The 144,179-nt window shown below is 46.5% G+C and overlaps 1 protein-coding gene across 1 annotated transcript; it reads right to left on the minus strand.

Annotated features, from left to right (window-relative positions):
* Window positions 1–21,608: 21,608 nt before the first annotated feature.
* SEZ6L (seizure related 6 homolog like) lies at window positions 21,609–104,028 on the minus strand. The gene is made up of 18 exons (XM_068562428.1): window positions 103,992–104,028; window positions 102,479–102,532; window positions 95,881–96,651; window positions 94,930–95,063; window positions 92,558–92,750; window positions 90,420–90,605; window positions 86,701–86,866; window positions 82,312–82,478; window positions 81,718–81,912; window positions 79,802–79,940; window positions 56,682–56,878; window positions 50,328–50,522; window positions 47,408–47,599; window positions 30,642–30,836; window positions 27,484–27,516; window positions 25,569–25,683; window positions 24,125–24,227; window positions 21,609–21,638 (listed from the first exon to the last, which is right to left on the minus strand). The coding sequence occupies exons 1-18, from the start codon at window positions 104,026–104,028 to the stop codon at window positions 21,609–21,611; spliced, it is 3,102 nt and encodes a 1,033-aa protein (XP_068418529.1).
* Window positions 104,029–144,179: the final 40,151 nt, after the last annotated feature.

Raw genomic sequence — 144,179 nt, forward strand, 5'->3', positions numbered from 1 at the left:
GATCAGGAGGGGCTGTGAAGAACCACGGAACTGCTGAGAATGGCAGGAACAAAAACAAAGCAACCCTGATGAGGCTGGGCAGCAGGTGCTGCAGAGATCTTACTGGCACACAAGACGCCCTCAATATTGGTGAAGGAATGAATTTGGAGGATGAGGAAGAACTCAGGGAACGGGCAAATCAGCCAGCAGTCTCAGGGCACTTAGAAGGACTGGGTTTCTGCTCAAATGCCACTGATCAGAGAGGACCTCCTTGTCCCCTGATATACAACAGCACTTGATCCATCGTCCACTTGAGCCACTGTCCTGCCTGGCTCCCCTGCAGTGCTTATCACCATATTGCATATTTATTGTATATTTATTGCTTTGTTGTTTGGCTACCTCACTAGGATATGAACTCCAGGAGGGCAGGGACTTGGTCTCTTTTGTTTTCTCCTGCATCTCCGGCCCCTACAACAGAGCATGGCACACAGCAGAGACTCGGTACATATATTTGAATACGTACATGATTGAATACATGAGCGCCCTTACAGGGATGGGTGGGGATGGGAGGACTGGGGAGAAAGACTTGCCATGGTTCTCAAACTTAGGATGCCTCAGGATCACCTGGGGCTGGGTTAAAACGGGGATTGTCTGGCCCCATTCCTGACCAGCTGAATCAGACTGTTGTGGTGCAGATATTTTGAGGGCTCCACTGAGAAGCACTGGACTTGCCTTAGAGACTGCTGGATTTCCCCCAATCACTCTCCCTCCTAGAATGATCCTCCCTTCACTTATCTCAGAATCACTTTGTGATATCCAAGCACTCGACTTAATAGCTCTTCTATATATGTATGTCTTGATACATCACCTTGGTGAAGCCCACCCAGAATAACTTGATGAAAAAGAAGAGAGAACTTTCTCCAAACTGCTCCATCCCAAGATGATGCCCTTGGGCTCCCCAAACACTCCTTCCTAAGAGTTCTACTTGCTGGCACGCTATGAAAATACTCAATTTTAACCTTTAGCCGTTTACTCTTCAGTACTTCATAGCCTCTAGTCTCTTATTTCTAAATGATCTTCTGTGTTTGAATTACTCACGTTAGAGAGTACTCTCGGGGGACGGGGACTGCAGCTTTTATTTTCCATCTTTCCCTTAGTGCCGGCTGTCCGAGAGTCTGCTCTATGAATGCTCTTAACTCACTGGCCAATTAGCAGCCACAGCTGGGCACTGCATAAGCGCCTGAAACATGAAAATGATGACGAGAGCGATAACAATAACAGCTTCTTGGATATGCAGCCTCCAAGTGCCTTCCTCTCTAGAAGACCAGTGACTTGGTAGAAGAGGAATTTTCCTATTGTTATGTAACTTTCACTGTTTCTTCACTACTCTTTGGCTTTCTTTCCTGCCCCAATAACATGATCTGTCCCTAAAGGAATTTATTCAGTTAGCCCCAAGAAGTATATGCCCACAGTATGAATGTTTAGGTCGACGCGGAAAGATGGGAATTTGCAGGGAGATCAAAGGGGGAGCTAATACTTTCACCTCTGCTGACTCACCTTACATTGAAGCAGAAATCGCAGGACAGATGGCTCTTGCCCTCTGAATTTGCAGAAATGTTATTTTAGTCCTGTGCCCATTGCTCATGATAAAAGCAGTGGCAAAAAAAAAAATGAAAGAACCACCATGGCTTGCTGTCCACTGTTGCTGGTGGTGGTGGTGGGGTGTGTGTGTGTGTTGCAGCAGTTTCATCCTTTATGAAAATGCTTCTGACACTCCTTCAGCTCTGCCTCCCAACCCCAAACCAAAGACGACTCTTGTCTTTACAATTTCCATTGCTGGCCCCACTGTTCTCCCAGAGACCTTGTTTTGAATATTAGAAGCCAACTCTGAATTCTTCCACTCCCAAGTGCTTGCTGCACCCAGTGGACTCTACCTCCACTGTCTCGCCCACAAGCATCCCTCTTTCCCATTCTCTTGGCTATCACAGCAATTCCGATCCGCACCATTCCCTAGTCAGTATCCCCTCCCCCCACTCACCCCATATATCATGGACAATTGCAGCTTTCTAAAGCAACTCCCTGGTTTCAAAGGCTCCCAATTTATCTACCGAAAAGATATGCAGACTCACTGGCTTGGTTGTCAAGCCCTTGCAAGAGAGCCCCGACCTACGTGGCCAGGCTTATCCCCTCTACTCTGGCATCTAGGTATTTTCTCAGGTTGTCTCTATGTCCAGGGACGCTCTCCTTTAGTGTCATGTCTGTAGAAATCTTGTGCACTATTTTAGGCCCACCAAGTGAGCATCACTGGGCTCTTCAGTTTAGCCAATCTTCACTGAATCTCCAGACACAGTGCTAGGTGTTGCGGATTACAGAAATGAATAAAGCATGGCCCCTGCTCTCAGCGGAGTTCACAGTCTAGTAGGGGAGAGTGATGGGGGAGCATTCAATAAAGCTAATGGTTTCAATAATTCAGATTTTTGTGGAAGTAGAAAGAAGGGGTACCTGACTTTGAACTTGTTTGTGGGGCAGGGATAGTGGGAAGACAGGGAAGCAGATATGGAGGGAGTGACACGTGGGCAGTTAGGTGATGAGAGGGCAGCGCATAAGCCACCGAACGAGATGAAACAAGTGCAAGGAGGCTGTGGAGAAGCACAGCCAGATGCTCTATCACACGGGACATTTGTGAACAGGCTGTACAGAAACCCTGTGCCTCAGACCAGTTCACTAAGAGATGAAGAGAGAGGAGTTTTCTCCTGGCTCTCAATGCTCATTGGTCAAAGTTTATCCCACGGGGCACTGAGTCCCCACGTAGGCTTTTGGGAAGCTGCTGGGGACGTCAGATCCCAGGTCCTGCTACATGGAGCTTCATCCAAGTCTAGACGTGATGGGAGGATCAGAGTCTTCACGAGTCGTGTGCTCGTGGACCTGGGTACCAGAGCTGCCAGGGCTCCTACCATGGCAGGTACAACGGACGCTGTGTCTGATCCCAGCCTCACTCCAGGGGAGGCGAAGAAGCCAGCACTGGGGGGCAGTGGAGACTTCAGCTGTGGTGATGGTGGCTAGGCTTTCCACGAAGCAGAGCATCAACTGTGAGTGGTCCAATCTACCTCTTGAACTTCTCATTTATACAATAGGCCTTCCCATGATATCTAGCTTCCAGACCATAATATCTGGTCTCAACTTTTTTGGAAGACAAGGCTACTACATGGAGGGTAGATTTAAAGAGACTTAAAGTCTGGGAGCAGAGAGATTAGCTAGGAGGCTCTTCAATTGTCTTAGTAAGAGATGATAAACATCTCAACTAGGATAGTGGTAGTGGTGATGGAGAGGAGAAAAAGAACCTGATAGATATTTGCCACTGCATTGTGGCCCCCCAATTCATATGTTAACCCCAACACGATGGTATTTGGAGATGGGGGTCTCTGGCAGGCAGTTAGATTTAGATGAGGTCATGAGGGTAGGACCCTCATGATGGGATTAATGCCCTTATAAGAAGAGACAACAGAGCTGTCTCTCTTCCTCTCTCCCCCCCTCCCCCCACCTCGCCCCCCTCCTCTCTGCCATGTGAGACCAGAGCAAGAGGGTGGCTATCTGTAGGTCAGGAAGAAAACTCACACCAGAACCCGACCATGCTGGTACTCTGACCTGGGACTTCCGGGCTCCAGAACCAATAGAACATGAATTTCTGTTGTTTAAGCCACCCCGTCTATGGTATTGGTATTCCGTAACATCTTATGGGAAATTCTAATGAACTTTCTGGCCAACCCAATACTTTGTTATGGCAGCCTGAGCTGACTAATACATGGGGGTTGAGGGAGAAGAAGGAATCAAGGTTGATTCCAAAGTTTCTACCTTGGGTAACTGGGAGGAAAGATGGCGATTCCAACATGTGAAATGGAGAAGGCAGAAGTTTCCCACTATTTGAACCATGGGAAAAACCAAGAGAACAAGGCCACCATTTTTGAATGGCCCAAACAAAATCCAAAGGCCAGAATAGGAGGAGGTAGTTGACACTTTTTATATCATAAGAGAAATTTCCAAAATTCCAGTTTGTCTAATTATTTTCTGAATCTATTTTTTAAAAATTAATTGAACATCTTCTTTAGGAGTTTAAAAGAAAATCTCATCTTCTGGTATGCCAATCTGACAAAGGTTAAAGAAAGGCATTATCTTTCGTTTCACATTACCGCCTTACAGACTGGATTTAAAAAATAGATATATAATCATCTGAGTTGCAAGGCTCTTTTTTAGCTCAGAGAGTAGGAGGTAGATTGGCATGCAAGAGGTTCATTTAGCAAGTATATTCCGAGTTATGTTGCCACACTGTCCTGTCAAGATTTAAATGCTGAGAACAGCAAACAGGCTTGCTGTCCATAACAAAGTCATGTCTCAAGTCAGGAGCCCGTGGACCACTGAATCTGCTTCACCAAATATCTCCCTGGGACCGATTTTTAAAAGGATAAAATCGAGATAGGATGTCGGGATCTAGAAATTATGTCAAGCCATTCTTATTATCATTCATCTTCCGTTGTCTTCTTTGCCAAGTTGTGCCATTGTTTCTCTTTCAAATCAGGTCTTCGAAAAATATATTGCAGGGACAGTTTTGGACATCTTGACTTGAAATTTCCAGCAGCTCTTTCAGTAAGTGCTTTTCTGTTTCCATGGCAACCAGCAAGGTTTTGAAGAGGCGGTGACAGGTTCAGCACAAACCAGCTACCGTGGGGAGTGCGTGTCAGTCTGTCAGCTAAAGTCAGTGGCAAAATTACCACCTTCTGGGGCTTTCTCTGACATGGCCAACTTGACCTTCTAAAGAAAGAGAAACAGAATGATGATGACAAAGTCATTTCCGCCCCCCAGCATTCCAGGTCTGTATTCCGTTCCTCTCTCCATCACCAAGTCGTTCAGTACTCCCACTTTGAAGCCACCAGCAGAGCAGATGTGGTGACTGCTGTCTGCGAAACATGTGTGATCACAGGGCTAGAGAGAGGAGATAGCTCTGGTAAGGTAGGTGACTTGCCTATTGGCTGACGTTTCCTGCCTTGTGGAATTCATTCCCAAGAACCTTAATGTGTCTTGCTAGGAAATTTCAGATTGGGTTCATTGCTTTAAGAATTCACGGTTTTTATCACATCAAAAAAATAAAATACTTAGGGATAAACCTTACCAAGGAGGTGAAAGACTTATTGCTAAGAACTATAAAACATTAATAAAGGAAACCGAAGATGATTCAAAGAAATGGAAAGATATCCCATGCTCTTGGATTGGAAGAATTAATATTGTTTAAATGGCCATACTACCCAAAGCAATCTACAGATTTAATGCAGTACCTATCAAAATACCCATGACATTTTTCACAGAACTAGAACAAATAATCCTAAAATTTATATGGAACCATAAAAGACCCAGAATTGCCACAGCAATCCTGAGGAAAAAGAACAAAGCAGGAGGCATAACCCTCCCAGACTTCAGACAATATTACAAAGCTACAGTCATTGAAACGTGTGGTACTGGCACAAAAACAGACATATGGATCAATGGAACAGAATAGAAAGCCCAAAAATAAACTCACACACCTATGGACAGTTAATCTTCGACAAGGGAGGCAAGAATATACAATGGGGAAAAGACAGTCTCTTCAGCAAATGGTGTTGAGAAAGTTGGACAGCCACATGTAAATCAACGAAATTAGAACACACCCTCTCACCATACACAAAAATAAACTCAAAATGGCTTAAAGACTTAAATATAAGACAAGACACCATAAAACTCTTAGAAGAGGACATAAGCAAAACATTCTCTGACATAAATCATACCAATGTTTTCTTTGGTCAGTCTCCTAAGGCAATAGAAATAAAAGTAAAAATAAACAAATGGGACCTAATCAAACTTACAAGTTTTTGCACAGCAAAGGAAACCATAAACAAAATGAAAAGACAACCTACGAACTGGGAGAACATATTTGCAAATGATGTGACCAACAAGTGCTTAATTCTCAAAATATACAAACGGCTCCTACAATTCTATAACAAAAACAAACAATCCGATAGAAAAATGGGCAGAAGACGTAAATTGACGTTCCTCCAAAGAAGACCTACAGATGGCCAACAGGCACATGAAAAGATGCTCATCACCACTAATTATTAGAGAAATGCACATCAAAACTACAATGAGGTACCACCTCACACCAGTTAGAATGACCATCATTAAAACATCTACAAATAATAAATACTGGAGGCAGTGTGGAGCAAAGGGAATCCTCTTACACTGTTGGTGGGAATGTAAATTGGTGCAGCCATTATAGAAAACAGTATGGAGGTTCCTCAAAAAAACTAAAAATAGAGTTGCCATAGGATCCAGCAATCATATGATCCAGAAATCATATAACTCCTGGGCATATACCCAGACAAAACTATAATTCAAAAAGATACATGCACCCCAATGTTCATAGCAGCACTATTTACAATAGCCAAGACATGGAAACAACCTAAATGTCCATCGACAGATGAATGGATAAAAAAGATGTGGTACACATATACAATGGAATATTACTCAGCCATTAAAAAGAATGAAATAATGCCATTTGCAGCAACGTGAATGGACCTAGAGGTTATCATATGAAGTGAAGTCAGAAAGAGAAAAACAAATACTATACAATATCACTTATACGTGGAATCTAAAATACGACACAAATGAACATCTACAACACAAAGACTCACAGACTTGTGAGTTGCCAAAGGGGAGGGGGTTGAGGAGGGAAGGTTTGGAAGTTTGGGGTTAGCAGATGCAAACTATTATATATAGGATGGATAAACAACAAGGTCCTACTGTATAGCACAGGAAACTATATTCAATACCCTGTGATAAACCATAATGGAAAATAATATACATATATGTATAACTGAGTCACTTTGCTGTACAGCAGAAATTAAACACAACATTGTAAATTTTAAAAAATTCATGGTTTTTACATAGTTGCATGTAGGGGAGAAAGAGGGGCATACATTTCTCACAGACCCTGAGATTCTGCTGGATTTGGGGAGACATTCCTGGTAGGTGTGTGCCCCACCTGTAAAAGTGTAATTACAGGTGGGCTAGGTATGGGCACTGTCAGCAGGAGAGCTGGTGACCTCCCTCTCCAGCTTCCTAAGGAGCTGGGTGTGGCGCATGTTTAAAAAAAAAAAAAAGAAATCCTCAATGAGATTCAACAAACACCTTGCCACTCTCACAAATGCAAAAGGAGAAACTGTTATATTTATTTTGCTCTAGATTTTATCAGCCATTTGGCCACAGAAGAAAGACCTCTGTTTGCCTTGTCAGATATGCTCAACTTAGAATCTGCAGGAGATGCCACGTATCCTCAAGGCTCTTACCATTTCTCTGCACTTGTGTTCCTTGTCCTGCAGGCTTTCTCTGGAGCGCCCCAGCTATTGACACAGGTGACAGGCCAGTGTGTCAGGGAATTAACAAACTCTGAGAGCAGCCGTCATCCAACTGAAGGGAGATGAGGGACAATTATCTCTGCTCTCTCGCCGCTTGGAATGGGGAGGTTAGGGTGTGTGTCTACACGGGCTCCAAGGGTTCCCAGGTGGAAGAGAATTTCTTTTTTTATAAATTTATTTATTTATTTATTTTTGGCTGTGTTGGGTCTTCGTTGCTGCGCGGCCTTCTCTAGCTGTGGCGAGCGGGGGCTACTCTTCGTTGTGGTGAGTGAGCTTCTCATTACGGTGGCTTCTCTTGTTGCGGAGCACAGGCTCTAGGCGCACAGGCTTCAGTAGTTGTGGCACACAGGCTCAGTAGTTGTGGCTCGTGGGCTCTAGAGCGCAGGCTCAGTAGTTGTGGCGCACGGGCTTAGTTGCTCCGTGGCATGTGGGATCTTCCTAGACCAGGGCTCGAACCGTGTCCCCTGCACTGGCAGGCGGATTCTTAACCACTGCGCCAGCAGGGAAGTCCCGAGAATTTCATTAAGCAAGTTATGCACTTATTTACTGCACCTTTTACTGACTGCCTCTCTTCTCCTGACTCATTTCCCTACTGACCTGTGGATAGTTCCTGGGAGGACTTCTTATATATTTAATTTTATTTTCCCACCAATTTTTAAAAATGAGGTGAAATTCACATCCTAACATAAAATTAACCATTTTACAGCGAGCAGTTCACTGCCATTTAGTACGTTCACAATGTTGTGCAATGCCATCTCTATCTGATTCCAAATCATTTTCAGCAGCGCAAAAGAAAACCTCACACCTATTAAGCTATTACTCCCCCACCCCACCCCCTCCTCAGCCCCTGGCAACCACCAATCTGCATTCTGTTTCTATGTATTTACCTATTCTGCATATTTCACATAAATGAAATCGTATAATATGTGACTTTTTGAGTCTGGCTTCTTTCACTTAGCATAATACTTTCAAGGTTGATTCACGTTGTAGGATGTGTCGGTACTTCATTCCTTTTTAAGGTGAATAATATTGCATTGTATAGATGCACCAATTTTGTTTATTCATTTGTCTATTAATAGGTATTTGGGTTGTTTCCACCTTTTAAGCTGTTGTAAATAGTGCTGCTATGAACATCCACGTACAAGAACTGGTTTGAGTCCCTGGTTTCAATTCATTTGGGCCTATATTACCTAGAAGTGCAATTGCTGCATCTTATAATTCAATGTTTAACTTTTTGAAGAACTGCCCAACTATCTCCACGGTGGTTATACTGGGGTTCAATTTCCCCACATCCTCGCCACCACTTACTATTTTCTGTTTAAAACTATGCCTATTCTAGAGGGTGTGAAATACCTCATTAAATACCTTTTCCATGTGCTCGTTCCCAAACACATGGAAAAGTTTAAAAAAAGAACACAAAGCACAGAACACCTGTGTACCGTCCGCTTAGCTTCAACAATTTGGATTTGCCGGAGTAGTTCCTGGTGGTGTCATTTAACCCGTTCGTCCATCTTGTGTATTTTCTGTAAACTGGGAGTTTTGTCTAAAAGCCTGAATAGGTTCAGGTGAAACATCTCAACTTAACATTTTAAATAATAATAGCAGACAAGAGTACTAGGCGCGTAGTAGGGGCCCACTGTTCCACGCACATATTCTTACCGAATCTCAAGATGACTCTGGGTAGAGGAGGCAGCAGTTGTTTCTACCTGCCCGAAATCCACAGCTGTCTCTTCTGGCCGCAACACTTTGATTTTCTTCTCAGAAACCACCGTTCCTCCTTTGGTCCTCCGGCTAGGAGACGCTGACCGCAATCCCTAACACCAGAGGTGCACCTGCCTAAGGCGTAACAACCAGAGTTGCAGTGATTGGCCAACGAGAGGCACGTGATCCACTTGGGCCAATGAGAGCCAGCCTTTGCGCTACCGCAGTTCATGGAATAGAAGGCTACCTCTTTCGACTGTAGGACTCACTGTAAAGAGAGTACTGCCAAGTAGTTATGAAAGGGCATCATTTGTCAGATACACCCTGATTTCAGAAATGTTCAAACGTGAAAAGGAAAAATGTCTTACATTGCTGGCCATCTTGCCCTCCCTGGAGGAGAGCCTGTCTGAAGAGTGAAGAGGTGTTTCCTGGGGAGAGTTGCTTAACTCTCCACGAATTCTTTCCTCTTTTCTAGTGGCCTAGGGACAAGCATTGGGAGGCTGCTGGCTGAAGCTCTGGATGCTCAGGAAACCGACCCGTTCTCCCCCAACACCTGCAGGAAATGCCCTCTACTCACTCATCTTTCCTGACAACCAGGGTCCTTTGGGTCCCCACATTTGCAGAGACTTCATGGATTCCATTGAGTGGGGGAGTGGGGGCTGATCGGGGGGAGGCAGCTACACAGTCCCCAGAGACGGGTCTGTGATGGACAAGACAGTCCCATGGGGACTACAGTGGTGGCCAGGGCACTGGGAGGGAGCTCCCAGAAACCACCCTCCCCCAAAGATCTCCAGGCACTGGGCTCAGAAATCGGACTGTTTGAAGGGTGACCACTTAGCTGTGTGACACTGGGCAAGTTACCCAGCCTCTCTGAGCCTCAGCTTCCTTATCTATACTGGCTTATCATTTACAAGGTTGCTGGGAGGCTTAAATGAGAACATCTCTACAGAGCTTATCACAACGCCAGGCACATTGTGAGTGCTTACCACTTGTTAGCTGTCGCTCTGCCCAAGGTTACCCAGACCTTATGTGTCTGGCCAGCCTTGAACCTAGGGATGTCTGGCTCTCCCGCTGTGCTCTTAACACCTCCCCAGGATCCTTTCACAGCCTAGATCTCCTCCCCCTTTCCCCACTCTTGTCACTCTCTTAAACTCACAGCTAAATTGTGACAAAAGAGGGATTTGTGGCAAATGGCTCAGCAGGATTTAGAAGCAACTGCTGGGCACATCTGCTGCACACGTTGACAGACTCCAGAGAACAAAACTGTGACCACCTCAGCTCACCTCCGGAGTCTACAGTGGGGGTGGGAAGGGATGAGCCGGAGGACTGGGTGTGGGGCAACACCCATCGGGACCTCCAGGGGCCTCCCAGACCCTCCAGTTGTGTGTCTTTCAAAATCACAAAGCTTAGGAATGAGGTTTGTGTATGTGCTCTTTTTGTTGGAATCTCAAAAGTCAAAAGATATTTTTAACAGAGGTGGACACCGGAGAAATTCAGCGATGGCTGTGTAAGGCAGGTTTCCGGGCAGCCCAAGATGTGCGCAGCCTGACAATCTGGTCCCTGGGAGATGGAGCTGGTGCCGGGATGATGTGGGGACGGGGGTGGGATACAGACAGAGACCAAGAGAGAAACAGAGGGAGGAACAAAGAGATAGATACAGAGGGAAACAGAGACACACAGAAGCAGAGAGGGAGAGAGACAGAAGCAGAAACACAGAGAAAGGCAGAGAGAGAAAAAGAAAGAGACAGAGACAAAGAGACAGAAAGAATCAGAAGGACAGAGAGAGGACAGAAACAGGAAGAGAAGAGGACATTTGTTAATTTAAAGAGAAAGAAAAGAGAGAGGCAAGAAAACGGAGAGAAAGAGCGGGGGCAGGGAGAACTTGAGGCGAGGAGACAAAGATTAGAGGGAAAAAGGAAACAGAGGCGAGAAAGGCTGAGGGGAGCAGAGAAAGGAGGTGGGAGGGGGCGTGAGGGATCTGATTAGCCAGTGAGGACCTTTCCCCATTTCTGTCTCCTGTATTTTTCCTCCAGCAGGTGGAGCGCCAAATTAGCAATAATCTCGTGCCTGTGGAAGCCCTGAATCCCAGCCCAGTATCCAGGCTATGTTAGAGGTTTATGGATCTGGTTCTGTACTAGCTTTTTTCCCCACCAGTTTCCGCTCCAAAGTAGATCCTTCTCCTAGGCACTCAATGCTTGTTCATAGGACACAACTTTGGGAAGACCCTGGGAGATACCGACAGCCTGGAACCGGGCACATAATTTTCAAAATGCAAACATGGGGCGCCTTGTTCAAAAATTATCAAGACCTTGACAGCTGATCATTAAACCAAGCATGGGGCTCTTCCAAGGGCAGGGCACTTACTCCCCTCACTTAGATGAGAGTGAGTGGGAGAGCGAGGACCCCAGGGCCTCTGGGAATGGCAAGAGGCAATGACTCTACCTTGGGGTTCTCTGTTAACTTCATTCATTCATTCATTCAACAAATATTTAAGACTGCTAGCCTGTAGCTACAGTCTTAAATATGGCAACAAAACCCTCCATTTCTCAAGTACTTTTCCGTGCTAAGCATTTTATGTGCATTATCTCATTTCATTCTCATTAATAACTAGACAGCGTGGCTGTTATTATCACCAGTCCCATTTTACAGATGAGGAAACTGAGGCCACTGGCTTAAGTCCCAGGGCTATTAAGTGGTAGAGCCAGGGCTGTCTGCCTAGAGCCCTATTCTTTACTGTCAGGCCTGTCTGTCTCTATTCCTCTTCTGAAAGGAACAGGAGACAGAAAGTGAGGCTCAGTAGAAAGGAGCATCTGCTTCACGATCTCTGGTGAGCAGGGAAATTAGAGGGACGAAAAGGGGAGTAGACTTTAAACAGGAGGAAGTCCCTTCCACATAAATGTAGGAGTTTTCACATACTGGGGTATGGGCAGAATTGGCAGGAAGCAACAAATCATGGCCCCAAAAGCACAGCCTGCCTGTGCCCTAGGGACACGGGAATGAGCAGAGTTCAGAAATTCAGCATCTGATGTGTAGTGAAAACATCCGGTGCAAGGAATTACGGTTTTGTAAGTTTGGTTTGTTTTTCTGAAGTCGCTAACGCACCGTGTCAGTTTGCCTTGCAGTGGGCACCACTTGATGGATGTGCCACGTCCTCTGGAACGGGGGTTCTTAGCCTGGGGGTGGGAGTGAGCTCTGGTTCTCCTGCATCTGGATGTAGCTTTCCTGGTGGGCGCTCTCCAGAAGCAGACCCTGAGTTAAGATGCCACTAAAAGTGGTCGTTTGGGAGGTGATACCAGGAAGCACCAAAGGACAGTGGGTAAGTAACCCTCAGAAGGGAAGGAAGACCATAAAAAGTCTTACTATTGTTATTAAGCACTGGGAACTCTGGGGACAGCATAGAACATACCTCACAGTTGTTCCTCCCAAGGGAAGTAAGAGCTGGGATAGTAATCCCTCAACTCCATCCCTCATTGGCTGAGAACTGCTCCCAGGTATATCCCTCTAGCGTGTCCAGAGGCCCTGTAAGCCACGTAGAGTATTTGATTCTTACCTGTGGGTCTTGACATTCGGTATATGAGTTATTCCTAAATATAGAATTGTCGGTACGCTACACAAATATTACAAATTTTCAGATGTATATAGATGCTTTGTGAATATGACTGCAGGTGTGTGTTTGGGGGGAGAGGCACCTACACAAGACATATTTTCTCAATTACCCGACATACAAATAATAGTCCATTAGTAATGTACCTCTTAGTTTCAAGGAACAGAAACCCAACTCAAATCGGCTTTATCTCAAAGAGAAGTTTTGGTTCATATGATTGCAAAGGCAAGAGGAAGTGGGTCTGACTTTCAGTCCGGTTGGATCCAAGAGCCTCAGCAACGTCACCAGGAATCTCTTTTTCTCCATTTCTGGGATTTGTTTTTCTTGGTCTTTTTTTCATTTACAGCCAGGCTTGTCCCACGTGACAGCAAGATGGCTGCTGGTAGGTCCTGGCATCCCTCCAGCAGCCTGGCAACTCCCACACAAAGAGTGAGCCTGTTTCCCATTGGCCCAGATTGGGTCATGTGACCATCTCTGAGCTAATTCTGGAATCTGATTTGCCAGGCTGTGGTCACGTGCTCAGAGTCAGGCGGTAGGGTGGCTCCACCCAAGCACGTGGACTGAGATCCCCTCTCTCTCGTGGTTCCCCAAAGTAAAATGGAGGGGCTGTTACTAAAAGAAGGGAGCCTAGATTTCCATTACAACCAGCATGTGGAGTGCCCGCCACGAAAAAGGGACCTTCCTTTTGGAAAATGTTGGAATGTAGACCAAAATATACCAGGGTCTTCCTAAAGAGACATACAGTTGGTCGCCATGATCTGGGGATAAAAGTATGGTTCTTGCAACATAATTTGATGAAATCATTTTGGTTATATAAACCGCTCAGAGAATCCTCCAGTAGAAAATAGTTGAAATTCAGGAAGGAGGGACTCTGGTGGGCGGGGGGGCGGGGAACTGAGGCAGAGTGGATAAATATCCACTGTAGAGAAGAGGGCCAGGTAGAAGAGCCTCCCTGCAGGTGGAATCCCAGAGTACCGTGAGTTAGAGCCCAACTGATAAGAAAACAGGGATTCTGGAACTGCTGGCAAAGCCTTTCAGATAAATAAGCACAATGGTTCCCTACTGATTGTCCTTGGCATTCTTTTTAGCTTTTGCCACAACACATTCTGCTGCAATAAACAACCTTGTACAAAAATCCTCTCCCCGGTGCCTTGTATTTCTGTGGGATAAGTGGAATAAATTATGATGTCGCACACCATGAGCTATAACTCAGCTTTAAAATAATAAGCTGGAGCTTTGTGCAATGACCTGGTGAGATGTCTGGGATAGATATGTCCCCTCTCTCTCTCTCTCGATAAAAAAAAGCAAGGTGCAGAATTTTTTCTTTTTTTGAGGAAAACTAAAAACTTTGTGTTTTTATGAGCAAGGGGAGTGGTGTGGAAGGACACCCATCAAACAGTGAATATTAATATTTTAATGATGTGGGACTAGAGGGCTTGAAAAGGTGATTAGCTTGCTTACTAGTCCAGTGGGCTATTTTTATACACATATATATTTCACACACAATCAAACAAAAATGTAAAGAGGAAGCCTGCCTTCTAAGAAGGTTGAAGATTGGCCTGCAGGTTGGGGGTTAGGGAAAATTGAAAAGGCATATATTGCTTTTATAGAAGAGGGAGGTAGGGTTGGTAGATAAAATGCCCAGTTAAATTTGGATTTCACATAAAGGACAAATAAATTTTAGCATAAGTGTATCCCAAACATTGCACTCTCCCACTGGCCCAGCTTGGGTCATGTGACCATCTCTGAACTAATCATGGAACCTCTGATTGGCCAGAGGGTAGTCAGGTGCCCATGGGGTCAGAACTTATACTACAGATTTACACATATTTTTCAAAATCTGATTTTCAAATTTAACTGGGTGTCCTATAGTTTTATTTTTTAAATTTGGCAACCCTGTGTGGAAAGAAGTAAGCTGTCTGGGTAGGGGGTGGGGGTAGTGAGCAGGGGGCCCCAGCTCTGTAAGTGGGAGAGCACTGAAGTTTGGAGAGGGAGAGAGATTAGAACAGGAGCCCAGGAATGTGAGACTCTTGAGGACAGAATTGGGGACAGAGAATTTTAAGGAAATTTCCTTGGGTGATGTGCCTCTCACTCAGTTCCCTTGAGAGACCATCATCAGTAAAAATTCGATTCTTCAAGTCTTCTGTGGACTTAGAGTGGTTGAGGCCTACACTATGTGAGCCCCTGGTCCAAAGTGAGCCCGTTTTTTAACCATAACACCTTCTGCCTGGATCTATTTCATGGGCAAGGAGGAAGTACCAATGATGTTAGTTTCTCTTTCTCTGTCAAGAGTCAAGGGCAGTCCACTCATCCTCCAAATTGAAAACTGTTGTATCAGAAACAATCCATTTCATCAGATGACTGTCCAAAAGGAATAAACCTTGTGAGGCAGTGAAGTGTGGCTGAGGCTGCCATCTGGTGGTTGAAAGGGACTCAGACGCTGGCAACCTTGGCCATACCTCGGGCTTCCCTGTTTGGTTGATATTAATTTCTCCACAAATATTTAAGAATGCCTATATGTGCCAGGCAACCATGTTGCAAACAGTAGTATTAACAGCATTGTTTTAAAATGGGAATTTTTTAGTTGAGTGCAAATAAAAACTTATACTGGAAATGTAAGGAAATGAAAAGTAGGTCTTTAAAACTTGTAAGCCATGAAATTCATGTCGAAACTACTTTTTCTATCCTACGCCATCTTTCAGGGTAGAGGGTTAGTAAATCTTGGACAGAGTTATAACATGGAGAGAGAAAGAGTGGGGAGCAGAGGGAGGAGAAAGGAGGGAGGGAGAGAAACTTGGAATGGGAGGTTCGTGGGGGCACAAGAGCTGAAAAGTTGATAGAACTTTCCAGAAAGTGTCATTCAAACCTTATCTTTGCTTTTAGATTCCACTTTGGTGAAATATTTCTTCTGTTTATACTGTTGCAGAATATACAGAACCATCACCTGTATTTATGGAGCTGGTTTCATGCATTATTATGCTTTACACTTGGGACAGGTAGGTTGATGCTGGTGCCATCAGCGGGCCAGGGTTTTCTATCCACTTAGTGTCCATTCTTAGTGGCTTGCTTTTGTCCTCACGCTGGACTCTTCCATTGCAAGATGAACACTCAAGTCCTGAAGTATCATGACTGGGTTCAGAAAGGAGAAAAGGGGGCTGGTGCTGTAGCAGCTGTGTCTGTCCCCTTTTATCAGGAAAGCAAACACTTTTTTAGGGCAACCCTCCCTTTCCACCAACACACACACACACACACACACACACACACACACACATACACACATACACAGAGCCAACTTCAGCTAATGCTTGTTGACCAGAATGGGTCAGAGGATCAACCCTAACAGCAAGGGAGGCTGGGAAACTGGATAACAGGATTGTCATAATTGAAACCAGCCATGACCCGTTGTTGGAAGATGGGTTCATGGCTGCTCTGAACAAAATTAGGGTTCCATTAGCAGAGAGAAGAGAAACAGATATTGGATATTGTCTGCCCCAACATTCCATCACTTTGAGGACAGTTAGTAACTTTTCCTTCCTCTTTTACGCAGGGATTTAGAAGCCCCATAGCGAGGAGCTTCACAGTGACATAGAAAGGCGACTCCTCCCTCTTGGGGTCCCTCACTCCAATACGCTGCTAATCGTTGACAGAGTCAAGATTCAGACCCAGAGTTCCAGCTCCTCATTACTGCTGAACGCAGCCAAACACCTCCCAGGACAAAGCCAAGTGAGGCAGAGTCCCTGAGCTCAGGGCGTCCACAGGATCAGAGCCTGCTTGGGTTCTGGGCGCCCCGGGAGGGAGAAGCACTGCTCAGGCTGGCTCAGGCACTCCTACCCGGGACATCGACCAGGAGCCGGACCTCCTGGGTCCCCTTCCCTCATGGATGAGCTATGTGGACTTGGGCAGGTGACTTAGCCTCTCTGAGCCTCAGACGTCACATCTGTAAGAGGAGAATGATAATTTTACTCACAGGAGTAAATGAGATATTAAAGGGCATCAAATAACTAGGAAATCTAAAACTATTCTACAAGAGAAAGCGTATTTAAAATGTAGAAAACAGAACAAAAAGAACTAGCAAGCAGCCAACGAACGCCAGCTACTATTACCATGATTGTTATGATTATCACTATGTTATCCTGGCAGGGATCGCTTTGGTCACTGCTTTATTGTTCTCCCTGGCCCAGGGCTGCCCATTCTGCTCCGTTTGTCTGAAGCACATTTACTAGTGCGGGTGGGTTCATGGTCTCAGGGGAAGCTCTGTCTCTCCACTATTGTTCTAAACTTGTAGGCAGCCAGGCCTGGGAAACAGAATCTTGGTTTCCGAAAGCATCCCGGGCACCCTCTGCCTTTCCGTCTTCTTTCTTCACCTTGTCTGTCCTTCCTCGGAACCTCCTCCGTTCCAGAGCTGATTTTGAGTGACAGGCCCATGGATGATTCAGCCCCACCCCGGTCCTACCAGTGGCCCCGCCCCACTGGTGAAACTTCTCCCCAGGAAACCTATCAGAAGCCCCACCCCTTCATTTTATAACGGAAGATGATTGGATAGCTGCAGGGAAGGAGCACGCCCGGCGTCCACCCAGGATGCTGCCCTACGTGCCTCCCACACCCCGTTCTCCATTTACTGTGAGCTGTCCCTGAGATGATAAGGCGAACTTGGAGCCCCCTTGCCCCTAATCCTTGAAAATTACCTAAATTTTGGATTGGATTCCCCACGTGGCCACCAGAGGGCGCATTAAACACAAAGTCCAGTCCTATCCCTCCCCTCCCTACATACGTGCGGCCTGCCCCCTTCGGCCTCTCTGCCCCCCTCCCACCACGCAACCCCCTCTCCACCCTCCAGCCACACGGGCTGTCCCTCAAAGGGGACAAGCTCCCACTGGCCTCCCTCTGCCCCGAAGCTTCCCCAAACATCCCCGTATGGCTTTACTCTCCTTTCCGTCCCAGCTTAAAATCACCTCCTTGACCGCCCACCCCTAACCACAGCCGCACCTGGCTTATCCCTGCACTTGTCATTCCTGGCTCATATCCTTGCTTGTGGTCATCTCTCAGGATTTTTCTACTTTCTTCTGGGTACCACCTGGAGGATTGCTTTCTTTGTCAAATGGAGACAGGCCAGTGATGGTTAATTGTATGTGTCAATTTGACCGGGCTAAGGGATGGCCAGATAGCTGGCCAGACATTATTTTCAGGTGTGTCTGTGAGGGTGTTTCCAAAGGGATTAGCATTTGAACTGGGAAACTGAGTAAAGATCATCACCCTCACCAGGGCAGATGGGCATCTTTCCAACCCACAGAGGGCCTGAAGAGAACAAAAGGATGGAGAATTTGCCGTCTGCTTGAACTGGAGCGTCTCTGCTCTCCTGTCCTCGGACACTGATGCTCCTGCTATGTCCTGCATGGTGGTATGTGATGATGGCAGCGGACGTGTCTTGTTCCAAACATTCCCCAAATGTTCCTGGAACCATTCCCGAGTTGGCAGTCCTGTCTTGGCATTCAAAGTCTCAGTAGGTGTCATCCCAGCCGAATCCCCAGAAACTGGAAACATTCCACTCAGAGCCAGCCTGGAGCGTTTGTAACAAAAACCCCATAGCTTTGACTCTTTTTCATTTCTTTTATTAGCATCAATATATACAAAGTGGAAAATGACTTCATTTCATTATTGTAGCTTAGAAAGTTTGTTTTGCGTTTAATTCTATTGGGGCATAAAATGGAAATGAAAACTTCCCAGGAGAAGCCTACCTTTGGGGGTTCCGAACAACTCAATAAAACGTGACCTCAAATGACCCAGCGACCTCAAAAACATAGGAAAGTCATACCCTTTGGACTGACCAAAAGAAAGGTCATTTTTGCCCAAGGCTCACGCTCAGCCTACATCTACCTACGTATTTGCCCAGTCCCGTCCGTCTGCTTATACAACCATTTGGATCACGTAGCCACTTTGTTTCCTGCTGGGCTGTTTGGCAGTTTCCAAAGCTATCAGCCTGAGGTTCTGCAGGCTCTCCAAGGAGCTGGCTTCAAAAGATCATTTTTAAAGCATGTCCGTGGAACTAAATAAGGATGGCCATCAAGTAGCAACCAGAATACTTATGTTGGCTAAATAATTCTACCCTCTACCACCAAAAAAAAGCAGAAAGATGAGTCCCAAGCTGAAGAGGGTTGAGTGTGTGCATTTTTAAAGCACAGGGTGGTAGCTGGCAGATACAGCTTATACGAATTAGCATGTAATACGCACCATCACATGCATTCTTTGAAGCTCGAAATCTCTGTAAACGTATTTCCCCGATGTTTTACAAAGAGAAGCTTGTAGGAAGGTTCAGTCTGTTCTCAAGTTTCTCAAGATTGTATCCTGTTCAAAAATATTTAATCCCAGCGGGTTTTAACATTGAGCTTATTAAAAACAGACATGACATGAGCTGAAATGAGATGCCTGGTAAATTTTTGGCACGATTATTATGATTTGTTTTACCTTTACATATTACAAAGACACATTCAGGTATTTTAAAAAGAAAAATAGACACCAACCTGTCTTTTCAATCACACTGTACATTGTCAAGCTTGCATGATCCATCTTTTGACTAAAACAAACTTTTAAAACATGGTCACAGGTGCTGTATGACTAGGACAGAACTAAGACATTGGAATCCTGGAAAAAAAGAAAAATCAACACCTCTCTACCCCATCCAATAGCCAATAAGAACTCCTGGGCCATGGCCTGGCCAGTTTTAGGGAACAGGGTTAGAATAAAGATTTTACATTTTGTCAGTCTTTATGAAAGGCAAATATTTAGTGTTCACGTAACCACAGTATGTTCTAAAATTAAATATCATTAATAGAGGTCTTCATTCTGGATGACCCAGGGTTAGGGTTAGAATCAGCATCAAATAGATATAAAAGCAAAGATTTGATTCTGCCTTCAAAAAAAAAGTTTGCATTATTTGCATTGCTGGTCTTTCTCCAGACATGACATTGCTCACTAATGGTCTGGAACATTTCTCCTCTGGTTCTTTCATAAAATGGGGTGGGCTTTGGGCAGCTGGAAAGCAGCCTTTTATGATCTCTTGCTGTGCAGCATGAATGCACGCTTGAAGGAACAGATGTGCAGGATTCTTTTCTGGCAGAAGGAAAATATTTGGGCCTCAGACCCCCCCAAGATTGAGGTCCACGGTCCCGGCTGGGAGGAGAGGATGTGTGTGTGTGTGTGTGTGCGCGCGTGCACGCACAAAGCCAACTGCTGTATTCTGTTTCAGATGCTTCCTAAGCAAGCTACCAAAACATGGACTCCCAGCCATTCTCCCAAAGGCATGGCAGCCAGAAAGGTCTTGTTTGAAAACCAGCTGATTTAAAACAATTCTAGAGAGCACGGGAAGGCTCCAAAGAGGACCCCAAAAGCCACTGGGCCGGTGCGCCTCTCCAAGCCACTGGCTGACTCTAGGGACATGAATTAGCCTCACATGCACTTTTCCTTCCAAGCATCCTCACCCCTTGCCTTCTCTTTGCACCTGTATTTAGAAAAGAATCTTCCAGATAATCATACACTCATCAGTCCTACTGGGTTGAGGTGAAAGGACTCTGATAAAATACCAGGATGCAGGATTAATGAGATGCTAAGAGTTCCTTTCTGGCCTAAAATTCCTCCTTCTCTCCTCACTGGAGTTCAAATCGTGTGATGTGGATGCCGTCGTGGTTTTAAGACCCCCGTGCCTGTTCCTCGGCACCTCTACGGTCAAGCGTTCACGCCACCATCCAACATCCGGGCAGAGCTTCAGAGAACAGAAAAGTAGTTTCTGCTCATAGGATCCTCCCTCCCTCCAAAATACTTGATTGCAAGTGTATTCTGAAGGTGCCACCTTTTATAGTGACAGTGCACTTGAGTCTCCCCTAGTTTGAGGGCTCTGGCAGTGCAGCACCCCGGGAGGGAAACAGAGCTCACCCCTGGATTTCTCCCCTGCAACCCAAAACCTCTTAACACTATGGGCGGTGCCGCTCATGCCTGCAAAGACTACAGATCTATCATCACAGCTTGAGGGTGGCCTTGCTGAACAAGGTGATCGATTCTGGCCCTTGGAGCGTAAATTACCTGCTCTTTCACCGTTGAAAGAGTGTCACGGAAAAGAACATTTTATTCTCTCGATTCCCTTAGCCAGCTTTCCCCCTCATCCACTTCTTCATTGGAACTCTCAGATCTCCCATCTTCTCTGAAAACTTTCCTTTGTCATCTGTCACCTTTATAGAAAGAAAATATTTTCTTAGTTTGCCAGCATCCAGCGAGGCCAGGGTGGTGAAAGAGAATATTTATGTAACACCTTTGCTGCCTTCCGAGGGGCCATGGGAGGGAGGGGACGGGGCAGGTTCTTTTACAAGCTGGGGCAAATGGAAGGGAGAACACAGACTGGTTTTGGAGTAGAGCTGTTTAAGTCTCCGTGCTAAATTTCAACCCAAGTTAATCCAACAAGAAATACCCTTTCCAACCTAATCTTGGGACTTAGATTTGTACAAAAAACACCATGGGCGTGGATCCTGAAGATGCATGCAATCTGATGCGGCCGTAGCATGGCATTGCTGATAGGAGAAACAGCCTGTTGCCGTTTTTTTTTTTTCCTCTTCCCTCTACTGCTGTGTTCGCTATTTTACAGGTCCTCCACCTGCCTTCAGGATTGAGGCTGTACCACTAGTTTGGCTGCAGCTGCAATACATCCAACCACACCTATTTCGATTTTAAATATAATAAATACAGGGAAGAAAACAGTAAGTCTTCAGTAAAGAGTCTAAAGAAAAGACAGCCGACACTCTGGGCTTTCCATCAAATGCCACATGGTCTCTGGATGAATTTCTCGAGGAGGTTGTAGTTGAGTTTGTATCTGTAAGTTCCCTTCTCACGTGGAGCTCTCTCTAGATGGAAACTTCATACTCTCTGGTTTCCTGCGAGAGAGAGAAGCACAGATCTGTTGACCCCTTGTGTGGCAGAGTGACTCATGCATCCTTCTGGATCTTCACCCTTCCCTGTAGCCAAGATACTGGACATAGGACTTTGCAGTGCTCTTTACTCTGACTTTGACTTGCTTTTACCAATGGGTTATGGGAAAGTGGGTCATAAGAGGGGCTTGAAAAGTGCCTGTGCGTTTCTGCTGCTGGTGTCCTGCCCTTCTGCCTTCACCATGAGTAGAGCATGCCTTTAGCACCAGCAAGAAGATGAGAGTCACGGACAGCAGAGCTGAGTCATCAGCCAACCACAGATGTGTGAGTGAGCACTGCCAAACCAGGACTGCCACCCGGCTGAAACTAGCTAAAAACACTGCCCCGTGGACTGATGAGCAAATTAACGCTTGTTACTTTGAGCGACTGAGTTTTGGGATTGTTACTCAGCATTGTCACAGTGCTCGGTGACTGATACATATACGAATAAGCCTTAATAAGGTCTAGTTTCTAAAGTGCTATTTTTCATCAGCTTGACCTTCTCTGAGGATTCAGAAACAAGCTATACACAATGTAAAGTAACATATGACCTTGTCTTACCAGTGCCATATCTAAAATGACCACAACATGTAGGCAGCAACCAGTTCAATTTCTCCAATACTCATGGAGTGTGTGTAATATACTCCAGGCCCCCAGGGCAGAGGAGTAGGGAGATAGAAGAAGTCATAGGCTCGGCCCCATGTCACTGTCACATGCTTTAATGGAGGTCTACAATTCCCACTGGGTCAACACAGATAAGCAGTTCTGTCTGTGCTTCACGGTAGATGGAAGTGTGGGGGGCAGGCTCCAAGGTGGTCCTCAGGATCCCCAGCCTCCTGGTATTCACATTCCTCGTATGATCCCTTCCCCTTAACTGTATGCAGAACCTATGATTTGCTTCTAAGCAACAGAATACAGCAAAGGTGCTAGGATGTCACATCCATGTTTGTATTTTGTAGGATTGTGACCTCTCTCTCTCTCTCTCGTGCTGACTCTGAAAAAGCAAGCTGCCATGTTGTGAGTTGTTCTATGGAGAGGGACACATAGAAAGGAACTGACGTTGACAGCATGCAAGAAACTGAGCCCCTCAGTCCAACGACCTGCAAGAAACTGGATGCTATCAACAATCATGTGAGCTTGGAAGTGGATCCTTCCCCAGTCAAGCCGCAGATGAGACTGCAGCCTTGACTGACACCTTGATTGTAGCCTGTGAGCAGAGGACCTACATAAGCTGTGCCTGGACTCCTGACCTACGGAATCTATGGGGTAACAAATGTGTGTCCTTTAGGCTCCTAAATTTGCAATAATATTGTTACATATCAATTGATAACCAACAGGGGGTCAGAGTAAGCAGGAGTGACGGAAGGTTAGCACGGACAAGGAACAAGTCAAGTTTATGCCCCCAATGTTGGGAGATGATTGTACATCATCACACAGTGAATTTGAAGGGTTGTGGTTTTGCAAACTCATGACCAGCCTTCTTGTTCTTCACACATGCCTCTGGGCCTTTGCATGTGCTCTCCTGTCTTCCTGGCATCTTCTTCAGCCACCTTATATGACTCAGCTTTCTCAAAGATGAGATGAGATGGCCTTCTCCCATCCCATCAAACACTCATAGCACCCTGTCCAGTTTCTTTCATGGCCCTTAAAAATTATGGTTTGTTGCAATCAAAATATTCATTGGCATATTTGATTGTTTGAGGTTCAAGGAGAGGCAAGAAAGTCTAACAGAGTTTGCATCCTGGCTGCAGGCTGTGTGTTCTGGCTGTGTGCAATCTTGACCAAATCGTTTGTCCTCTCCCTGAACCTCAATGTCCTCATCAGTCAATCAGAAATAACTAGAGAATCCATCACAAAGAGTTACAAGGATTCAAGGGGATTATGCATTTAAGGTGCCTGGCCCATAATATTACTATTACCATTACTACTACTACCACTACTACTACTACTACTACTACTATTATTATTGATATCTGTCTCCTTTGTGAGATTATAAGCTCATTAACGGAAGGACTGTGTCTATTTGGTTCAGCTGTGTCCCTAGTACCAACACAAGGCTGCTGCTCAAATGTGTGGGGATGGTGCACACTGCCATTCAATAAGGAATGTAGTTTAATAAGATGTTGGGAATGCTGCCAACTGCCACCAGGCCACCGCTGGGCTCTGACCCATCTCAGCTGTCTCTCCATGGGTCTCTGGTGCAGCCCCTCCTTTCTGTGACCATTCTACTAAGAACAAACAGAGTTACAGGCTTGTCATCAGTTCCTAGAACGAGCTGAGTTCTCCAGCAGTTACCTCAATAGGGGTCTTGGCAGGGATGAGACAGGAGGACCACTGGCCATGCCTTTCTGCCAGCAGCATCGTGAGCAAAAGGAAATTAAACCTCCCATTTCGATGTCGATGGATTCAGAGCAAAGAGGGAGGCACCAGGGAGAGAAGAGAGACCCACTCACCCCTGTCTCATAAATGGGGTTGTCGAACTCGGTTTCCACGGTGATCTGGCTGTAGGGGTGGGAGTACATCAGGGGCAGGCGGAGGTTGGAGTAATAGCGGCATCTGGAGAAGAGACGGTGAAGGGAAGAGAAGTTACTTTTCCTGGACGAGGAGACACCTTACAGTCCCACAGGGGAACGGTGGGTGCCACTTCCTGAGCATGGGCACCTCCATGGATAACAAGGAGGATGTGTGGAGACAGCCTCCTGTAGGTGAGAATCCGAGTGGGGTGAAAGCTGAAATCATAATCGCTCTCAATTTCTAACCCAGTCAGTGATCCTTAAAGCCCTGGACCTCCCCTTACTGCAGCTTAATGTGTTTTCTCCTGTAAGATGATACAAGTCCCTCTTTAATGCAAAGAGCAAGCGCAATTATTAAGCATATACTGTGTTGCCTCAGAGCAGCCTTCTCTGACCACCTATTTAGATCTGGTCTCTGTACCCACACCCTGTCTCTTTCCTTTATTGTGTTTATTATAGTGTGTGATAATGTGTGTATTTCTCCTCTCCCCCTTCCAGACTGTGAGCTCCACAGGGACCATTTAGAGTAGGCAAATGCCTGCCTCAGGGCCTTTGCACATGCTGCTTCTCTGCCTGGAATCCTCCTCTCCCAGATATTTGCATTGTTTACTCATTGTTGCTTTCAAGCTCTTACTCAAATGTGATTTCTCACTGGGGCCTCCTCTAACCCTCCCCCACTTAAAATGCAACCCCTGCCTCACCCCAGCTCCCTTTTTCTCTCTTCTAAGTTTTCTTTTTCTCCCTGCATTTTTCACCTTCTAATGTACTACTTACTTTTATATTATACTTTACTTATTGTCTCTCTTCCCCCATCAGAACCTGTGCCCCACATGTCAACGATTTCTTTTTGTTTTGTTCACGACGATGGTCTTAGAGCCCAGAAAATGGCCTGGTACAGAGTCGGTGCTCAATAATTGTGAAATTGAACAAATTAGTGAATATGCTAGCCATAGATGAATATCTCCCTTCCTTATTAAAGGCACGTTCTATGATCCCCGACACCTGGGACAATGACATTAGACTGTCAATACATACATGTTGAATAAATGAGGGAATGAATGATTGAATGAAGGAAAGAATGAGTCAGTGTGCCTGGCAATAGGAAATGTCTCTCTCTCCCATTAAACATTAGCTCTGTGAGGTCAGGAGAGTGTCTGTCTGATTTGTTGCTGCATGCTCAGCCCTCCTACCATGAAGGGTTGGCAGGCGCACGATCTAAATATTTCTCAGAGTTGAATTGAATCACACCATCCCTTCAATCACACAAATGCCACTGTCCCCAAGAGTGGAGACCCTGAGGCTCAGGGTCCAGTGACGAGCCCAGGCCCCCAGCACGCTGGTCGCTGAGTGGGTGAGAGCCCCACTCCCACCCGAAGCCCCATACCTGGTGATGTAAATGTAGGCTCCTCCCAGCAGTAAGGAGATGATGAGGACTGGGATGAAGATAGCCAGTGCCATGTTTCCCCCTTCCAGAGACGTCTCGGCTGCCGCTTCTGCTACTAAACGCACAAGCCAGTGAGGGCACCTGGCTCCCAGGGGAGTACCCGCCCTCCCAGCCCTGCACCCACTCCAAGGCCTAATGTCACAGAGCCAGCCACTGGAGAACCATCTCCAGAAGGGAGAAGAGGCAGAGAGTAAAGGAAATGGTGCTGGTTCTTGGCAACAGAGCCCCAGACCCATTCTTGGATGGGCTGGTCATCAGTTGAAATCTGGTTAAAATCCAATTCCAGGGAAGACTTGGAGAAAATCCCCAACGTGCTAACTGGAAAGGCAGATTTGCCTGACAGTCCATGGAGAAGGCAGAGTTGTGTCTAGACTGGCAGGTCCCTCCCAGACCTGCTCAATCAGACCCTCCAGCAGAGGGCGCTGGGCAGCTGGGTCAGTGCTCGGTACCTGCACACCTCATGACACCTCAACTGCACACCCCGTGGCACCCTAACAGTGAAGACACAGTTTTCACCCTCAGAGGCCACGGCTGCACACTCTCAGGCAACCCTCTCGGCCTCACCTGGGGCCTCCCGCTACCTCCCAGTGGTTAGCAGAAATCACAAGAACTATGACGATTATTGTGGAGGTCGAGGGGGGGAAGGGGGCGTTTTCCGAGCAAGGCTTGAAGGCAGACTCCACATCCCTTCTGGACACATTTTCCTCTGCCGTTCCCCACAGCCACGTCTAACAGAGCTCGGCGTTACGCAAATCTGCAATCTGTTAACCACCACTCCTTGGGTCTGAAAAATCAATCTTAATACCCATGATAAACATGCGAGCCCAGAACATTACGATGGCATCACACCCTCTGAGCAACCCAGGCCTTTGAGATGTTCTCATGGTTCATTGGCCGGTGCAAGACAGCAAAGGAAGGACCTGAATAGAGCCTAACACCATAAATGCCCTTTTTCTTCTAGCGGAGTGACTAATACATGCTCCCCACAACCTACACATGTATTTGAGCTCTGGCTCTGTCTGCTTGGATTAAAATGTCATCTGTTGCAGGGAAGAGCAACTAATGACATGTAATTTCCACTGCCCCAGATTCTGAGTGAACAATTTATTGTCAGAAAGATAAGTGGCTCCAAAAATAATTTTTAAAACTGTCCAATTGGTTATATATATATTTTTTAACAAAACAAAATATGTTATTTTTTTCCTGACACGACGGCCCAGGGAGTGGTTTTGTACCAAACTGAACGAAGGTTATACAGAATGCAGAACATTTTACGTGTGGGATGCATTGAAAAGGGAAGATAAAACAAAATCCTGGATCACTTTGAGCATCTGTTCCACACTAATAAATCTCACTTGGTAATTTCTAACAAGAACAGAAAACAAGGGGGATCCAGGGGCAGCTATTTTGGGGAAGAAAAAGACGGAGGGGCAAACAGACCACAGAGCATCCCCCTGGGGAAGACCTTTCCCTCCTGAAACCAGGAGCTTGCTCAGCATGAAAGGTGAGGCATCTCTGGATTTAGCTCCCCCAGATAGCACCACATGGCTGAAAAGTTTTACAAGAGGGTATGTGTTTCTCAGGCACGTGAACTCCCAGATGTTTTTACCTCGTCATCATGAACAGAACGGGCGTCAAATCTCTTTCAGGTCATAGTTAGGACTATAAGTTGCAAATTCAATGATTTTTTTTTTTCTTTACAATGTCATTTGTTTTGAAATTACCTTCAGCAGTGTGAAGGCAGAATTTTTTGCTTAATTTTCTGTTAAGCGCCTGGATAAGGATCTCCAAGGACCTTCCCTTGCTTTCTGCTATTAGCTTGGTTTATGGGATTTTTTTTCTTCATGGGACTCACCTTCTAAAGCATGTTCAAAGCTGTCTTGATTAACTGAAAGAGAAATTGGAGCATTGGTCAATGTCAAGTGAATTCACTCTGTTTGCATGAAGCCTCCCCCAAATTAGGTGCAAAAGTCCATTCCATGCTTTGCTGTAGTGCTGTGGTTTTGTTTGTTTATATTTTTTAATCTTAGGCTACTGGAATTAGTGGAAATGCCTGGACTCATTCCCTTCCTAAGTTCCTGAGAGAAGATGAGACAGATATGAAAGGAAAAGGACAATAATTACTGAATACTCACCATATGTCAGATACTGGGCATCAAGAGCTTTATATATATTCGCTCACTTAACACTCACAACAATCTCATTAGGTAGATACTATTCTCATCCGCATTTAACAGATGAGCAAACAGAGGTTCAGAGAAGTGAAGTGATTTCTCTGACACCACACAGCTCCTAAGTGATGGAGGCAGGATTTAAACTTGCTTGGCTTTCTTGGGCTTTTGCTCTTAACTACATAGTCCTGGTCTCTTCAGTGCTTTTGTGTCGGACCAAGGCTGATGAATGGTGAGGGGCAAGACAAAATTCCAAATCCGAAATCCTGAGCCCAGCCAGAGGTGAAACTGTTTTCCTGCTTTGAAATATACATTTATATGAACCTTTCTAATTTCACTTTTATTCCATATTGATTTGGAATACAGGATTTTTATTCCATATTTTCATTCCTTCATTGCCATAGACTGGAACTCTCTGGAGTTGGTTTATTCCCTGGATTCCCTGTATAACTTCTCTGGAAGTTCAGGATGATGGGGGCTGGTGTCTTCACGCTTTGGCATCCAAGTCATCATGATAGCTGAGCACAAAAATATACCCACAGGGACGGGGTTCAGGGATGCAAAACCCCCAGAGTGAAGGGTTTCGATGGAAAGATTGCATGATAAGTTCGTGGGAGGAGCTGGCCCCCAAAGGCCCAGCAATAGCCGTGTCCTACATAATACGGAGATTTCCTAGTTAGAGCTTTGGTCAAAGTGACTCTCTGACTTTCATCGTTATCATGTGATGATAACAAAACCAGCCGACAAAAAAGCTAACTAACTAACTAACTGACTGCAGACATCTCTGGAGCCAGGGCATTAGGAAAATGGAAAGATTAAGGCAGATGCTTCCTACCCAAGACATGAATGGGACCTTGATTGCGTGTCTGGGAGGGCACGAGCTTCCATGAAATCTTAGAATGGAAGGAAATGTTGAACCTCTGAGTGTGATCAGTGGGCCTCAGGGGCATGTGCTAAGAGGCAGCTTCCTGGGCCCTTTCCTGGACCGGCCAGGGTGGCGTCCTTGGGAACCCAGGGCCCCTGAGTCCCAGTGGGTGGCCTCACACTGGTGCTCTGTCATTTCTCCAACTCCAGACCACAAACGATGGACCCCACTTTTTTGGAGAAGAGGAAGTGATTTATTATTTCATTACAGAGTTGGCAGGGTGGGTCACAGGAGTGGAAATGGAGAGGAGAGAAAAGGGCAATGGTCTCCCAAGACAATATCTTTCCTGCTAGACAGTCTGTCGTACCTGAGGGGCCAGGACTGCCTCACCTGGTGGGGTTTCAAAGGCAGGGAATTTATAATTAGCAGAAGTGGGTTCAAATCCTAGATTTGTCTTGTACCAGTTGTGTGGTTTGGGGTAAGTCACTTAACCTCTGTGAGCCTCTCTGTCCACATCTGTGAAATGGGTATGACGGCTCACCTATCTCAGAGTATGGTCATGAGGCTTCAATGAGGTGATTCAAGGAAAATCTTTTTTTATAGGTACAATTCACATAACATAAAATTAACCATTTTAATTCAGTGTCCAATTCAGGGGCATTTAGTACATTCACAATGTTGTGCAAGCATCACCTCTATCTAGTTCTAAAACATTTTCATCATCTCAAAAGGAGATTCAGTATCAATTAAGCAGTTACTCTTCCCTCCCCACCAGCCCCTGGGGAGCTCTAATCTGAGTTCCATCTCTATGGATTTACCTATTCTGGATATTTCATTCGAATTGAATCATACAATGTGTGACCTTTTGTGTCTGGCTTCTTTCACTGAGCATAACCTTTTCAAGGTTCATGCATGTTACAGCATTCCTGTTTACGGCTGAACAATATTCCCTTATATGAACATGCCACATTCTGCTTATCCATTCACCAGCTGATGGACATTTGGGTTGTTTCCATCTTTTGTGAATAATGCTGCTACGATCATTTGTACAAGTGTTGGTTTGCATACCTGTTTTCAATTACTTTGTGCCTATACCCAGGAGTAGAAATTCTGGCCGGGAAAATATTTTTAAGCCTTAATGCTGAACTTCATGAACGAGCATTTGGGGATCCGCTGAAGTTACGGGTTCCCAAGTAGAAATGTAAAACTGCATGTTTCGGTTCCCCCGGGGGAGAGAATTCAGAGTTTTCTGCCTGATTCTCAAAAGGGTATTAACACCATAAAAGGTTAAATCCACTTGCCTAAAGTGTTGAACATATTTAGAATATGATTATGAATTTCACACCTCAAAGACGCGGATAAATGGATCCAAAGCTCACTAGGTATGCCCTAACTTAATTTCAACGATGAGTGGTTCACTGATTCTAAAATACACTTCCCCCGCTTTTCACCATCTCTGAGATGGGGGGTGTCTTACAATCACTGGGGTATTACAATCGCTGCCACCAGGTGGCGCTCAAGATGCCTGTGCTTGTGCAATCATCAGCCCAGGACCATCAGTACCTGGAGGATAGGTGTGAGCATCTTGGGAGAACGCCCAGAGGGACAGGGGAACACCCATCACCCTTGGGAACCACGTGGTTGTGAGAAGGGGGTGCAGGAGGCGGGAAACGTTTCAGCCACACTGTCCAAGCAGGAGTCAAAAGCAGGCTGCCTCTCCTTTATGATAAAAACCTAAGCTCTTTTAGTAAGTAAAAACAAAAATGCTAAGCAAGGAGAAGGCACCGTGTCATAGTTTAATTGGCAGCCATGTCCTTTCTCAGCAGTGCACAAAATAACGGTGGTGTCTTAAGATTTAGTGAAACACAGTAGCCTGGCTTTTTAGAGCAAGTTTAGAATCGCTGCAAGTCAGTCTTTACATCTCTGGGTCCCTCATTCCCCGGGACTTCGCGGGTGGGGAGGTGGTGGTTTCTTTACCTTTACAGACGGGCAGGGGCCCATTCCAGTGGGATGGCTGTCCCAGGATGCATCGAATGGTCACTTCGCCCATGAGCTCGAAGCCCTCATAGCACATGAAGGTGAGGGACTCTCCTGGCAGGTAGAGTCGTTTGTACAGGATTTGGTACCCATTTTCAGGTAACCCTGGGTTGTCACATGCCAGGGACTCCTCCGCTGAAATGCAAGCCAAAAGGAGCTCTGATGAGACGATGTAAATCTTTGGGGACTCCTACTCAGAGCCTGTGTGATCTGAGGCCAGTCTCTCCAGCATCACTTCTCTGCATCCCCACCTTGCACTGAACTGTTGCCCACTCCTCAAACTCACCTTTCCCTCTCCCACCTCTGGGCATGGGTTACACATGGGCACAGTAGGATATACTAAGCTGTGGAATCTGGGTTAAAAATCTGGGTTCTGCTACTTACTAGCTGTGTGACCTCCAGCAAGGGCGACAACCTCTCTGAGCCTCAGTTTCCTCATCAGTAAAACGGCAATAATAGCAGTACCCATCTCACAGGGACTTGGAAGATTAAACAAGATAATGTGTGCAAATGCTTAGCATGCCCTTGAAATGTAAGTACTCAGTAAATAATGGACGGTGGTGTCTCTAAATTATGAAATATTCCTCCTGCTTCTCACCTTATACCTCACCTGCCCACACAGCCTGGATAAGTCTTGTTTTTCAATACTCAGTACTCATATCTCCTCCTTCAGGAAGCCTTCCCTGATGCCCCCTACCCCTAATTGAGTCACTAATCTCTCTGGAGATGAGCCTGTTAAGGCATGCTGGAAACTCAGGGCCTGGTATACAGCAGGAACACAAATGACCCTAACATATACAGCAGGAGCATCATAAATGACACCTGCTAGCTTAAGACTTATTGGAGAGTTGAACCTGCCAGTATGACCCATTCCAGGGCCAGCGTGTGATCTAGTTCCTTTTCAGCACCTGGATGGACTGGAAAGCCAGCAAAAACTGCTGTGCACACAAGACTACACATCCTGAAACATTAAAAATTCTTATTATTAAAAAATTTAAACTGGGTAAAATCTCCATAATATAAAATTTACCACCTTAACCATTTTAAGTATACAGTTCAGTACTGTCAAATACATTCCCACTGTTGTACAATCAATCTCCAGAACTCTTCATCTTCCCAAATGGAAACTCCGTCCCCATTAAACACTAACTCCCCATCTCCCCTCCCAACCAGCCCCTGGCAACCACCATTCTACTTTCTGTCTCTATGAATTTGACTACTCCAGGGACCACATATAAGTGGAATCCTCCAGTATTTGTCTTTTTGCGACTGGCGTATTACACTGAGCATAATATCCTCAAGTGTCATCCATGTTGTAGCTTGTGTCAGAATTTCCTTCCTTTTTAAGGCTGAATCATTCCATTGTATGGCTGGACAACATTTTGTTTATTCATCCATCCATCAATGGACACTTGAATGGCTTCCCCTTTCGGCTATTGTGAATAATGCTGCTATGAACATGGGTGTGCAAATACCTCTTTGAGACCCTGCCTTCAATTCTGTGGGTAGATATCCAGAAGTGGGATTTCTGGACCGTACAGTAATCCTACATGTAACTTTCTGAGGAACCACCATCCCGTTTTCTACTGTGGCAGCACCATTTTACATTCCCACAAACAGAGAACAAGGGGTTTTCTACGCCAAATCCTAAAACATTTTGTTCCTTCTGGATCTTGCTTTGCTGTACAAAGACCCAAGTCTTTATATATCACAGCTGCACCTGCCATTCATGTTTCAGAGAAACAAGCTTCTGTCCACAGCTTCCAATACTCACTTGATTAGTGAAACTCGGAAGAGATGACATGCTGTCTCTTTTTACCTGAAGGATTCCTGTAATATCTGAGTGATTTTTACAACCTACTAGTGTAATCCCCCAGCTTGCCATCATCCTGACTCTGCAGGCCCTCGGTTTAGAACGTGGAGCAGGTGGGTCTTTTATTATTTCATACCTGGTGATTCCACTGCGCTTGGAGAAGAGGCAAGGTCTCCAGATTGGGCTATTAGGGCTTTGTCCATCTGCTTCCTGCCTCCCTCTCAAATGGTTCCTCACTTTACATCGAACTAGTCACATTTTGCCAGATGGGTTACTCTGTTTCACCCCTTTGTGCTTTGCCTATGCTGTTTCCTCTGTCTGAGATGCCCTTCCCCTTCCTATCGAAAGGAGAGTGACATAAATACACTACCATGTGTAAAATAGATAGCTAGTGGGAACCTGCTGTATAGCACAGGGAGCTCAGCTTGGTGCTCTGTGATGACCTAGAGGGGTGGGATGGGGAGGGGGGTGGGAGGGAGGTCCAAGCGGAAGGGGATATGTGTATACATGTAGCTGATTCGCTTCATTGTACAGCAGAAACTGGCACAACATTGTAAAGCAATTATACTCCAATAAAAAAATAAATAAAGGAGAGTGCAGTGGAAAGGCTAAGACAGCCCTTAATAATCTTCACCTGCTGGTATTAACGCTCTTTGCAGCTCTTTGTAGCAGGACCTGTGACTCACTTCCAACCAATAAAGTATCAATACAGCAAAGATGAAGGGCTGTCACTTCCGTGAGGATGTTATATAAGACTGTAGTTCTGTCTTGCTAGCAGACTCTCCACTGTCTTTGGAGTAGGAGCTCCAAAGCTTGGAAGTGGATCCTTCCCCCGATTGAGCCTTCAGATGAGACTCCAGCCCCAGGTCTCTCTTATGAGAGATCCTGAACCAAAGGACCCAGTTAAGCTGTTCCCAGACTCCAGACCCATAGAAACTGTAAGATAATAAATATGGGTTGTTTCAAGCATCTTATTTTACAAGGCAGATCTCAAGAATTCCCCCAAGGAGCCAGATCTGTCCCCAGCAGCATGAATTCCCCTGTCCTTGGAACCCTGTTCTATAACCTTCACAGACCTCCATCACAGCTTCAGAATCTTTTATGGCACTGTTTGATTCTCACCTTGCCCACTCACTCCCAGGCTGGAAACTCATCTTATGTTCATGCCAGGAATTCCAGTGCCTAGCACCTTGCCTGGATCACAGGAAGCATTCATTCATTCATTGGGTCAATGAATGTTTATTGAACACCTATTATGTGCCAACACATAAGTAGCACTGAGGACACAGAAGTGAATAAAACAGATATAACCCCTTGCCCCATGGAAATTGTGGATGGCACATAGTATAACAGAAGTCCCAACTAGACCCTATTTCTCTATGAATTTGACCTACACATGGGCTCTACTTAGCTTGTGCAAGTCAGGGTATTTCATGTAATAATCTAAATTTCTGGCTTCTTCTGAAACATTGGAAGATAAGACAATACTGGGTTCACATAACTACATGGCAATGATTGTGACCTGGAGCCCAAGCACTCAATTCACATGGCGTTGAGTAGAAGCTGTCCCCCTTAGATAAGAAATATGTTCCCCAGTTAGCCACAATCCTTACCACTCCCTATTGTTCTACACATGGTACCTGCCTGACATTTAGGAAGGCATTTTAATGTATCACCTTTCCAAGGAACAAATGAATGAATGACTATGTTTCAGTGACAGTAATCACCACTAATGAGGAATTGGGGCTTTGATGTCTTTGAATGGGTGGGTCGATAGGGACCTGGCTTAGAAGGTTCCTAAGGTTCCTAGGGTTCCAACCTCTTGAGGTTGAAATATTTTTTTCTTTGTAATTTAATAGCAGCCTTCATCAGGGGTGAAGAACTGTTTTCCTCCCATACCGGCAATCCAGGAAGCCAGCCTGTAGAAAGGGACTTGCTGGGTCGCTGGGCGGCTAGGGGTGCATCTTGCACGACAATGCAGATGCACCTTGGCAGGCGCTCGTGCTTTTATTCAGAAAACATTTAGCAAGTGTTTACTGCATGCCAGACAACGCACCCAGCAGTGGGGCCAGAAGGCGAATCAGACACCATTCCTGCCCTCCAGAGACTGTGGTCTCAATGCTTTAAGGGGGCAAACAAATGTAAATGGACAATTAAACAAAAAGAGATGGCAGTTGCTGTCAGACAGAGCAGCTCAAAAGAGTAAGGGGCACCTGGAGGAGACCCCCTAAGTCAGCGGGGGCGGGGCTGTTAGAGCAGCTGAGAGAGAGGCAGAGATATTGACTAGCATTCCCTTCGGTTCAGACTCCCAGAAATGAGGCACCAGGTGGTTCTGCCGATGCCTGACCAAAGCTAATCCCTCCACTAAACCAACGTCGTCTCTATGGTTGAAGTTCGCCCACGGGCACTTGAGAACAGCCCATGTTACCATGTCTGGGCCCCAGGTCAAACCACAATGCCTTCCTTCAATCAATCACGGGAACCCTTAAAGACAGCATTGTGTTACGCGTCCATGGAAGACACCTAGAAGGACTGGTAAGGTATCATTAACCTTGCAGAGTGTGCCTGGGGTATGAGCTGTAGGAAGAGAAAATTTTCCTTTTACATTTTATAGTCCTATATAGCACATTGATGTATCGTTTTAAAAACAGGTTGGGCACGCCTTACTTTTATAGTATACACAGGTAATAACATCATGACCCAAACCCTGCACCCATGTCCTAATGATTCCTCTGAAAGTTTGCTCTTCAACCTGGCTGGGCTCTGTGGAGCTGGGGTTGGCTTCTACTCACTGCTGTATCTTCAGCAGTCTGGCACACAGTAGGTGCCCAATAAATGTTTCTTGAAAGACCTTACATCAATTCAACTGAAAGAAGATTACAGAATAGAAGTTCTTGGGCTGAAGTGCCTAATGGCCCAGGATTCAGATCCTAGTTATGCACCTGTGGGTAAGATATCTGACCTCTGTGAGCCTCAACTTCCTCATCTGTGAAATGGGATAGCTCATAGGGTCGCTATGATGATGAAATGAGCTCATGCAAGTGAGGGTGAGCAACATATAGTAGCACCCAATAAATGCTGGTTATTTTTCTGGGTTTTACAATTTTGGTCATATTTTCATCCCAACATTACTATTGTTTAATCTTTTTTAAAATTTCTATTAACTTATTTTTCCACTTAAACAGTGCTACATAATTTAGCCTCACTCCAAATAATAACATTCTTATAATCACAGATTTCAAATGTCCGTTTTATTTTTAAAGATTTTCTTAACATTGAAAAGTTAAACTGGGTACTGTCTAAAGCCACACGGGTATCGCCAATGGAGTATATAATACTCCTTGGGAAATGCAGCCCAATGCACTACACTTTACAAGTTTATGAACTTCCAGAGTCTAGAATTCACTCTTTGGGTTTAAAAAAAAAAATTTTCAGTCCAGCAGACATTTGCTCTGTCCCTATGTTCCAGGCTTGTGCTAGGAGCTGGTAGAGAGTAGGGAACTAAAGAAGCATGGTTCCTATTTTCCCAGGACTCAGTCTAGTGGGGGAGAGGAACAGTTATCAGGTAATTGCAACCCAGTGCTTGGTAGCAGCTGTGATGGGAGAAACACAGAGCAGAAACCTCACTGAGTCAGTCAGAGGTGGGAAGGTCAGGGAAGGTTTTCAGAGGAAACCTGGAAATCCAGTGCTCTACTGGGAGAGAGTGAAGACTCAGACCCCAGGTAAGTGCTGATCTGATTCCTTGGCTTCCCACCCTCCTGGGAATCCAGCTTCCCAGTAAGTGATCCTTAAGAGAAGATAAATCCTTAAGACACACACACACACAAAAAGGTATTACCTGCAGTGTAGCAGAGTGGCCAGCAGGTGGCAGTGGCCATGCAGAAGGATTTCCCTACAAACTTTCCCTGGAATTTTCTTTCATAAATGAACAGATTAATGAGTATAATAAATATTTCTTGAGCACCTTCTATGTGCCAGGCCTTGGACATACAACAGTGAGCAAGACAGACATGGCCCCTGCCTTCATGTAACTTAATGTTCATGTATTCCACAATATTTCCTGTACCAGGCACTGTCCTGGCCCTGCAGAGATAGAAAGTGACAAAGGACAAATTCTTAGACCTGGAGGTAAAGGAAGAGATTGACAGCAGGTCCAGGAAGATGAGGGGGAGGCGTCCTCAGCTGTTCTCACCTGGCTTCATAGTAGAATCACCCTAGGTTATTCAGTGAGTTGGCTCTGCCCCCTAAGGAATTTTAAACAGTCCCCCCAAATATTCTTATTAAAGCTCCCCAGGTGATTCTAAAGTCCAGCCAGCAAAGAAGACATACTGACGGCCAAGAGGCACATGAAAAGATGCTCCACGTCGCTAATCATTAGAGAAACGCAAATCAAAACTATAATGGGGTACCACCTCACACCGGTGAGAATGGCCATCATCAAAAAGTCTACGAATAACAAATGCTGGAGAGTGTGGAGAAAAGGGAACCCTCCTACACTGTTGGTGGGAATGTAAATTGGTGCAGCCACTATGGAAAACAGTACGGAGGTTCCTTAAAAAACTAAAAATAGAGTTACCATATGATCCAGCAATCCCACTCCCTGAGCATATACCCGGAGAAAATTCTAATTCAAAAAGATACACGCAGAACCATTTACAATAGCCAAGACATGGAAGCAACCTAAATGTCCATCAACAGATGAATGGATAAACATGTGGAATACACACACACACACACACACACACACACACACACACACACACACCATGGAATATTACTCAGCCATAAAAAAGAATGAAATAATGCTATTTGCGGCAACATGGATGGACCTAGAGATGACCATACAAAGTGAAGTCAGTCAGACAGAGAAAAATACCATATGATATCACTTATATGTGGAATCTAAAAAAATGATACAAATGAACTGATTTACATTACAGAAATAGACTCTTAAAGTCCAGCCAGAACTTTAGGGCTGAAGGGTTTAGGGCTCAGAACTGCAGCTCTGGTGTCTTGACATGGTTAAGAAATTAACAATTTAATCCATTGATTTCCAAAATATTCAAATACCCGTTCTGTACCAGGTGATTTGCAAATATTATTTCTAATCCTCCCCTAAATCTTTAAAGATGGTAACAGTACTGACCAGAATAGCCAAAATTTACTGAGAGCATCCTATGAGCCAGGCACTATTTGGAGTTCTTTTATCTATAAACTAAGTTATTTATTACAACAACCCCAAGGCACAGACATTGTTATGACTCTCCCCATTTTATATCGGTGCAAATGAAGCACAGAACTGTTGGGTATCTCGCTGGGTAATCTGTCAAGCTAGTTAGTGGGAGAGATGATAGGATTCAAATCCAAGTGGTCCAAGTCCACTGTTAATCACCGCACCATACGGACATTTTACAGATGAGGAAACTGAGGCTCAGGGGAAGGTCTCTTGTGAAAGGTCCCACAAGAAGGAAGTAGCTGAGTTATGATTTGAGTCTCTGCCTCCAAAGTCAATCCAATTCAATTTTGACCCAACCATCAGTAAGAGTCTGAGAAGAATTCCACATGGAATTCCACCTCTGGCAGAAACCAGCTGTCTTTGAAGGCATCTGTATTTATCTTTAGCTCCCAGAAGATGGCAGGAAAGTGATGAGGGAAGTGACTTGAATTTGAAACTGGAGGCCGGGATCCGCTGTGTTACCTCAGGTGAATCAATTCATGTCTCTGAACTTCACTTTTTCCTGCCTGCTACGTATACAGACTGGACCAAGACCCCATCCTTAAGCTGAGATGTGGCTGGGCAATGACATTCCTACACCGAGGAGGTACCCACACTTTGAGATAAGATTGTTTAAGGCAGGTTTTCTCAACTTAGATGCTGTGGACATTTTGGGCTGGGTAATTCTTTGCGGTGGGGCTGTCCTGTGCCCTGTAGGATGTTCGGCAGCATCCCTGGCCTCTGCCCACTAGATGCCAGTAGCACTCCTCTTCCCTTGTTGTGACAACCAAAGATGTCTCTAGAAATTGCCTTTGACAATTGTCCCCTGGGGAGCAGATTCACCCCTGGTGGAGAATCACTTGTCTAAGGTTTAAACAATTCTGATGGCAATCCGTGTGATGCCAGGAATTCAAGTGACTTGGACTGATGGTCTTATAGATGTAATCACAAACCTACCCTCATTTTTATCTTCCTCCCATTTCCCCCCTCTCTTTAAGTATAGGAAAAAATGTACATTTTTAGAGCACATTTGTGCGAAACGCTCAAAATCAGGTTTCTTGGTTATTGCTATGAATGATTTGTAATATACTCTACAGTAGTGGAGCAGTGAAACTGAGTGGTAATTAGCAACCAATGTTAACTGAGCACTTATTATATACCAGACACACTGTTATGAGCATCTATATTGATGATTGGCATGATCATTCTTTCTGATGAGGACACCGGCTTCGGCTTGTTCAAAGTCACGCAGCTGGCAAGTGGCAGGGCTGAGATGCAAACCTGACCTGCTGGATTTGAAGTCCTGTGCACTTAATGGTTCTGCTATAATGAAGGGCCCTTCTCCTGCTCAAATTCCCTGGGCTATCGTGAATTGCTCTGAGCTATTGCTTCCTCAGAGACAGGAATTTTTAAATGAAGAAGGGCACCCAGCTAGAGCCTGGCATGCTGGCCAAGGTGAGGCCGCTGGGGATGATTCATCAATGGCAACTTTTACTATGGCCACCGTCTGGCCATGTGGGTTCTATCCAGGTCAGGAAATCTCCACATCTCGTATTTGTGGTGTTCTGGGGGCAGGGCTGTGAAGGGCCAGGGCCTCCTGGGGAATCCCTATATGCCTCTCTGGAGAGCCACCCATAAAACCCTCACTATCTTTGTCAGAGCCTCATTATTTTTCATGCTGTGGTTTATGTCTTCTGGATGGGACCCCCAACAGCCATCTACCATGCCGCCACCAAAGAAGGGAAGCTGCAACAAAGCCACGAAACTCAATAAAGACTGCATTAGTATTGCTAACAAGGACGATGACAGTAATAGTAACAAATACTGTTATTTTTTGAGCCTGCTGGGCCCAAGGGATACAAGAACCAATTGGATACATTCCTAGCAAGCAAGGTATGTGTTTGAGTCTCTGAACATACAAACAGATCATTTCGATAAGCTGCAGCAAGTGCTGTGTAGCTATAGGAGCCATGGGAGTGCAGATGAGAGAAACATGACCTAGCCTAGGCAGTCAGGGAGGTCGTTCTGGAGGAGGTGATACTGCGGATCCATTGTTATTTCTTTCATAGACTTGTTTCTCCTCCCCCATCTTCATTAGACCTCAGGCTCCCTGACAGTGCAGATTGTGTCTGTTTACATATTGCTACATTTCTGCCATATTTTCAGGACCTAACACCATTGCTCCCAAACTATACACCATGATGCCCCCGGGTGCCACCGTGAACTCATAGGGGTGCTGTGAGATTTTTCAAAAATGTTGAGGAGACACAGTGACATCTTCCAGCCTCATGTGAACTCCTCCTAGCTTGAGAAAGTTCATCAGATTGAGTTTTAACATCAGATTGAGCTACATTCTTTTTTTTTTTTTGGGGGGGTGCATATAGATTGCAGTTTATTTACTTTTTTTTAACATCTTTATTGGAGTATAACTGCTTCACAATGGAGCGACATTCTTTTTCATGATGCCCCATCTTTGCAAAGCTAGGTTTTCTGTGGTTGTTGTGCTAAAAAGCAAGAACTGTGACAAAATCAGTGTGGAACAAGGAGATGCAGGTGGCAGAGTCCAGTCTGATGCTAAGAGTCTGAGAAGTTTGGCAGAGCCCAGCAGGCACACACACTCCCGCAGCAGTAGTTGGATTATTACTGTAATTGTAAATAAGTGTTAACTTAAGAACGAAATAAAAATTTTACAATCTTTTCTCTCAATTTATGTGCATTACTTTCTCAAGCAGCTCCTAAGTTGTCAGGATACAGCTGCTTATTAAGTGGTTTGGACCTAACTGCTTAATAAATAGAATTGTTAGGTATTCTGGCCTAGGAAATCTACGAAACAATCCTGACACTCCAAAGATACTGTGAGTTGAGAAAGTTTGGGAACCTCTGTCCTAGCGTGCACCTGCAGATAAGAGGACTTGTTAAATGACCGAATTACATCCAACAAACCTGCATGGTAGGAAGTAGTAATCCATTTTCACAGATGGGGGCCCTAGGTCCAGAGGGGGCAAGCTACTGGTCCAAGGTCACCCAGCAGAGCTGGAGGTGGGTCTGAGAGCAAATTTCAGACTCTTCCCTCTACCTACGCCTGACCTGTCTATTCTTGAAGGGGCCTGGCGTAAATGGACCAGGAGTGAAAAGACATGGCTTTGAGCCCCAGCTGGACCAAACGAGGTGTTGGCAAGTGACTGTGAACAGAGGCTGCAGATGTCCAGAGCTTATACGATTTGCTTGTTGGTGGAAAGTCTTGGTCAACAGTAGAGCCCCAGAGCTTCACCCGGGAACCAGGGCTGCAGAGTACGAGGTAGGAAGAAGACACTTTGGGGGTTATGCAGGCTTTAGCTGGAATCCTGGGTTTTCCCCTTCCTTGCTGTATGACCTCAGGAAAGCTGCTCACCCTCTCTGGGCCTTCTCTGCCTGCTTTTAAGTGGACACGCAAACCATTCATGCAGTTTTGTGAGGGTTAAATGTGTGAATGTTGGGGAAGGGCTGGGCACAGTCAAGGTGCTCATCAAATCAGGGCTGTTTCCTTGGTTCAGCAGAAGAAACATTTTAAAGCTGTTTTATTGGACTTCCGTGGTGGCACAGTGGTTAAGAATCCGCCTGCCAATGCAGGGGACACAGGTTCGAGCCCTGGTCCAGGAAGATCCCACATGCCGTGGAGCAACTAAGCCCGTGTGCCACAACTACTGAGCCTGCGCTCTAGAGCCCACTAGCCACAACTACTGAGACCGTGTGTCACATTTACTGAAGCCCACTTGGCTAGAGCCCGTGCTCCGCAACAAGAGAAGCCACCGCAATGAGAAGCCCACGCACCGCAACGAAGAGTAGTCCCTGCTCCCCGCAACTAGAGAAAGCCCGTGTGCAGCAACGAAGACCGAACGCAGCCAAAGATAGATACATAAATAAATTTAAAAAAAAATAAAGCTGTTTTATGTCCAATAACCTTGTTAAAAATACTCTCGGAACCCAGATACAACCGCCCCCTCAGTCTGGGCACCTTGTTGCTAGAATCCGACTATCCTCCTGCCTCGTGTGTCATCTCCCGTCAGCCTCACCTGCCTGGAACAATGCTGGAACCCCATGCCGGGTTCTCCTGGCATCTGGGAGGAGGATGGCGTGTCTCCTGACACCCAGCTTGACTCGTGAACTCATTAGCATGGGTGTCAGGGACACCTTCTACCAGAGCTCTGCAGATCTTAGGGAAAGGCGGCGGCCCCGGAGGGAGCGGGGCTGCTTCTCGGAAACCCAGCAGCTGCTGCAGCCCAGAGGGTCTTTGGAGGCTGTGCCTCATTAGTGAGGTGCCTTTTCTTTCTTTTAAAAAAATATTTCCACCTTTCAGTATTTTAAAGGGGAAATGGGAGCTGTATTTGCTTCCTGGGCTGCTGTAACAAACTGCCACAAACAGGGGTCGTAGGACAACAGTCATTCCTTGTCTCATAGCTCTGGAGGCTAGAAGCCTGAAATCAAGGAGGCAGCAGGGCCCTGCTCCCTCTGAAACCTCCGGAAGGAAGATGCTTCCCTGCCTCTCCCTGGCTTCTGGTGGTCTCTGGCAATTCTTGGCATCCTTGACTTGCAGGTACAACGCTCCCATCACTGCCTCTGTCATCACGCGACGCTCTCCCTGTGTCTGTGTCTCCATGTGAGTCCAAATTTCCCTCTTCTTGTAAGGACACCAGTCACTGGATTAACGCCCACCGTAATCTGGTATGACCTCATCCTAACTTGATTATATCTGCAAAGACCCTATTTCCCCAAACCTCATCGTTACAGGTACTGGGGGTTAGGACTTCGACATTGTTTTTGGGGGGGACACAATTAAACCCCAAACAGGAACCAACCAGTCAGTGTCAGAACTTGGCCCAAAGGTGTGGGGACTGGGAAGGGATGTGGTGGTGGCTAAGGGGTGAGGACCATAGACTACAATTCCACTGGGACAGCCCTGTGTGAGTTTGCACCCTGCCACCCATGGTGAAATGATGGCGGCGCCAGGCTGGTGGAAGGGATGCTGGCCTTGGCAATCAGAGCCCTAAATCTGAATCCTAGCTCTGCCCACAAAGAAGTTTTGTGACCTTAGTCATACTTCCCTTTGAGAATCAATTTCCTTTACATACCCCCCTCCACACACGCATTTATATATGTGTGTGTGCACATATATACATTCACAAAAATACATACATATATAATCTAGTTAGCAATGTATTTTACACATGATAACTACTGTTATCTGTATTTTCCTCTGAGCTTTAGTTTCCTTAATGTATATGTGCATGTATATACACACATACTGTACACATATATACATATATGTTCACAAATACATATAACATGCTTAGCAAAATGTCTTACACATTCGATAGATAACTATTTTTATTATCTGTAAAATGAGGGCAGCTGTATTTTATCTCAAGGTTATCCTCAATTGCATTTTATCTCCCAGATTCCCTTCAGCTCTGAAATTCTAGGACTCAGACTAAATTCTAGGACTCAGACTAAATTCTAGGACTAAGGCAGATGGGAACACAGGGTTGTGTGGTCCAAGATTCCCTGTTACTTGCGCAAACAGAATAATAAAGTCTCTCCTTTTCTGTGCAGAGCTTTTTATTGCGATGAATTCCCACTTGTCTGTATTTGCTTTTGTTGCCTGTGCCTTTAGTGTCATATCCGTGAAATCATTGCCAAGACCAATGTCAGGGAGCTTTTCCCCTATGTTTTCTTCTAGAATTTTTACAGTTTCAGGTCTTACATTTAAGTCTTTAACCATTTTGAGTTGATTTTTGTGTATGGTGTCAGATAAGGGTCCAATTTCAAAGAAAACAATCAGTGAGAGAAATCTTCAATGTACTGAATGAGAGAACACATTTGCAAACCATGTATCTGATAAGGGGTTAATTTCCAAAATACGTAAGGAACTCCTACAACTCAATAGCCGACAAACAAATAACCCAATTAAAAAATGGGCAAAGGACTTGAATAGACATTTCTCCAAAGAAGATATACAAATGGCCAACATGTACACGAAAGATGCTCAACGTCATGGTCATCAGGGAAATGCTAATCAAAACTACAATAAGATATCACCTCACACATGGTAGGATGGCTATTATCAAAGAAACAAAAGATAGCAAGAGTTGGTGAGGGCATGAAGAAGAGGGAACCCTTGGTGGGAATGCAAAATGGTGCAGCCGCTATGGAAAACAGTGTGAAGGTTCCTCAAACAATTAAAGATAGAACAAGCATTATGATCCATCAATCCCTCTTCTGGGTATTTACCCAAAATAACTGAAATCAGGATCTTGAAGAGATTTTAGCACTGCTGTGTTCATTGCAGCACTATTTCCACTAGCCAAGATGTGGAAACAAACATCACTGATGGATGAACGGATACAGTAAATGTGGTATATACATACAATGGAATATCATTCAGCTTTGAAAAAGAAGGAAATTCTGCCATATGTGACAACATGGATGGACCTTGAGGACATTATGATGAGTGAAATAAGCCAGTCACAAAACGACAAATACTGTCTGGTTCTACTTATAGGATGCATCTAAAATAGTCAAATTCAGGGACTTCCCTGGTGGTCCAGTGGGTAAGACTCCAGGCTCCCAATGCAGGGGCCTGGGTTCGATCCCTGGTTGGGGAACTAGATCCCACATGCATGCCGCAACTAAGAGTCTGAATGCCTCAACTAAGAATCCACATGCCGCAACTAAGAGTCTGCATGCCGCAACTAAGAGTTCACGTGCCACAACTAAGAAGTCTGTATGCTGCAACTAAGAGCCCACATGAAACAACTAATAGCCTGCATGCTGCAACAAAGATCCTGTGTGCCACAACTAAGACCCAGAGCAGCCTAAATAAATAAATTTTTTTTTAAATGGAAATTTATTTTAAAAAATAGTCAAATTCTTACCGTATGATCCAGCAATGACACTCCTGGGCATATATCTGGGCAAAGCTATAACCCAAAAAGATATATGCGCCCTTATGTTCATAGCAGCACTATTCACAACAACCAAGACATGGAAACAACCTAAATGTCCATCGACAGATAAATGGATAAAGAAGATGTGGTACATATATACAATGGAATACTACTCAGCCATAAAACAGAATGAAATAATGCCATTTGGGGCAACATAGATGCAACTAGAGATTATCAGGCAAAGTGAAGTAAGTGAGAAAGAGAAAGACAAATACCATATGATATCATGTATACGTGGAATCTAAAATATGACACAAATGAACCTATCTGTGAAACAGAAACAGACTCATGGACATAGAGAACAGACTGGTGGTTGCCAAGGGGGTTGGGGAGGGATGAGGTGGGAGGCTGGGGTCAGCAGATGTAAGGTTTTATATATGGAGTGGATAAGCAGCAAGGTCCTACTGGATGGCACAGAGAACCATGTTCAATAGCCTATGATAAACAATAATGGGAAAGAGTATAAAAAAAAAGACTATATATATGTATAACTGAATCACTTTGCTGTATAGCAGTAATTAACTCAACATTGGAAATCAACTATGCTTCAATAAAAAAATCTTTTAAAAAAGGTCAAATTCATAGAACCAGAGAGCGAAATGGTGGCTGCCTGGGGCTGGAGGAAGGGGAAACGGGGAAATTGCTTATCAACAGGCATAAAGTTCCCATTATGCAAGGTAAGTAAGTTCTAAAGATCTGCTGTACAACACCATGCCTTTGAGTTAATGATACTCTATTATACACTTAAGGATTTGCTAAAAGGGTCCATTTCATGTTGTGTTCTTACCACACCTTCCCCCTTTTTGAGAAGAGAAAATGGGAACCCAGAAACATAAATCTTCCTCTAATAAAGGAATCAGATGTCAATTAAGGAAAATTTATGAAGTAGATGATGTGCACTTAAATTTTTCATTTATTTGGGTCTGTGCGATAAATCCCTTTCGTGGGCTGAGAAAGCTGAATTTATGGACTAGCACAGGGGACCCTGGCCTTGGCTGCCTCATGGATAGAAAGAGAGGAAGGTCTCCCCAGAGTTTGAATTTGACCATGCTCTGTTCTTTATCAGAAGCAACGAACATCTCTGTTATTAATTAATTATGTGAATGTGAATTAATGCGTGTGACAGCTCAGAATGGTGCCTGGCATACAATAAGCGCTCAATAAGTACAGGCATACCTTGTTTTATTGCGCATTGCTTTACTGCGCTTCATAGATACTGTGTTTTTTGTTTTGTTTTTTTTTTTTACAAATTGAAGGTTTGTGGCAACCCTGTGTGGTCAGATGAGGGTTAGCATTTTTTTTTAGCAATGAAGTCTTTTAAAATTAAGGTACATACTTTTTTTTTTTTTAAGACGTAATGCTATAGCACACTTAATAGATTACAGTATAGGCTAAACGTAACTTTTATATGCACTGGGAAACCCAAAATTTTGCTTTATTGCAATATTTTCTTTTATTGTGGTGGTCTGGAACTGAACCCACAGTATCTCTGAGGTCTGCCTGTATCTGTTTATCCAATGGAAAAGGACAAGGATTTTCTTGCTTTCCAATTGTCTTCCAAACAGTGAATGCTTCTGTCCATCTAAATGGCAGGGCTGCTTGTTTGTGGCCATGAAAAAACTCCACAAAGCCTGTTTTGATACTTGTGAGAAGTGACAAAACACAGCTACTTCAGGAGAGAGCCACGTCCTTAAGTTACACTCTGTTCATCACATAAGATGTAGTTTACAATAAACATAAACATACAATAAACCTCTATTTTTTTGTTGTTGTTTAAAGTCTGATTCCCCAGCACTATCGAGACCTCAGTGCAGCTCTGGGAGCTTGGGCTGGCTGTGCCCTTAATGGATCCCTTCAAAACACACTCATAAAATAGCAGTGCAGCTGACATCTCTAAACCCCAGGAATTGCGTGAGGCTTTGTTCCTTCTGCAGAGCCTCACGCTTTTCTTAAGCAATGGGTCCGATCCCTGTCAGCACATCAGAAACCTTGGGGAGCTTTTGAAACCCACGCTACACCTCAGACCAATTGCATCCGAATCTCCAGGGCGTTTTAAAACATCCTAGATGATTCCCATGCGCCATCGAGGCTGAGACCGCCCCCCCCCCCAGACCCCTGCTCTCCACCTCCTCTGCCTGGTGAGAATATGCAGTTACTCTTCCATTCTCAGAGTGACCTTGGAAGCTTTTGAGTTTTTATGGTAGAGAAACCCCCAAAGTGTTTTTTTAACCAAACGTTTGCTTTGACGGCTCCATAGAGGAGGTCAAAGAGTCTAAATCACTCTATTTACTGCCCTGCGGACTGCTCAATTTTAATCGCTGAGAGTCAGGCAGGCCTGGGTTTGCCTCTGGCCTCCTTCTTAACTAACTAGCTGTGTGACCTGGGGCAATGATTTCACCTCTTTGAACCTTAGTATCCTCTTCGGAAGATGGAGACAGTACTGCCAGGCTCACAAAGCTACCCAAGGGAGAAGGAGGGAAATCTGGTAAAGGACTCAGCACGGTGCCTGATGAACTTACCGTAAGTGTTAGAGTAGCCATGCCCTCAATCCCTGTTAGCTGCTGTTGGGGGACAGTGATAACAAACGCTCCCAAGAGTGGGGACCGCCTCCTAGCAGCCCAGCCCTCCACTGGGAATAGGAAGAAGCCAACCCCCAGATGCACCCCGGAGGCTCAAGCCGATAAGGAGGACTCACACACACAGTGGGGCAGGCGAGAGGTCCAGATGGGCGTGCCGGTTTCACGGCTGTAGCAGGTCAGGAGGGAGCTCCCTTCCAGCACGAAGCCCGTGTTGCAGGTGTACTGGATGGTGGTGCCCACCAGCAGCACGGGGTCCGAAATCAAGCGGGTCGAGTGGTCTACTTCCCCGGGATCGGTGCAGTACATAACTACACGAGATGAAATCAAACCAGGCGGGTGTTAGGGCCTGATGACCACTGGTTTGCTGAGAACTACAGAACGATCTAGAACGTTTCCTCACTTAGTTCTTTCCCTGTTTGAAAGACACTGCATGCGGCTGGAGAACAGGCCAGGACAACAGAGACTTGAATTTAATTTCACTTTTAGGAATTTGCCCAAAGAAATGTTTGCATCAGGGCCCAAAGACCCATATACAAGGCTGCACATTGCACATAATAATATTATATTTGTAATGGTTAAAAAGCAATCCTTTAACAGAAGAGGAGTTAAATATCATGCAACAACCATTCCATGAAATCCTGACCGACCACTAATGAGAACGAAGTGCTCTTTCTCACTGCTTTCTTAACTACAGGAAAATAAGCATCCATTCCATTCATTCATTCATTCACTCATTCATTTATTTGGCCTCACCGTGTCGCTTGTGGGATCTTAGTTCCCCGACCAGGGATTGAATCCCCGGCCCAGGGCAGTGAAAGTGTGGAGTCCTAACCACCGGACTGCCAGGGAAGTCCTAAGTGTCCATTACTTTTAAGTTAAAAAGTCAATATAGATAAAAGGAAAAGAATAAACCAATTAAAAAGGAATGAAGTATGGAAAAGAGAGAAACTGAGTTTTAAATTGACAACTGTAATGTAAATTTTGCACTGTGACTCATGATACGCTATTGTTAATATTTACGCAGAAAGGAAACATCTTAAGACTAAATAAAACCTATTTCTCATTGTGCTGCAAAAATAAAAATAAAAAGGAATGAAGTAGATCACGTGTGTGATATGAAAAGATATGAAAAGATGTCTATTTCTGAGTTGAAGAAAAAAGCTGTTGCAAGGCAGTTTCTAGAAATTGATGCCTATTATGGTAAAATATAGCTGCAGCTATTTCTATATGTGTATCCATATATATCTCAACATACACAATACACACACACATACATATTTATGTATGTGTGTAACAGACACATACATACATATGCAATTGGAATAAAACAGAATAAACTTTTGAGAGTGGCCTCATTGCTAGAGAGCAGATCATAAGGGATTTTTCACTTTCTACCTCATTATTTTACTACCACTTGATTACCATATTTGTTACTGGCACAATTTTAAGATATAGTTATATATTTACATCTTTTAATGTCAAGAGTGGAGCTTAACCAATGAAAGGTGATTATAACATTCAGGGACTTCTAGGTGGGACCCCATTGTTCTAGGAGGTTCTTCTGCTCTCATTTCACTAGAAGAGAAGCACTTTGGTGGGTCTGTGTCTTGAACGCAGAGTGAGCGTGGCACCCAGCCTGGGAACATAAACACGCAGGCACACAACAGGCCCAATACACATTTATTTGCTCTACTTTGGGCCCTTTCTTGGCAAAAATTGAGGCATGGGAGGGGACCCCCCCCCCATAGAGAGCTAGTTATGTCCCCTCCAAGCCCTTAAAAATGTTTAAAAAATAATAATGATGATGTAGATCGCATTGGTGGGTTCGTGATGTATCTCTCTTAATTGCACATCTCACTGTCCATTTTTATTTTCTATCACAATCCACACACATACACACACCCCACATTCTGTTGCAGAACAAATCGATGTGTTTGTGTAGCTGGTTTTATGAATCTTTAGGAGTTCTTTCATGCTTCCCACCATTATAATTTTCCTTGATGTTGGAATGTTTATGACAGGAATTGTATGTAGCCCCCCCCATGCTTTCCTTCCCTGACAGCCTCTTTCTCTGCTGCACTTAATATTTCTTCTTGGGCAATTGGTGATTTAAGTCATGCTGAACAGATCTACCAAAGTATCACCAAGGATCCAAGGATTCCCAGGAAGAAGGTTGCAGACTAGAGCTTTATGTAGGAGGTGGGAAGCAAATGGATGAGGGGAGAGGTCAAATTTAGCTCCCCCCGCCCTCCCCCATACTAAGACATCAGGGTAGAAACCATTAGAGGCACTTCCTGTCGCTACCCCTCTTCAAGACACTAAACTCAGCTATTACTAGACACACTTGGCCTGCACTCAGGCCAGCACTCAGGCGAGCAGGCAGAAGGAACCAGGAGACTGGGCTGGATGCTGTCTGGATAAAGTCAGCTACCTACCAGTGTCTACTTCAATGTAAATGCAAGAGAAAGACCACTGAAGGTTTAGAAACAAGGAGAAGTTTTCTTGTTTCTCTAGATACCTTCACTAAGGCATTGTCAGAAAATTCAAGCTACTTCTTTTAAAAAATTATCATCGATCAAACTATTTCCATTTTGGAAATGTTGAGAAAATAAAACGTGCCTTAAAAAAAAAAAAAGTCGGCTACCTACCATAGGGGTTTTGAACTGGGGCTCCAAGGGCCAACTTAGATTTGTTTTGCTTGGCTGCTGCAGGTATTTTAACGACTTGAATTTGAATGATGTTTTTACACAGGCTATATATATTCCTGTTGACCGCAGTCCACACCATTCCCTAATGTCTCACACCCAGCCTGCTTTACTTATTTCCATTATCTGCCAGGCTTTTGAAACCACCTGAGTCTGAGATCCCTGCCCTTGGGCTACAAAATGACATTGGTGAACGGCACCGGTGTGTTGGTGGAGTAGAAGAGAGGCCAGATTCTACCCTGAATAGCTCCTCTGCATCTATGCAAGAAATACTCCATGGGAGGGATTTTCCATCCAATGACCTAGAGGAAAACAACAAGACTACTCTTACTTTTCTCACAAAATGGGGGATCGCTGCTCCAGCTGAGGTCCCACTGGCAGGTGAGGGTGTCGCTCCCCACGATGTCATAGCCGGGGTCACACTGGTAGGTGATTCTGGCTCCCCTCACGAGCTCTGTATGAGAAGTGGTTTTCCAACCATTCTGGATCTCGGGCAAATCTGAGCAGGAGTCGTTCCTTGACACCTCTTTAAAATAAAAACATCATCCTTAGATGGGGAGGTGGCCTTGTTGTTGGGGGTTCCTTTTATGAATGTCAGAGGGAAGAGCAAATAGAAGAAAAAGCCCCCAGAAGTAAGCAACACAACTTCCGAAATCCCTTAACCTGCAAGAACTCTTCTCTAGGGGGATTTTACAATGATTTCTTCCCATTTTGGATGTGGAACCTCCAGCCAAGCCATCAGAGGACTGCAGCCCCAGCTGATATCTTGACTATAACCTCATGACAGGCCCCAAATCAGGACCACCCAGTATTAACTCCTGAATTCCTGACTCACAGAAACTGTGAGATAGTAAACGTTTACTGCTAATTTTGGGGGGTCATCTGTTACATAGCAATAGGTTGCTACTATACTCAGCCTTGTCCTAAGAATGTCCATAAATCTATGGGTTTGATGGATTAGTCATATACATTTTTGTAATGCAGACTAAGATAAACACGTAACTATTAAGATAGAAATAATTATTGGCTGCATTCTTCAAATCCCGTTGCCTACCATCAGTGAACATTAACCACACTCCAGAAAGCTACACACAGCTTATCGTCACAGAATCTTCCTCTGGAATAATTCTGTTTTCCTCCTGCAAACCTTTGTTACTAAGGTAGCAATCCAAAGCTCACTATTATCACTCTCGCTTCCAAGTGCCCACTGCACAGATTTTGAGAAGAGAGCTAATTATGCCATGTAGTTAATTTGCAGCTCTTATGTGCTTCTGGGGAAAGCAAAGCACCTCTACTGTCTGCAGGAAAGTCATTCTGAGAAACAAGCAATGGCTTTTCCTGGGATTTCATCACGATTTTATTTGGGGGAAGGAGATCTCCTGGGTGTCTGCAAGAGGAAGGGGAGAGGGAAATGGCTTCTAGAATTGCTTGGTGGGGAACAGGAGCCTCTATTTTTAGGCCTTTGAAAAATCAGCCAAGCCCTGGATTTGGGACACAGCTGCAAATGTTCAAACTCTGGATGAAAGAGGAGAACTGGGGGCAAATACTGGAAATGTGGTCTGCCTTGTGCCAAATGCTTTGGGACTGAGAAAGGTTTGCTTGTCTGACTTTTCAGGATGAGCCGGCATGGCTACACATTTCCATGGGCCCTCCCGTCTCCTCCGTAGCATTCATCACATTTGTCATTCTCAGCGGCTGCCACCATGCAGCAGAGCCTTGATTCAAACCTTGGCCCCACCGTCTACTAACTGGGTGGTTTCGGCTAAGTCACTTAACCTTCTGTTCTTCAGTTCCCAGACTCTACCCCCAGAGATTCAGGAATCTGCATGTTCACCAAACACCCTAGGCAGAGCTTCTGGAATTATCTGTTCCTGTGAACCTTTGTTAACTTTGCTTAGAATGAGAAAACTGGCCCAGGAGTCAGAGAACTTCCCTTCTAATCCTCTTTATTTTAGAAGCTGTGTGCCTCCAGTCACGTCAATAAACGTCTCTGAGCCTCACTGTCCTCAATCAGAGAATGGAGACAAGAATCATGACCCTGTCTATCCCTAGAGGCAAGATGAAAACTAATTAATGTGCAAGACACGAGAATAACACTAAGACAAGTTATATGGATTCATTGATTTGTTTGACTAAGATGTTGTGAGTGCCTACTATGTGCCAGGCACCAGGAATATAGAGATCTGAAGTCATGGTTCCATGCTCACAGTCAAGATCAGCACCATGGTCCAACTTTTGGGCAAAAGAAATACCTAAATGTACTGAATACATACCACCACTTCCCAGTCTTATGCTCATGGCAGACATCACTAATCAACCATACCAATCTCTTTCTTTGAATCAAGCTGAAACCTCCCAATCCTTCTCAACACAACATTCCAGGGAGCCACTGTCATTTGATTGGAGTTGACCTACAATATGGAACTTATTTATTATCCTGGGATTAGAGGAATAAACATACAAATGACCAATATCTCTTTGAAAAACACTGCTTACTTATCTCTGCTTTTTAATTCCTTTCCCTCCCATGTACTTGACCACAGACAACAGCAAAACATAAGAAGCAGTGAGAAGAATGGGTCTTTGCTTCTGTCTGTGCAAAGGAGAATTATGGGAAGTCAGAACCATGTAGGCCCAGTGTTCCTATGGAAGGTTCTGACAGCACCCAGAGCAGAAAAGCCTCGGCCACTTTCCAGAGCTGGGGTCAGGCCTTGAGATCAGTGTAGGAGCTTCAGTATTCTCTAGATGAGGGGCTTCCCTGGTGGCGCAGTGGTTAAGAATCCACCTGCCAATGCAGGGGACACGGGTTTGAGCCCGGGTCCAGGAAGATCCCATGTGCCGCGGAGCAATTAAGCCCGTGCGCCACAGCTACTGAGCCTGCGCTCTAGAGCCACAAGCCACAACTACTGAAGCCCGTGTGCCACAACTACTGAAGCCCGTGTGCCTAGAGCCCATGCTCCGGCACAGGAGAAGCCACCACAATAAGAAGCCCACACACCGCAACAAAGAGTAGCCCCCACTTGCCGCAACTAGAGAAAGCCCGTACGCAGCAACGAAGACCCCACGCAGCCAAAAAAGAAAAAACGAATTCTCTAGATGACAACAGAAACCCTCAACCCTTCCATCTGATCCCTCTGCTGGATGGGAGTTGCATCTGTGTCTGGTTAAATCTAGACCCAGGGTAGCAAATACCTCTCCCATGCCCATGACAGACATCACTAATCAATCACGGCATTCTTTTCCACTGACTTCAGGCATGGCCTCCTCTGAGAACAACATGGTCTTCAACCCAGGTAGTCACAGGCAATTGACTGACATCAAAATTAAATACAGAGGCCCACTTTCCTTCTCTGTGAAATTAACCTGTGTTTCTTTAAGAGAAATAAGCAAAAAGTTGAGCTGTTCTCTCTTTTTGTGTCACCCATATTAGCCAGGCTGTTGTACCCCTGGGAAGCACTCTCTGGAATCCTGTGCTCATCAGCATATGATCCTGATATTGTCTGTTAATGGGACTCTTCCATTTTCACTAACTGGCTCAAGGGCAGGGAGAGAATTCTATTCATTCCTGTATCCTGATGCCTAGGACAGGGCCTAGCATGAAAGTTTGTGAACCAAACTCTCTGGAAAATGGAGATAATGCATTTGAAGATGAAATAAAATAATATATGTAAGAGTGCTTGCCAACCGCAAATTGTCACACGAATCTAAGTTTCAGCTTCAATTAACAAGAGTACCTCCTCTTCAAAATATTGCCAAACTGAACAATGGCCAGGCTTTCTGGTCAACCTTGGGCAGCCTTGGATAGAGTCATATTTCTGCCATTAAGCTGAATGCAGTTTTGCAAGACTGACTCAGGCACCAGAGAAGACAAATGAGCAAAACTATGACCTCATCTTCCAGTAGGGAGGGAGGTGGGGAAGAAAGGTCTAAGGAGACAAACTGAAGCCAGGTCGCCAGAAACTTTCCCTCCAAAGGCAGCTGACTCTGGAGGGCACGTTGCCTGGACAGCCTCTGCCCAGGGCATCACCCAGTAAAGAACGCATGGAAAGTGGCAGCAGTAACACTCTGAAAATACCTAGCATTGCAATCAAGGGTAAAAAGGCCCCCGAGAAACATAAAAAAAAGATCAATACTTGTGATTGCTTCTCTGAGAGGTACCTGCAGAGCAGAGTGGGGATGGGAAGTGTCTACCAGCTGGAAATAAAAAAAAGCAAGGGACTTATTTTCATATGCATGAGGCTCCTTGAGACAGCCAATGGTCAGGGAACTAGCTTGTATTCTGGAGGCAGGAGGAGATACAAAGAGAACCCTTTGTATTAGCTAGAGATGGGCAAGTCTTCAAGCCAAGGGGAAGAACCAAAGACAGGGAATCGTGCTCAAGCCAGGGTCTTTGGTGGTGGCAGAGAGACTTGGCAGGATCAGTTCTCCTTTTCCCGGTTCCATCTTGGAAATCAAGATGTCAACCTCTTCCCTGGGGGGTGCAAGTCCCATAACTGCTGGCTGAATCCTGCCCATTGAAATCCTCAGGAAGCAAGCACCCACCATCCTGGATGCCAAAAGAAGTTAGGTCTTCTCTACCTCTTTGTGTCTCCCAGGTTCTCTGCTGTTGCCAAAAATATTGGGGGTAGAGAAACCCTAAGAGCTGGGAGCCAGGAAGCCTGGGTGTGAGCCCCAGGTCCTCCCTGATGATCAAGTCCCTCATCCCGGGTGGTCCAGGGCTTCTTGTGCTGTGACGAGACAGGGCTGGACCAGACACTGTCAGTTCAAGTCCCTTCCAGGGCTGGGATCAGTGGGACTTCACAGTGTTCTGGTCCCCTGACTGCTGGCGAGGATAGCAGCTTGGACTAGGGTGGGGGACGTGGATAGATGGAGAAGAGTACTTGGATCTGAGATATACTGTGGCAGGAGAGTTGGGAGGATGGACTGGATACAGGGGAAGCAGCCTGAGAAACCAGGAGAGCTGTGGTCCCGCCTCCTGGGATGGGCAGACAGCAGGAGGCGCAGTGAGTGGTGGTGAGGGCGGGGAGGCAAAGAGGTCGTTCTGTTCTGTCCATGCTAAACCTGAGCTGCCAATGAGACATGCAAGAGCACGGTGAGCAGGGAGCTGGAGAGATCTGGAGTTCACGGGAGGGGTCAAGGCTGTAGGTACAAACTAGGGGTCAATGGAATATAGATAAGCATTGTTTAAAACCATGGGCCTGGATGACAGCACACAGATAGAAGGCAGGACAGGGTCCAGGATGGGACCCTCCAAGGTTTAGAGCTTGAGCAGAGGAGGGGGATGGAGCCAGGAATGGATAAGGGGGAGCTTCAGGGTGGGGAGTGAGGAGGGAAGGGTGTGGGTGGATGAAATAATTAAGAAGGGGGTACTGGATGTTCACGTGTGAACTTAGTTTGAACTTTATAGCAGGATTTTTTTTAAAGATGATGGGAAGAGAAAAGGTTTGGAAGACACATTGAGCCGCAAGAAAGAATCTAAAGTATGGGAGAATAGTATGTAGGTTCCTTAAAAAACTAAAAATAGAGCTACCATATGATCCAGTAATACCACTCCTGGGCATATATCTGGAGAAAATCATAATTCAAAAAGATACGTGCACCCCAACGCCAATAGCAGCACTATTTACAATAGCCAAGATGTGGAAGCAACCTAACTGTCCATCAAGAGAGGAATGGATAAAGAAGATGTGGTACCTGTATACAATGGAATATTACTCAGCCATAAAAAAGAATGAAATAATGCCATTTGCAGCAACATGGATGGACCTAGAGACTGTCATATGGAATGAAGTTAAGTCAGACACAGAAAGACAAATATCACATGATGTTGCTTATATGTGGAATCTAAAAAAAGGGTACAAATGAACTTATCTACAAAACAAATAGAGTTACAGATGTAGAAAACAAACTTATGGTTACCGGGGGGAAGGGATAAATTGGAGATTGGTATTGACATATACACACTACTATATATAAAGTTGATAACTAATAAGGACCTACTATATAGCACAGGGAATTCTACTCAGTACTCTGTAATGGCCTATATGGGAAAGGAATCTAAAAAAGAGTGGATATATGTATATGTGTAACTAATTCACTTTGCTGTACACCTGAAACTAATATAACATTGTAAATCAACTATACTCCACTAAAAATTAAAAAAAATAAAGTATGGGAGGTAGGAGAGAAAGGGCTGTCTTGGTTGGATGGGGCCGCAGGAGAAGAAGAGTCCTTAGGGGAGAGCCAAGCTTCAGTTCAGGCAAGATGGCATAGGTAATGCTTTGAGGAGTTGCAAATATGAAGAGTGTGTTGACGATATAAAGTCACAGCTGACTGCAAATGAAAAATGATGAATCTTAAAGTTATGAGACATTATCTACTAAGTCCTGATATCAACCCTGTGGAGGAGGTATCACTATTTCCATTTTACAGATGACAAAAAAGAGGCTCAGAGAGGTTAAGTGACTTGCCCAAGGTCACACAGTCATCACTGATAATACTAAGATTTGAACCCTGGTCCTTCCGACTAGAGAGACCAACCTCTTAAAAAAACGACGTATATTTACCGTGTCAATATATTAAAAAACCCATGTAGCATAACCCTCCCCAAAAGACATATCTAGAAGAAATTGTCTTAACTTGCACCTAAACCCAAGGAGAAAAAGTGACTGGCTAGGACACTTACCTATGTAGTTCATGATGAATCCCTGGCCCTTCCCAAAGATGAGCCCGGCAGGGTCCGAGTGGAACTGGATGGTTAGGTCCGGCGTGGACGAGTACAGCTTCTGGGGTCCGCTGTTTCCAAGGTACTGCCCCAAGATGTGGGGCATGACCTCATCACCGTCGTAGATGGTCAGGATGTCGCTGTTGCTTAGGTTCAGGCTTGAGGGGCAGAGAGAAGAGGAGGGGTGTTGTGAAGCCAAGTTACAGGCATTCAACAAGGCTTTGATTTCTTTTTTCAAGCAACACTCATTTTCTTGAGATATACTATGTGTCAGATCCCAAGCTAGGAACTGGGGGTGAGGAAGGCATAGACCGAACCTGTGAACAGGATGTGCTGATCCTTCCTAAAAGCATCGCACACAGATCTGTGGATGGATTGGGCTTTTGAAGACTCATTCATGAAATGACCTTCCCGGCGTGGAGCTCACTGCAGAGTCAAGTGCTGCATTGTCTGTAGAATTGCCTTCAATATCCCCGTCATTAACAACATTTTTTCCTGGGTGAAACTAAGTGCTGGGCATTGAGCCACCTGCTGGGGGTGTGACATGGGTCTTCCATTTTTCTGTGATGCAGAGCAAGCTGACTGCTTGCTAATGATAACTTGCATTCTTATATAAGGTGAAATGATCCTTCCACTTATCGTTGGCAAATTCCTCAGAATCAACCAGCTAATCTATTATGTTTAGGGGACGGAACAGAGAACGGGATGGAGGCACCTTATTCATGAAATATGCTCCAACCTGCCATCACTATTCATAGCATCACAGGATGACACATTTTTAAAGACCCAAACACAATTGAGTACCTTGACACTAAATATTTGGACAGCGATGGACAGTTAATAATCCAGAAAGCACTTCAGTACGGCAAAGAAACCTGTGCTATGTTAGGTGTGCTGGATAAAATTGATCTGTGATTGTAGGAACGCCAGACAATTCAACTTCGGCTGCATCAATCACGGACAGATATTAACTCATGCCTCTTTCCTTCCTTTCTTCTTCTCCACTTCTCTCTTTCTTCCCTTTTTCTCTTATGTCATTCTCCTTTACTTGTATCCCCTCCCTAATATTTCCAAGCACCTACTATGTGCCAGGCACCGTGCTGTGCTCAGAGGACACGAGGAGTCACAGAGCAGTGCTCTGTTTAGACGAGAAAGCCAGGGATTGTGGTAGGAGTTACAGTCAAGGTAGGTGCAGAGAAGTGTGTCTAACTCAGATGGGGGGCATCAGAGAGGCCTCCCTGGAGGAGGTGATCCTCAAGAAAGAGAAGGGGACCACTAGGCAGATAAACAGGAGGTGGGGGGAGAGGGCAGTGCCTGAGGCAGAGGGAAGAAGGGAGAGGGGTCACAACTCCTGAAGGAACTTCCCTGGTGGTCAGTGTGCCCGGCTTTGGGTATAGACATGGAAGCAGGAGTCAGACCATGAAGGGTTTAGAGAAACAAGTTTAGGTCACCTGGATGTCATCTTGCTGGGGATGGGAGACAGTAAAGGATTTTAAACAGGAGCATCCTGACTGAGCAATTCACTGCCAGAGGAGAGGCGTTCCAGGAACTGATGCAGAACCACAACCCCCTCCCACACCCCCCACGCCCCCCCACCCCGCTTCATCCACTGCCCAGGGGCGGTGTTTGCTGCCACTCCAGGAGCAGGGAGGAGATGTGGAAACCACCCATGTTGTTGGTGCTTCAAGTAGTAAGAACAAAGCAACAGAAACACAAGGCACACTGCTGAAGGTCTGTTTCCAGAGGGCAGGGGACATATTTTATCCACCATAATTCCTCATGTCAAGTTGTCCCAACAGGTGGCTTGGGGAGATTCTAATTGCCCCCATAACCTCCATCAGCTTCCCCGGCACCACCCCCAAACATCCTCTCCTAACAAAAGCTGTGCGCTTGCTTTGCACACAGGGCTTCCAGACTAAGCTCCGAGACTCCGCCTACTCCCTGCCAGTTTACAACCAGGCGACAGCCTCTAAACCCCTATTACATTGACATTCTGGAGTCGCCACCTTCTCTTGCACACAGTAGGTGCTCAATAAATGCTATGCTATGAAAGAGTCTGCTGGAGACCCTATATGACAACAGAAACAGTAGGGTTGATGTCAGTTTTTGAACTATGGAAGAGCCTCTTAACTCTAAGTACCATGAAAACATCAATAGCTCATGAAGTGCTGGATTAGGCTAGTGTGAACGTGGTAGACAGCAGATATTTATCCCATAAGCCAACTTCACAGCCGATCTGCTGGTAACAGTGGGTTGCAGACAGAGCACAACTTGGCTTTATTCTATCATTCATTTCAATGATCTCAATGCAGTAGAAGCATCTTCAAGGGCGCAAACAGCTTTCATCTGTAAACCCTAGCACAACTCTCTGTTCTTTCTAAAACAGGAAGGAGCAGTGCTCTGGAAAGAGCACACAGCCTTGGAAATCAGAAAGCTCTGGTTTCATTCTTGGTTTGACACTTTCATGGAGGGCATGTGTTTTCTCTGAAGTTCCTTGTCTGTGAATAGGGCTTAATATTTCCAGTCTACGTCATGGGCTTTCAGAGTGAGGTAAGGCAGGCAGAAGATCTGGGATCAGACTCTAGGTTCACTGACAGCACCTGAGCAAGTCTGGTCCAGTCACTTGAATGTTATGTCATGTTGTAATGTTACTACGTGCATCACCACCATCATCACCACCACCACCATCACCATCACTATCACTGTCACCATCACCACCACCATCACCATCACCATCATTCTCTTTTTGGATTGCCATTTACACCAAATGACATCAGATGGCTTATGTCTGTGATTCTCAGCTAGAGGTGGTTTTGCCTCTTGGAGACAGTTGGCCATGTCTAGAGACATGGTTGTCCCAGTGGGGGCGGGGGAGGTATGCCACTGGTGAGTCCATGTCAGGGAGACTGTTAAACATCCTACAATGCACAAGATAGCCTTCCCCCACAATAAAGAATTTGGACCACAATTATCTGGTCCAAAATGTCAACAGTGCTAAGGCGGAGAAACCCTTATTTATGTGAATGCATTTTGTAAACTGTGTGCAACAAACTATTAAATGCAACTTCTCCTGTCATCCTGGAATTTCAAAGTCCCCTAAGCTAAGAATAAGCCAACAGGGACTAAGCATTCCTACTTTCTAAAGGGATAGACATGGCCGTTGTTTAAGACTGGGTTCTCGGGACTTCCCTGGTGGCTCAGTGGTTAAGAATCCGCTTGCCAATGCAGGGGACACGGGTTCGAGCCCTGGTCTGGGAAGATCCCACATGCCGCGGAGCAACTAAGCCCGTGCACCACAACTACTGAGCCTGCGCTCTAGAGCACACGTGCCACAACTACTGAAGCCTGTGCGCCTAAAGCCCGAGCTCCACAACAAGAGAAGCCACTGCAACGAGAAGCCCGCGCACTGCAAGAAGAGTAGCCCCCGCTCGCCACAACTAGAGAAAGCCCGCACACAGGAACGAAGACCCAATGTAGCCAAAAATAAATAAATAAATTTATAAAAAAAAAAAAAAAAAGACTGGGTTCTCCAGAAGCTGAGCCTGATCAAAGATGTGAGCGTCTCTTGGAGTCTGGCTTATCTGGGAGGCCACCCCAGGCAGCAGCGGTGGGGAAGTGACACAGAAGGAAGGGAATGAGCCAAAACATGGTGCATAGATGGGCAAGTTCCACTGTGGGCAGTGGGCTCAATCCTGCAGGAGCTGTGAGAGATGGTGCAGAACATACCTTGGGGGAGAGGGAGCTGGGGTATTTATCTTCCAGCTCCCATCCCTCATTGGCTGAAGGCTGCTACTAGGGGTACTAAATCTCCAGCACTTCTGACTTGCCCACGTGGTACCAGAGAAAGCCTTCAGGTGAAGAGGGTTGCAGTAGGAAGCCATCATGAGTACACAGTGGCAAGGGCTACAGGGCTTGGATAAGACACCAATGGCATCTGCTACCACCGTCTATGCAGCTCTTTCAATCTGAGACCTTCACCCACTTCTAGCTTAATGAAGGCAAGGAATTCATTGGGCCATCAAAGAGGCTTGCAGGAAAGGCTGCCTTAACGGGCAGGTCACTGTGGGAGGGGAACCATAGGGAGGGGAGAAGGTGTATCACCCTCATCTGGTGAAGAGGGCTTCAAAGAAACTCTTGGTGGCTTGACAGTGACTGCATTTGATGTTCACCAAGAAGAGAGTAATGAGAAAAATCAGCCTGGAGCTGCCTGCCTACCTGGGGGCAGAGCAAAGGGAGAAAGGGGGGTGTTGGGAGTGAGCTACCTATCACTGATAAGAATGGGGATGTTTCCTAGGTCTAGATGTGAACCCTGATGAAGGCAGCCACTGTGCATCTCCTTAAAAATGGTCCCACTCTGAAAGGGCAATGGAATCCAGCAGAGGGGAAGGTCAAGTGCATCCAGGCTCTGCCCATATCAAGCATGCCCCGTAAGAGAGAGGAAAAAAAAAAAAAATCAGCATTCTACATCTTCTATAATATAACAGTGCAGTGACATTAGACTGTCCTGTGAGAAAGAAGCAGCGCACAAGGCCCTTTCTCATTGCAGAATTCCCAGCCCGAGAAGCCCTGCTGAGGGAAGGGCGAGCTTTTGAAAATGAATAACGTTTAGAGCTGTATGATTATCAGACTGAACTACACTTCTTAGGACCAGAAGACCCATGAAAACAAAGCTTTCAGCCTGAGAAGCAAAAAAAATGGAGAAGGTATGGGAAGGGCAGTGGGAGAAAGAATAAAGTTACTCTCTCCTGTATCCTTTTGGATCCATCTTTTTGAGAGGCTGGTTCCCATGATATATACAAGTGCTGATAATTCATTTTCCCTCCTGATCCAAAGACGAGCCTGAGTTTTTGCTGGCCCATCCAGCTGTGTTTGATATACTGAGTACATCCAGGGTCCCTGCCGCTGGACCATCCTCAGCAGCTGAGAGGAAAATGCAGAGACTTAACGGCAGAGAGACTGGCCAAAGGGCAGAGCAGGGTTTTCTGCCGAGGACGGAAGAGAGATGTCAGCCAGATACAATTTGAGGAGGTGCCAAGAAATCAGGGTGTCAGTTTTACTCCAGAACTAAGGGGAGATGGAGTGGCTCCAGCAGGCAGGTGGGTTTGATCTGACTGGAACTGGGTGTAGCAGGTCCCCCACAGGGAGAATTCCACGGGAAGACAGAGCTCCCCAAGGCCAGCCCCTGCATGTGCCAGCCCCTCTTAACTGCCAGAGGGAAAGGCTTTCCTTGGGCACAGGGTCTTGAGCTCCTGCCAGAAGACCTCAGCCTCTGTGTCTCCTCCTACACCACAAGCCACCCCTTTTTCCTTGGTCTCTGCCATAGGCTTTTCTCCATCTTTAAGCTGGATTGTGGGGCAGGACCTCACGGCTTACTACCTCCATCCTTCCCTGGTCCCAATCCCTCTCCCATCAGCACTCAGGGAAATCTTTCCGAAACACAAACCTGGACCCTTCACTTGACAGTTCAATAGATGAGCAAACATGGTCTATTCATACCATGGAGTCTTACTCAGCCATGAAAAGGAATGAAGTACTGACACACGCTACGACATGGATGAGACTTACAAAAGAGACAGTTTAAAAAAGGCTACATGTTGTGTGATTCCATTTATAAGAAATATCTAGAAGAGGTAAATCCATAGAAACACAAAGCAACTTGGTGATTGCCAAGGGCTAGGGAGACAGGTGAGGAGGATGGAGTGTGATTGCTTAGTAGATATGGGTTCGTTTTGGGGATAATGAAAATATAGTAGTTACACAGCATTGTGAATGCACTAAATACCGCTGAATTGTATATGATAAAACGGTTCACATCATGTTATGTGAATTTCATCTCAATTAAAAAAAAAGCCACCTTACCTTAGGTAAAGTACAAGTTTTTGATCCCAGTGTCAAGGCTGTATCTATGTTTTCACCCCCTCCCCTCCTCACAGCCTCATCTCCCCAACCCAATATTCCAACCCAAGTATTTTACCCTCCAGCCAGACTGAATTACTTGTCAATCTCGCCAAAGAAGGTGGCCCTTGCCCACCTCTGGGGCTTTCGACATGCTGTTCCCTGGACCCTGTATCCTTCCTTAGCCTTCCCTCTCTAAACCTGGGTAACACCTCCCATCTTTTACTCTCAGTCTTTCAAGATTCGCTGACGCATAGAGCTCCCCCCTCCCCACCTTGAGTCCGGACTGGAAGCCCCTCTGTGCTCACCCCTCATATGGAGCTCAGCACTCGTGCCCCAATGGCCTGGCATGTCTGCACGAGACCAGAGGCTCCCTGGGGCTGGGGAGCACGTGTGCCTGCTTACAGCTCTGTCCCCAGCTCTTGGCACAGTACTGAGTGTGTGCTGGGTGAATCAGCAGCAGCCCAGAGCGGTTGTCCGGGTCTCAGCCTCAGCTCCCACCCAAGGCGGACTGTGGCTGACCCCGTCTCTGCCTGGGACCCTGACCCCAAATGGATTCTTACCTGTACCAGCCTTGGGAGCGGGACTTCTCTGGCCCTGGCTGCTTTGAGGACTTGCTCCCAGAGGTTAATTTGAAAGGCCTAAGTGATGGGAGCTGCCCCCAATGATTTCTGCCCCACCTGCCTCCTGGACCCCTGTTGCCCACACCCTTCATTCTTCTTAGATATGCAGGTCACCAGAATCAAGCCTGATAACACGAGGCCCCTACATGCCTGATAAGCCACTTCAATGTCAACCCATGACCTTGACCAGCTGGGTTCTAGTTTCCTCCCCTCCCCCACCCTGATTCTGCTCCAGGCACATCCTGAGCCCCGTCCAGTGCCTGAGCAAGCATTTGTGGGCACGCCATCCTCTGCTTCCACTTCTGAATTCCTCTTTCAACTCTTCCCTGTATCAGAGCTGTAAAAACACCGGTCCCATGGGTGTTTTGGGACAAAAGGTCTACCAAGACCTCATTTAGCTTTTGAACAACAACACTGCCTACTGAGTATTAAGCACTCAAACAACAATAAGCCCGCAAGCTAAGACTTACAACCATCCCCATGTTACAGATAAGGAAACTGAGGCTCAGCCAGGAGAAGCCACCTGTCCAAGGTCACGTAGGAATCAGATTCGGGACTCAAACCTAACTCTGCCAAGCCAAAGCCTGAGATAGGAACCACTATTTCATACGATGTCCCATGAAAGCCACATATACATGTGTCCAAAAAGTGTACCCAGACAAGGACCTACTGTATAACACAGGGAACTATACTCAATATTTTGTAATAACCTAAAAGGGAAAAGAATCTGAAAAAAAAAAAATACAACTGAATCAATCTGCCGTACACCTGAAACAAATACAACATTGTAAATCAACTATACTTCAATAAAAAAAAAAAAAGTGTGCCCAGGTTCAGTCTTACCTCAGAAAATGCAAACTTAAAATTACAAGTAAAGCCTGCAGGATGAGGAAGCCCTGTTTCACTGCCACCCTGTATCCTGACATGCCTTTTGTTCTCATGACATCATAGCTAAAGTTCATTTGAGTAACGAAAATAAAAACAAAAATAAACAAATGGAACCTAATTAAACTTAAAAGCTTTTGCACAGCAAAGGAAACCAGAAACAAGACGAAAAGACAACCCTCAGAATGGGAGAAAATATTTGCAAATGAAGCAACGGAAAAAGGATTAATCTCCAAAATATACAAACAGCTCATGGAGCTCAATATCAAAAAAACAAACAACCCAATTAAAAAATGGGTGGAAGATCTAAGTAGGCATTTCACCAAAGAAGACATACAGATGGCCAAGAGGCACATGAAGAGATGCTCAACATCACTAATTATTAGAGAAATGCAAATCAAAACTACAATGAGGTATCACCTCACACCGGTCAGAATGGCCATCATCAAAAAATTCTACAAACAATAAATGCTGGAGAGGGTGTGCAGAAAAGGGAACCCTCTTGCACTGTTGGTGGGAATGTAAATTGATACAGCCACTATGGAGAACAGTATGGAGTTTCCTTAAAAAACTAAAAATGGAACTACCATATCACCCAGTAATCCCACTTCTGGGCATATACCCTGAGAAAACCATAATTCAAAAGGACACATGTACCCCACTGTTCACTGCAACACTATTTACAATAGCCAGGACATGGAAACAACCTAAATGTCCAACAATAGATGAATGAATAAAGAAGATGTGGTACATATATACAGTGGAATATTACTCAGCCATAAAAAGGAATGAAACTGGGTCATCTGCAGAGATGTAGACGGGCCTAGAGTCTGTCATACAGAGTGAAGTAAGCCAGAAAGAGAAAAACAAATACTGTATATTAACACATATATGTGGAATCTAGAAAAATGGTACAGGTGAACCTATTTGTAGGTCAGGAATAGAGACGCAGACACAGAGAACGGACATGTGGATACGGGGGGGAAGGGGAGGGTGGGACGAATTGGGAGATTAGGTTTGACATAAATACACTACCATGTGTAAAATAGATAGCTAGTGGGAACCTGCTGTATAGCACAGGGAGCTCAGCTCAGTGCTCCGTGACAACCTAGATGGGGGGGGATGGGGGGTGGGGTGGGAGGGAGGTCCAAGAGGGAGGGGATATGGGTATATATATATGTATATATACATATATATATATATATAGCTGATTCGCTTCATTGTACAGCAGAAAATAACACAATATTGTAAAGCAATTTTACTCCAATAAAATTTTTTTTTTGGTCTCCTGAACATTTTACATTTCTTGGTAACAATTTGTTTCATTTTATTGCCAATCACATAGGACAGAGAATGTGATAAAATCAGCATTAAACTGGTTGCTTAGTCTGGGTGGCTTTATTTTAGTGGAATGAGATTTCTGTTATGGTTTTGGAAATATTTTAAAAGAGTCTGGGAAGGATGCTTAAGAAACTGGTATAGTGTTTGCCTTGAGGGAGGGGGCTGGTTGCTGGGGAAGGGTGGGAAACGACTTTCATAGTAGACCCTTTTGTACCTTTGGGTTTTGAATCATGTGAATGTTTTACCTTTTCAAAAGGGATAAAAACAGCCCGAGGGACCCTCATTATGGCTTTCACTAGGGTCTAGAGAGCCAAAGAGGTGAGGATGGAAGGCAAATTTGAATCTGACACACATTAGCAAGCATATCTTCTCTTGGCCAGCAGAAGGCAGTGTGCGCCTAAGCAAGGTATACGCTGCTATTGCTCTGCAGGGCGCCCCTGCCTTCCCATCCTTACCCCAGCCAACCAGGACTCTGGAAGCGGGGAGAAGGTGGTAGGTGAGCTGCAGTTAATATTCCACAGAAGGTGTAGAAAGAAATGATGAGCACCTTGCTTTGCTTTATTCCCCTCCCAACAAACATCTGACCCTTGCTTAGAAATCTTGCCTTTAAATGTCTTTCCCGAGTAGTATTCATAAGACGATTGTAGGTAGACAAACAAATTTGGAAATGTCTAATGGTTATGCATTTATTTAAATGTGAATTAGAAAAATATATAAATATATGGTTTGCACATCCAACTTCTAATTTCACGGACATTATTTTGTTTACAGGAAGCCAAGAGAAGAAGGCAAGCCAATTTAAAGGGGAAAATAAAAAGCAGCTGGTAGTAGAATTGGACTGTGGAAATAGCAAAAATTAGCCCACAGAATACAGCTCAGTTTCTCAGCCTTCCAAGACTTCCATGAGCTCCACAGATGGGCCCCAGCCCACCTCTGCTGTCTCAAACATCTTTGGATACCAGATCCTTTGTAGCCCCTAGACCTGCCTTAGCCAGGCTGGTCCCCTGTATCTGGAATGCCTCTCCTCTCCTCTCTGCTTGACATCATTTTATAGGTCCTTCTGTGCTCCTTACACCCTCCTGCATTTATGGTCATATAATAACTAGCCAAGGCTTTCATAAGGCTTCCTCGGTGCCAGGAGCTGTTCCCAGCACTTCAGATGACCATTTCACTTTATCCTTAGACGAACACTCTAAGGACTCCTATTCTCACCTCTTTCACAGATAAGCAAACTGAGCTACCCAGAGGTAAAGAAACACACTGAAGCTCAAACAGCTGGTCATACAGGAGAGCCAGAGTCTAAACCCATGTAGTTGGAAGGCAGGACCCCAGCGGAACCACAGGACTCTACCTGCCCATGTCAGCTCCCACGTCGGGCTGCAAGCTCTCCGAAGGCACATGCCCTGTACCCCTGGAGCCCAGCAGGGCTTGGCACAGGTGAAATAAGTGTCATTTACACGGATGAATTATGGTGAATTTATCTGTTTTTTCCAGGTGAGCAAACTGAGGGATTCAATGACTTTCCCAAGAAAACACCATCTTGCAATCAAGGCAGGACCTCCACGGGACAGTAGAAATTGGTGATTAAATATACCGGATTTAAATAAGGGAAAGAAGAGAGGCAGAAGCCATAAATGCAGTTGTAAGTGCAACAAAACTTTTATAAAACACTTATATTTTTTCCGAAGGCCTTAAAGAAAGACCTGTTTAGAATTCCTTTGTATTCATTTTCTCATCACGTCCCCTCAGCCACATGGTGAGGTGGTCCAAGAAAATGTACTAATCCCATTTCACAGACGAGTAAACTGACGCCAGAAAGGCCCAGGTCCCAAGGCCTCTGTGCCTTCACGAAGCCACACAGCCAGCACCAGGTGCTCCTCCACACCGTGGAATTGCTGAGGGGCCCTTTGGCCCAGTGCTAACTTGGTTTCAATTTAATTTGATAAAATGGCAGGCGGGACAAGAAACCATGTCACCTCCAAGGAGCATAGAGAAAACCAATCTCTTTGGCTCCCCAAAAGGACCCATTAAAGTGTAAAAAATGAACAGTGTTCTCATTTCCTCTCTGTCCTTCCCTATGTCTTTTCCTTCCTTCCTCTCTTCCTTCTTTCCCCTCCAGATACTCCCCAAGCGCTTGTCTGTGTCGGGCTCAGACCCAGCCCTCGCCCAGTCCTGGCTGCACATAAGAATCTCTAGGGAGATTTAAAAACTCCCAGTGATGTCCAGGCTGGACCCCAGGCCAACTGGACCCTCAGTGTCTCTGGGGGTGGGTCCTGTGCATCAGTGTTGCTGAAATTCCCGAGGAGGTTGTGCCCGCTGCCAGGACTGAAAGCCACTGCCCTGGAAGCTTCAAGGTGGATGAGACCCCATCTCTGTTCTGCCTTTCTTTCCTCCTTTTCCTCCACCTTTTGCCCCCTCCTTGACCAATTCCCCCAAAGAGAAAGAGAAGAGAGAGACCCCCTCACCAGATGTGCCTTTCCTACGGGAACACCTCACGGGCTGAGCTGCCACATCCCTGGACTGAGCCATCTCAGAATGCGGTGGGCAAAGCTTCAGCGAGGTCAACAAGGCATTTCACACCCAGCACTGCAGACCAGGGGCAAACCCGACAACACTTTTCAGCTGCTTTGCTGCGAAAGCAGAAAGAAATCAGTCCTCAACCACCCTGGTGTTTTTGCTCCATCTTGAGAGGCAGTGCTAAGAGAATGGACTCTGGGTTCAAATCCTAAGTGTACTGGTTTCTAGCTGGGCGACCTTGAGAAAGTGACTTAACCTCTCTGATCCTCAATGTCCTCACCTGTAAAATGGGGACAATATTTTTGAAAGCTGCAAATAACATAATTAGTGCCAGGAATTCAATTAACATAGCATTGTTTGTCTTTGAAAAAACATATTTGCAATGAACTATACAGCCTGCTCAGGGGAGAGAAGGCGTGGTATCAGGAGATCTCATTGAGGGCTCCTCCCCCACGCCCCCACCGCTTCTCTGCTCTGTGACTATGGACAAGTCGTTTGCCCAGCCTGGGCCTCAGTTTCCCCAGATGAAAATCTCAGAATCCACGAATTGTAAAAAAAAAAAAAAAAAAAAATATATATATATATATATATATTAACAATGGCTACAGTTCCCTTCCGCTCAGAAGGTTGGACTCCCCATGCTCCCTACCCCCTCCTTTGACAGTAGGTAAGGGATGGATTTGGGAATTCAAGGATTCAGACACAGGCTGGTGAAGCTTGGGTTTCTCAGACCCAAGGGTGGCCCTCCCCTGACTTTCCTCTGTGGCGATGCCCACATCGCTCCCTCTTTTTGGATATGAGTTTCCCCAAATTTATAAAATTAGTGGGTGGGACCAGAGGCCTTCTTCATTTTAGGACCTCTAAGTCAGGGTGAAAGAGCTGAACTTGAGAGAGTATAATTAAAGCATAATTAAATTAGAGCTTAATTAAGGGTGGATTGGAATTTGTTATGTTTGTGTGTGTGTGTGTTGTGTGTGTGTGGTTTGTATGTGCTATGTGTGGTGTGCATGTGCATGGTGTGTGTGTGGTCTGTTCGTGGTGTGTGATATCTGTGTTGTGTGTGGTGTGTATGATGTAAGTGGTGTGTGTGTGGTATGTGTGATGTGTGTGGCGTGTGTGATGTGTATGGTGTGTGTGTGTGATATGTGAGTGTATGCACACACACACACACACGTGTGCAGAGGGAGGTGGGCCCAGGACTCTGCATCACTGCAGGAAGATGTTCCAAGCTGTCGCCAAGCAGGAGCTGACAGCTGCTGGATATGTGTTTCCTGTCACTCCGAATCCCCATCATGACACGTATTCTTGAAGGCATCACCTTGTACAGCCTGGTCTGAGCTGCCAAAACACTGTTTGACAGAGCGCAGTCTCAGGGAGTGGTAGGAACTGTCCTCCAGGAAAAAAACGAACCGTGCGGAACCTCGAGGACTCACTTGAGCTCTCCCGGAGGCACAAGATGGGCGTGCAGGGGTTCCCCAGGCGGGGCCACACATCACAGGACCACGCTCAGGGCCTCTGCCGCCCCCTGGCTGCCTGACCCCTCCCTCTACCCTCCGCCTATTGCCAGGGTGTGCTGTCTAAACCACAGGTCCGACCGTGTCACTGGCCTGCTCAGAATCTCCAGGGAGGCTGGCTGCCGTCAGGACGTGGTCCCACTACGTGAGGCGGGGCTGGGAGGTGATGCAGGACGTGGGCTCAGTGTCAGACAGCCAGGTCCAAACCTGGCAGCCACTGAACCCTCCGAGCATCTGTGTCCTCAGCTATGACATGGGGAACATCATCGTGTGAACGCATCTGTTGTTTACAGAATTAAGTAAGTTGATGGAGGTGATGCACTCAGAAGAGTTTGGCACGCAGTGAGTTATTGTTATCTCCAGGCCTTGGATAACCTAACGCAACACCAGGCGCACCGTGGTGGATCCTCACTAAGCACTTGCTGGAGAGTAAGTGCTGGGGCCACTGTACGTCAGGTCGTTACCAGACAAGCAGCCACAGCTCCCAGGATGTCGGATCTAATTGCATCCAAGTGCCGTGGGCTCCTAGGCGTGCACCAGCAAAGCAGGGGCCTGGCTCGAGACAGGGGGTGGTCCCCTCCCAGAGCTGCAAACACCAAGGCTGGGAAGAGCGTGGCATGGCTGAGGAGCAGAGAATGGGCATGTGCTGGGGGAGGACCTGTCCTGGAGCTTGTGTTTCCAAGTTACCACTGACCACAACAATCCCTTGCAAATTGGGAAAGGGGAGTAATCAATCAGGTAGGGTGCCTGGAGAGTGCCTTAGGATGAAGCCTCTTCATCCCTCAGTGTCAAACCAAAACCCCATGGTCAGGGGCAACGTGTGTGTGTGTGTGTGTGTGTGTGTGTGTGTGTGTGTGTGTGTGTGTGTGTGTGTGTGTGTGTGTGTAGTTGTATAATGGAGTTCAGTTTGTTCACACGTCATGGAAGGAATTAATCACCCTCATCATCAGAGCCCTGGGTAGAAATCTTGTCTCCTTCACTTCCTAGCTGTGGGATTGTAGGTAAGTTACTTCACTTCTCTGAGCCTTGGTTTCCTCATCAGTAAAATGGGGATAATGATGGCCACCTCCTAGGGTCAGTTGTGCACAGGGATGTCATTTGGAGCTTCGGACTAGGACCAGGAGACCCGAGTTCTAACCCTTATTCCTCTTTGGCTGAGGTAGCCTGAGTGTGAAAATGATTTCAAAGCTCTGCCCCTCTGTGTCCATACCCTTTGCAGGGAGGCTTCCAAGCATGTGCCACCAAGAGGTGGAGTCTTTCTCCTCCCCTTGAATCTGGTCTGGCCCTTGCTTTGTGACTCGCCATAGGATATGGCAGATGATGCCGAGAAAACTCCTAGTCTAGGCTCACTCAAGAGGCCTTGAATGCTTCTGCTCATGGTTGTGGAACCCTGGCCAGTCGCCACAGGAAGGAGCCCGAGCTAACTGTTGGAGAATGAGAGACACGTGGAGCAGAGGTGAGCCATCCCAGGCTAGGGCTGCTTAGACTGTCTGACAGCCAACCCACCCCAAACATGTAAGAAAGGCCAGCCATGATTCACGGAGCCACCTACCTAACCCGCAGCTGCCCAAAGACACAGGAGTGAGCCACCTCAGACCAGAATAACCACCTTGCTGGTCTGTAGACTCAAGAGAAATAATACAACTGAGTTTGGGGTAGTTTGTTACACGGCCATAGCTGACTGATACAATGGTCTTGGGACAGTCTTTTCCCATCTCTGGGTCACAGTTTCCTCATCTGCAACAGGATGGAATTTGGGCTCTATGAACTGTGCTGTTCCTTCTCAGATTCCCTAGAATGGCTCTCAGATTCCCTAGAATATTTGGCTCTTGGGAAATCCCTTCTCCCTCCACTAATGGATTGGAAAGCTTTCATTTCTATTGTGGCCATTTCTCCCATGATTTCTGTTGGTGTCTGGATATCTGTGCTCCTGTGGGGCTGCCCTCAAGTCTTGACTCTCCCTTCTTGTCTGGCTCTTGAGCTGAGTTCTTTCCACCCAAAGCAGCTATATCCCTGTTTGATGGACGGAAGTGCCTCCGGACAGGCACTTAATTTTTAGGGCTTGGAGTTAACTTAGCACAGAACAGGCTGGCAGCAGCTGAAGAGAAATACTCCACAGCTATCAATCATATGGTTACTGGGGTTTGTTATTAGGTTCCTTTATTTCCTGGTTGGAGGACTGTGCTGGGGCCCATAAACAGGGAGATATTTGGGGCTGTGCCCCACAGTGGAGCTAAGAAAGGCAAGCTGGAGCTTGGCTGAAATTTTGTTCTTCCAGAAACATATGTAGGCGTCCAGGAAATGGGAGGAGGGCACCTCTCTGAGCCTCAATTTCTTCTGTGAGATGGGGCAAGGGATTTCTCCCTTGTGGAGCACCTCATTACCATTTATTGGGTGGTTATAACACCGGCTTTGGCCTCAGAGATCTGTGTTCAAATCCTGACTTGGCCTCTTTCTAGCTGTGTGACCTTGAGCAAGTGACTTCACCTCTCTGAGCCTGTTTTCCCATCTGTGAAATGGGGGTAATCATAATGTTATCACATAGGTTTCTTGGTGAGAGTTAAATGACTTTACATGGGGAAAGCACTTAGTGACTGGCAAACATTAAGCGCTCAATGAATTTAGACAATGATTTTGATGCTGCTGATAACTGTCATTATCATTCATGTAATAATTCCTGCCAAATGTTTAGCTGAAAATCTGGCATATAGTAGGGATGATTATTTGCCTATTTTATGCCAGAAACCTTCCTAAGAACTTTATGTGTTGGTTAATTAACATACACACTCACCATCTCTCTCTCTCTTTCATTCAACAAATATTTATTGAGCACTTACTGTATGCCAGGTCCTGGGGATAAAGTAAACAAAACATCCCATTGTGAGGCAGGGATCACCACCTTCAGTCATTTGCCTGAGGCCGCAGAGCCAGTAAGAAGTACAGTCAGGCTTTAAAGGCAACACTTTTTTGACTCTAGAACCTTCGTGTCTCTTCTGGCATGTGGCATCTTCAAGGTTGGCCCCTGGGCTCGGCTCTTGTGGCCACACTCAAGCTGTCTTTCAGGTCCTAACTCTGACTTGCTGTGTGATGCTGGGCAAGTTACCTCCCCTCTCTGGGCCCCTCCCAGCTCTTCCATTCTAGAATGTCTTCTCCAACCATTCCTTAGTTCTTTTACTCTCCTTTCTATGTTTTACACTTTGAGAGAGCAAGAGTAAGAGAGAAGAGAGATTTAAGAAATCCTTAAGGATGTAAAAGATTCAGGCTTGGTTGCATTTTAGGGGAAGCAGCAGATTCCTGATGGAGCTGGGAGGTACATGGTGGATTAGGGACTAGGCATTTGGGGTGTGAAGGAGGTTTAGCCTGGGGGCTCCTGACTCACCTTATGCACCCACCCCTTCTTATCTGTAATACTGACAACACAAGGCAGAGGGTTCTAATTAATGCTGCAATTCAGGGCATCCACTGGGTGCTTATTGGTCACTATAACACTGCTTGAGTTCTTTGCTCACAAGGGCCCCTCGGGGAATGCCATTCCCCCATTACAGTTTGACCAATGGACACTCTTCAGAATCCTGCTTGGATGTCACCCTCTCTGTGACATTTCCACAATGCGCAGAGATAAATCCAGTGCCCCATACTGCCCCCGCCCCCCACTCCTTCAGCCACAGCACTTTGCCTGCATCTCGCCAGGTTGTTTATGGCCCTACTTCCCTTCCTGACCTTTGAGTTGCTGGAGGCCTGGGAGCCTTCCTGCTTCATCACTGAGACATATAGCTGGTGCCCCCAAAGGCTGTTCAAGTCAATGAAAGTAGACGTTACAGTGTGTGCACAAACCCTGGCTCTGTCCTTCATTAGCTGTGTGACCTGAGGAAGCTGATTCACTTTTCTGTGCTGTCATTTCCAAATCCATAAAGCGGTGATGGTAACAGCTGCCTCACGAGGATTCCTGGCAATTGTAGTCTTCATTTACGAAGCGCCAACTAGGTGCCAGACCTCACGTGATGTGCTTTGCATACATTATCTCTAAATTTGGGTAATTACCCCTCTGTAATTATCTCTACTCACATTAGCGCTAATTTAGGTAATTATTATCTCTACGTAATAATGTTCATGTTCATTATTGCTCATGGGTATAAACGATGCAGCTCAGGGCCTAGAACACAGTAGGTCTTTCATAAACGATGGCTAATTAGAACTGTTATCCTAACACCCACAACACCACAGACCTGCCCAGTGGATGAGGGGGAGAAAAGTCCCCTCTCGCCTGGCACACTCTGGCTGATATCCTCATGACTCAGCAAACATTCCAGCACCTACTATGGGCCACCTATCCAGCTCGGTCAGCAGTGCAAACTCCTTCCCCTTCGCCGATGTGATAAATAACAACTGCAAACACTTAAGCCACGTGAGGGGCCCCGAGGACGGAATTATTTTTACTATCAAACCCAAATTGGTTTACTAAAACTGTCAGCGGAAACCGAGCAAGATAAATTAAACCCAGCAGCTCCTGGGCCTCATGCATTCTTCGCTGGTGAGGCGCTATTTTCACTCCCTCAGTGGGAGGAAGGGGGTGCCGGGTCCAGATGCCGCTCTGGCAAGCGTGAGCCAGGGTTTGCCGGGGAGCCTCGGGCTGGGACCGAAGCGTTCAGCTCCCTTCTGCAAAGGCTTAAGCCTGCGAGCTCCTAAACCCCTTCCCCTGCTGCCGAGTTTGGGCAAGTCCAGACTCCCTGATGTGGCCTTCAAGGCCCTGCCTGATCCCACTGCTTCCTTGTTGATGCCACGCCTCCTGTATCTGAGCTCCAGACACACAGGGCTTCCTCTAGCTCCTCTCATGAGCTGGTGAAGAACAGAGACCCTGGAGACAGGGCAAGCAGAGCTGGAATCCCAGCCACGTGATCACAGTCACTGTTCTACTCTGTAAGCGTCACTTTACTCCTCTGTAAAATGGAGATAATAGGAGGACCCACTGCATGTGCTTGTTGTGAAGGTGCCTGGGATGTGAACGCCTGGGATGCGTTAAATGCTCAGCATATATTCCATATTACAGACAAATAACAAGAGAGTCACGCTTTCCTGCTTCTGGACCTTAGCACGTGCTGTTCCTTTTGGCTGGAACACTGTTCCCTCCATCTTGGCTCATCTTCTATCCGTCCTTTGGTCTCAGCTCAGCATAGATCAGGGTTTTTCTGCTGTAGCACTATTGACATTTGGGGTCCGCTAATTCTTTGGTGGGGGCAGCCCTGTGCATTGCAGGATGTTCAGCAGCATCCCTGGCCTCTCCCCACTAGATGCCAGTAGCATCTGCCCCCTCCCAACACATACCAATTATGACAACCAGAAATGCCTCCAGACATTGCTAAGTGTCCCGGGGTGGGGGTGGGGGGGCGGGCGGGGCAAAATCAGCCCTGGTTGAGAACCGCCCACTTAGAAAAGTTGCTTTCTCAGGAAAGCTTTTTCTCCACGTAAAATCATCCCTGGTTGAGAACCGCCCACTTAGAAAAGTTGCTTTCTCAGGAAAGCTTTTTCTCCACGTCCTGCTACTTCATTTATTTATTTATTTGGCTGCGTTGGGTCTTCGTTGCTGCTTGCCGGCTTGTGGGGGCTACTCTTCGTTGCGGTGCACGGGCTTCTCATTGCGGTGGCTCCTCTTGTTGCAGAGCATGGGCTCTAGGCGCACGGGCTTCAGTAGTGGTGGCATGCGGGATTCAGCAGTTGTGGCGCTCTAGAGCGCAGGCTCCGTAGTTGTTGCACACAGGCTTAGTTGCTCCGCGGCATGTGGGATCTTCCCGGCCCAGGGCTCGAACCTGTGTCCCCTGCATTGGCAGGCAGATTCTTAACCACTGCGCCACCAGGGAAGCCCCCTGCTAACTTAGATAAGGGTGTTGAGGGACATCTCAGAGGAGGCAATATGGGAGCAGAGACCTGCAGGAAGTTAGGGAGTGAGCTATATGGATATTCAGGGCAGAGCATTCCAGGGCAGGGTCAGGGGGTGGTGGTAGGAGACAGCCAGTGCAAAGGCCCTGAGGTATGTTTACAGAACAGCAAGGAGGCCGGTGTGGCCAAAAGGAGAGACCAAGGGGGAGAGTGGAAAAAAGTGAAGCAGGAGCCATAACCAGGGTGAGATCACATAGGGCTTTTGTAAGAACTTCAGCTTTTACTCTGAAAAGAATGAGGAGCTATTGCAGGGTTTGAGGCAGAGCATGATGTGATCACTCAGGGTGCTGGGTTAAAAACAGCCCCCAATGGGACAAAAGCAGGAGCAGGGAGACAAGTGAGGACAAGACAGCAGTGGCTTAGACCACGGTGGTGGTGGCAGTGGGGGTGTCAGAGATGCTTCAACTCCAGGCAGATTTAAGTCTTGAGTAGAATCAACGGGATGTACTGAGGCCCTGGGTACAGGTGTAGGAGAAACAGAAGAATCCTGTTCACAGGGAGTGTGCTGGAGCCGGTGGCTCCTACTGGGCCATATGGGCTGACTGTTAAATGTCCAGGCATTTGGTGACCCTGTTGGCTTTGTGTTGGTTGCTTGATATTGGTCACAGTGGGAGTATTTACACCATGGAAATTGGCAAATGTTGCAAATCAGGAAGTTGCTCCCCACCCCACTTGTCAAGAAAAGCCGTTGTGGAACCCTGACCAGTGTTCTCCTGCTCTAGAATAACTCCACATCTTTTGGGTCTGAGCAGCAGGCAGGATGGGTGACTCCTTTCTGAGATGGGAAGATGAGGTGAAATAGGTTTGGAGAAAGAGAATCAAGGGTTTAAGTTTGGGGACACGTTGCTGGAGATGCCTCTTGGACATCCAAGTAAGAGGTAAGAAGGCAGGTGGAAATAAGCTGAATATAGTAGCTGCATCTTCCTTCTAGGGTAACTCTGAGGAGCAAATTAATTAACGCTTGGAAAGAACCTTGCAAACAGTGAGTACTCAATGATGAGAATGGCTTGCTTTATCACCTCCATGAGAAAGGATATAGACTTGTGGTCCCTCAAGTCTGAATCTGACCAGCAGATACCTTTTGGACGGGAGGGGGCATTATTTTAACAAATTGAATTTATGTTAGAGAAACGCAAATCAAAACTACAATGAGGGACTTCCCGGGTGGCATAGTGGTTAAGAATCCGCCTGCCAAGGCAGGGGACATGGGTTCGAGCCCTGGTCGGGGAAGATCCCACATGCTGCGGAGCAACTAAGCTCGTGTGCCACAACTGCTGAGCCTGCGCTCTAGAGCCCATGAGCCACAGCTACGGAGCCCACGTGCCACCACAACTACTGAAGCCCGTGTGCCTAGAGCCCGTGCTCCACAGCAAGAGAAGCCACCACAACGAGAAGCCAGTGCGCAGCAACAAAGAGTAGCCCCCGCTCACTGCAACTAGAGAAAGCCCTCATGCGGCAACAAAGACCCAATGCAGCCAAAAAAAAAAAAAAAAAAGAAAGAAACTAAAAAAAAAAAACTACAATGAGTTACCACCTCTCACACCGGTCAGAATGGCCATCATTAAAAAATCTACAAATAACAAACGCTGGAGAGGGTGTGGAGAAAAGGGAACTCTCCTACACTATTGGTGGAAATGTAAATTGATACAGCCACTATGGAGAACAATATGGAGGTTCCTCAAAAAAACTAAAAATAGAGTTGCCATATGATCCAGCAATCCTACTCCTGGGCATATATCCAGACAAAACTATAATTCGAAAAGATACATGCACACCTATGTGCATGTATACATATGTATATACATATGTATACATACATATACATGTATATGTGTGTGTGTGTGTGTATATATATATATATATATATATATATGTATATATATGTATATATATGTATATATAACAGAATCACTTTGCTGTATGCCAGAAACTAACATTGTAAATCAACTATACTTTAATAAAATAAATTTTTTAAAAATTTGAATTTAAATGATGTTAGGTGGGGATGTAGTTGCCACTTCACCACAGTTCCCCCAGCTCTACATTATCTCACACAGCCCCAATTCCCATTTTATGATACTTGCCTGACCCTGCAGGAGTCAGCGTTTGCATCCTCTCTGTTCAAGGCAACCCGTCCCTTTGCAGAGAAGGAGTGTGAAGCCCAGAGAGGCTGCGTGACAGGTCCAGGGTTGCTCAGGGATCACTGTCAGGGCACAGAGGAGGGAACCCAGGGGTCCTCCCTCCTAGCCAACACTCACATCTAGAGTCGCCAAGATGATCAGAAGAAAGTGCCCCCTGCAAGGGTTCCTTTTCTGATGCTAATGCTGGTGGTGGCCTGGCTTTGGGGAAGTATTTCTGCTTAAATGCTCCAGTTTCCTGGATGGGCTGCTGCATCGTGTGCTTTGTAGTGGAAATAAAACCCCATCCCATGTTGAGATGAAGGTTAATTGAATATTTGGTGCCTGGAAGGCATGAAAGCAGGGTTCCCATTTTCCTGTTTCCTCTTCCAGGCCTCTGACACCAAGGGGAGATGTGGGTCAGTCTCGGTGAAGCAAAACCACCCGTAAGGGATGCATGCTGTGAGGAGAGGATGCTGAGCTGGGCAGAAGGGAGGGGACCATAGACCATGTCTTGGGGCATGGAGCTGGAGGACCTTCAGCAGAAGCCAGGATATCAGGAGTTGATTTCCTCTTCTCCTGGCTGAAGACTGAGGTGGTTTGCCCAGCAATTTCTGGTGGTGGGGTGCTCATCAACTGGGACCATAAATTTATATTTGTCATGAGGGCAGTGGGGAGCCACGGAAGGCTTCCTGGAGGAAGGAGCTTTAGAATGGGGTTTTCTAACACCAGAAAACTACTAGAGCTCATCAATGAATTCAGTAAAGTTGCAGGATATGAAATTAGTATGCAGAAATCTGTTGCATTTCTATACACTAACAACAGAATATCAGGAAGAGAAATTAAAGAAACAATCCCATTTACCGCTGCATCAAAAAGAATAAGATACCTAGAAATCAACCTACCTAAGGAGGCAAAATATCTGTAGTCGGAAAACTATAAGCCATTGATGAAAGAAACTGAAGATGACACAAACAGATGGAAAGATATACTTGTGTTCTTGGATTGGAAGAATCAATATTGTTAAAATGACTATACTACCCAAGGCAATTACATATTCAATGCAATCCCTATCAAATTACCAATGGCATTTTTCACAGAACTGGAACAAAAAATTTTTAAATTTGTGTGGAAACACAAAAGGCCCCGAATAGCCAAAACAATCTTAAGAAAGAAGAATGGAGCTAGAGGGATCACAATTCCTGACTTCAGACTATACTGCGAAGCTATAGTAATCAAAACAGTATGGTACTGGCACAAAATCTTGCAAATAATTTCCCTCTCACCAGGCTCCTCTGCAAAGCCAAGGAGCACCCAAGTCATGCTTCTCAGACAAGTGGGTTTCTACTTCAGGCTTGAGGGGAGAGCTGACCCCCAGGCTGCATCCAGAGAGGCTCTTCCAAACTTGGCATCCCCCCCACTGTCCCAGCCACATGTCTGGGTCTGCTGGACAGCCCTTTCTTCTGCTTTTCTAGCCACCACTGTGTGTCTCTGTCCCCTTCTCCTGACTCCTGGGGAGTTAGGGAAAGTTCTGGATGGAGCATCTAATAGGTACCCCCACTGAATATTGGAAACAGCCACACAGCCAGGTAAGTCCATTCATGACAGCATTTCTTCATTCAGCAATCATTTTCTGAGCATCTACTGTGTGTCAGGCTCTGTGTTAGACCCTGAAACAGAGATAAATCAGACCAGGTCCTGACTGCAAGGACCTTCTGGTCTAGCTAAGAGAGACAGATAGGAAAATAAACTACTGTGGTACAAAGTGTACATGTTATATTTCTCTCCTCCTCCTGACCATACTAGCCATTTGGTCCTCTGAAAATGCTGTGCCTGCTCTTGCCACAGTGCCTCTGCATACTCTGTTCCTTCTTGGATGAATTCACTCCAATTCATCCTTTATTTCTGAGCTTTGTCAGATCCTCAGGGAAGGCTTTTCTGACCTTCCTCTTTGTATCAAATCCCCGTTATAGAATCTCATGGCATCAGGCACCTTTCCTTACAGCGCTTAACAAAGCTACATCAATGCAATTCCTCACTTAGTGCCTGTTTCCTTAGGCAACTGACTTTCCTGAGGATAGGAACTCCTTCTGGGTGTGTATGATGTTGTCATTTCCTCACCAGAGGGACCCCAGTTCTTTGCACAGTCCCTGACACGCAGTAGATGCTTAATTAAATTGGTTGAAACAATAAAGCAGGAGCAATTTCTTCCCGAACTGGCTGGCCTGGGGGGTCCACCCATCATAAACACTCACAACTGGATATCTAAGAAGATCCGTTTCTCCTCCCCTACGTGGATCTTCCAGACACAATCTTCACCTTCCACGTAGGGCTCTGGCCAGTTTGGGGACAGCACCACCCCGGCCACGGCAGAGAGCTCCCCACCACACATGGCTGTAAAGACACAGACACACACACACATTATTCATAAGGAAGCAGATATGGTGTAACAGTTAAGAGTGTGGTCTATGAAGTCAGACAGTCCATACATGTGTGCGGAATGATTAAATTAGGACTGGCCACCTGCCTCCTTTAGCTGAAATTTGGCAAAGGTGGGGCAAGGACATTGTACTGTGGGTTCTGCATCCATGGATTCAACTGACAGGGGATCAGAAATATTTGAAAAAAAATTCCAGAAAGTTTCAAAAAGCAAAACTTGAATTTGCCACTCACTGGCAACTATTCACAGAGCGTTAACATGGCATTTAGGACACTCCCATAGCATTTACATTGTATTTACAACATTTACATAGTATTTACACTGTATTAGGAATTATAAGTAATCTAGAGATGATTTAAAGTATATGAGAGGGTGCGCCCTTTTATATAAGGGGCTTGAACATCCACGGATTTTGGTATTGGGGGCGCGGGGGGGTGTGCCCTGGAACCTGTCCCCTGTGGATACTGAAGGATGACTGTAGTTCTTTCAGGACGAAGGACGGAGTTCAAAGTTTCAAGTGCATCCTTAATAGCCCTCCCCTTGAGCAGGGTGAATAGTGACTAGAGATGGTACATTCTAGTCAGATGGACCTGGTTCGAGCCTTGCCTCTGCCACCAAAGGCTCTGTGACAAGGCATGTAATAAGTTCCTGGAGCCTCAGATGCCTCCCTCTGTAGAGCAGGGAGAAAGACCAGTGCTGACTTCACTGGGTTATTCTGAGGCTTAAGTGAGCTCATGGATGTCAAACACAGCACGGCGCCTGGCACAAGGTAAGCGTTCAGTAATTCTTAACGTTACTGTGGAACGCCCTGGCTCTGAACTGGAAGCGGAGATGTGGCTGCACCTGGCGCCTGGCCCTTTAAATTTCACTCTGTGTTTACCGCTTTGGAAAATTCTCAGTGTGGCAGAGGCCAAAGCACCAGTAAATTCCGCTCTGTTAAACCAGCACATTTAATACAGGGGTCAATCCCTCACCACGGCAAGGCTGTGATTTCACGCCAACCACCATCCAGGTGGCGGCTGCCAGGAGCCAGAGCTCTGTTCATTACTCCACATTCCCCACATGGGTCCAGGCTTGGGGTGGCTCAGTGGCCTTGAACATGGAGAAATAGGGGAGGGCAGGGCACTGGGAGTCCCTGTAGATGAGGATTCCACACAGCTGACATTGTCTAAAGGGGCTCAGGGCACAGGTCTCCGAGAGCAGAGAGACCTGAGTTCCATTCCCACCTCTGCCAATTACCCTCAGTGTGTTCTGAAGCATGTCACGTCACAGCTTGTTTCCTCATCTGTACACGGGATCAATAATAATATGCACCTCACAGGGTTGTAGTGAGGATTAAGTCAGATAAGGCACAGAATGCCTGCAACACAGTTTTTTGCACTCCTATTAACAACTGTTACTATCATTATCATTAATTAGACTCAGGGCTGCCATGTGCTGTTGGGCGGGTTGTGCACTGCACATGTCTGCATAGCACAGGTAGGAGCTGAAATCCATGCAGCAATCTTCTCACCAAGCTGTGCATGATGGGGCCTTGTGCCTGGAGGAAGAGGCAACTTTTCAATTTTATCCATTTTGTGATTTTCTCAAGGACCAGCAGCAAACCTGACCCAAAGGAGGGTGAGCTCCAGAAAGGATTCTAATCCTAAAATCGGTATATAAGCTGGGCCTTTCATCTGAAGGGGTGGAGGGCTCTGGGGTGCCCTGGGAGGAGGGCTGTGACCCACTCACCTCTGCACAGGGGCTCCGTGTCGTTCCAGTATGGGTCCCGCACGTTGATGCACTCAATGATGGCCGGGCCCTGCTCCAGGGAGTGGCCGGGGTCGCAGGTAAACTCCACTATGGTTCCGATGTTATAGGTTGGGTCGGACGTGGTGAAGTTCCCGTTCTGAATGTAGGGCTCATAGCAGTGGCCTTTCTCAAAGGCTGGGGCCAGGACACAAAAGAGGGCAGCCACTCAAATGAGTCAGGGGTGGCTCACAGGGCTGTGTCTCAGAAGCAGGGGCCCCTTTTGCTGTTCAGGGAAGCCCCAAGGGAAACGGGTACCAGACCCCACATTCCAGTTCCCACTGACCTGCTGAGGGCCCTTAGGCCATTCACTTGGCTTCTCGGGCCTCATTATTTTCACATCTAAAATGGGAACAAGAACCTCTGCTCTCCCAACCCCGCAGAGGCGGCCTTTGGAAGTCCAAGAGTCACTCTAGCTATGGCTTCTCCCCAGTCCTTTGCAGGTCAGATTTCTACCTCCCATGACCCGGCCCCGCCATGCTTCCCCCGCTCCCACGCTGCCACCCCAGGAGACAGGGCAGCCTCTGAGACCCTCACCCTCGAACCGGATGTTGAAGGCTGAGGCCACCCGCCCCTGGTCAGACGTGAATTCGATGCAGATGGTGTGGCCGTCACTCAGCAGGCCCTCAAAGGGGACATTCTCGGTTTGGAGGGAGTCATAGAGAAGAGCGGACTTGTTGGTCAGCCCACTGTAGACCATCATCCTGGCAGTGGGGAACGAGACAAGAGCCAATATGAGGTCTTCTGAGGCCGCTGATGCACAGCAGTGGGAGGTGTGTGCTGTGACCACCCCCTCCGGGGCCTTAATCCCAGACTCACAGCCCGATTTCACCCCATACTCGCCCAGACACTCTGCTTCATCTATTCAAATTTGTCTCCCTTTCTGTACAATGCTTGTCCCAGACTCATGGATAGATTCTGAGCTCTTAAGGAAAGTGTTGGGTATGACATAATGACCAGACGAATTAATAGATACTGATTATTATTACTAATTGAGAAGTTGGGATGACTGGGCTAATATCATTCCTGAAACACTGATATATATATAATCAGACAGAGTTCCGACTTTAACTTCTGAGCTGAGTGACTTTGGACAAAAACACTGCACCCCACTGAGCCTCTGTTTCATCTGTAAAATGGGTACAAGCACACCTACACCACAGTGTGGGGATTAGAGACCATGGATATAAAGTGCACAGGACAGAGCAGGTATGCAAGTCAAATGACCAAGCATTGGACCCCTACTAGACTCTGTCACTGATTTTTATCTCCTAAGACCACCGTGCCTGGAGTCAGGAGTCCCAATTTCTAGTCCCCAGTTCCCTACCCACTGAGCTTACATAAGTCTCAACACATCTTGTGCCTCAGTATCCACAACCATGAAAAGAGGGATCACAACGTCTTTCCTACCTATCTTAAAGGGGGACTGTGAGAATACAAGATAAAGTGTCCTGAAAAATGAAAGGCATCAGACAAAACGTTGGTATTCATTTTTACTGTTATTAAAACCCTTTGGGGACTTCCCTGGTGGCACAGTGGTTAAGAATCCGCCTGCCAATGCAAAGGACACAAGTTCGAGCCCTGGTCCGGGAAGATCCCACATGCCGCAAAGCAACTAAGCCCATGTGCCCCAACTATGAGCCTGCGCTCTAGAGCCTGCGAGCCACAACTACTGAGCCCGCGTGCCACACTACTGAAGCCCGTGCACCTAGGGCCCATGCTCCGCAACAAGAGAAGCCACCACAATGAGAAGCCTGTGCACTGCAAGGAAGAGCAGAGAAAGCCCGCGCTCACCGCAACTAGAGAAAGCCTGCACGCAGCAACGAAGACCCAACACAGCCAAAAATAAATAAATAAATAAATTTATTAAAAAAGAAAAATACAACCTTTGGCACTTGGCTCTTTGCTAGCCTTGGTATTTTTTAAAAAGTTATGCAAAAATGGGGAAGAAACCAGTATACAAATTGGATCACTTATTTTTCTGGAATCATAAACAGGCATTTTTAATCCTTTGAGATTTTGTTTTTTTTTTTTTTACTGTGACCCATAAAAAGGGGTTATCATATGAATTTCTAATGTCACCAAAATGCATGAATGTTAGAGTCACAGTCTGTTCATTTTGCTATGTGTCCACTGTGGCTGGGATGAGGAGGGTGCTGAGGTAGAGGCCAAGGGCCATTCCGAGAGTGGAGAGAGGCCTCTTCACAATCTTCTGATCCCTGCTGATTTTGCTGTATCTTGGGGGCCATTCCCCAGGACTCCTGTTTCAGAGAACCAATGCCTTCTGCTCTATAGCATACTCTCAGGATCTCAAAATCTCTAGTCAATTAATCTTCCAAAAATAGCAATTTTCTACTTATGTTCTCTAGAATGTCTAAAATAGTAATAAAAATCTATACATAGTCTATGGTCAAATGGGTTTGGGAAATGCCAGGTTAAATAAAAATTAAACATTTTTTCCCTTGCAGGACTTGTCAGTGCCTTTGCCAGCTAATGTGCATTAGCACCTTCCAAGACAGAGACTGTGTACATATTGTCTCCCAAACATGTTTGACCAGAGAACCCACCTTCTGTGCTGCATACTATGGGACTGGAGTTTAGAAAGAATTCATTCTGGGGGGAAACCATCTTTAAAATCTTTCTTCATTTCTCTCCTCTACTCAAAATCCTACCATGGCTATCTATAGCTTATAGAAGCAGCCCGGTACCCAAAGCCCTTCAGAAGATGATCCCCATTTACCTCTACATCTTTGCCCACCCCCCACTCCTATTCTCCCTGCTTGGGCTACTCTACCTACTCACTGTATTTTGGGTTCCCTGATCAAATCTCTTTCCAAGGTTTAGATCAGGTCTCATTTCTTCTTTTTAAAAATTAATTAATTAATTAATTAATTGTCTTAATTGCTGCGTGCAGGCTTTCTCTAGTTGTGGTGAGCAGGGGCTACTCTTCGTTGTGGTGCACGGGCTTCTCATTGCGGTGGCTTCTCTTGTTGCGGAGCACAGGCTCTAGGCATGCGGGCTTCAGTAGTGGCATTCAGGCTCAGTAGCTGTGGCTCGTGGGCTCCAGAGCGCAGGCTCAGTAGTTGTGGCACACGGGCTTACTTGCTCCTCAAGGCTTTTACCATTTCTCTGCACTTGTGTTCCTTGTCCTGCAGGCTTTCTCTGGAGCGCCCCAGCTACTGGAACAGGTGACAGGCCAGTGTGTCAGGGAATTAACAAACTCTGAGAGCAGCCATCATCCAACTGACGGGAGATGAGGGACAATTATCTCTGCTCTCTCGCCGCTAGGAATGGGGAGGTTAGGGTGTGTGTCTACACTGGCTCCCAGAGTTCCCAGGTGGAAGAGAATTTCTTTTTTTTATAAATTTATTTATTTATTTTTGGCTGCATTGGGTCTTCATTGCTGCGTGGGCTTTCTGTAGTTGTGACGAGTGGGGGCTACTCTTTGTTGTGGTGAGTGGGCTTCTCATTACGGTGGCTTCTCTTGTTGCGGAGCACAGTCTCTAGGTGCGCGGCCTTCAGTAGTTGCAGCGCGTGGGCTCAGCAGTTGTGGTGCACACGCTTAGTTGTTCCGTGGCATGTGGGATCTTCCCGGACCAGGGCTCGAACCCATATCCCCTGCACTGGCAGGCGGATTCTTAGCCACCGTGCCACCAGGGAAGCCCCACACCCTGTACTTTAAAGCAGTGATTTATTGATATGGAGTTGTTCAGGATAAAGCTGGACGACTTGGAAGGAAGTAGACTCCAGAGTTGGGTAACTTATTCAGTTTTCTGGTATTTTCTCTCAGAATCCTTTCCTGGAGGTTAATGGTCTAGGTTTGAAGCTTCAAAGAAGCCAGGACACTATATAATTCTAAGATCAACATCGGACAGACTCCAGAATTCTAAGGTACTGACATTCTGTCGGTGCCCTACCCACATCCCCTCAGCACTCATTGCTCACCCATTTTCGGCTGGTTTCCAGAGTCTCTGAGAATCAGCCAGCTCAGCCAGCTCCAAGGGTGGCAGGCAGTGTTGGGGAGTCAGTGTGTCCAGGAGCACGCCTCCTCCAACAGTGGATGGTGGGGGTGGATAAATACCCAACTCCCTCACCCTCCGATAGGAATGCTCTGAGCCCTGCTCAACACGGCTTCCTGGAGGCCCCCAGTAGATAGAGACCCAGTTGTCTCTGCAGTCACCTGCTTACTAATACATACTGTATCTACTCCCTTTCCTTCTCTGCTCATTTTCCTGGTGCTTTCTAAGATCAGCTCCCAAACAAACCACTTTCTCTCACATCTTTGTCACTCTGTCTGTTTCCAAGGGAACTCAACCTAAGACAGCAAGTCTAAGCAGCTAAGACCCTAATTTTCTAGAACATTCCAGAATATTCTAGAATAAGTTCTCAGAGTTTTCAGATTCTGGATTCTGTGCATATAACTTAGCATCTACGGACATACTCTTGGTTAGATGTTGTCTTGTATCTTCTCTAGTTCCTTCTTGTACATAAGTCTGGTTTTTCCATCTCAACAGCCAGGAACCCATGTTTCCTACTTCTCTCCTGTTCTCCATGGAGCCTAATACATGATTGGGCACAGAGCAGATGCTCAGTAAACACTCCCTCCTTGTTCAATTGCAAAAAGGGATGTGCAGGAGAAGGGATGAGGCAGTTCGAGGTGGGGGAACTGGATTCCCTTCTTGCCTCTCCCCCAACCCTGCTGTGTGACTAGGGTAAGTCCCTTCCCCTCTGTATGTCCTAGTTTCCTTATGTGTAAAAGGAAGAGATCGAAGATGATGGTCTCTAATATCCTTGCCACCCTCCCCAGCTCTTCCTTTCTTGGCGTCCATGAGGCAGCGTTTTAGTCCTTTCAATACTCCAAATCCCAAGCCACGTTCTAACACTCTGGGAAGGAATGAGGCTGGCTGGGGACCCTCAGAGTTTTACCTGTCCTTCTCGTGCAGTGACAGTCTCTCAAAGTGCAGATGCAGCTTCTGGCCCTCTGGAGCTTCAATTGTCCACATACAGACCTGGCTCCCATTGGTATTTCCAGAGTGACTTGGGGACAGGACGCGGCCGATGGTGGCGTTGTGCACAGCCCCTCCACAAGGGGCTGGGGTCAGAGAGTAGGGGTGGGTGGGCAGTGAGAGGATTGCAGAGAGAGACAGAGAGAGAGAGGAAGTGAGGGTTTCATCCTTTCCCAGTCCCCACCCCTTCATGGGAGGAAATAGGCTGGGGAAGAGAGGAACCATGGGAAAAGTCCCATCCTCCTGAGACAGGTTCATCCTGTTTGACAGGAGGTCTAATTCCATGATTAGAACCATTGCCATGTGCGTTCCATGGTGGGGAATGAATGGCTGTGGTTTAAGCATTCTTCCATGTGCTGGCTGTGCCCTGATTCCTAATTACAAAATGGTAATTAAGAAGGACATAAATAGGCAGTTCTCAAAAGAAGAAATATACTTTTATTACTTAGTAAGCACTAAAATAATACAGCCTCACTAGTAATAAAAGAAATGCAAATCTAAACTATATTCTATCTTTATCCACCTAATTGGTCAAGATAAAAAGCAGCAATAAACTGGAAAGCTATCTCCAGTGATGGGAAATGGTCACTCTCATTCAGGAGTGGTTAGAATACAAGTTGCTATGGGCTTTCAGGAGGGCAATTTGATGAAAAATCCGGAAAATATGTTCAAACACTTTGACCTAGTAATTAAGGTTCTGGGAATTTACCTTAAGAAAAGATTTAGAGAATTTCACAAAAATGTATGAATGAGGATGTTCACTGCCAGATTGCCTCTAAGAGCAAAAAACAAGAAAGAACATGAATGTTCGCTTACAGATGCTTGGTGAAATAAATGCATGCCATTCACATAGTTTTTAAGAACCATGTTCTCAAAGAACTTGAGAAAATAGGAAAATATTCACTATATTTTAAGTGGGAAAAAAGAAGCTAGAAAATGGTCGGCTATATCTATTTCAATGAGCTATATGCAAGGATCAAATTGAGACCAGGAATATAAAAGTGATTTGCTACAATCTTCAACACTTTCTTGGAATTTTTTTTTTTACCAGAGTCATATATTACTTTTATCATAAAAATTTAATAAATATTAAAAAGTGATTTGTGAACTAGGAAGAGTTACACAAATGTGGGGAGGTAGTCTTATTTTTAGGAGATATTTGGTTCTCATTAAATGTTTGCTGAATGACTGCATGACTCATAAGGACCTGCACTGATGAGAAAGGCAGATAGCTCCCTTCTCTGCTCTGGACTCTGCTGTGACCTACAGCAAAGATACTACCAAGAAGTCTTGTACAGTAGTTCTTTCAGGACCACGGACAGAGCACTGGGACGCAGTCTCTCCAGCTACCTCTCCTGAATCCCCATCCTAAAGTGAAGGTTCAAATCTGGCCAGCGCCACTTATCTGCTGTGGATCTAGGACAAGCCACTGAAGCTCTCTGAACCTCTAGGTCGCCGTAAAATGTTAATAATAATTCCACCCTCTTTATGGAACTGTGGTGGTAAGTCAGTGAAACGCTGCATATAGAGGGCTTGGTGCTGTCCCTGGCACAGAGTAGGTGCTCAAAATGTAGCCAGCATTACTGCCCCATAGCTCAGGAGCTGAGGAGATGGAGGACACTGTCCCTGGTGGGGGGCGCCGGCAACCTGTCCTCCCCAAGCTGCCGCTCATTTGCGGCCTCTCTGCTCCCATTCCTTGCCTTATTAAGCCGACTGATGACTGGTTTCAATTTGCCAGCGGCGGCTCCCCATCCGTCTTCCTTAGCACAAATTGAGGCTTAATTCCTCTCTGATTTCATACATAGATAAAAATTAACATCAGGGAGGCATGGAGACCAACTGCCCTATGGTTTGAATTTTTTTTCTTTGTTAAAAAAAAAAAAAAGAAAAATTCTGAAGGGCCTTGGGGGAATGATACTGCAACAATTAAATCTGAGAATTTATCATCAGCTCTCATTTGCATTTTGAATTCTACTGACTATGAATGCCTGGAGGGCAGGAGTGATGTTTTCTTATTCCCAGTATTCTCCTTGTACATGACTCATGGGCTGGCACAGAGTAGGTGCTCAGTTAATGTGCGCAGCCTACACTCTCCTGGCCATGGTCAGGACTTTTGAGAATCTCATAGAGATTAGCTCTCTTGATAACTGAGCATGGTCAAGGTTATGGCCACTGGGGCAGACAGAGTGTGGTACAGAGTGCTTCTCAATCTATAATGTGCACATGAACCACAAAAGGAGCATTTTAAATGTAGATTTTGATTCGCTTGGTTTTGTATGGGGCTTGGGATTGTGTATTTCTAATAATCTCACTGGTAGGCAGATTGCACTTTGAACAGTGAAGGTGTGAGGAAAAGAGCTCAGGAGAGAAGGGTTCTGGACTCAGTTCAATTTCTATCTGGTGACTTTGAGGAAGAAACTTCACCTCCATGAGCCTCAGTTTCCTCATCTGTAAAATGGGGATAACTGTTCCCACCATGTAGGATTGCTGTGAGGATTTATCAGAGCCCTGGCATATGGACTGGGCTCAAAATACGGCAGCTGTCATATCCAAAGCACAAGCAACAAACAAAAATTACACAAATTAGACTTTGTCAAAATTAAGGACACTATCAAGAAGTGAAAAGACAACCCACAGAGTGGGAGAAAATATTTGAAAATCATATATCTGGTAAGGGTCTAGTATCCAGAATATATAAAGAACTCTTACAACTCAAGAAAAAGACAAACAACCAAATTTTAAAAATGGGCAAAGGACTTGAATAGACATTTCTCCTAGAAGATATACAAATGGCCAACAAGCATATGAAAAGATACTCAATGTCATTAGCCATTAGGAAAATGCAAATCAAAATCAGAATAAGATACCTTCCCACCCACATTATTATATGGCTATAATAATAAAAAGAAGACATCGAAAATAAGTGCTGGTGAGGATGTGGAGAAATTGGTACTTTCATACATGGCTGGTGGGAAAGTAAAATGGTGCAGCCATTGTGGAAAACAGTTTGACGGTTCCTTCAAAAGTTAAACATGATATTACCATATAACCCAGAAATTCCACTTCGGGGTATATACCCCAGAGAAATGAAAACATAAAAACTTGCATACAAACATTTATAGCAGCATTATTCCTAATACCCCCAAAGTGGAAACAATTCAAATGTCCACCAACAAATGAACAGATGAAATGTGGCCTATCCATATCATGGAATATTATTCAGTCATAAAAAGGAATGAAGTTCTGACAGACGTTACAACATGGATGAACCTTGAAAACACTATGCTAAGTGAAAGAAGCCAGATACACAAGATTACATATTGTACGATCCCATGTATATGAAATGTCCAGAATAGGCAAATCTATAGAGACAGAAAGCATATTGGTGGTTGCCAGGGGCTACTGGGTCCAGGGTGTCCTTTTGGGGGTGATAAAGATAGTGGTGATGGTTGCACAATATTGTGAATGTACTAAATGTCACTAATGGTCAATTTTATCATATAACAAAACTTTAAATGGCAGCAGCCATCTGTATTTGGAGGAATCTCTTCCCTAAGGTCAATCTTCATACCCTGGGGGCTGGTCCCTCCCCTCTTAAGTGGACCATCTGTGTTTAGTCTGGCTGAGGCTGGCATGTACCTGAGCAGATGGGTTCCTGGCTGCTCCAGTGGGGCTTGGAGGCATTGATGCACGTCAGCGTCTTGGCACCCTGGAGCTCGTAACCCAGGTGGCAGTGGAAGTGGGCCACCCCACCTGAGTGCAGGTCCATCACCATGACATCCCCGTAGTCGGGCCGGCGGGGAAAATTGCAGCTCAGCATGAAGGCTGGGAAGAAATGCAGGGGCAGACAGTCATCTCTCAGAGGGGGAGACAAAGAACGTGACCCACATCCCGGGAGTCAATTTTTGCTGAGGAGAAAAGATGAGGTCCCTAAGGACCCTGGAGTGCTGGAGGAGGGTATTTTTGTGACTCGAGTTGATCACGTGGTGCTGAGACTGCCAGATGAGCACTTTTTTCTAGGCTCAAAGCTCCCCACCCTGACTAATCAGAGACAGCAGGTTTGGGGTGACAAATGTGTTCCCATCTCTCCCTGGAGACAGAATGGCCTTCTCCTTGATCACAGGAGGGACAGGATCACCCAGGTAGGTTAGTCTCACCTGCACGAACAGCTTAGGTGTCTGATAAAAATACAGGCTCTTGGACCAGAGTTAGAATAACCAGTTCTTCAGGAAATGCCCAAGATATGAAAGCTTGGAAACAACTGTCCTGGGAGGTAAGGGCTTGGGCTCTGAGGGAGATGGATGTGAGCTTACATTCTCTTACTTCATCACTCAGAAACTGTGTGACCTTGAGAAAGTGACACAGTGTCCTGAACTTCACTCTCCTCTCTGTGATCGTCCCTGTTTCACAGGTGGCAGTAAGGATTACATGTGAAATGCCACAGAAGAGCCTCCTTAGCCCAATATCTGGTGCACAGAGCTCACTGGACGGGGTGGTAGAAGGGTGTACGTGACCACGTTGAGCTCCTTGAGTTTCATTTTCATAAAAGGGTGCTGAATCCATCCTAGCTCCACCACTAGACTATGGTCTGACCTCTGCTGTAGCCTAGGATATCTGCATTCCCAGTTCCCATGAGAAGGACTAAATTCAAGCTCATGGCTCAATGAGCTATTTTTTGCATTTTTTAATTAACAAAGACAACAGACGGTAGTCTGCATTATTGAGAAGGTGTGAGGAAACGGACACTCCTGTATACAGTCACCCATCTGTTTCAGAAACATCCAAGGGGAAATTTTTAAATGAATTGTTTTTCCAGACACTTAGTCAATGTGACGTAAATGTGGACGGCTTTCAATCTCCCATGGTATGGCTAAGGGCTCCCCTTCCCCGTCATATACTTGGCAAGTATCCAGGGGGAGCTCCTGGTAAGGGAAGTAACCGGAGGTCTTGGGAACCGCCCAGGAGGTGGGAAAAATGGGATGACACTGAAATGAGAGAGAGAGAGACAGAGACAGAGAGAGAGAGAGAGAGAGAGAGAGAGAGAAGGAAGAGAGAATGGGGGTGGGAATGAAGAGAGGGAGGGGAGGAAAGAAAGATATGAAGGAAGAAAGAAAAGAGGGAGGAGAAAAGAGGAGAAAGGTGAACAGAAAACAAAAGAGAGGAGACTGGAAACAGACAAAAAGGAAAGAAAGAAACAGTGGAGAAGAAGAAAAAAGAGAGAAGGACTCCAGTAGCAGAGGCTCTTTCCCAGAAACCCATGGACTCTCATGGGATTTGTGTGTCAGATTCAGGAGACATGAACTTGAATGGGAAAAAGCGGCTTGCTTATTCTTCATTAACCTTTTACTTAACAATGATATTTCCTTCAATCGCAAATGTAGGCAACAATCTGTAACATAGTCACAGAAACTGTGACTCTGTCACCAAGAGAAATCAGATATTTTCATATCAAAATGAATATCTTGACATATTTCTTATGCTCCTTTGAAATTACAGTAATTATCAGAGCCACTGGGAAATATTATTTAATGTGTTAATAAAGAAGCACATAGATTATCATAGATGAAAACAATATTTTGACAACTGCTATTAAATATGAATGGCTTCCTTTTGAATTGTATATATTTTATGCTCTTAAAAACACAAATCTAAGAAGGGGTTCACAGTGTTACCAAACTGCCAGAGGGGGGTCCCTGGCACAAAAAGGGTGAGAATCCTTGGCTCCAGAGGGAAAGGGAGAAAAAAGCTACATCTCAACAGCCTCAGCCTGATCTTACCCTGGTAGTGCAGCTGGAAGGTCCCAAGGCCATCGTCCTGGAAGGTCCGGAAGTAGACAGAGATGGTGTTGGTGGGGCTTCGGATCACCTGCCCCTCTACCAGGAGGGTGTGGTTGGCTAGAATGGTCAGGGAGGGGCCGTCCACCCCGCGGATGGAAAGCAGCTCCCCCTCGGACAGGTTCACACTCTTCACCTGAAGACAGGTAGGGGCAGACAGAATCTGAGTCATGTTTGAGACAGGGCATCTGTTAGCCCCCTTATCTGAGTCCCATGAAAGAGGCTTCTGGATGCTGGCAGCCGAGACAGAGTCTTCTGGAGCTGGCAGGTGGGGGCAGGGGTTTGATCAGCCTGTGCCTAAGGTCCCATCTCCAGGGAGACAGAAGTCATTTCACCAGAAGGTAAGCTCCAGGGAGGCAGGAAACCTTCCGTGCTGCTCAGGGTCCCCAGGGCTTAAAATAGTGCCTGGCCCATAGTACGTGCTCAATAGATCTTTATAGACTGACTGAATACATTCTTGCCCTTCTGCATAAACTGGTGAGGGCGTGGGGGGCCTCATCTCTAGGGCTTTCTCAGGCCCACTTTCTTATCCTCCTCAATAGTGGCTTCAATGGCAGAGCCTTCTCAAAGCTCCATGTACTTGGTTTGCCAAGTCCACTTTCCAGGCTTGGGAGAGAAAGAAGGGAGATACCTTACTCGCAGACAAGGATGCTGAACAAATGGAGCGGGGGTGGGGTGGGGACCTTAGTCAGTCCCCAGTTCCCAATATGAATATTTCTCCTTCTCTTAGTGGGGCCTGGGACCCCAGACCCTTGCCTCTTGTGTAAGCAAGGCAGGCATTACTGACAAGCCCTTCCACTTTCAGGCCATACACCTTACTCTCTTTTCTCTTTGATGAACGCCTACTCATTCGTCAAAGCCCCACTAAAATTGCCCTTCTCCGTGAAACCTTCCCTAACTGCCAAGGAGCTTGCCTGTCTCTCCACTGTGATTCTACAACATCCACTGTGATTCTACAACATCCACTGCGAACATCTACTACAGACCACTGGGAGAAGCATCCCAATGTCTTCCATGTGTGTCTATCTCAATCACAAAACGGCAGGTTCCTTTAGGGCAGGCTCTGCATCAGCTTTACACACCACCCTGTCCCCCACTGCTGTGACTGGTCCAGAGTAGGTGCTAATGAAGGAATTCTACTGTGCCTGATAAAAAGCTCCGTACAGTATTAGACAGAGTGGGCCTATTCAAGTGGAGGAAAGTGTTCATCAAGTGCCAGAATCAGCTGGACTGCAACTTTTCTCCAGGTTAATTCCATGAACATTTACGAAGTACCCACCATGTGCCACATGCTGTGCTAAGCTCTGGACACAAGTTCTGCCGAGAGGCTTACCTTTCATCCTCCCTGTACAATCAGAAAACCTTCCTAAAGTAAAGTCCTGCTTATGTCATACAACTGACTCTGCTTAAAATCTTCTGGTGGCTCCTTACTGCCCATGAGAAAAAAGCACACGTCCAGCCTCTAACCTCGGCCTGGAAGGGTCTGCCACCACGTGGTACTAACCTCGGCCTGGAAGGGTCTGCCACCACGTGGTACTAACCTCGGCCTGGAAGGGTCTGCCACCACGTGGGACTGGCCTCCATTTCTCGCTTCACTTCCACCCTTTCTTCTGTGGGACAGTGAACTGCACAGTTCACCACTTCCTGGCATGTCATCTTACTTCATATCAAAAAGTGCTTCTAAAGATGGGGAGGTCGGTTGGGGATGGCCTGGAACTAGGGTGGGGATAGTTGGTAACATGCACTGAGTGCCCGCTCTCTCTCCCTTAGGCTCTGGATGAATGCTCTCTGTGCACTGTCATATTTATTCCTCCCTGAAACTCTGTAAAGTAGCAACATTTTCATCTGTTTTACTGATGGGGAAACTGAGGCTCAGAGAGCTGGAGTCCCTTACCCCAAGTCATACAGCATTAACTGGTAGAGCTGCAACTTAAAACCCAGATGTATGAGCACTACTGTACCCTGCTTTTCCATTCTTAGTTTGCAGCCAAAAGTTTATGAATCTAATGAGCCACATGGGGCTTCCATGACTATGTGTGTGTTTGATAAGCAGGATATCAAAGGACTTTCCTTCTGGGTGTAATGATTCACAATTTATCAACACATCCCCTTCCCTCCATGTGTGCCAAGCTATTTCAGCTGTGCCCTGAGTTGGGAACTCCTATTCATCCACCAAAGCCCAGCTTAAATTGCCCCATTAGGGCAAAGCCAGAAACAAACTGGTTAGGATGATAAAAACAAGCCTGACTCAGACAATCCTTAAGAGACTTCCTGCTGGAAGAGGCAGCCACTGCAGGGCGCCTTTCTGGGGTTACCTGGAGCTCCACCCCATAGCCAGTGTAGACTGTCACGTTGTACGTGCACTCCAGGAAGCTGTTGAGGGGCAGCGGTGGGTAATCACTGGAGTCGATGTACCCTTCAGGATCGGAGAAACTCACACTGCAGAGAGCTGGAGGAAAGCACTGTCATTAGGACACGGAGAACAGCTCAGATGTCATCTCTCAGATGGGCTGTGGGCTGGAACAGGGCCTCTGGGCACACCTGTGTTCTCCTGTCCCCACTCCTCCCACTGCTGTTCATTCTCCTTCAGCTCCAGAATCAACATGATAATCAAATAGCAGCATCTGACATAGAATGATAACTTACTACATGCTGCTAGGCACCTCATCGGTCTACAGGGGTGACCCCACTCATCCTCGAAGGGACTGATATTTCATTCTCATCTCAGAGATAAGCAAAGCTCAGAGAGGGTGCGCATCTGGGCCAAGCTCACACAGCGAGCAGGAGTCAAACCTAGAGCTCATACTCTTTCCTGAGCGGCCGCACTGCATTTGTCCAAAATCAATGTATGATTGACAGCTGATGTCTCTCTCCTGTGTTTGAAGATGGAAAAAAAGATAGAAGAAAGACTGGAACACAGACGTGCATTTTATCAAGTTCATGTAACGGTAAAAGCAAAAGCACCTTGAAAGGCTAGGGCCTTCTAGGCAGACAAAAGGATTCTGTTCCAAGATGAAAGGTTTTGAATCCCGCTGTTTAGCTGTGTGGCATTGGGCAGGGTGCTCAATGTCTTACGGTCTCAGGGGTCTCATCTCTAAAATAGGGATATTAATTCTGGGCCACAGGGTCAATCTCATAGCTAGGGCTTCATAGATGGTAACCAATGGTGGGGCGTGGACCTCCCCGGCCCCCCTCTCCCATGCCCTGCACACAGCAGGTGCCTCATCGCAGTTCTGGGAGGGCTGGAGGCGCTGGGGGATGCACACCTGGGGCCTGCCCGGTGGTGATGACCGTGGTGGTAACGATGGTGGACGTCGTGGTCTCCTGGCTTTCCTCCGAGGCCGACCCGGTCAGCTCGTTCTCACATTTGTCCATCAGGGTCATGGGGCTGGCATCCCCTGGGGGAGCCTCGTGGGCCTCCTCAGGCACGGCGGGCGCCCCGGGGTCGGGGCTCTGGGGGAGCGTGTGGGCCACCAGCGGCTGCGAGGTGAAGGGGGCGATCTGTAGGGGCGCGGGCGTCGTGGGGACTGCACCTTCCTTCCGCTCCAGCCAGAGGGGCTCCTCCGATGACAGCGACAGTGGGTGGGTCTCCTCCCCTGCGGAGGCCACGGGGCCCTGGTCCCCAGGTGGGCGGGGCTTCTCCGTGGCAGAGGAGAGGAGACCCAGGCCCGAGGATGCTGGCTGGGACGCCGCCCTCTGCACAGCTGCTGTGGTGGTGGCCTTCGGCCTCAGCTGCTTCCTGGTCAAGTTCACCTGCTTGAGCGAAGGCGGCTTCTTCGTGGGGGGGAAGGCATGCCTGGTGCCGGGTTCCTCCGGAAGCGGAAGCAGCATGGATGCGGCCGCCGGGTCTTGAGGTGCAGAGGGGACCATCCCTTCCAACTCTGGCTTGCGAAGCTCGTCCCCTGACTGCGCTGGATTCAGAGGGGCCGTGGTCACTCTCTCTTTGGGGGTCTCTTGGCTCAGACTGCTGCTCCCCAGGGCTTCCGAGGGCAGAAAGTAAGTACCTGAAGGGCCAGCATCTCCCTCCAGTGGCACATCTTGGAAAGAGAATGGACACCAGTTAGCTTGGGGCCGGGGGCTTTAGGTCCTCACCTGGCAGACTCTGAGGGTGGCCCTCCTAAGGTGGTACCCAAGGCTTGCGAGGATGCTGGTACAGCCCAATCAACCAATGTGGGGCTGCCTCCTTTCCTTCCTTCCTTCTTCCCTTCCTTTCTTACTTCCTTTTCCCAACCGGGTTGATCATGGCCAGCCTGAGCTAAGCATTAGAGCTACAGAAACCAAGGGCGCAAGAATTTCACAGTCCAGTTACATATGCCCTGGGAGGGGGAATAAGAAAGTAGAAATAATCATATTTGATGTGATAAACGCTTAGAAAGAGAAAAGCTTTGTGTGCTAAGAGGACAGGCCCCTAACCCAGTCTGTGGGGCAGGACCACCATGTACAGCCGGGCAGTTTGCTCACTGCACACGGCTATCCCACTAAGAGGATGAGTGGGGCTGTAACCAATCCACAGTCTCTTCTCTAAGCTGTGTGCCCTGACTCAGGGCTATATTATCCTGGGATTGGGGGAGTTAGATTTTTTTTGTTTTAACTAAATAATGTACAAGTGACCTTGTGGGAAACACATGAAGATTTGAGAATCCAGAATCATGAGGCAGGTTTAGAATAGAGGGATGTGGGAAGACCCGAGGCCTGGCTGAGGTGAGTGCAAAAGAGGAATGAAAGAGAACAGGGGACAGAGGTGGAGGGTGATTAGAGAGAGAGCTGGTGAGGTAGGGAGGTCGGGGCCAGGCTCTGGTGGGCCTTGTATGTCCTGCTGACTCCTTGTGATTTATTTTTGTCTTGAAAGGAAAACCACCTAATAATTTTAAATAAGGGCTGGCCCAGGCTACTGTTTAGCAGAATTATGCCTGAAAGCAGCTGCATCTACTTATTTGAGACCCAGTTCTGCCAACTGCAAGCTGGCAAATGGCTTCACCTCTCTGAGCCTCAGGTTCCTCAGCTGTAAAATGGGGCTATTGCCCCCTATTTCATAGGGTTTTCATCGTTCAAGAGGTTGATTATGGAAAGCATACGTACATGTACGTACATGTGGGTCCCTCACCCACAGAGTGCCCAGTATGTATCCGCTGCTATATCCGTCATCGTTTTTTATACTCTTGTCATTGTAATTGCGCCCTCAGCAGGGGGCTGGAGCAGTCAGAACGTTCCCGATGATGATCTTGAGATAGAGAGGAATTACGTCCTGGGGACAAAGGACTGATAGCTGTCCTTGTCAATTTTCCGCAGAAAGACACTCACTCAGCCACAGTCTCAGGTCCCCTCAGCACTGTCATTTAAATTTATTTCCGTAGCCGTTGGAAAGGCTCTTTTACTTTCATGGAGTCGGCAGCGACAGTGGCTTAATCTATCTAGACTGCAACGGTTTGCAACTGGCATCAACAAATATTCCTGTTGTGTAACATTGATTACCAAGCCAGTGTACATTCCAGGCCGACGATGGCACTGGGGCAGAAGCAGACATCAGGGAGGAGAGGGTGTGTGGATGACCTGAGGACAGATCCAGGTCATTCAGGCGCCAGGCAGGTTTCCTGGTCCAAGGTGGGAAGCGTTGAGGCTTTGGGGTTAGACCTGGGTTCAAATCCTGCCTTTGACAGTTACTAGCTGCGTGAACCTGGGCAAGTCCATTAAGCCTCTTTTGTGTAGTAGAGATACTCCATCTACCTCATAGGATCAGATCAGTTGTGGGCCTGCTTGAAAGCTGTGACTTTTATGCTCACAGTCACTTTTATCAAATGATTGGTATTGACCATCTTTGTGGACTGTCAAGTGAGAAGGTGATGAGACAAAAACAATCAAGGATGAGGGTTCAGGACACCTGGCTCCCAAGACCCAGCTGTGATTTGATGCACAGAGCTTGGATGCAACCAGGGGTTGGGGGACCCGGATAGTGGTCCTGTCTTGGTCACTACTCCCCATCATTACTGGGTGGGTTTCCTCTTCTCTCTGTGTGTCAAATGGGCAGCCAGACTAGATAAAATCTAAGGGTCCTTCCAGCTCTGACTGTTGATTTTTGAAACAATCAGGTAATTGGCAATTATTCTTAGAGCTTGTTGGTAATCTTGCTAAAAAGGGCCAAGTGACAACCTCAGTCCTGACACTAGCTTGTGAGTTTTGTTGGGTCCTGTGGCTACATTAGTTTCAGCCAGTCTTTCCACAAAAATGTCCCCTTGATCACAAGGGGCTGGAGGAGAGAGAGGAAGTGGAAGAGGGAGTGAGAGATAGAAATACCTGGAAAACAAGTTGTGTCAAAGGTGATAAAAGATTACAAATGACATAAAGCACATCAACGTGCCTTGGCTATAATAAGAGTGATATTTATAACATTTTATTTCTGATCACTTTATTGAGTGCTGAATATGTGCAAAGGCATGTGCTACACGCTTCGTATTCATTACCTCACTTAAATCTTTCTCACCCTTATTAATTAGAAATCATTATTCCTATTTTACGGATGGGCAAATGGAGGCTTTCGGATATTAAATAACTTTCCAAGGTCGTACAACAAAGCTGGGTTTCAAACCTTGGTTTTCCTGATGGCAAAGACCACGCTGCTAGCCTTCAAGAAATACAGAGCATTACCAACTGCAGCCTCTCCTCAGCTTGAATTGGCCTCTCCCCGCAAAACCCCTCTCTCTAAACCCTTGGTCTGTTTGTGTTTCTGCTGGGTGGGCTACAGCGTTTTTCAACCCCCCAGATGGCACCCCCCAACCCCAACACGTTCCTGGTTAAAATACGAATTTTAACCAGACCGGATGGGTCTGGTCTCCTCTGCCAGACCCATCACATCTGGATCTCCTCCGAGCCCACTGAGACCCAGCACAGCCAAGAAAAGCAGAAGGAAATTCAAGAAAGAGGACCCTGTAGTCAACTTCCTCCCCCCTCCCGCAATCACTGCTGCCACCTCCGGGGTCCCCAGGGAAAAACTGGTGCCAAGCTCAGCAGCTAGAAAGCGTTTTAGGAAGCGGATCCACTGGACTGCGTCAGCCCTTTCTCACTGAACACCTGACTCCCAAGAAGAGTTGCAATATGCACCATGTAAATTCATCTCCCTGCCCCCGATGCCTCTTCTTACTCTTCAGAGCTCACACACGCTGGGGTCTTGCTGGCTGCCTCCAAACTGAAGGCCATGTTCAAGACAGATGAGTATATTCTGTGATCTGCAAGGCATGCAGCCCATGAGACCCGGCCTTTGTTCTCGGCTGGGACGCTGGCCAAGTGAGTGCCACGTGAAACCACATCCCAGGGGGAATTGGCCAAAACTGGATTCCATGGCCTCAGAGGTCCAGAGACTTCACTTGCTCAAACAGGCCTGCTTCTCCTGGGGCCCCAGTGACCACCGGGTTAAATTAACTCCTCTTTCCCATAGCACTTAACTTTTTCAATCATCGTAGTCACGTCTGGCTGGTTCTCTCTTTATCGTGGGTGTTCAGTGCCCCCACTGGAATGCTGTCAATCAATTGATGAGTGAAAGCACTGGGTGCTGACTCTCTTGGCTGGTTGGCCCTCAGCATGGGAGAGTCAACACTCTAGGACACGGTCCCTGCATTCAAGAAGTTAGGAAGGCATAACACAAGGTCCTACTGTATAGCACAGTGAACTATATTCAATATCCTGTGATAAACCGTAATGGAAAAGAATATGAAAAAGAATATATATAACTGGGCTTCCCTGGTGGCGCAGTGGTTGAGAATCTGCCTGCCAGTGCAGGGCACACGGGTTTGAGCCCTGGTCTGGGAGGATCCCACATGCCGCGGAGCAACTAGGCCCATGAGCCACAATTGCTGAGCCTGCGCGTCTGGAGCCTGTGCTCTGCAACAAGAGAGGCCGCGACAGTGAGAGGCCCGCGCACCGCGATGAAGAGTGGCCCCCGCTCGCCGCAACTAGAGAAAGCCCTCACACAGAAACGAAGACCCAACACAGCCAAGAAAAAAAAAAAAAGAGAGAGAGAATATATATAACTGAATCGCTTTGCTGTACAGCAGAAATTAACACAACATTGTAAGTCAACTATACTTCGATTAAAAAAAAAAAGAAGTTAGGAAGGCAGACGCACAGCGATAACCCAATACGGGTACCAAACCGAAGAGACAGAGCTTTAATTACATCCTTATGCTGCTTTTCTCTCTCAAGACAGAATGGAGCAACGCTGAAGGCAACTGAGCATTTGTTCTGCTACCCAAGTTGTGGGGGAAACACATCTCTCTCTCTCTTTTTTCTAACGTTGATGGGGAGATGGGAGGTTAGATGGGGAAGCATCCCACTGAAGTCGAAAAAGCACAAGTTCTGAAGCTCTGAAGCTGAAGATCTGTATCTTAAATGCCCGCAGCAGAATGGCCAGGAAGAGCCTGGATTCTAAGCAATAGCACATCACGCAGGCACGAAGGGATAGAAGGAGAAGTGGAGCAAACAGAAGCCGGACGATGCTTCTGCTATAACGTTCTGCGAAAACAGCAAGACGTAAAACTCTATGGTGTGGATGCGAACGACTAGACACAACCAACTCAAACAAATCGCAATCAGAGAGTCATCTTTTGACTTGGAGGAAAGGCCCCCAAGTGCGATCCTGGTTGCCTCTGGGTGGCGGGCCTTTCAGTGATGTGTTTTCTTCCTTCTACTTTTTGACATTTTCTAAAATGTGCATAAGAAGTATTCAAAACTTTCTTAAGTGAAAAAAATTTTTATGAAAAGAGCAGGGTTTAAATGCTGCCTTGTGATGGAGAGGAGGAGGGAAAGCAGACAAATATTTGTAATCACAGAATTGCTTCATTCACTAGTCACTGAACCCCTTTGGGATGCAGTCTTCCGGTGGGGATGATGGTAACTCTCGTCTCACTGGACTCGTGAATTAGTAATCAAAGTGACTACTTTTAGGAAGTAGGAATGGCAGGTGGATCAATGGATAGCTTTCTGATAAATGGCAGTACAAAAATGTTAGTCACTGTTCTCATCAACAATATTCATATCTAATTCAGTGGTGCTTTCTTCACCTTCCACAATAAGGACTTGCTCAGCCCACGCTGGTGGGTTTGCTTGGCCCCCACAGGGACAAAACCAAAAACGAAATGTCACCTCTTATAGATGGAAAGTGTCCCAGAGTTCCTGGTTACAAAGTGCCCAGAGGAAGGACTTGAGGTCCAGAGAGGGAAAATGGGCTGCCCAGGGTCACACAGCATGTTAGCAGCCATAACAACACAAGGCTATTCGAGGCTTGGAAAACCACATCAAAGCACATCAGACAAAACCAGAAACAAAGAATGTCAGTTCATTCCGTGCCGTCTACATCTGGGCTGGATAATTCTTTGCTGGGGGGCAGAGCTGTCCTGTGCACTGCAGGATGTTGGGCGGCAACCCTGGTCTCCACTCTCTAGAGGCCAGTAGCAACCTCCCCCCACCCCCTGTGTGACGATCAGAAATGACTCCAGACATTGCCAAATGTCCCTTGGGCGGGGGCGGGGGGAGCAAAAGACCCTCTCATTGATGACCATTGGTACTGCCCCCAGAACTGAACAGACTTTCCCTCCCATTCCTGGGGTTGAACTGCTTTGTGTTGCTTAAATCATTGAATTTTAGGGCGGAGAAGGTCTTCGGCTAATCCCCATTTTACAGATAAGGACACTGACATAAGTGAGGGCTGTATTTCTTTCTCCCACTCACATTTGATCATTCATTCATTCAGCGAGCACCTACTATGTGCCAGACACAGGCAATAGGTGCTAGCATCCAGAGGTTCACCTTGGACAGCAAATAGCCAGAGCTGATGAATACAACCCATTCTTTTCAGCCAGAGAGGACCCAGCTCACCCAGCTCACTCAGCCCTGCGGGAACAAGGACCCTCTGGACTTTGAGAAGACTTTCTGGGGCAGAAAGGGCAGAGATGGGGGTGGGCTTCGGGTGCCGTGGGGTTTCATCTAGTGCCTCAGTCAGAGCCCTCTACCTATGCCCGGGCTAACAACACTGACATTCAGATGGTGACTGACACTCTGCAAAGTGCATTCCCAGCTGCGATCTCATTCCAACCTCCAAACAGTTCTGTGAACTTGGCATTTTGTTTTTCCCATTTTATAGATGAAAACAAAAATCAAACCTCAGAAAGAGGAAGTGACCTGTCCAAGATCATAGAGCAAATTGGGGTAGGATTAGACACGTTCTGACCTTGTTTCCTGTGTCCTTTCCTCTTTTCCACATAACACAGTTAATCTGAAAAATGCAAGAATACCTGAAAGGTGTAAAATCAGAAGTATCAGCCCTGTACCACCCCGACCCATCCACCAGTCCTACCTTCCAAAGGGAACCCCTGTTAATAGGATCTTGTTCAATCTCCAAATAAAATGTATTGATATAAAAATAATAAAGCATTTTCACCTTAAAAGGTGTGACAGCACATAGGAGTGTGGGGTTGAAGTCAGAATTGCTTGGGTTCCAGACTCAGCCTGCCGCTAACTGCCCACGAGACCCTGGACAGTCCCTTCCCTTCTCTGGGCCTCCCTGTTCTCATCTGTAAGGTGGGATCACACCAGCCTTATCCCTTAGGCTTGTCAGAGAGTAAGATGAGCCCATGAGTGTCCAGCACGGCTCACAGAGCAGCTGTCAGCCGTCACAAAGCACTGTTGTCACTGTCGATCTAAATATTCACAGAGTTATGACATCGTATATACTGCTCTGGCACTTACTAAGAAGTGCGTTTTGAAATATTCCAGCCATTCAGAAAGAGCTGAAGACTAAGGCAACAATACCCATGTGTGTACACCTTTAGCTTAAGAAATAGAAGGCAAACCAGTACAGTCAATCTCTGTTTGTTCCTCCCTACCATCCTCTCCTTCTTCTTCTCCACCTCCTGGGAGTAACTACCGTCCTGAATTTGGCCTTGAGCATTCTCATTTATTATGTGCATTATGTATATTTTACTATTATTATTATTGTGTGCATTTATTATGTGTCAATATCTCTGAACAATATATTGTGCAACCTGTTTTAAAACTTTATATGTGAACCCTCCTGCAACCTGCTCCTTCCTTTCCTTTCCTTTCGTTCAACATTTTGTGAGATTCATCCATGTTGATAAGCGTAGTTTTGATCAATTCATTTTTCACTGCTGTATAGTATTCCATTACACTAGTGCCCCACCACCATTTTTTCACTTATAATCCATCATGGCTATCTTTTAGTCAGCACGTATGTGGCCACTTCGTGCTTTTTTAATGGCTACATTAAAATATAAACATATACATTATTGAATCAGGCTCTTAATCGATTAATATTCAGGTTGTTATTCTCCGCCCTGTCTTCTCAAATAACACTGCAATAAAGACATACCTTTTGTGAACATGTCCAGGTAATTCTTCAGGAACATGTCCCAGAAGTTGTATTGCTCAGCCAAAAGATTTACATATTTAACATTTTGATTGATGCTGAAAAAACACCTTCCAGAATAACCTAAACTTGTTTATTTACCCTGACACCTACTCTACACAAGAGTGCTGCTGCCCTCCAGCTCTGTCTATGCTTAACTTCCGGTGACTGTTAACTTGACCATCTAAGTTGGAATCCGGGGCAGTTGCATCCAGGCATAGTGGGTTTCTAGAATGCACCACCCCCCCCGCCCCAGGTGATTCCGAGGTGCTCCCTCGCTTTCTCTAGTTGTTGCTGCAGGTGTGCCCAAGGTTGGTCCTGACCTTTCACCTGCCTCACCTCACTTTTACTCCAGAGCACCCAAGAAGCCCACCCCACTGTAGCCAGACTTTACGTCACAGATCAGGCCGGGGATCTGTGGCACATGAGGGCTAGCAAGAGAGTGTGGATGCAGTGGCTTTGTAGCAAAAGAAATTCCATCTAAACAGCTGTAGACTTCTAGGTAGATGGGCTGCTTGGTCAGGTCCCCAAACAGAAGGACAGTTATGGTCATGACACCCAGTGGGATGGTACAAAGTGTTCGCAGTACCAAGTATTATTTCTATTAGCAAAAATCTGGAAACAATTTACCTGCCCATCTATAGGGGGCTAGTTAAATGACTGCAGAAACACAAGATGGAATACACGCGGGGCTCAAATGGATGAGATTAAGTCACTGGTGAATTACATGGTGAGTAACCCGGCAAGAATGTTCAGAATTACATCCCCCCTTTGACTCAAGTCCACTTCTGGGAATTTATCCTGCAAAGAGATGTCTGCCCACGTGCAAAATGACATACATACAAGGTTAAGCAATGCAGCACTCTATGCAGTAGCAAACGACTTGGAGACAAACGAAGTATCCATCAATAAGGTTAAATCAATTACGGAACATCCAAACAGAATGCTGTACAGCTGCAAGAAAAGGATGGCGAAGCTATCTGTGGACCAAAGAGGAGAGATGGCCATGGTTTGCGTTAGGTTAAAACGCAAAGTGCCGAACAGTACACAGAATTCGTTGCTTTTTGTGTAGAAATGGGGAAAGAAAATAAAACTAGATATGTTGGCATTTGCTTATATGTTCATAAAGAAACTCCGAAAGGAGACACAAGAAACTAATCATGATGGTTATAGGGGAGGTGGGACACTGGAAATAGGATGGCGAGTAATGGTGGGAAGGAGAATTTTCACTACATACCTTTACATCGATACATATATATGTATCTATGTGTGTGTATATGTATATATACATATATAGCTGTGTGTGTCTGTATCAATAAAATATTACCTATTCAACAACTATGCAACTAATTTAAAAATAACATAAAGAGGGCTTCCCTGGTGGCGCAGTGGTTGAGAGTCTGCCTGCCAATGCAGGGGACACGGGTTCGAGCCCCGGTGTGGGAAGATCCCACATGCCGCGGAGCAACTGAGCCCGTGAGCCACAACTGCTGAGCCTGCGCGTCTGGAGCCTGTGCTCCGCAACAAGAGAGGCCGCAACAGTGAGAGGCCCGCGCACCGCGATGAAGAGTGGCCCCCGCTCGCCGCAACTTGAGAAAGCCCTCGCACAGAAACGAAGACCCAACACAGCCAAAAATAAATAAATAAATAAATTAAAAAAAAAAAAAAACATAAAGAACAGCAGAGCTATGTGCCAACACAATTCAGTGTGAGGTGAAAAAAATCAAGGTAAAGTAGTGGGTATAACAGCTCTCATGGGAGTGAAAGGAATACATTTGAGCCAAGTAATGGGAATTGCCTTAGCAGAGCAGGACTGAGGCTTGCAGTGGGAAAGGGAACCACTTTTTACTGTGCATTATTTTTTAATAATTTGATTAATTTGCCATGTGTGTGCTATTTTTATAGCAATACTAATTAGTAATAGTACGTAACTCCCTGAGGTTTGCCACCCCAGTTTCAGAGGAGGGCAGAGAACAAACCCCAACCTTTCTCAGGGTTTCAGACGGCTCTCACATTTCCACAGGGGGTGGGGAAAATGTGCATCACTCCAGCAGGGAGTGGTCCACTTCTCCATCTCTCCCTCACTTCTCCTGAAAGAGGAGGGATCATCTGATTGGAGATGTTAGGGAGGGAGGTACTTGGGATATCTGATATCCATGGCATCCCATTTCCAGGGCAACAGCACTGGACCAAAAAGCCAGCAGTGGGGCTCCCCCTCTGTCCCCCCTCTTTTCCAGACTTCTCTCCTTGGCCCTGGGTACGCTGAATCAAAGTCACTTGGGGAGGACAGAGTATAGGTGTCCATCTATGGTCTACAGCCCAGCTTCCTCAGTAATCAAGCTGGTCCCATCTGGCTCCTTGGGTCTGTTTTTCCCACTTGGTTAAAATCAGCGAAGAGGACCACTGAGGGGAGTGACGACCATCCCCACCCTCTGCGCTGACTAATTAGAGCCCAGAGACTCGGCAGAAACTTCGCATGGGCCTCATTGACTTGCTTATTGATAACATTTAGGTTAAACACAAGTCACCTGAACTTCACCTAGCACTTCACGCTCTTCAAGGAAGTCTTGACTTCGCAGTTATATCAAGGGACCCGTGGTGGTCCTCTACTTTGGGCAAGACAGATGGGAATCCTCATACACAGGTAGACTGTCAGCCACTGCAGATTTCCCACCACACCTCCAAAATCGATCCCCCATCAGGATTTGTACCAGATGAGTCCTTGGAAATGATCAAATCATCTGGAGTGGATGGGTAGTACTTCTAAGATGTAAATCAGGTCATAGGATCTCTTTGGTTAGAACCCATCAGTGACTGCCCATAACACTGAGAATAAGATCAAAACTCCTTTCAGTGGGCTTCAAAGCCTTTTGGGTCTAGCCTTGGACCACCCCCCCCCCGTCACCCCCCGGCCAATATCATCTCTTACCATGCTTCCCCTCAAACTACAGTATGACCCCATGCACTTTTTTTCCCCTTAAAACTTCCAAATTCATTCTGTACCTCAGGGCCTTTGCACATGCTGTTCCCTCAGTCTGGAACTCTCTTTGATATCTTTGTTTGGCTGGCTTCCTCTGGTCATCCAGGTCTCAGCTCTCCTTCTCCAAAATCCCCTTTTTCACTTTCTGTATCATTCCTTTCAGAGTGCTTCTCACAATCTGAATTAGTCTTGGTGACTTGTTCTCATGTTCACTGTCTCCCACGAGATGGTCCACATTCATGCAATGTCACCTCTCATGCATACGTGTGTCCCAAGTGTAGAATAACTGTGACATTTAGAAGCTGTCTGGGAACCACAAGACCCCCGTACACTGTTGTCCTCTGTGTTGGGTTTGGTCTTCCCTGTATCTTCTTGAAAAGCTAAGTTAATGCAGTGCTGAGTGCACAGTGAAAGTATATAAACTTTATTTATTTTACTCACTATTATATCCCGCACCAACTTCCATGGAGAAGAAATCGAAAAAAAATTTATTGAATTCATCAAGGAAGGAAGGCGGTAGAGAGGGAAGAGTGAGGAGGGTGGGGAGGGATGGGGAGAAAAAAGGGAAGCTGGGATAGGCAATGCATCTTTGGATTTCTTGCAAAGCTCTGCACATGCTAGACGTCCAGTGCAGTGGGTGAAGAAGAGAAAGGGTGCTTTGGAACACTTAGCAAGAGCTTAGGAGATAATGAAGTTCCCTTCAAATCCAGAAATTCTAGAATTCTGAATGTGGCCGTGCCTGGGTGGTGGGGAGCAGGGTGTAGACATTACTAACGAAGGCCAAGTGCCCTGGCCTCATTGTGGTAAAAGCTACTCTGGTCCAGTTCTCAGCCTCATAGGTCCATTGTTCTAACTTCCTTCCTTTTCTTAATCTCTATTTTATTTATTCCCTCTCTGATCTTTATTATTTCCTTCCTTCTGCTGACTTTAGGTTTTGTTCATTCTTCTTTTTCCAGTTCTTTTAGGTGGTAGGTTAGATTGTTTCATTTGAGATTTTTCTTGTTTTTTGAGGTAGGCCTGTATCGCTATGAACTTCCCTCTAATAACTGCTTTTACCACATCCTATAGATTTCGTATGGTTGTGTTTTCATTGTCATTTGTCTCAAGGCATTTTAAAATTTCCCTTTCGATTTCCTCGTTAACCCGTTGGTTTTTTAGTAACTTCCTTCCTTTTCAACCAATTTTCTCTTCAGAACTGAAATGGACAGATTTCTATTCCATGTCCTCCCTCCACCTGGAGATGAGTTAACTGACAGGGGAATGAGTGCCAGGAAAAAGGGAGGAGGCTAGGATCCTTGACTGACCATCCGTGATTCAACACCTCCATCATGGGGGCACAGGAAAGGCCCAGGACCCCCAGCAGAGGAGAGGAAGGAAAATCCCTCAATATGGGATAGGCATAACCCAGATCATCTAGCCATCCTCTCCACCAGGCTCAGACATTCATCACTCTGAAAAAAAATCATCTAAGGAGATTATTTCCGGGAGCACTGAGTAGTTCGCAGACAGAGCACGGGAAACGTCCAGGGCAGGCACCAGGGTTCCATTCCACAGAGTCCAGTGGGGAGTTAGTTGAGCTCAGCTTTTCATTTTTACAAGGCACCAGAGAATCTGAGGGCCGCCATGAAAGATGCAAAGAGAGCAAGTTGTACCTTAAAAAGATATTTTTAGCTATCCTATTATTCCCACAACATGGTTATGAAAACCCTGCTTCTCTTCCGGACTTTGTTTCATAATTCCAGCCCATTCTACCCACAGCAGCCAGAGGGATCTTTCTAAACCACCCCCTTCTAGTGGCCAGTAGTCTCTCCTGGATTTTCTGTCCTTCCCTTAACTCCTAACACTACCAAAAAGATACTCCTGGATTTTCTCAACTTAACTCCTACCAAAAAGATAAGCCACAACATAAATCACACTATCGTACTGGTCTGGCATCTTTCCCATTCTTCCTTACTAGAAGTAAGTTTCCCGAGGACAGCAATCACGCCTGCCCTATTCATCACTGTCACCCTAGAACTTATTCCATGACCATGAGCCTGACACACAGGAGGCCCCTCGTCAATAGCTATTTAATGAATCATGGTTAGCCTGCAGCACTGTGGAGAACAAGACTTGGGGTCTCAGATCAAGTCCACCTCTTTAAGTGAGGGATTACAGACCAGCAGGCAGTTAACACTGCTGGCTACCATAAAGGGAAATCCTTAGTCAACAAAGATGCTTTGGTCTAAGGTTTCGAGGCTGGAGAGTTGTTCTAGATGAACATACATACCTACTCATTCTAATTACAGAAGATAATCTCATCACGGTACAGAGAGCAGGAAGGCAGCCCATTCCCATCAATCACACAGTTGGCTTTAGCAGTGGGAGGGCAAATAGAAACCCACCTCGTGAATTTGTTTGTCCCTCTCTTCATTTCCCTGGCACTGCCCAATATGCCATAATCATACAGATGGAGGGGAGATTTTGGTGTGATGTACGTATCACCCCAAAGAGCACACCAACTGCACCTGTGAGCAGACACTCTGAACCCACCCCCCAGTCTGCTGCAGAAACCGTGACACCCCGACCCCCCTGAGTCTGCTGCAGAAACCCAGGGGGCTGCAGGGGGCTTGGAGCAGGTGTTAGAAGGACAAGTTTGTACAGGCAAGAAAAGACTCTTTCAGTGTTTCGGCTGCAAGAGTAATTATCCGATAATTGTCCTCTGTGAGCTGGCTTCTCCCCCACAAACGGGCCTCCTTTGTAATTCATGTTGGGTTCAGAAAGCGTTGAACGTTCTTTTATGTCCAGTTGCGTCTCATCAGAGCAACGGCTGGGCGGTGCATCCATCTTCCCCGTGAATGAGCCCAGATAGCTGTTGGCACAGGGGTGCAATCCTGCCTTTGTCTTTAACAATCTGATTAACTGTGGCTGACATCAGTGCCAACTGATTAGCATTTAAACGCTCTTCTCCCTTCCCACCTCCATCCCCCTCCCTCCAGCCCCAACTCTATTCACATCTCATGGTGCTGCGATGTGCGATTTCTTGCCGGTAGCGAGGGGGAGAGGAACACAATGTGATTTATTTGTGTACACGAAATTCAGTGAGTCATTGATAGAGGGCTGGGAGACAGACACACAAGACAGCTCCGAGAGGAAACTCATAGTGGGAAATCTGTCTAGATTCAGTTACCTATATGCTCGCACAGGCAAATATAATACTTGGGAATGAATCCAGGTTGTCCGTGAGTGAGTTAAAAAGACATCATGAGTAAGCTCACAATTTCCCTTCACCTGTGTGCTCAGACCTGCAGACAAGAATAAAGAATAGATCGGCATCCTGGGATGCTTCTAAGACATGCTCAGAGTGGAGAAGATCCAGGGAATCAGGAGACCCGGGTTCAGGCATTGGTTGTACCACTACTTTGCTATCTACCTTAGACAAATTCCATCTCTCAAAGCCTCAGTTTCTTGCTCTGTGAAGTTAAGACAGTCATCTTTGCCTGGTCAACCTTAAGGAAACAAAACTGGGGCGATGTGGAGGTGCAGTAATGTATAGGATTGAGTTTCATAACTGTGAGGCTTAATTTGTTTCATTAAAGAGCTGACAGCAGGCCTCTCTTCAGACAGAATATGGACAGCAGTGGCTTTATTTGCTGGGGACAAACAAAACATTTTCATGGCTTTACCTGAGGCATTAAAATGCTTTTCCCCCCCTTTTCCTGAAACAGAGCTATTGTTATCTTCATTTTAATGATGAGGAAACATGGGTAAGTGGCAAAGAGCTAGGATTTAAACTAGGGCTGTCTGGCCCTCAAACCCATACCTATATTTGTTCTGTGTCTCTCCCCCAGCCGACCCGACCCTGGCCTGGCTGCTTTCCAGAGAAAATGTCAAGTGCTACCTACTACCAACAAATCAGCATAGGATCTACTCCAGCTAAGAGGTCCCCAGCGATGGAGGAGGATGCTGACTGTGCCCCATGGATACAGAACACTGGTTGCTCTTCCTAAGGCCTGGACTGCAGAGAAAAGGGGGAGAATGGCTTCTGCAAAGGCAGAACCTAAAGAGGCACGGAAGATGCCCCAGCATTCCCAATTCACAGGTGGGCAAACTGAGGCCTGTGCTGCAAAGGAAAAAGCTCTGGATTAGGAAGGTCAGGGTGCCTTGTTAACTCACCCTATGGCCTTCAGTAAGCCCACTCTCATCTCTGGGCCTCAATTTTATCCTCTGTTTAATGGAATCATTTCTTCAAATAAAACCTTAGGAGGAATGACAATGTATAACTGTGCAGTAAAGGATTAACTCAGCCGGTCTGGGTTGTCCATACACTGCACATTCCAAAGAAAGGTTTGGCCCTTGCCCTTGGTTCCTGGGACGTAACCTTTAAGTCCTTGGAATATGCTGCCTGATAAGAGCATCTTTGTTTATTGGCTGGGGGCATTGGGCCTCACCATGTACTCTATGCTACCAATGTGATTTATGGTGGGCGCCTTGAGGTTGGTACCAGTTTCACCGCTAGAGGGGCTGGAGGCTAAGATCAGCCACATGGATGGTCAGTCACCCCTAAGTGATCAACTCCCAATAAGATGCCTGGATACCAAGGCTCAGGTGAACTTTGGTGGTTGATAATACTCTGGGTGTTGCACAACAGTGTTTCTGGAAGTAAGCACTGTGTGCACGACTCCACTGGTAGAGGACATCTGGGAGCTTGTGCCTGGGCTCTCTTGATCTCCACCCTCTGCGCCTCTTTCCTTTGCTGACTTTAGTCCGTATCCTTTCACTGTAATTAACCAGAACTCTGGATATGATGGCTTTTCTGAGTTCCATGAGTCCTTCTAGCAAATTATTGAACCTGAGGGTTGTCTTGGGGACGACTGAACCCCCATAATCAGCCAGAAAAGGGACCTCATGGATTGAATCACGAGTAGCGGTGGCAGTCTGAGAGCTGCCCCCTAAACTTCTTCCTTATCCCTTCGGTGACGATGGTGAGGAGATGACGGAAGCTAAAGGTGGTAAGTGCCTACTACATGCCAGGTCCTTTACATCCATGCTGCTACCTGGATCATTTCACCTACTCTTCTCAACACCCTTGGGACATAGGTAATATTATCACTGAAACCTAGCAGGACCCTGTGGGGCTCCTGGGCACGGAAGCCTTTCTGTGTCCCCTGTTTCTTGTTTGTAGGAAATGGGCTTCAGCCTCCATGACCTTCCCTGAGTTCCAAAGGGCAGGTTCAAACAGTTGCTAATCAGGGAAGGGAGGGGATGCGGAGACAAGGGAAGAGCAGTCAAGAAACAATAGTGCAGCCTTGGGGCAGGGTTCTGGTTCCACCTCAAGGGATACATATAACAATATCTTTGAGTTCTTCTGCAGAAATAAAACCCCCAACAAATGGAAGATGTTAACTACTTGAAGCATTCTTTATAACCTCAAGAACCACAGAAGCTCATCAGGAGACCACCTGAGGCCAGATTAAAGGAATATAGGCCCTGCACACACCCTGATCCTTATCAGCAACTCACCCTTGAACAACTGATATAAAACTCCACCAAATTCCCCTGGGTTGGGACACACAGTTTTGAGGGCAGGAGCCTGCTGTGTCCCCTTTTGCCTGGCAAAGCAACAAAGCTATTCTTTTCTATTTCACCCAAAACTTTGTCTCCAAGATTCAATTCGGCACCAGTGCACAGAGGCCACGTTTCGGCATCATTACCCACCCACCCCCCTTTTACGGATGAGAAAACTGAGACTCAAAGAGGTTTGGTTTACTTGCTGAAAGCAACACAACTAGTAGCTGGTGGGGTTGAGATTTGAACATAATTTGTAAAGCACTTGGAAGGAAGGTCTCTCATATCCCTTCCAGATCTGATGTCTTAGAGATAGGTGATTTTAAGGGACAGTTTATCTTTTGGGGCCATGGTTGAGAATTCTGTGGCTTGGAGGAAGAAATAGTTTCTACTTATCCCCCACTTCTCCCCTGCTCCCTTTCAGGTGACTTTGTCCATGCCAGGTCCACACCTGCTACCTTCTAGGTCAATTTCAACAGGGACTTGGGCTGGGAACAGGAGAAGCCATTCTATTCTATCCTATCCTATCCTACCCATCCTGTATCATTCCATCCCCTTGCATCTTACCCATCCCATCCCTCTCATCCTCTCCCATTCCATCTCATCTCATCTCAGCCATCCCATTCCACCCCACTCCAATTCAGTCCATCCCATCCCATTCCTTCCCACCCCAACCCATCATCAGGTACTGAGCACACACTGTGTGTTGGGGGGATACAGGGATGCACAACACATCACCTCTACCCTCAGCCTCACACAGGTCAAGTTCCTCTCCAGGCAGATGAGCTCAGTGCATCCTGGGGAGTGGGTTGGCACCATCCAATGCCAAGCTCCAGGCTCCTCCATTCTCTAACTCCTGAGCCTTGATGTCTGCCTCTTGGAGTCCAGCCAGCCTCTGCCCAGAGCCTAACGAGCTCTTGCAGCCAACAAGAACAATGCTTCGGGGGTGCATGGGCCTGAGGCCGAGGCGGTGCACAGAGCCTCCCTTCACTCCCAGGCCCGCCCGCTGGGCAGGTGGTGGGCGCAGGGCTTGGGGGAAGCGCCAGAGGGGGTGGATCTGATGGTCCTCAGAGTGGCCACTGTCAGCCCCCGAGCCTGGCGGAGACTACACAGAGAGCCTCAGTGCCCTGGCGCCCACCTGGCCCCCTTCACAGGCCCTGTGCCTGCACACACTGGCGCCGGGCCATCTCCCTGGGGTGGCGGGGGGGGGGGGGGGGAGGATGTCTTTTATTCACTCAGCAGCCAACTCTGCCAAGGTTGGCTCAGCACATGTGGGGCTTGTGACACAGGGAAAGAGAGATGGATGCAGAGAGATGAAGGAGGAAAGATGCCAGTCTCTCCTTTTCATAAACAATAACCGCAGCTTCATTCACAGTGCCACTCCTAATTTTTACGTAATGACAGTAACGGCCGCCATTTTTGGAACCTTATGATGTGCTGTGTTTCACATGCACTGTATAATTTAATCCTTAGAACTATTCTGCAATAAGGGGGCTGTTAGTCTCCCCATTTTGCTGATGGGAAAACTGAGGTTCAGAGAGGGAAATTCACTCACCCAAGAACACGCTGGGAAAGGGTGGTAGAGCAGGGATTCATAACCAGGTCTGTTTGACCTATGAGTCCCTTAACTTCTAGCTCTCTCCCATTTCAGGTCCCGTTTAAAGCATTCTACGTACATTATCTTATTTAATTTTCACAGTAGCAATTTGTTTATTCATCCATACCCTCATACAGTCATTCAACAAACTCCCTAAGAACCCACTGGGTGCCAGGCGCTGTGCTCAGAGATGTGGAAGGAGGTGTACAATAGGTTGGAAGCAGTCTCTCTTCTCAGAGTGGGTGGAAACGAAAGGGAGGGGAGCTAACTCCAGAGCCCCTGCTTTTCCTTTCAAGGCACCCACATCATCTGTCTGAGGCTATGGGATCAGGAGCAAAGGATGACCTGAGGTTTGTCCCTGACCTCTGCCTGGACAGTCCGAATTTCCCACTTGGCATAAGATACCCGGATGGAGCCTCACCAAGTGATAAGAGAATTGGGTGAGAGCTCGAGTCTGTTGTGCCCAACACTCAGAGTGAGGGTGGTCATGTAGACCATATTTTGAGTCTCTTGGTCCCAAACCTATTTTTTCATCCTTTTCATAAACTTTACTTGAAGCGTAACCTATGCATAGAAAAGTCTATTCAATGAACTTTCTCAAGCTGGACACACCTGCACAGCTAGCAACCAGATCAGGGAGCAAAACACTGCCAGTACATATGGTATCTTCTGGTCACACCCCGCTTCAAGGTAAGCCCAATTTTGCCTTCTGTTGTGGAAGATTAGTTTTGCCTATTTACGAAGTCATTGGGTAATTATGCAACATGTTCTCTTTTGTAACCAACTTCTTCCACTCATTATATTTATCCCCGTCACTGCATGTAGTGGTAGTTCATTCCTTTCTTACTGCTGCATAGTATTCCATTTTGTGACTATACCACACATTATCCATGCTACTGCCGTTGGACATATGAGTTGCTTCCAGACCTTGGCTATTATGAGCAGTACAACCATGAACATTGTATTACATGTTTTTTTTTTTGGTGCACATGTATACCCATTACTGCTGGGTATATTCCCAGCAGAATGCTAGTTGCACAGTATGGCATGTTCATCTTTAGTAGATACTGCCAAAGATTTAGTCCAAGTCTTTCAACTTTGATGAAAAAATTATTCAGCTGCTTTCCTATGATGCTGTAACTAGCAGACCAACAGAAACCTAATGTTGTTTATAGAAATACTACTAATAATGACTATTTTTATTGCTGTTCTGTTGTTCCTATCCTTCCAGGACTTGGGAACAAAAGCACATGCTAAGCACCAAATGAATGGTTTGGATAAAAACCTGACCCAAGAGCACATCCAAAGAGGCCAACCGGACATTACTGCAATATCAATTTCCATTTTCCAAGGGTTGGCTGGCCACGCTTCCTCCTCATTTTGGTGGTCTGGATCATTAGTGGACATTTCATTATACCCTTGAATGGGGATTGCTTCTTGCAGCTCCCTCTTTAACTAAGCATAAAATGAATCCAGGGGGCTGGGGCTTGCCTGTAATGAGGTTTCAAGACAGCTGCCCATGTAGAGGGGCAGGAAGGCAGGGGGCAGGGGTCCAGGCATGGGAGGAGCTGCAAGCATCCAGGAGACACCAGGGAGGGCTTCTCCATGAGAGCCAGCCTTAGGCAATCAGGCTTCAAGCTGGAGGCAATGCACCCCCTATGTACCAACTTGACCTCCTCTTGAATGAAGAAGAGATGGAAGGGTACAAAGATGAAACTGGGCAATTTGCAATGGTCTGAATTTAAATCTCCAAGAGGTCTTAATCCACATCTTCCCTCTTCAGGGCACCAGAGACATCCACAGTTTCTATTCGGCACACTTGCCTCTTACTTTTTTTGCCACCTTGTCTTTGCTGGTGTCGTTCTTCCACAAGGAATTCTTAACTCCCTGACACAGAGAAGCTCACACACACATCACAACCATCAGCACTAACATGTGTTTCCAAAATCTCTGCCGCATCTGCTATTACAACTTAAGCCTCTTGCTTTTGCTACTACTGTGTTGTTTTCTTATAGATGCAAAGGAATCCTTATTTTTTCCTTGGAGAAATTGAGGCCAGGGAGGGAAAGTGATTTATCCAGTGTTACCCAGGAAGAAATGAAGATGACAACAATGACAATAATAACATCTCATTAATAATAATTGAACCTTTACTATGTACCAAGAACTGGGCTCAACACGCCACCATGCATTATCTTATTTAATCCTTCTGTGTCAGGTCCCGTGTTTTGTCCATTTTATAGGCAAGGAAACCGAGGTTCAGAAAAATGAAATTATTATCCTGAAGCTTCTGAACACAGGCTTAGCACTGTCCATGGGTTCGTCCAACTCCAGGGCAAGTATTTTTAAGGACTTCTTGTGTTCTTGGCTCTCTGACACCTTCCCGGGGCTGTCCTTTCTGATGGCATCCTTCTCCTTCTTGGAAGGCCTCTCCCCCCTCTCTTCCTTTGTGTACTAGGCTTGTAACACAGGACTGACAACTCATTGGCCACCACTGGAACGACACTGGTGGGTGAAATAATACAATACTGATCTTCCCATGGTAGACTCCATTCTTTGTAGCCGAGTGGAAGGGAGATTAATGCAGGACCCTGGCAGATAGCAAACAGCATCCGTAAGGCAGCTTCTGTGACAAGCAGGATAACATGCTTTATTAGCCTCATGACAAAACAATGTTTTACCATAATTTTTGATCAGAGACTGGGTGATGTTAGTATCAAAACAGGTTTGGGAGGTGGTCACGCTGTATAAGTAGCAAATGAAAAATGTAGTCAGTGGCAGGGGCTGGCAGGTTGGAGACGGAGGTTAAACTCTGTTTTCCAAAGGGACACAGAAAACACAATGAATACTTAGATCTCCAAACTAGGAGGCCGGGGTTCCAATGCTGACCTTGGGACAGTGTCGGCCACACCTCCCCACACTTTTATGCCTTCATTAAAGTTCTCGATCCTCTGCAGGACAGCCCTGGGCATTGCCTTCTCTGAGACCAGTGTTTCTACAAAGATCACTTGCACCAGAATCTCCTGGGCTGATTTTTAAAAATGCAGATTCCTAGGTTCATCTCAGACCCAGTAAATTAGAATTTTTTTGGGGGGGTGGGACCAAAAGGAGTTTGCACTTTTACCAAGTCCCCAGATGAGCCACATGCTCATTGATGTTTAAGAATCATTGCCTTTGGACATACATGCAATGGAATATTACTCAGCCATAAAAAATAATAATGCCATTTGCAGCAACACGGATGGACCTAGAGATTGTCATACTGAATGAAGTAAATCAGACAGAGAAGGACAAATATCATATGATATCGCTTATATGTGGAATCTAAAAAAATGGTACAAATGAATTTATTTACAAAACAGAAATAGAGTTACAGATGTAGAAAACAAACTTATGGTTACCGGGGATAAGGTGGGGGGAGGGATAAATTGGGAGATTGCGATTGACAATATACACACTACTATATATAAAATAGATAATTAATAAGGACCTACAGTGTAGCACAGGGAACTCTACTCAATACTCTGCAATGGCCTACATGAGGAAAGAATCTAAAAAAGAGTGGATATATGTATATGTATGACTGATTCACTTTGCTGTACAGCAGAAACTAACACAGCATTGCTAATCAACTATACTCCAATTTAAAAAAAAAAAAAAGAATCATTACCTTTGGGAAATCTGGGCATGGAGAAACTTACATCCCATAATATCCCCACAACCATGTCATCACACCAGTAAAATTGCATTTAACTGTGTTACAGTTAATCAGGTTATCTTTTTATAGCACTTTATCATGTACACTGCAAATTCACATCCATTGTCCTCTTTGGCCCTAGAACAATCTTGTGCAAAGAAATTGTCCTTCCCATTTTACAGAGGAGGAAACTGAGGCTCAGATATGTAAAGGGCTGTGCCAAAGGCCTTACTACCAGTACGCAAAGCAGCCAGCGTTGATTCCCTTACTTTCCTTCCAACACACCTTGCTCTCTGGGATTTGCCCTAGGCTGGTGCTTCTCAGCTGGGGGTGATTATGCCCCCTAGGGGACAGTTAGTAACGTCTGGAGACATTTTTGATTGTCACAGCTGGGGTGGGGAGAGTCACTGGCATCTAGTGAGTAAGGGCCAGGGGTGCTGCTCACCATCCTCCAGTGCACAGGACAGCCCCCACCTCCAAGAAACATCCAGCCTAAATGTCAGTAGTGCCGATGTGGAGAACCTGGACCTACGTACCGTACTTTGTGCCACCCAGATTTTATTTTAAGTTCACTGAGATGCTTCTGGAGAGTTTTGGCTCTGGATCCCTCTAGTTGCTACAGGGAGCATGGACTGTAATGAAGAAAAAGTAAATTCTGGGAGACCAAGTTAGGAAGCTTATTTAATCGTTGCATGACCTTGGCCATGATACCCCTCCCCGCTGAGCCTCAGTTTCCACTTAGGTAGGACAGGCGTAGAGTGATTAGGCTGGATGAGACTCTTCGTATCGCTTTAAACGTGTCCTGTGATCTAATTATGCCTAATTTTCTGTCAATGCTGGGTGACCTCTTTTGGAAGGCGAGACAAGATCTGGGTCTGGCTTTATGAAGGGCAAAGTTGTTGTGCATTTTGGCCGATCCCTCTTCCCACCTCATCAGCCAGATTTGCTCCACATTAAAAAGGAACTCCCAAGGCAGAGAATGTTTTGGAAGGAAATTGGATTGGAATTTAATTGATGGCCCGGGCGATATGCCACAGCCATTAAATTACCCTGAAAAGCCAGCCCATTGTTCTATACAGAAGCAACATGGCTTTGTTTGGATAATGCCATGTGTGTGAATTCAATTTCTTCCCCACTGGACCCACTGTGAGTACAAGCCTCTCTTTGATGCCAGTAGGCCAGATGCAGGCCAGCGGCCCTGATGGCCTTCACTCACATCCTGGCTGGAAGGGTCTTGAATTCAGCAGAGCCTCTGAATCTAATTCCTGCCCCTTATGTTCTCCAGGCACCTTCCCTGCAGTCCTGGTGATCCTCTTTGATCTGACCACACCATCCCCTCCCTTAAACCCCCTCCATGGATCTCTGGCATCTATGTCAGCCATCCCCAAATTCTGGGGGCTATAGAGAGGTGTGCCACAAAAGTATGTTTGGAGATGCTTCTCCTCCTCTTGGACAATGCCCACTTTCATGGTAAAGGCTCTAGCAAATCCTGCGGCAAACAGAAAATGTGTCCAGCTTGATTTAAACCACGTTTCCCAAACCATCTGCATATGAATCCCCCTCCCACTCTCGCCTTTATCCACATCTCACTATTTATGTCTCGTAAAAAAGGCTTCCACAGAATTCCAGGCTGGGAAATAGTAATCTATAGAGAAGTACAAAAGGCTTTTCATGGAAAGGTTCTTGGCTACCTGGCCAGCCTCATGTCCTATCCTCCAAGCACTCACCCTACGGCCGTTTCCAACTCCTTGATAGTTCCCCAAACCCATGTTTTGGAAGGGCAGGCAGTAAAACACAGTGGTTACAACTTAGCCTGGAGTCAATGAATCACTGATTCATATTTTTGACATTTCCTAGCAGTGTGAGCTGAGAGTGTTAACCTCCATGACCTCAGTCTCTTTACCTATGAAATGGGTATAAGAGCACCACCTCACAGGGTAGTTGTGAGAGTTAAATGAGCAGATGTATGTAAAAAGCTTAGAAAATAGTAGATCCCCAATAAATGTTAGCTCTTGATTTCATTACAGATGGTCCCCAACTTACAATGGTTCGACTTAAGATTTTTGTACTTTACGATGGTGTAAAAGCGATACATATTCAGTAGGAACTATACTTTGAATGTTGAATTTGGATCTTTTCCCAGGCTAGCGATACGTGGTCCAATCCTCTCTCATGATGCTGGGCAGCGGCATCAAGCCACAGCTCCCAGTCAGCCACACGATCACAAGGATAAACAACCAATACACTTACGACCACTTAGTACCCACACAGCCATCTCATTTTCACTTTCAGTAGAGTATTCAATAACTTACATGAAATAGTCAACAATTATAAAATAGGCTTTGTGTTAGATGAGTTTGCCCAACTCTAGGCAAATATAAGTATTCTGAACACATTTAAGGTAGGCAAAACTATGATGTTTGGTAGGTTGGGGTATTAAATGCATTTAAACTTATGATATTTTCAACCTACAATGGGTATATTGGGATATGACCCGAACCTAAGTCGAGAAAGATCTGTATATTGTTATAACTTCTTAACACATTATTCCCTCTGTTGGAAATACCTTCCCACTTCTTGGCCATCTGGTGAACCTATACTCCATCTTAAATGTCTTGGCTCTGATATCATCTCTCTGTAGAGCCCTCTTTACATCTGTTTGGAAGAGACAGGTGCTCCTTGCCCTGTTCTCCTGCATCAACTGGCCTGCCTGTTTGCCTTCCTTCCTTCCTTTATTCATTTAATTTAACTGAGTCCCTGCTCTGTGCCTGCCATTCTCTGCACTGGGGACACAGTGGAAACAGGACTGATTTGGTCTCTGACCTCCTGGAGCTGAAAGTCTAGAAGGAAAGACAGATGTGAAACAAAGAATGACACAGAAAATTAACTGCCACCAGGATGAGAGCTATGGGAACACTTACCAGGGCTCTGGTTTCTATTCTTGTTCTTAGTATGCTGCATTTTAATGATTTGTTTTCAGGCACATCTCCCCCACCAGACAGGGAGCTACTTTAGGGAGCCTGACTGAAAGCCTGGAACATAGAAGATGCACCTGAAATGTTTACTGAATAGGGGGAGGGTCTGGGAGCAGCCGAGGTTGGGAATGACCCTCATCCCTCTGTCCCCTTTGACCAAACATACCTGCCAGCTACTGGGACATCTACCAGTTAGAATATCATAAACCGAATCCCTTTAAGGAGGAGAAGAGAGAATGACCTGGTTTATTCTATTTGAAGAACTCAAGAGTTCCCAGAGCCCTGGGTGCCTCTCGGAGCTCCATTTTTACTTCTAAAAGAAAAATAATAAACCAGGTTAGTGCTAAAGAAGATGAATAGGAACAGAAACAGGCTAACCTGCAGTCTGCCACTCTCCGAAGTGCTATCCTTGTCAGTTCCAGGGAGAGGGAGACAGAAAAGACACAATTCTTCAAATAGCTCTTCTCTTTTTTGGGGAATATGTAATCGTCTCAATTAAAACACAGACCAGAATACTTAATGGCACGGAAATTGATTTCGATGCTATTTAAATAATTTCCCACTAGAGAAAACAGGTATTACTTGGCCTAATTTGGTGGAAGCATTCATTTCCTTCCCAGCTCAGAACGTGCATGCACGAGGTTCTGCTTGCACAAAGCAGATGTGAATTCGTGTCCGGCTCAGAGGACTTTTCCAGGGGACTGGAACAGAAAGGAGCCTAAGGCTCAGGTCAACCAGAGACGTGCACAGGAGGCAAATTTAAGAAAACTTGCCCCAACTACACCATCCTCACCTCCTCTAGTGTGTTTCCACGGGAAGGATCTTCCGGAGAGTGGGACTTGTGGTCCTGCAGCACTGCCTATGATGTCACTGAGGTAGGGGCTAAGTGGAGGAGGGGGTCAGTGATGCATGGTCCTGTATGGTTCCTCCAACCCTAAAAACACATCTAGTGCAATATGAGCTCACATGTCAGTTCTTTCTAAATTGCCTTTCTTGGCAAGAGGGTACGAGGAAGGAAATGAACCTACATAAGCTGCTCACCAAACACTCTGCTAGGCACTCACAGCTCCTCTGTGCAAATTCCACATCAGAAACTATCACTGGCAAAGGGAAACCCATGCAGAGGTAGGCAAACCACAGCCCATGAGCCAAATCTGGCTCACCATCTGTTATGGTAAATAGCTTTATTGAAACACGGCAATGTTTTCTCTTTCACATATAGTCTATGGCTGCTTTTATGCTGCTATGGCAGAGTTGAATAATTGTCTCAGAGACTAAACGGCCAGCAAAGCCTAAAATATTTACTATCTGGCTCTTTACAGGAAAAGTTTGCCAGCCTCTGGTTTGAAGTATGAATATGTGAAATTACCATTTTAGTCGTGAAAAGAAGAAAAAGGTAAAATATCGGCAATTTCATGTGGTTCAGTCTAATGCTCTGTTTTAGTGTTAAACCCCATAGGTTGCAGAGCTTGCCTCATTCATCTTCCTCATTTGTATTTGTGTAGTAAACAGAACTAAAGCTCAGAGAAGTTAAGTGACTTGCCCAAGGTCACACAGCTGGAAAGTGACAAGATTAGGACACAAACTCAGGAGCCCAACTCCAAGATAACTACCCTTCCTGCTCCCTGTGGCTCCTCCCAGGGAGCCCTGACAAAGTCTATGCTCTGTTGTCAACCTCTGTGCCCTCAAAGTCACCAAATATTAACATCCTCCCCCTCAGTGCTCTTCTAGCAAATGCAGCCTCAGAGTCTGCCAAGAATCCAGAAATGAGATGACCCTGAGTTTATTCTTTGTGTTACTAGCAGTAAACTTTGTGATGGGAATCCTTGATCTGAGAGATGGCCAAAGGTCATCTCAGCTGTCTATGTTGAAGGGTTTGGTGTTACCTCAAGAGCAATGGGGGGTTTTAAACACGCGGCGTAGAGGTGACATAACTAGATTTACAAAGACCACTCAACTTTCTGGCTGGAGCTTGGAGATGGGGCAGGGGTAAAAGCAAAGAGACCAATCCAGGTGCAAGATGATGAGGTTTGGCTAGCAGTGGAGGCTGAAAGGTGAATTAAATTTAAGATAGATCTTCTTAGAGTCAAGAGGTCTTGGGATTGGATTGGATGTAGAGAGGGGAAGGATTGAAAGAGGGAAAAGTGACAAGGATGATGCCCAGGCTGGTGGATCACTAAGAAGGAAAATGCTGAGGGAGGACTAGTGCTGGGAGGGAGATCGTGTTTGTTATGTAGGTCACTGTAGAAAGCGGAAATTGTTATCTCAGTTGGCTGTTGGAAGAATACGTGAGATAATGTTTGTGCAGAGCTGAGCACGTAGTGTTCCTTACATGCAGAGTTTAAGAAAGTGAAAGGATTTCAACGAAGGCACGTGGCAATATGGAGAGAAAGGGTCTTCTGGAATCAGAGAGACTGGTGTTCAAATCCAGAGGCTGCCACTTACTCACCAAGTGACTTCGGATACTTTATTTCATTTATCTGAGTCTTGGTTCCTCCTCTGACAGCATGGACACGTGGATGGGTAGACACTGTGCTAAGTGATTCACGTGCCTGTCTCCACTGACCCTCACACTTGCCCTGACAGGTAGAGGCTACTACTACCAGCCTTGTGTTATAGATGAAGACCATGAGGCTCAGAGAGGAGAAGGCACCAGCCCCAGGTTCCACCACAAGCAGTGGAGCTGGACTTTGAATCCAGGCCCGAGGGCTCTACAGTGATTATGGTATGCAGGTAATAATATCCACCCCCTTGTGGTTGTGAGAATGAGATCAAGGGAAGGGCTAATGTGGTGTCTGGCCAGTATAGACCACAGGTGGCATGGAAGTGCTGAGTGGTATCAAGTCCTTCCCATAAGAGTTTAGGGGAACAAGGGGTAGGTGCCCTGGGAGGCTTCTTGGAGGAGGTGGCGTTAGACCTGAGTCAGAATTGGAGTCAATCTAGCAGGGGACGACTATGGGAAGAGGGGAAGATGCCTGTGGAAGCTCTAAAACACAAAATTAGTCATTTTGTAGGTTGAAAAGGAACCAAAGTTCTTTGTCTTGTGCTCAAACCATCCCCTCTTCTTTTTGATTGCTTTGGAATTCTAGTGACCTCAAGTTGGTCTCTCTTTAGGGATTGAGCTTTGTCATGATAAATAATTTGGGCTTCACATTTTGGGGTCTTGGCACCCCCCCACCCCCCCCTCAAACTCTGAATACGTTGGTCCTGTCTGTCTCCATTGGCTACCTTTCTCACTCAGATTTCAGGCTATTTGCTTAAACATCACCTCTGCAGCTTTTTAGACTAGATCAGTCCCCATTACATGCTCCCTGAGCTCCTGTGCTTCTAATTACTTGCTCAACATCTGTCTCTCCCCTTGGAAAGAAGCCTGAGAGTGGAAACAATATCTATTTTTACAAAACTACCACTAGCAGCAGCTCTGAGTCGGGCACACACAAGAGGCTAAATAAATACTTGAATAAACAAATGAATGGATGCATTTGTATACCTCATCCTGGTTCCCTGCCACATCTGGATTAATATCTCTCCCTTCCTTCCCCCCAGGGCTTTCTACAGATCGCCATGAGATGATATGTGGCTGAGTCTCACATCTACTACAATGATCCAGAAGTCTCATAGTTACCTTCTAATTTAGAAGGGTCATGGATTCCTTTTTAAAAAATGTCCATCATTCTAGCCCTGGCCACCAGATTACTATTCCTGGAATTCCTCTTTCATCCTAGTACAACCCAGCTCCCTCCCCGCTGGAGATAAGAATCTAAATACTCTCCCTAGGCTTTTCAGACCCTCCAGTCCTGGACCAAACAAACCTCTGCACTATTGTCTCCTTCTGACTCCTGACCACTCAGGCTCACTCTTCCCCACCCCTGGCACACTCACATGATTGAAATTCTGGGGTCCCCCTTGCTGCTGTTCCTTGATCAACCCTACCTCCTCCTCAAAGCCATCCCCAATCACCCCAGTCCAAACTGACTTCTCTGAAATACCTGTATCCATTCTGTCTGAACCATTCTTCTTTGTTGTTTTATCTGTGTCTACCCCACCACAACTACATTCTTTGAAAGAAGAGGAGGCCTTGTCTTGGCCAACTCTGTATTCTTACAGCAAGTAGTGCCGTATGCTTAGTGGGCACATGTTACTAACCTCCTGTACGTAACACCCATTCCACCTGTAGCTACTTGTTCAATGTCTGTCTTCCCCCTTAGACTGTAAATTTCATGAGGGCAGAGACCTGATTCAACTTCACACCCCTGGCTTCCTGATCCCTTGCAGAATCAACAACAAGTGTTTATTATGAGTACACCAAATATGTGCCTCACACTGATGTTTATCTTTGCACTGTATATCTTTTATTCCCTACTTAGATCCCTAAGGATGACAAATCAGCATATGGGCGGGGGGCGGGGGGAATGAGATCCCTACCCAAGTTCCCAGGGTTGGGGGAAATCATCTTGTAATTGTTCAAAGCATAATCAAACCTTCATAAAATTAAATACCTGCAATGGTCACGCATAAGCCGTGGCTCAGTTTTTTTCCTTCAATAGCACAGAGATCAAAAACCTTTTTTTTTTTTTCCCAAGAAGTTGAGAGAAACTATGAGTTCTGGGAGAGAGATGAGAGACATGATCTGTACTCTACGACTAGAAGGTACTTTGGTACCCTGAGCACACTGATATTTCAGGACAATGGACAGCAGCTCCCGCCCCACAGATGCCTCCTCTAAACAGTGGGCAGTTCCTATAGCAGATAGTGACTTGAAGGCATTGTGCCCTTAAGACCTCCTAGCTCTGTGTTAAGCCACTTCAGGGTGTCTCTTCAAGTCCACTCTCCCCTTTACCCTCCTGACCCCTTTTCCTGCCATGCTCTCTCCTGCTGTCCCATTCTTAGAACTCAGTTTTTGCCTTTTCCCTAACGATCTGTGCTTTTGCTCTTCCTTGGTAGGCTTTGCCAGCTAAGAAGGAAAGCCAGAGAGAGCAGAGGAGTCTTACAGCTTTGATTCCCTGGGTTCCTCACCTTTACCTGAACCTCAGGTTGCCTTTGAAGGCTAAACTCTATTTTGAACCTCATTACTGTAGACATAGGAGATTTTTCCCCAACTCTCCAAGTTTGTCAAGGATAGAGGGAAATAGTAATCATTATCCTGCCTCTCCTGGTGCCAGCCAATTTCATCTTCATATTCTAACCCTAATCCTAACCCAATGCTCTTTTATTTCTCTCATTTGGGATGAAAATATAATTTCCTTCTCACTTCAGCGATTGTGGTAGTCCTAACAGAAGCCAGGATCCTGCAAGTCTTCCATTTCTGCTCCCTCCATATTCAGTCAACCACAAAGTCTTGTGATTGTTCATTCTTTCAACTTTACCACTTCCTCTAACCCCCATCCGGCCATGCCCACTTGCTCAAGCTACCATCATCTTGTGCCTGGGTGATTATTATAGCCTCCTCACTGGTGGCCCTCATCCCAGTCTTTCCCTCCAAAAGATCCTCCTTTCACAGTGATTTTTCTAAAATTCAAATACAACCATAGTACTCCTCTGCCTAAAATCCTTCAGATTTTACCCTCAAAATATGGTTTGACTCTTTCGAACATTGTGTATAAGGTCCTTCAATTCCAGTCGAAGCCTGCATTTACAGCCTCAACTCCCCCTGGGTCCCTACCCCAGATCCTTTATGATTCAATTATTCAATGATACAGAATTAAATATACATTTCTAGATACATGTAGTATAAGAATAGTGGTTAGGAAGATAGGCCCAACAGTCAGACTGCCTGGGCTTGGATCCAGTTCTGCAATTTGCTAGCTGTATGTCATGTCCTTGTACACGTTTCCTCATTTAAAAATAGATATAAAGCAGAAACTAACACACCACTGTAAAGCAATTATACGCCAATAAAGATGTTAAAAAAAAACGTAGTAGCACCTACATCAGAAGGCTGTTGTAGCATAAATGAGATAATATTCACACAAAGGTCATAACACAGTACACACCTTTTTAAAAAAATATTATTATACATGCTGTGTTATGTGCCTTGGTTCATTCTGGCACTTTTGCCCTCTCTTCACCTGGTTGATTGCTAACTCCTCCTCTTGAACTCTCAATCCAGGAAGGCTTTCTGGATTCTTGGGCTGGGTTAATGACTCCCCCATCCCTATTCACTTCTCACAATGTCCTGTAACCATCTGTGCACCTGACACATGCCGTGTGAGTTAAGAGACTGCATCTTCCCTTTCTCCATCCTCAGTGCCTGGCCTACACTTGCATAGGATCTGTCAAATGAATGGCCATGGAAGAATCTAACTCTCCTATGGGGCTGTGTGTATCTCAAAGGTAGAGGCTGCTGCTTCTCTCCCAGTCCCCCTCCCGCAGCTCTCCACCCAGATCTGGGCAGAGTGGATGCTCACAAAAGACTTTTTAGCTCAGCTGAATTGGAAATGACAGACTCATTCCAGGAGTCCTTGCGCGGCCATCTTGATGGAGGGAGAGGGCGGCCGGTTGGCAGGAGCACGCCGATAAAGCCGGCTAGAGTTGGTATAAGCTATTTATTCTGAAAGAACTAAAGCTAATCTTTCAGAAGCAGTCTGGTCAGATTCTCGGTTCTAATACAGATGCTATCAGGGTCCTAGATGTGATAAACTCTCCGGGGTTTCTGTAAGTCTTTGTATGCTGGCTGGAGTTGAATGCCTGTTCTCCTCCGAGTTCCAGCAACTCCCTCCAGATCAGCGAGCTGCAGACACACCTTGACTGCAGGGGAAAAACCGGATTCTCCTTGCAGGCTGGAGTCCCGGAAATGGTGGATCCTTGGCACCCCCTGGCTCCCGCTCCCCATGGCTGCCCCTCCTCCGCCTTCAAATCTCAGCATAAACAACACCTCCTCAGAAGGGCCTTCTCCGGCCACCTTAAATTAAGAAGTCTTTATAATTTTACTGATGCCCCGTTTACTGTGAGTTCCACGAGGGTGGGAATCATCTCTGTCTGGTCTTCCATTATATCCTTTGTGCCAACACAGTACTTTGCACATAGTAAATCCTCAATAAATATTCATGGAATGGATTAATGGATAGGAATTGGGAGTGCTGGGAGACCCTAGGGAATCATTTTGGTTCCCTGACTTCTTTCCTCTCCTGTAAAGGGAGAGAGTTGAATGGGATTTTGTAGGGTTCCTTTTGAGTCCACTGTCTATGAGCTTACATGAATGAGATCAGGAAGAGAGCATCTCACACTGGATGTCTCTCTTCTAAAGCTAGAGCCTTGCTAGATGTATTCACCTAGATTGGGATTTCTCAACCTCAGCACTCTTGATATTTGGGCAGGAAAATTCCTTGTGGGGGTGGGGATGGGGGCAGGGGGCTGTCCAGTGCATTATAGGACGATTAGCAAGATCCCTGGCCTCAACCCATGAGATGCCAGCAGTAGCCCCCAAACAAGTTGTAACGACCAAAAATGTCACCAGACATTGCCATGCGTCCTTTGGGGAGCAGAGTTGCTCCCCACCCCCATGGAGAACTCCTGGTGTAGACCGTGGAGGCCTGAGAACCATGCTGAGGAGTCTGGACTCTTTCCTTCGCCAGGAGCATGTTTGCCCTTGAAGGACTCTCAGCAGGTGACAAGCTGCCTCCTTGGCAGTGGACCTCGGACCTGAGCAGGTGTCAGGATTCCCTGAGAGGACCTGTTAAGAGCCCGACTACTGGGTCCCAGTCCCAGAGTTTCTGACGCAGCAGGTCTGGGGAGGGGCTGGAGATTCTGCGTTTCTAATAAGGTCCCAGGTGACGCTGCTGGTCCAGGGACCAGACTCTGAGAGCCGGTGCCCTAGGGCAGTGGTCCCGCACCCTGGCAGTACACGAGAGCCACCTGGGGAGGTTTCACCAACGCCTATGACTCGGCCACACCCAAGCCCACCACATCAGCATCTTTAGGGTGGCACCAAGGCATATGTGTTTCTTAAAGCTCCCCGTGTTACAGACAAGCCCAAGACCTTCTGCCCTAAGGCACAGAGAGAGCTGTGAGCACCTCCTCCATGTTTTCTACATTTTGTTCATTCAAAAGAAGCCTTTGGACCATGCTGGCCATGGGGAAATGCTGGAATGGAAGAAACCTGTTTTCTATTCCTGTGTTGGTCCCCTCCTCACTCAACTGGCCTCTTATCCACTTCGCTGATTCACTTGTTAGCTCACCTCCTTGTCCCCATGTGTCTTTGTTAGTTTCTTCTTTCCTGCACACGCCCCTTTCATCCCTTAGTACCCCACTGCTTATCTGCGTCTCACCCTTCACCTAGTCTCATTCGTTTCCCTCCTGCCGGCCTATTTGTTCATTCTCCTCCCCATTCTTCTCTTCGCTCCTTTATTTTCCTGTCTTGCTTCTCGAGCAGGGAGGCAGGAGCTGGATGACTAAGATGGCAGACCTTTGCACATGGAACTCTCTCTCCTGCCCCCCTTCCCTCCCTCCTCCCCTCCTAATCCTCCTTGAGGTTTCAGAGTCATCACCCCTTCCTTAATCTCCCAGACCAGCTTGAACCCCTCTCATGTGCACTTATACCCCCCTACAGCTCCCACAGATGTCGTTTTACGATGATTTTTAAATTATGTGATCACTGTTTGTCACTTGACGCCACGAGGGCAGGGGCCCTGTCTATTTTTGCTCTCACTGGACTCCAGTGTCTAGCCCGGTGCCTGCCCTTGTGCTGAATGAATGCCGCGAGGGTGCTTGGACACCTGCCACAGGGCACCCCCCCCCCACCGTCTGCTTCTGGCAAGGTCCTTTGTGCCGGCAATTGGTGGACATGGAAGTGACAGCCCCAGGAGTCTTTTCCCAGCAACTGTGGGCCCAGATGGATTGTGAAATTACCTGAAAAAGACAGAGACAAGGCTAATCCCCACTATCTTGGCAAAAGTTATCCTTGGTAGTCAAGAGCGATTTCTCAAGCTGGTCTCAACTGCTGTATTTCAACCCAGGATGTTGAAATGGCAAGCTGTCTGACATTTACCCATCAGGGTGATTTCAGGTCTCTCTCCAGGCCTTCCAGGCCTCCCCACGTGGGAAAGCTGTAGGGGATTAGTACAGACTTCCTAAAGCATTAACCAGACTCTTAGGAGGAGCAAAGGGCAAGTTTGTAAATGCAGATGCCTGGGTTTTAGATGGATAATGCCTTACGATGCCTTCATATCCCTAGGCCAGAGGAAAATGGGCCGTGGGAGAGAATTCTAAAGTGTTCTTCAGAACTGGTCTGCACAGCACACCCCACGCTGGCTCCTTAACCTCAGTTAACCAATGCAAATTAACTGCAGAAACTGGAAGCTCTGACTTTCTCACTAGCAACGAGCTTGGGGGACCAGGTAGTAGAATTCTGAGGACAGGAATCAACAGATGAATGGATAAAGAAGATGTGGTATACATATACAATGGAATACTACTCAGCCATAAAAAAGAATGAAATAATGCCATTTGCAGCAAAATGGATGCAACTAGAGATTACCATACTAAGTGAAGTCAGAAAGAGAAAGACAAATACCATATGATATCACTTATAGGTGGAATCTTAAGTATGACACAAATGAACCTATCTATGAAACAGAAACAGACTGCCAAGGGGGAGGGTGTTGGGGGGGATGGAGTGGGAGGTTGGGGTTAGCGGATATAAGCTATTATATATAGAATGGATAAACAACAAGGTCCTACTGTATAGCACAGGGAACTATACTCAATATCCTATGATAAACCATAATGGAAAAGAATATAAAAATAGAATGTGTATATATATGTGTGTATAACTGAATCACTTTGCTGTTCAGCAGAAATTAACACAACATTGTAAATCAACTATACTTTGTGTGTGTGTGTGTGTGTGTGTGTGTGATGTTTTACTTTTGATGCTTCTGTAAGCATGCTTTTTTTTTTGCCGCGTTAGGTCTTCGTTGCCACACGTGGGTTTTCTCTAGTTGCAGAAAGTAGGGGTTACTCCTTGTCGTGGTGCGCAGGCTTCTCATTGCCGTGGTTTCTCTTGTTGCGGAGCACGGGCTCTAGAGCACGCGAGCTTCAGTAGTTGTGGCACGTGGGCGCAGTAGTTGTGGCTCGCAGGCTCTAGAGCGCAGGCTCAGTAGTTGTGGCGCATGGGCTTAGTTGCTCCGCGGCATGTGGGATCTTCCCGGATGAGGGATTGAACCCGTGTCCCCTGCATTTGCAGGCGGATTCTTAACCACTGCACTACCAGGAAAGTCCTCAACTATACTTTAATTGAAAAAAAGAATTCTGAGGTCAGGAAACAGCCCTCACATTCATGCCTGGAGACACCCACCCACTGACAAAGAGCCATGTAGGATGTCCCCCTGCCTCGGCAGCTGTCCAAGGTTCTAGCTTCGCTGGGGTTGTCTTCCAGACCTTCCTCCCTATGACCCCTGACACTGACCTTCTTTCCCAAAGCCCCCCAGATGGCACAGATACTCAATTCTTCCTAACTGACTGCTAGTTGGGAGGGGAGGTCCAGGGGAAGCCACTGCCTTTGGATTATTTACCACGTGCTCAGCTCAGTACTCTGCTAGATGCTTCATCACATGTGTTGATTTTGGGGGGACATATCTCCCTCCTTCCCTCTCTTCCTTTTCCAGTGCCAGCTTTAGCTAATAAGCATCTTCATGCATACAACTTCTGCTACCATCAAATCCGTTGCCAAGCACAAACCCAGAATGAAATTCTTTGGTCAAAGGGCATGAAGATTTTTACAGCTCTAGCTGAACAAAACTGCCACACTGCCTTCCTAAGGGGTCTTTCAAATTACAAACATCCTTGCTTACCAATGTTACAGTAACCTTGCCAGCACCCAGCCTTATTGGTTTAAACATTTTAAGCTAATTTATTCAGTGTAATGTGGTCCCTCAAGGACACTATCAGGTGCATTTACTTGACCTCTATGAAGGATGAACATCTCCCATGAGTTTTCTACTTGTGGTTCATCTTGGTGAATTATTTAATTATGCACTCTATTTGTGTTTTGTGGTCGAGATTTTTAAAAGAATAACTCTGAATAAATTATATTATAAACCTGTGTTTATCAAATCTTTTCTTTTTCATTATCACCCATCCCAGCAGGGTTTTAAGATAATTTTTTCCATGAAAATTTAATCCTGCAGCTAGACTATGTATCTCTTTATGTACTGTACATAAATCTGTACACAGATTTATATAGATCTGTGCTTTATACATACACAGGACCCCAAGAACTAATCTTTGTCCTATTGGGGTCAATATTGCCCTCATTAAGAATGTATGCAACAAACTAAATTCAACTAAATAGTTTAGTGAAGTAATAATGAACTAATGATCCCGAACTAAATAATAATTCAGCTAAAGACATTAACTAAATTCAACAAACATTTCCTGGGTGCCTATTATATACCAGCAACAACTGAGTCACTGTGGATTCAAAAACGAAGAAAGCAAGGGTCCTAATATCTTTTCATCTGCCATTTTTAATGCAGATGAGGGTGTTGAGGAAGGGCATTGTAAGTGGGACAGCCTGAAGAAGGGCATTGTAAGGATGGACAGCCTGAAGAAAGGTCTGGGGACAATCAAAACAAACAATCAAACAACAAACAATAGTAGCAGCCGTGACAATAAAGCAGGTGAGAGGTTTGTGAGCAGATGCATTTCACGCAGGAGCAGAAGCTGGACCAAGGATTACACTGGAGACATCCTCCCAGTAAATAAGGATGCTCAGCCAGGTGGACAAAGGGGGACCCAGCAGCAGGAGGACCTGGTTCCAAGCCCAGCTTGTACCTGACATGCTGTGTGACTCTGAACCAGCCACGTCACTTTGGATTCCAACTCTGAAAAATGAGGGGGACTAATAAGACCCACCCCCCCTCCAGGCAGGTATGAGGATTAAATGATATAATGCTCCCAAAACTGTTAGCACAGTGCCTGGCCCAGAGTTAGGGCTCGAAGACTGTTTGCTATCATTATTAATACCACTGTGTTAATTTCAAGAACACTGCAGGATGTCAGACACTTGGTGAGGAATGGCTCTGCCAAAAGGTTTTTCAAGGGTCTCGGTAGCGTGTGACCTTCAGGTGTGAAACCACAATAAGTACATAAATAAGTACCACATAAGTACATAAATCACTAACAAACTCAATTCCACAGTTCTTTTCTCCCTAACCCTTTCCTTTTTTCTTATTCTCTAGCCCAGTGCTTCTTAAACTTCAATGCGTATACGTGAGTCACCGGGGATCAGGTTAAAATGCAGATTCTGATTCAGTAGGTCTGGGATGAGGTCCATGATTTTGCATTTCTAACTACTTCCCAGGGGATGTGCTGCAGACCACCCTTAGAGTAAGGCTGCCCCCGTGGTTTCCATGGGGGTGGGTGATCTCAGGTCATCGCTTTACATGGGGGTGCTTCTGATGATGGGGGTGAGCTCAGGACCCTGCAAGCCTCCAGGGGGTGAAGCGGGGGAGTGGAGAGCAGACCCCAACTGTGCCAGTGCACAAGTGGTTGCATACAGACCTACCCCTTTGCACCAACAGACAAGATCCGAACATGAGTCTGGAGACACAGGCCCTCCCTGGCTCAGGGAGTGTGAGTCTCCCTGGCCCTGGGGTGAGGCTTTCCAGCTCCACAAACACCACTGCGTCCCGATAATGACAGCCCCTCTGCAGAGGGCACCGACTAAGAGCACTTTTCTGTCTTACCGCGCATTTATCCTGAGATAGGCCAGCACTTGTCATATTCCCATTTTGCAGAGGAGGCAACAGGCTCAGGAAGGTGAAGCGTACGGACCCAAACTGGAGGGGCAGAGGCGGGATTTGAATGCAGAGCTGACTCCGAATGCGCTCCAACCCCCTGACCTCAAACATTCACACAGCACAATGCCTGACTCCCTCCCAGTCGTTGCAGGCCCTGGGGTAGCCTCTGGGGACGCAGTGCTGAATGAGAAATGCATGGGCGTCAGCGGGGTTCATATCCACTAGCCGGGCAGGCTTGCAGGGCAACTTCTGCCACTGGGTGGTTTCCACCAAGCTTGTAGTAGGAACCACCACGTGGGGTTCTTGGCCTCAAAACCAGATTTCCTTTCCATCAACACCCCGAAAAACAGGGTTGGCATTTCATTCACCATCAGCTGAACCTTTGGTTTTCAACTGAGAACCCCACCCTCAACCCCAAACATCCCATCTCCTTGCTACAAGCAGGAGAAAAGGCACTTCTCCAGAGAGGGCCTGAGATGCAAGAGGCCAGAGTCAGAATCCTATGCCCAGGTCCCAGGTCAAGTGCCTGATGGCTGTGCAGCTTGGGGTGAGTTACTTTGCCTCTCTGCACCTTACTTTCTCAACTGTGAAAAACAGATAATTATAATAATCTAAATACCAACAGCAATTCCCACTTATTAAATACTTATGTGCAAGGCATTATGTTTCCTTAGTTAACCCGAATCGTGACTCTATGAGGTAGTAATGTCATTATTGCCATTTTACAGATTAGGAAGGTAGTGTAATGATGTTGAGCCTGAAGGGCTTTCTGGGTATTCGGTGTGACAATGTGTACAAAGTGCCTGGTGCACAGTAGGTACCGTTGCTGAGTGGTGGTCAGGGCCTCTGTCCAGCTATTGCACTGTCACTTCGCCCATCCCCTGCAATCCTGTGGACACATAGTGTCTTCTGCGTCCAGGCTGGCAGCCTGTGACTGAGGCACAGTGGAGCTCTGGTCGTCTTGCTCAGAGTCGGGTGTCCAGGCATGATCACTGGGAGACCATGTATGTGCCCAGCATCATTCTAAGAGCTTTGCATGGATCACCTCACAGCACCCACCTAGCCACATGCAAGCTTGTATTATCTCGTCCCCATTTTATAGGAACCCAAGGCCTAGAGAGGGCGTATTCGTTTCCTGTTGCTGCCGGAACAAATTACCACCAACTGGGTGGTTTAAAATAACAGAAACTTGTTCTCTTGCAGATCTGGAGGCCAGAAGCCCCAAATCAAGGTGTCTGCAGGGCCAGTCACCCTCTGAAAGCTCTAGAAGAGATTCCTTCCTGGCCTCCGCCAGCTTCTGGGAGCTCCCAGTCATTCTCAGCATTCCTTGTCTGGAGGCTAGAAGTCTGAAATCAAGGTGTTTGCAGGGCCAGGCACCCTCTGAAGGCTCTAGGAGATTCCTTGCTTGGCGCCGCCAGCTTCTGGGAGCTCCCGGCCATCCTTGGCACTCCTTGGCTTGTAGCTGCATCGCTCCAGTCTCTGCCTCCTTCTTCCCTGAGTGTTCCTATCTCCCTTGCATCTGCACACGGCCTTCTTTGGAGGACACATGTCTTTAGGGCCCACCTTAGTGCAGTATGACCTCATCTCAACCAATTACATCTCCAAAGACCCAACTATCCAAGTCATATCCAAGTAAGGTCACATTCTGAGATTCCAGGTCGACATGAATTTGGAGGGGGCATGATTCACCCAGGAGAGAGGGTGTTGTGTCTGAGGAAGTGGCGGAGCTCAGGCTTAGACTCAGATTCTGTAAAGCCCAACTCTGTGCTTTCAGCTATTCCACTGATGACAGAGTTGGGACCTCTCCGCCCTACCGATGCCCCTCGTCTGCTTGGGTCTTGTGCGCGCCTGAGTCAAAAAGAGGTCTGGGCAAAAAGAGGAAAGCCAGGCAGTCATTTCACACCATGGGATGAGACTCTGGGCTCTTCCTACAGCTATGACAGAGCTACCTCTGCCTCTCCACTCAGACAGCAAAAAGCAACACAGTCTCGATGCTTGTTAATCCCTGCAGAGTTTGCAATGCACTCACACACGTAGCCCTGTGTGAATGGCCTCCTGACACCTTCACGTGGTTTGCACTGCCACCCCCACTTGTCTGACGGGAAAACTGAGACCCAGATGGTGCCATCAGGAAATGCATTGGAAAATGGGCTGGAAGTCCCAAAGTGCTGTGCTAACGAAGGGGGTTATTAATAACTAATTAAGAACAGCAACAACAACGCTAATAGTTGCTGCCCGTTACTGATGCGATTCTGTGCAATAAACATTTCCAGGCGCCGTGCTAAGCACTCAACCAATATTACCTCATTTAATTCAATTAACGACAACAACCCAGGAGAAATGTCGTGAGTTAATTGACTCTGTTGTGAGGACGAGTGCTAGAAGGTCTGCAGCTCTGATGCTCTCGCATTTTAGACATATTTATTTTCTTCCTTTGGGCGTTGTTGAGTAAAAGGGAAGAGAGAAAGACTGGGGCCAGGGGAAAATAATTGGCTTTTCCACTGAGACACATATGAGAGGGTATGCTTCTACCTTCCTCTCCAGATTAATGGCTCGGAAAGCAACATGCCCCCTCCTCCTCTCCTTCCCTCTCTTTGTCCCTTCCAACCAATGTGTCACCTATGTGCCACTGGGTGAGGGTTAAGAATATAGCAGTGAACTAAACCTGGTCTGTGAATGTGCTTTTCTTCTACAGGAGGTGGAAGGCATGTCTCATAAGTGTCTGAATTCGGGATTCTCAGTCGAATTTAGCATCATCTAGTTTGGAAATGGACATACAACCCAGACCTGGCGTGGGAACTCAGGGACAGGAGATTTGGGTCAATTATTAAGACTCAGACAAATGACCATTTAAGGATTAACCTGCTTAATTACTCTCAATACCCACAAGCAATCCTGTCTTGATGTATATATGATATAGTATTTAATTTCCATGAGCTCTTTCCTATAATTATGTCTCAAAAAGGGAAGATGAAAGGGTGCTGCATTGTCTGCTTTGGTATAATAATTTCACATTCTCCACTAAGTGGACTATTTATAGGACTCAAGATCTTTGCCCTTTGCAGAAGGGACCAACAGAATAGGGGTTATAATAATAGTACTAATACTAGCAGTAATACAATAATAATAGTAACAACAACAACAATAATAATCAGCCTAAGAGCTTGCAGCACATAGGAAAGTGTAACATCTCCATACGGCATAAGGACAGCGGAAAGAAGGGAAGTGACTCTCTTAAGGTCACACTCCAGGCAGTGGCCGGCCTGAGAGGAGGACCTGGTATCCCGATACCCAGGCCAGCATTCTTTAATAACGATGCCAAAGAAAGCAATAACCGCCAGCATTTGGTGCTAATTCCCCTGGGCCAGGCATTGTGTAGGGAGCTCGGCAAACAGTATTGCAAGTCATCACAAGAACCCCGAAAGGAGGCACCGTCAGCCCATTTTCCAAATGCCCTAAGCCCCCATGGGGTAGGATGTAAGCCCAGGGGCAAGGGCAGGCTTGGGAGAATCCCTGCCTGGAGGAGGGAGGAGGAACTGGTACAGGGGAGTTTCAAGGGCTGCCTGTGAGCCCGTACCCCAATTCCAGCAGAACAGCTTTGCCCGACTCTACCTCTCCTCTTCCAATCCTACCGCATTCCAGTCTATCTAAAGTCAAGCTTTCAGCTGCCAGGGATGCTGGCTTCAAGGTCCACAGGAATGATGCCTGGGGAATTGCAGAGTTACCTTAGCTACGGGCAAGCAAAAGTTGCCATGGAAACCCTTCATCCCTTCCCAGACCTGCAGCCCATTCTCCCTCCCCTGATGCTCCATCTCTCGCTTCCTTTCCACACAGGGGCTGGGTTGACCAGAAAGCCCAGATAAAGGCAGGGCACAACTGCAGGCCTTCCTTTGATGCACACTTGTCTCCTGGCCTTTGGCCTCCTTCCAATCCATCCTACACATGCTGCCCTAATGATTATCTCTTCTCCAGTTCAAATCATGTCATTCCCCTGCTTAAAAACTGCCATGGAGCCCCACTGCCTGAAGAAGCAAGCACAAACTCTTTGTTCTGATATTAAAAATGCCCCCCTTCTTCATAATATAGATACACATAAGCATTAAAACCCCATCAGTCCATGGGCTCCAAGATGGACCAGGTCTCTCTTGTTCATTGTTGCTTCCCTGGTGCCTAGCACAGCTCCAGGCTCACAGCAGACACTCAGGAAGGAGAAAAAAGGAAGACAGAGGAATGAAAAGTGAAAAATGCCTATTTCTTCTACCCGTAGTAGACCCTCTGCTTCAGTCGACCATAAGACAAATTCAAGTTCAACATCCTTCTTCAAAGTTCCTCCTCCAAGACCAGGCAGGTCTCCAGCCCAACTCTTTCTGCCAAAATCCTACTCATCCTTAGAAGGCTCAGCTCAGCCACCACCTCCTCCAGTAACACTTCCTAGATGCCCCTTTTAGAACCAATGTCTCTCTATTCTGGAAGCTCACTGGGGCGAGCTGTGTGTGTGCAAAGCACCTTTGCCTCTTCTCTGTAAGTCCTCTGAGTTTAGGCAGCCTGTATTCTTCATTTGCCTCCTGAGCACCTCGTGGTGTTAAGTTCTAGTCACTGGTGCTCAGGAAGCAAACATATTTTGGATTTATTTGCATCAAAGGCCACTGTGACTTCCCCTCATTCCAGGGCTTCTCAGCTTCCACCCACACGCCACTTGGGCGATGGGCCACTCTGCTGGTTTTTCTTCTCTGGGGGCCTCAATGGGTTAAACAGAATCACCAGACCAAGTCCTCTGATGAACTTCAGTGCTCTCTCTCCTCTTCATTTAGTTGCCCTGCTACCATCCTTGATCCCTTTGCAATCTGTTTTCCATGCGTCGGCTAGAGAGATGCTTATAAAACCTCAGCCACAACAAAGTCACTCCATGGCTCAAAACCCTGCAATGGTTTCCCTCTCGTTCTGAATAACAGCTGAAGCCGCTGGTCTCTAAGATGACAGGTTGCCCCGTATGGCTGATCTTATCTGCCCCCTCACTCTCAGCTCCAGCGCCCTGGCCTCCTTGCACATCCTGAGCACAATACTGCCTCAGGGCCTTTGCACTTGCTCTTCTCTCAATCTGAATGCTGTTCCCTTAGGTATCTGCATGGCTCATGCCCTCATTCATTCACTCTCTCTGCTCAGTGTCACCTCCTCCCAGAGGCTTTCTTTGCTCATTCATCACTTGAAATCCTCTTTACCCTTCTTAATTGTCTTGAAGTAAGGTGGAATCTGCCACTCTCTGACATATTCTCTGTATGTTTGTTTACCTTCTATCTCCTCATAGTGGGTCAAATTGTCTCCACCAAAAAGATATGCTCAAGCCCTAACCCCTGGTACTCGTGAATGTGGCCTTATTTGGAAATGGGGTCTTTGAGGATGCCATCAAGTTAAGATGAGGTCATACTGGATTGGGGTAGACCCTAATTCAATAACTGGTGCCCTTACAAGATGAGAGGAATTTGGACACAGACACAGAGATGAGCATGCCGTGGGATGGCAGAGAGGCAGAGATTGGAATGATGCATCTACAAGCCAGGGATGCCAAGAGTTGCTGGCGACCACCAGAAGCCTGCAGAGAGGCACAGAATAGATTTTCCCTCAGGGCCTCCAGAAGGAATCAACCTTCCCGATGCCTTGATTTCAGACATCTGGCCTCCAGACCCATGAGAAAAGACATTTCTGTTGTTGTAAGCCCCCCAGTTTGTGGTACTTTGTGACAGCAGCTCTGGGAACAGACACATTTCTTCACTAGAATATCAACTCCATGAGGACAGGACCATATGTTTGTTCCCTGCATCCCCAGCTCCTAGACCAGTGCCTGGCAAGAGTAGGTGCTCTATCTGTACTTTTTCAGATGAATGAATGAATTCCTTTGGCAAGTCTTCACTGAGAACCAAGTCCTGTGCTAAGCTCTGAAGAAGTTTCTCGTTAACCCAAGACTGAGCCCCAGCATGTTCTCCAGGAAGTGATCAACTCCAGAGTAATAGCATGATTCCTAAACCACTCTGCCAGGTTCTCAAGCACTTTCAGCCCCATCACTGCACACAGCTCTCACCAATCAGCCAACAAACTCAAGATGTATTTATCATCAATATCTCGATTTTCCAAATAAGGAAGAAAAGACTCAGAGAGGTAGAGAGATTTGCCCAAGATCACCCAGCCAAAGAGGGGCTTCAACCCAAGGCAGCCTGCCTCCTACAGAATAAGATGGACCCGGGACTTCCCTGGCGGTCCAGTGGTTAAGAATCCATGCTTCCAATGCAGGGGGCACGGGTTCGATCCCTGGTCAGGGAACTAAGATCCCGCGTGCCACGCGGTGCAGCCAAAAAAACAAAAACAGAATGAGACAGACCCAAGGCCTGGAGGGCATCGGCACAGGAAGCCTCAGGAGGCGGTGTTAGGATGTTTACTGAGTGCCTGCTCTGTGCATTGAGCCTCTGTGCTGGGCATGGCACGTGGCCCCATGGACTGAGACAGAGGTGGGCGATGTGGCACTGTGGTCCTAGCAGCCAGTCTGGGCAGCAAGTCTGAACGCCAGCTTCAGAGAGAGCTGTGTGATTTGGGCAACTGACTCCCCCTCTCTGAGCCCTGGGGACACGAGTGAAGACATTTACATCCCCCCGTCAACCCCCCAGAAGTCAGTTTTCCACAAGCCTCTTAGGTATGATGGTTGTCATCGATGTGTACCAATCCCGTAACACCTGATTAATCACAGCGTCTCACTTTTAATAGCCTCGAGGAAGCCAGGCTCGGACCCCGGGGCTCCCTTGTTCCTTGTGCCTGGGTACATATGACTTTTGAGCCCATGACGTTGACAGAGAGTAATGCCAGCCTGTGGCATGAGGCAAAGGGCCTCCTCTTAAAATAAAACAGGAGCCTGAAAGCCCCAAAAGCTATTTTTAAGGGAGTCTGGAAGTGTTTGTTTTTAAAATATCATGAAATGGTTATTACCAACTGTTTTTTTTTTTCTTCTCCTCCCGCCTTCTTCCCAAACAGGTGCAGTAAGATTAGTGGTAATTTCAAAAGCAGGATTGCATCTGTGTCAATTTCTTGCTAATGAGCAAAACATGCCATGTAATTGCTATGTATTGAAGGAGGCAACAATACATTTTCGGCAGCTGTTTAATATGCCAGGGCTTGGTTGAGCAGATGTTCTGAGACTCGCTTTCGAAGATGGAGGAGGCAAGCCCAGAGCAAGAAGGCGATGTTTCCCTTTCTTTCTGCTCCATCCAGTACCGGGCCCCTTGGAGGGCATAAGACAAAGCCACGTGCGTGCGTGTGACACAACCTGTGCTTGATTCCCGGAAGCAGAGCTGATAGGAGCTGGAAACGGGCTGGGGCAGCACGGGAGGGGCGCAAGAGTGCCCTGGGGCACTTTGTCATCTGGGGCACCAACCTCTGGATCATAACAAGGTCTTATATTTTGACTTTTGAGCTACCAGGATGTCCCCTGCTAGCTCTGTGATGTTCAGCCTCTCTGAGCGTCAGCCTCATCAACTCTCGAATGGGGATCATAACACCCCGACATAGCTCGTGGGGATGAAATGAATGAATAGGCGGGGATGCCCATCTCTAAAGTGCCCACGTGACTCACTCCCTCAACAGTCTGCCTGCAACAGTCACCCTCCTCTGTCTGCACGTGGCAAGGGCCTTGGTGCTGGGAACTGGTGGACATGGACAGCAAATATCACGTCTTCATGAGACCTTCCCTGACCACCTCCCAGCTCCCAGTGAGGGCGAGGCTTTATCATCTGTGTTTTTCTTTCACTGATGAATTCCAAGTGCCTGAAACAGTGCCCGGCGCATAGTAAGTGCCTGATTCCTCTTGACTAAATGATGCCTCTGGAATATCTACCCTAGGGCCCATGACACAGCAGTAGCTCCGTAAATGGCAGCACATAAGTTATTATTTAAATTGCTCAGAGCAAAGTGTTACATTAAGTGTCTGCCGCCTGCCAGGCACAGGACCAGATGCTTTTACGTGAATTACCTTCCCAGTCCTCCCAACAACCAAGTAAGGCAGGTACTGTTATCACCCCATTTGATGGAGCTCAGGGAAGAGAGACAACGTGCCCACATTCACACAACTGTCAAGAGGCAGGGGCTGATTCCACATCCCTCTGTCCTGAGTTCCAAGTCCCCTTTTCAGGGCCAGCCCTGTCTACCAGTTGCCCAAACAGAGAAGGCCCCTGATGAATGGGACTTCCCTTCCACCAAGGAGGAGGGCTGGGTTGTTGGAGCCTCTGCAAGGAGGAGTCAAACACGAGAGAAGGGGAGAGGGCACACGAGACACAGGGAACAGCATGAGCAAAGGCATGGGGGTCAAGCCAGATGCATTTCTCATGCGTCTACTCTGGGCTCCGCCCTGGGGAAGGTACAGTGAGGGCTACCCGAGGAGACCCACCCCTGCCAGGCGGAGAAACGGCACCTGAGAGACACCAGTGAATGATAAGGAAGGAACAAAATAAATCCCATGATTCAATGATATTTGCAGCTCAAGAAGCCCCAGCCCCTGGCTGGCGGAGGGAAGCCGCCCTCCCTGAGTTAAGCTGAGGCTGAGCTGCAGGTGGGGGCCCGAGGGGGTGCTGTCGGAGGTTGGAGAGGGAAGAGGATGACACTGAAATGAATGGCTTCCTGCTTGGGTCTGCAGGCAGCAGCCCAAGGTCAAGCTGGCAGGTTTCAGGTGCATTTCTCCAATGTGGAAAGTGACACCAGAGAATGTTTTATGACCTCAGTGGCTCAGGCATCAGAACACCACGGTGGTTTCATGTTGATAAGGCACCCAAGTGGGATAGATTGCCCCTTGGGTCTGAGGAAGAGGCAGCGCATGGAACTGGAAGGATCTGGAGGCTGGGGGCTGGTCTCGTCTTGAATCCATCCCTCTAGTGGATGCAAAGTCACAGAACTTGGGCTCCAGAGTCCTGGGGGCTTGGGTTCAAGTCCTGGGGGCTTGGGTTCACAAGCCTCTGTTTCCTCCTCTACAAAGTGAGGGTTAGCACGGCCCCTCCTCATGGACTGGATGGACAAAATGATGCTTTGTGAACATTAAAGAAATAGGTGGGGCTTCCCTGGTGGCGCAGTGGTTGAGAATCTGCCTGTCAACGCAGGGGACACGGGTTCGAGCCCTGGTCTGGGAAGATCCCACATGCCGCGGAGCAACTAGGCCCATGAGCCACAATTACTGAGCCTGCGCATCTGGAGCCTGTGCTCCGCAACAAGAGAGGCCGCGATAGTGAGAGGCCCGCGCACCGCGATGAAGAGTGGCCCCCACTTGCCGCAACTGGAGAAAGCCCTCGCACAGAAACGAAGACCCAACACAGCCATAAATAAATAAATAAAATTTAAAAAAAAAAAAAAAGACAAGAAATAGGGGGCAGACGCCTGCCTGACAGTGCTCAGAAAGGCTTTGAATGAACGTGTCAGTCAACGTGCAAGACACTACGGTGTGTGCTGGGGACAGGGTGCTAAAGCCACTGCCAAGGGCTCACCCCACCCCACCCCCAATCTGGGTGCATACTTCCTGTAGTTCCTACTCAGCAGTTAAAACGATGTGTTCTAAAAACAAGAACAGAATGACGTGCTCTAGCTATTTTGAGAGGCAGGCTGACCTAGTGGTTTGGGGTCAGGTGGGGCTGGTTTGACTCGTGATTCCTTCCCAGCTGCCTGGGCCTCCATTGAGCCACACACCCCCCTCGGAGCTCCAGGCTCACCATCTGCACACCGAGGGTGAAAACAGGACCTATCTCACGGAGCTATTGTGAGAATAAATGAAGTAACGTGCGCGGAGCCTGGCTTACTGTCAGCACCCGATCAACGGCCACTAGCTTTGCTCTGATCGTTGTTGTCGTCATTGTTGCGTGCACTTTCTCGATCTCGCTTCTTACGCAGCTGCCTCCCGGGGAAGCAGGGCCTGAGTTTTACTCCCCTCTACCATCTGCAAGTCATCAGAACCGTGCCCGCCTCTTCGTAAGGTGCCAAGTTTCGAAGTAAACGAAGGAGTGATTGAATGAAAGCCATCTTGTCGTGGGACCATCTTTATCAACACAATTCCCCGACTTCTCCATTCTTCCAGATGGAACTCGTATTTTTAGCTTTTATGCTTGCGTCTGTGTTTCCTCTCTTGGGTGCTCTGCCCAGTGGAAACTCACAGTAGGTGCTTATGAAATACCAGCCTACACGCCTGGGCTTTACCTTGGGCTACATTGTGTCAAGGATATAACCTTGACATCAACAGCACAGGGCCCCGAGCCACACCTAAGCCACCTTAGTTAGCCCTCCTGCCCCTCTGACTGATGCCTGCCCCTTAATTAATAACGGGGACGTAGTTTGCTCAAGCCCCCGCCTCTGTCCATCTACCTACCGTCCTGGGTTATCGGGAAGACCCCACAGCCCTTGAACCTCCCCCCAAGACCGTGGGCCGAACAGCTCCCCCATCAAGAATAATCCCAGGCTGCCAGCCCGATGGTGGAAAATGAATATTCTGGCCGCTTTTCAGTTTCCAGATTGACTGGGGACAAACAGGAACTCGGCCCCCTCAACCAATCATCCAATGCAGTCAGCTGTAACTAGGTATACACTTAAACAGGCGGTGTGTG

Source organism: Eschrichtius robustus, chromosome 14 (assembly GCF_028021215.1).
Source record: "Eschrichtius robustus isolate mEscRob2 chromosome 14, mEscRob2.pri, whole genome shotgun sequence".
Classification (NCBI taxonomy): domain Eukaryota; kingdom Metazoa; phylum Chordata; class Mammalia; order Artiodactyla; family Eschrichtiidae; genus Eschrichtius; species Eschrichtius robustus.

Coding starts and splice junctions, on each gene's coding strand:
- SEZ6L (XM_068562428.1), bottom strand. CDS start 104,028: ATGTTCCTGAAGAATTACCTGGACATGTTCACAAAAG. Junction 102,533..103,991: donor CCTGGACATGTTCACAAAAG/GTATGTCTTTAT, acceptor TTTCTGCCCCAG/AAAGTCTTCTCAAAGTCCAG. Junction 21,639..24,124: donor ACCCCATTTATGAGACAGGG/GTGAGTGGGTCT, acceptor TCTCTCTCGCAG/GAAACCAGAGAGTATGAAGT.